Source organism: Strongylocentrotus purpuratus, unplaced genomic scaffold, assembly GCF_000002235.5.
Source record: "Strongylocentrotus purpuratus isolate Spur 01 unplaced genomic scaffold, Spur_5.0 spur5_scaffold_10, whole genome shotgun sequence".
NCBI lineage: Eukaryota > Metazoa > Echinodermata > Echinoidea > Camarodonta > Strongylocentrotidae > Strongylocentrotus > Strongylocentrotus purpuratus.
The window spans coordinates 17291803-17413508 of record NW_022145595.1 but is presented as its reverse complement, the minus strand read 5'-3'; the positions used below and the strand labels follow the sequence as shown (position 1 = coordinate 17413508).

Genomic DNA, 121706 nt, shown 5'->3' with positions numbered 1-121706 from the left:
GGGTATGTGTAGTTCCCTCTTTTATTGCGTTAAAACTTGTGTTTTAGATGAAGTTTTTTAGTTTAATTTTCCGTAAGCTAAGTCAGTGTGTTCACATCTTGAGTAGAAAACAGTATAACAATCATCGTTATCATCACGTTAATACTGTAACCTCCACCATCATCACCACCGTTATAATCTTGGTCATCATCGTCATCGTCACCATCACCACCACCATCATTAACATTATTATTATAATTGTCATCGTCATCATCAACATCATCATCACCACCACCACCACCATCATCAATATCATCATTCACCACCACCACCATCACAATCATCACTACCACAACCACCATCACTGATACTACTTATACTACTACTACTACTACTACTACTACTACTACTACTACTACTTCTACTACTACTACTACTACTTCTACTACTACTACTACTACTACTACTACTACTACTACAAACACAGAAAGTGTTGAATCCACCACCACCACCAGAACCACCGTCATCACCATCATTATCATCACTTTCTGTTCTTGAAATGTTTAACTATATCATTCCCTGTGTCCCGGCTGGCTCGCCCTGTCTCTCCTTTCGCTCGCCCTGTCTCTCCTGTCCCCTTCTCTCTCTCTCTCTCTCTCTCTCTCTCTCTCTCTCTCTCTCTCTCTCTCACTCACTCAATCCATGTATCTGTCTATCAATGATTTATTTCTTCTTTCACACACTCTCTCTGTCTCCAACTCTCTCCATTTGTGTTTCACACCGCCTCTGCTCTCGCTCGCTCGGCTATGTATTACCGACATCGATCCCATTTGTATCCCTTTTCCACCCGGGGCAATTTGCATACGTTGTCGATCTTTAATTACATTTAACACTTACTCGTTGATAAACAGGTCTTGCCGATGTTGCACGCACTGGGGACCTACTGGTTAACCAAGGTTGCCAACATATATTTCGTCCGAAATTCGCCATGAGATTTGCAATGCGTAGACAAATTCAGAAGCGATGTTGTGATGCTGTACTGCGATGTCTGCATTATATTCTAGACATAATGAACCAAGTTAAATTGAGAACATAGAAATGTATTGCTGTAGCCCCAGATGTATTTCTTTCGTACATAGTGCAGTATATCTGATATACAGTAAGTTGTACACAGCCCCGTTCCTCGCGATTCAAACTCCAAGCTGTTGTTATATTTTTTTTCCCCGAGAGAAACGAACATAGCATGAACGGGTTAAAATCACATTATCATTTGTTTGTGAATGCAGCCACTTTGTGTGTAGTTCATAGAAGTTGCTCAATCTTATTAAAACAATACAAATAAAAGATATTCTGCAATAAATTCAAATTTGGTTCGTGATCAATCTTATACAAAGGGATATCAAAAAACATTTTCAACAGAAGGTTACCGAAATATTCATACATTACAAAATACATCAAGTGTTGAACATTCATTTATTTTGGTGCAAATCAATTGAGATGTATGTGCATGTGAACTACCAGGATACAGATCTAACAAAAGCAAGCTATTAACTCTTTGACTCCTGGAACCTAGTGGCTCCTGTATTCAACATATGCGAATTAAACAATTCAGGAATCAACGGGTTAACCATGCTCACTACCGATGAGCCAATTTGACAGAAACAGAAATTTGATTTTCTCCACATGCAGGCAACCTTTCGACCACACTAGCATTCGTGTTCTACCAGACAGCAGGAAGAAGCTCTCCCCGCAAAAAGGGCGCCAATTGTGCGTTTATCAAACTGGGTGCATGTTCTTTTCGTAGAGGAAACAAAAATGTGGAGCGAAGTTCTCCTCTTTCTGGCCTTTTTGTCTGCCGCGATTCATCAATCTTTAGGATTTGGTAAGTGCTTTAATAATTTTTTTCCTACCGGGGATCTCGGTTTTCGGCTTTGTCATGATTTTATGCAGCTTCTTTCACCTGTTTTAGGCCTACTATTATAGTACGGGACTCCAAATTCATGCGTCTTTTTTCAGGCTAAATTGATAAATTTAAGTTGTATCTATGTTATAATCCTTTCAAATTCATTACCCAAACAGACGAAATCTTTTCTTAAGGTCATTTGAATTCTTCTTGTGGTGGAAAATAATCACCGAATCATACAAAACTCGAAATCAGGGATGAAAGAGATACTGCCTAAGAATATTTGTAGAGAATTCTGCAGTAATGAGTAACGAAAGATAAGAAAAACTGAAAAATTGAAAATAGTAAGAAAGAATCATAACTTTTTGCTGTCTATTTTATTTTTTGAATATTAATCAAAGCTCTGTAATTTGTTCCCCCTCCCCTCCTGTCTATTAACAGCGGTGGCATTACGAAAGCTGCAATGCGATTCGGGATTCTACAAGTACCCCTCGTGTGCGGACACACCAGCCGGGTACTGGTGCGAGTGTGGAACTGGCTTCGAATGGAACAGCAACATTTGCATGAGTAAGATTGGTCAAGTTTAATTTATTTATTTTATTTCGTTTTATTCAACAGGGTAGCCCCATCAGTAGTTAAAAAAACTGTTATACTTGGGGGCCCTGCCTAGCATAAAAATACATTTGAAGACATACATAAATATACATTCTCCTTTTTCCAGTGGAATACATGTAAATAAATGCAGTGAGTTGTGGTATCACGACAAAATATCAGCGATATACACATGTATGTCATTCGAGAAATATTCATTCTCATGAAAAATTACACAAATCTCAGATTTCCATTATTAAAGTCGAGGTACATGTGATATCATAATTATTGTGTTTGACCGTATTGGAACAATAGAGGGAAACCTGTGTATAAAGACCACCCAAAGGAGCCAACACAAGTGGTCTTATGAGGAGGTGGTCTTGACGTACAGGTCTCTGTAATACATGATTCAATGAAAAACAGTTCAAGGGAAACACAAATGTGGTCTGTATAGACAGTTGGTCGTTCTATACAGGTGGTCACTCAGGCAGGTTTGACTGTATTATACTGCTGCAACTCTATTGTTCCTGCGATATGATCAAATAATTATGAATAGATCATGACGATAGAGACGTCCCCACATCCTAACAAATCACCGTATATTCTTGCCTTATCGCCTTCCTGTAGCTGAATCAGTAGACTCCCGCCTGGACTTCAAGCAAGATTTATCAAGCTACGCCATCATCCTGGGCAAGAATATGCCTCTCTTTGAAGCATTCACAGTCGCTGCCTGGGTTAAGGTCGAACAAAATGTAAGTACTTCTTCAATCAGAGGGACGGTTTATAACCGCTTTACTGTAATAGTATAGACGATATTGTCTTGGCGTCCAAGAGCATTTTCTTACTAATTTCTTAAGTACCCCACAAAAGATGCCGGCGACGCCTCTGTTCAACCCAGCATGTTAAGAACATGCTACAGGGGTAATTACGTCATAAATAACGTTTACTTGTCATTAATTCAATTTCAAGCAGATTCTGTTTCAAGCCCATTCGTCACAAGCAATGTTAACATTTCAAAAGCTTCTAGGCAAAGTTCCATAACATAACTTGGGAGCGATCAGGATTGTATGTGCTGTCATTTCCTGTGACTTTATAATAAAAATGCATCAATTTAAAATGTGTTTTTATTTCTTGCTCATAATTCTCGACGACAACTAGGTGACCAAGAACGAGCCTACTCTGATCGCCTACTCTGTCGGGATGGAGAACCAGTTTCACATCAACATCGGCAACGAGTTCATCATCGGCATTGGGAAGAACAATCCTCAGAAGACAAGGAACTGGGGTCTCGAGGTCGGCAAGTGGATTCACGTGGCAGTTACATGGGATAGAGGTAAAAGAAATGCGAGCGTCTTTAGTCAAACAGGGGCGTCTGTAAAGGGGTGTTGGGGTGCGATACCCTTCCTATTGAGAAACTGTTTTAGCCAAACATTTATATTTAGTATGTTTTAAAAAAAAATCGAAAGAGTTCTTTGGTCAAAATAATGAAAACAGCCCTTGAAAAGTTTTGCCCTAAATTTGGTGCAACACCTCAAATTCAAAATTGTCGAGCGATTATCGATATGTGTATCGACTTCGTTTTGTTGCTGTTGAAAAAGAGGGACATTGATATGTAGTAAGAAGAGCTTATTATGAATAAAAAGATGTTTACCTGAAAGAGAGATATGTGTACAAAGGCTATCATTACTACTATGATGGTGTCGACATGTCCTTGTTGAAATTATCCGAGCAGTTTCCATCATGTTAATGATCAGTGTAATGTAGGTATATTTTTAAGGGATAACGAGTCCATATCTCCAAAACCTAATCTCTTCCACTTTAAACCCTCCTCTCCCCCCCCCCCCCCCCCCCCCCCCCCCCCCGCCTCCCATCCAGATGGATCGTGGAACCTCTACAAAAACGGCGTCCACAAGGCAGGCAACAACAAACTCCCGATCGCCGATCACCTCAAAGCCGGAGGGGAGCTCACAATAGGTCACATGATCCATCGCCTGACCAATCATAGCATCGGGTTCCGGGGCCAGCTGAGTCACGTGCACTTGTGGGATCAGATCTTGAACGTGACATACCTACAGAATATAGCCAGCGACTGCACCTTTACGTACTGCGGGAGCGTGGCCGAATGGGTGGACTTTAGGAGTGGCACGAGGGGTACGTCCAAACTGCGCTGGCCCTCGGGAGTCTTTGGTAGGTAAAAACTTGAGTTGAAGGGATTGGAATCTTTGTCTCAGATTCTAAACGAAATCCTTAATTGAGCTCATGCTGCAATCATAATTATAAACCTTTCGGTTAGTCATGATGTTTATAAGCCGATCGCCCGTTTGATTGTCAAGATAGTTATGATTAGAATTCGAAATTTCAAAAACCGTTTTCCCAACGATTTTTAAAACACAGTCTATTGGGGAAATGAGTATGGTAAAACCGGTCACTCAAAGATGTTTATTTGTTCGAGGCACTTCATGATCATTTTGAAGCGCAATTTTGTATGGGCTTGAATATTACACCATATCACAGACGCTGATAACACGTAGGGCCATGCACCTTAGATTTGGCACCTGCAGTCACAATGCTAAACCAATTCCAAACATATTTTAAACCGACCGATTACGGCCATTCGGTGTATTGCATTTCGTTGTTCGGTCTTTTATTGGTCTCGTCAGTGTGGTTGAGGTGGTACGGTGGACATCAAACCTTAATTACCACTTGCTCTGAAGGAATACAGAACAACAGAACAAAACAAAAACAGTTTGGACGAAATAGGATCAGTAATATAACATAAAAGGTAGGGGCCTATTCGAAAATTGGAGATCACAACAGTTATCCCTGTTTGTGACGATTTCGAATAGGCGATTTAGTAATATCATTATGATTTAAGCTCGAACAACTCTCATATTTTCTCGAAGACAAAAAAAGGACTTAAATATATCCTGCCTAAAATCTTTTGTTGTACAGGATATTTTCCCTTAAATAACATATAACGATATATAAATGATGATTTATATATTAAGTACAGTCCTGAGAGAAAATTTGATCAAGAAAAAAAATGAAAATGAAGTTTGTCTACGAAGAACATACGTCACAATCAAATTGCCAATCCACCAATTTTAACCAATGATGTTCGCATCATTACGGTGATATAATAATTAAATAAAGAAAAGAAATGGAATTTCTACTTTTGTCTTCTTCAGACGAGTGCGTTGTCAACAAGGCAGAGACATGTGATAGTCATTGCAGTCAAACAAATGGTATGTATGACAATTGCAAATGCTGCAATATTTATTTCCTGGTCTAATATGCATGTATTTGGAAAACATTAACAGGGATACGATTATGAGAAAAAAATTACCTTTATATAAAAATGCATTTGGAATATTTCTACTAGGAATCTTATTTGTCTAATAGAGTTTTTAAGGTCACGGAACTTGTAGAAACATATTATCTACGCAGTAAGTATACTACTACCACTACTTCTACTACTACTACTGCTACTACTGCTACTGCTGCGGCTGCTACTACAGTGTACTACTTCTAATGAGAATAATATTACTAAATTTCCTACTTCTACAATTACTACAACAAAAACTACTACAACGATATCAACAAAAAATACAACAACAACAAAATTACTACTAATACTACTACTCATACTACTACTACTACTACAACAACTACTTCTACTTATAATAATGATGATAATAATGATAATGATATTATTAATAATAGTAACACATGTATTATGCTAATGGTAACAATAATAATAATCAACGTTTTTCCATTCTGTCCACAGGTCCACAATGCAATCAAGAGTATGCCAGGAACATACTTTGGCCTCGTACCCCTACTGGACACAACTCAACTAGACCCTGTCCAGGTATATCATCAGGTAAGCTTAGAAATATATTATCACGCAGTCCATCATAAATAGTGTGACGTATAAACCCCCCCCCCCCCCCCCACCCCCGGCTCCGTAAATTCATAACTTCCTTATTGGTTATCCGATTTTAATCATTATTTTTGTTGTTGCTCTTTTTTTCTTTTTTTCTGCATCTAATAAAACAAATTATTTTTGGAGTGGAATTAACCTTTTAGGGATCCATCTAAAAGTCGTATAGAATGATCAATATAAAAGTAATGAGAGTATATAAATCGTATATATCTTATCATAATCATTTAATGAAAAAGGTAAGAAAAAAAATCCGACTTTATGGGCGACAGTGTATGATTAAGCCTACGCCTAGTAGCCTACCGCCTGATCATAACTGGGTCCGAACGAACGAACAAATTATTCCACATGTCTTCTTTTTTTCCCTTCTGTTTGTATTTTGCTCTACATTCCTGACCTCTGACTATTTTGTTTACAAGGTTTTGCAATGCGGATGTGCATGGAAGAGGAGGGTCTGGGAGTGTGGAAGGAGGCCAACTTCTCGACCTGTGTTTCGTCTGACCTACGGGAACTTAAACGCGAGGTTCGTACTATATTCGAACTATATTCGTACTATATTCGGACTATATTCGTACTACAATTGTACTATATTAGTACTATATTCTGCTGAGGGCCAATAGGAACTCGTTTAAAGAGGCTATGAATTCACATCTTTCTGACTCTAGCCAGACAATAATCATCTGTTTAATGATGATGTTGATGATGATGATGATGATCTCGATTAGCAGTATTTAATGCATAGTTGATGGTATATACTTTTTTATATTGACCCCAATGATTAAATTCATATTCAAACAATGTGTGCACTTTCTCCTTTTCTTTGGGAATGTCACTATAACCTTATCATTATGTTCATCGAAATGAAACAAAATATGCTTAACTTGTTACGACAAAATAATATGTTAATTTGATTTTATCATTATCAAAAGGTCACTGGCATGTTTCATGATATCTATAAAATACTTAATTTAGTTGAACATGTATTAAATGAATAGACCAGTTTAACGGTTAGCACCTGTCCCAAATGACCCCCACAGATCTTTAAAACATGAAGAGGTCACACTTTGTAAATTTTGAAACGATCACACCTATATCACTGGAGGTACTACATAGAAAAGCCTTTGTTTCCCCTTTTCAAAGTATACTTCCACCTGTGTATCATGGAGTGCATAGCTTGTGCATTAAAGATAAACTCCAGTACTGGTAAAAAAAATATAAAAAAATTCTTACAGAATCAAACGAAACTTACACTGAATGTTCAAGATTACAAATAAATGACATGTGCCAAACAATTTTGGAAGAAAATGTATACTGGCTGAGTAATGAGCATAGAAAGACAAGGAAATCAAGGTAGTACTAGCCCCGACACCATGTGTGTTGTCCCATATATAGCTTTCTATGTGAGTGCTTGTTACTTTACCAAGACTCGGTCAAATTTATTATGATTTTGATGACTCCAGAACCTTGCAGTGCACACCAATACTTACATGCTACATGATCAACTGTTTCTGATCCTTTCCACACCTTTTCTTTCACAATGCAATCGCATTACCAGTACTAAAGTTTATCTTTAACTAATAATGATTAAATAACTTTTATGATCAGGTATCCAGTATTTTGTCTCCGTTATTTTCACAATTTGGTCTGCAATGACCTTTATCTGCTCATGCTCAGACTGCAACCATGAACTGGCTTAAATAGAAGAGGTTGTTAACAAATCTTCATCTGTCACAACCTTCATTTATTTTTATTTATGAGCCAAAATCCTCATTTATTAACTACCATAGATTGAGGGCAACATATCCGACCTCAACATCCTGATGTACCTGGAGCGGCTTTACAACTCGACGTCGTCGAAGAAGACGAACCCGTCCGACCTATCCACCGGCATCACATGTATCCGACTGATCGTCGACGCCCAAGCGAGGGCGCTGTCTGATTACCAATGGACGGATACCATGTTAAAGTTCAACAAGAACCGACGGATACCTGCTTATCCGCGGATTGAGGAGACCAACAAATTCGTCAGGGTGAGTGTGTGCCTTTCTCCTGATTTTGCGTCCACTCATTGTTTTAAGAACATTTAGTTCCATATGTATTTATTTATTTAGTTAATCTACCACTTGTGTATTTCATGCCCTTTTTCAAGCACTAATCCTCTTTCATTTTTTTTTACTACTGCACTTCCATCTTGTATCCATGCACTTTTACCATGTTCTCCTGCTCGGTATAACGCTTTTGTTAAATATCTGAACTGTCATATCCTTCTTATTCTTTGATGTATTTATCTCTTATTTTTTCCTCACTTGTTCATTCTTCCATTTTTCCTCAGTGAAGATATATTATCTTGTTTAATATCAATCACTGAATGTAAATTCAAAGGGATGAGTTACATATACCATCACTGAAATTGAATTGAATGTTTGATTACCACGCATGACATTTTCCATATATATTCTTTCCTTCAATCATTTGGTCCAGTGGGTAACGGACACTGTCGACAATATTATTGACCAGCGAAACGAGGTCGCATGGAATGCTACACGTCCCCGGGGCGCTCAGGCCGTTGAACTCCTCGACGTCATGGAGAATTTCGTCAACCTGTTCGCGCGCAGTTTGCTACGTCACACCAAACGAGGAGATATCAACGAGTTAGAAGGACAGAAGGCGTTCGACCGGCAAAATATCGGTGAGCAGAAAATGGGTATATTATTATTATTTGTCCAGCTAAAATTATTGTGCCTTTGTTTCCAAATGGCCTCTTCCACGTTTCAATTGACTGATTAGAGTGCCTTATATGGTTGAACCCTGGAGCTCGTGTCACTTTTTCTCCCTATCTTATTTATTTCTATTTCAAAATTATCGGTCATCCCCACCGTCTCTCTCTCTCTCTCTCTCTCTCTCTCTCTCTCTCTCTATCTGTCTGTATATCCCTCAAGAATAGGAATTTTTCTGATGTTTCACACTCAGGACGTGTACAATATTTTTCATGCACAGGAACATTTTTCATATTTATTAATTTGCCTGCCATCAACGATTGATACAATTTAAAGAAAGTTGTCACTTTTTTTTACTCCAACATTAGATCTATTTACCTCATTTTAAAAAAAATTGTAAAGTCCGTTTCTATTAATGGAAATAGTTTGTATTATTGTTACTCTCATTTTTTTTCATTATTCCAATTGTTATTACAGCTAAGCCATTTACGTGGAAACAAACCGTCGCAGTTTGCTAGATCTTATCGTCTATGAATACTCCTACACAACAATGCTACTGACCCGTATCCAAACAAACTATGGATTCTGTTTGCATTCTTGGACAAAGTTTCTTATGTTTTTCATTTTCCATAATTATGTTTCCGTTATATTGTCATTATATCGCAGCCATTTACGTGGAAACCGTCCGTCCGATAGACTTTACCGGATCTTTCTTCCCCGACGTCGCCAAACTTAGTATGTCATCGATGAACTCAGATGAGGGAAGGGGTGTAATACCCGACACACTCTTCGATGACTTGGATAGTGACCTGCAAGGTATTTGTTATGCTTTTTCCTTAAAGGGATTGGGTAACTATGTCTCAAATTCTGAAACAAAATCCTGGATTTAGCTCAAGCTACATTGATAATTATAAACCTTTAGGTCAGTCAGGAACCTAATGACTTTTACAAGCGGAACGCCTGTCTGATTATCAAGATTTTTATGATTGGAAATCGAAATCATATTGTGCGTTTTCCTAATGGTTTTCATAAAACTACAGTCTATTGGGGAAAACGAGTATGGTAAAGATTTTTACTTTTTTGAGGCACTTCATGATCATATTACACCTTATCACAGACACTGATAATACGTAGGGCCATGCATCTCAGATTTAACATTGTTACACGATGCCTTTAAAACTGAATTTTATCAATTCAAAATATCTTTACATACTGTAGGTGGTTTACCCATTTAACAGGCACAGATATAAATAACGATGGTATCTATTTAAACAAGTAAATAAGGTTAAAAACGCCCTTCCATAAACATACACTAAAAACTGACTTTTCAGATTGTCAGATGAATTCCAAATAGATTTGACACACATCCAGTATTCAAAACAAAAGTGTCATACATTCATGTAGAAGAGCGCTGTTAGATATTCATTCTGTTTTTCTTAAAGAGATTTTAACAGAACCTATTATTTAGCTCCATCTTACCGCCGAAGTGTTTCGTGACATTTTGCCAAAGGATATGCCATTATGAACCAGCTTGAATTTGTATCGAAATCATGTAACTTTTAGTTTCATTGAGAGTTCTCAACTTGCGTAGATAATTGTAGTTGTTTATGTATAGATACGATTTGTCAACATAGGGTGGTGAATATTGATATCTCCGCGTAAAATGATAACTGACAATAATGAATTGTATTTATTTCTTTTATTCAATCAACAGAAACCAGAATGGCTGTGTTCTACGTTCGCTATGAGAAAATTGCGAGATATTTACCAAATCACCCTGAGTAAGTATCATACTTTCTGATCACGTGTCATTGAATTTCAAAATCGTCATAATCAGTTGTTCACTTATTTGAATGGAAGGACGAGTTAATACTTTGCCACACACAAAACAGCTTTCTTTCGTTTTCTATTCTTTTGAGACGAACTTCAGCTCACTTAAATAATTGTATCATGATATGAAAGAGGATGTCAATTAAAACACACTTCTGCAACAAATTATTTTATTTTATTGATAAATAAAAGAAAGAATAATTTTTTTATTTTTTTTGGTATACGCAGAAGACCTAATTTTTGTATTCTTCCATTACTGATCGAATTCAAACGCAGTTGTTTTAAAAATCGTTGCAGAAATGTGTTTAATGACATCCTCTTTCACTTTATGATACAATGTACTATAAGTGAAATTATGCCATCAAGTTTGTTGGGCTCCCAACTTTTTAAAGGGGCTTTAACATAAGTATGCATAATTTCAGTTAAAAAAAGAATCCACGTTTCTCTGGAATGTGGTTTTGATACCTATAAAATCAAATTTAAAGGTATCACAAAATGTTGATGCTACAAAACTTGAAAAAATACAATTATTGCCTACCACACTATTTTTCTTTTTCCGCCAAAGGTTGATTAAACACTTGATCAGCCATCTTACTTTGTCTCAACGAATCCAATTATTCCAATTTATTTCATTTTTATCTGATGCAGACAAGTAATCGTAAAATATTACCGAGATAAGGAGAAAGAACATAAACATAAAGAGGACAACGTGAATTCGGTTGTCATAACAACGGGCGTCTTTGCGGAGACAGACGTCCACGACGCGTTCGCCAATATTTCCGACCCTGTCGAAGTTAATTTCAAATTTTCAGATGTAAGTTTGATTTTATTTATTCATTTTAGTGTCCATTTAATATTTTAAAGCCCCTCTGCACTAGTTTGGCCGGGAGGGATTAGACCTCCATGCAAGGTCACTGACAGGTGGTTATCTCATCAAATCAGCTCTCAATTAACATAAGACAAAGGGGACCATGGGGGACCAATGGTCACCGATTAGGCATTGTTTGCTATATAAAGGGCGCAAGTAGCCATACGTAGTGCAGTGGGGCTTTAAAAAATAATCCATGTACAGACGTTCAATCCGATTGCTTTTAGTTGAATGATAGAGCATAACATTTTGGTTAATATTTACGTCATATTTGCTAAGCGAGATTAAAAGATACTTAACATATTAAACTCTTTAATTTCGTTACTTAAAATTTACGCAAAACTACTTGTGACTCGTAAAATTAAACATTTGTTTTAAATTCACGCAAGAGTATATCGTTTTACATTTTTATATCAGTCTGTCTTTGTGTATAATAATCATTCATATAGTTTGCATTTTTTCACTAATCAACAAGAAACGTTAGTCTGAATTAATTTACTATTGTTTTCCCTTAAACTTTTCAGACATTCAACATTTCAAATCCAGAATGTGTTGCTATCGACATACAAGGCGGGTAAGTTAATATTGAAATATTCCTATATTATTCAACTCATCTACTAACCATTGCTAAAAAAAATGACGAAAAAAATAATATTTTCATACGTGAACTTATCATGTATACTTTGTAAAATTTTATAGCAGTGTGACAATGATAACAAGAACTTATGATTATTTTTTATTATTATTATTTTTTTATTTTTTTTAGAGAGGTGGTTATAAAGCGCTGTGCTGAAAGGTTCAACACAACAGCAAACCAGCCCTCCCCTTTTCTTTCACTCATGTATTCAGATTAATGTTGTCTATCTCACCCTCTTTTTTCTACTATTACGTAATAATAATAGGAATGTCCAAATGAAATTAATTGTGTTTTTTGGTGTAAAAATGTTGTCTATTTAATTGATACTTTTTTTTGTTTTGTTGTTAGACCCAATGATTGGCATTGGCGTACCTCTGAATCCACTAACATGTCGTCCGAAGGCGAATTCGCCTCCTGTTTTTATTACCAGCTCGGTACGTTCGCTGTCACCACAGACATGTATAACATCAACGTAAGTCATGATCATGTCGTCCTTTTTGGCATTAAACCTCTTGAAAATAATAGTAATATTTTAGGTGTGTACAAGAGTAGCATTCAAAGTTTAACTCGATAGTAAAATTAAAAACATAAAACGCCTATTCTCAATTACCAATGTGTCTTCTCTACAAAATTTGATAGTTTTTTGTTTAAATCACTTTGAACACAGTTCTGTACATGTGAAATTTAATCAACTAACTCCTCCCTTTCTCTTTCTCTGTTTGTAATCTATGCGTAATACAAGTCGACTATATATGTCAGGCGCGGATCCAGGATTTCTTAGGGAGGGGGCCCAACTTTTTTTTTTTTGCTCCCGAAAATTCGCTCAGTGGGGGGGGGGGGGGTGGGGGGGTGGGGGGGGGGGGGGGGGGGGGGGTACAGAGCACATTTTTTTTTTTGGATCCGCCACTGATATATGTATATTGAGTTTCAAGCTATTGAAATGGTACTACAGTCATTTGCCATTACTTTTAATCCGTAAATAAATGTATATATATATGTTTATTTTTTTTCTTTTATGTATTTCTCTTGAAGTGTGGTTAAATATGGGATTAGACTTGACAGGCTAATGGCTGGCCTTTGTTGATCCTTTGCGTCCACCTCCCTTCATCCTTCTTTCATAGTGCCATGTAGGCCTACATAAATGTTGTTATATTTATATTGTTTAGTTTATACTGATTTGTTTTAATATCTTCTGACGTGTTTTTAAAGATGTGTGAAATAAGATTGAATTGAATTGAAGTGAATTGAATATATTTTACTTATATTTTGTTTGGTGATGATGTAGTGGGATCCCGGAGAACCTCCCCGTTTCGTGATGACTGCAGCTGGTTACATTGGAATCCTCGTTCTCATCACAATGCTCATTATCTCTCTATCAGTCTTCTTCTATCTCAGGTCAGTAATAGTCTGCCACAGGCGTGTGGGCGCAATCCTACATAAAAGGGGGGTGATGGGGTGGTGCGGGTGATGGGGGTGGTGCCTCTACCCGGATAATATTCTTCAAGTGTCTATACAATATTTTCAAAGTGTTAATTCGTCATCAAATATACTAGGTATTTGATGTATTAAAATGTATTATTAGACCACTTTGTTTTATGAATATGACGTAGTGGTTGCATGAATACAGTTCATTTCAAAATGTCTTGGTGTGCTGTAGCTCATCAGCCCCCCCCCCCCCCCCCCCCCCCCCCCCCCACAAGGTTTCAATTTCCTTTGCACTCAAATAATCATCCTAGATTTTAAAAAATAACCAAAGGCTTTGGTGATAAGACTACTATTATGTATTGTTGATCGTATGGTTAACAATGATTAATGGTGGGCTTTTTTAAAAACCAAATTGAAATGTATTGAAAATAATTATAGCTTGACGCGTGGAGCAGTCTTCTTTGGACCGATTAATTTAAATTTTCCCATTGATGGATTTGCCGAGAGACCCTTTTTTTTTAATTTCTTAGCAAAGTGAAATCTAATGAAATGTCACGACATAGTATCTTGACATTGGTAGATATGAATTGTGGTGAAGTTTGTTTATTTCGCGTTCCGTGAGGCGCGATGGCTCAGTGTCAGAGCATTGGTCTCTTAACCGGGAGGTCCCGGGTTCGTAGCCTTATCGATGCGCTAGTGCCCTTTGGTAAGGCATTAATCCTCGCTACCAAGTCTCCAGGAGACGATTTAAAGCCGTCGGTCCCCTAGTAGCATGCACAGGCCATCTTAGCAGTCAGATGAAATAAACCAACCAACCTCTTTCTCCACAGGTGTACGACTGATACAGTAGCGGTACATCGTAACCTGGCTGTATCGTTGATTGTCCTCCATCTTCTTTTCATGATTGGTATCACAAGACAGGAGAATGCTGTAAGTTTAACGATTTAAAAAAAATCAATTTCCCAAGGCAGGGATAATGCTATAAAAGGGGAAAGGGTTTGTCATCCACCTGTTGTTTCACTAATTGTGTTTTTAATTGTGTTCTTTTAAATTTCAAAATCTGCAGTGAGTGCAGTCATGCGCGTACGCATGAAGGTTAGTTTGTGCACTGTACCTTTTCTTGAATCGAGGCCTAATGATAAGGTCAAAGTTCTTATTTATCATTAACGAAAGAAGCCTATAAAGCAAACAAATGTTCGTTCTCTTCTAGCATACGTATATTAATGAAAACCTAAGGTTTTTAATCATTTTAACATAAAGCTTTACAGCATTAACTTGTTACACTTCCATGTTCATCATTCTGCTTTAATAGTGTTTGACTCAAATTCCCTTTTCCCCCACCTACGTTATTTGCAGACTGTTTGCAAGATATTTGCCATCTCGATCCACTTCTTCTTCACGACGTCCTTCTGTTGGATATGCAACGAGGCGTTCAATCTCTACATCGAAGTAGCAAATTCCATACACTCCGACCAACAGCAGCAAAGACCTATGCTGCGCTATTACGTCATCGGTTGGTGTAAGTATTATGTGTTATAAAATGGGTCTAGTAGTTTAAGCATCGTGATTGGTAATTACGCGTCACATGACATGCACCTATTTTTTATTCATGCGTTATCTCTCACTCCCTATAATCAAGGCTTAGTGCATCCATTAGTATTTCATCACAACGTTTTAATCGCTCATTTTCGAGCACTTTTTGGCGCGAAAAAGATCGCGTCACTTGCCTACGCAGTACTGCGTCGGAAAATGACAGAAATCAGGCAAAATAATGATGTTTGCATTATGTCTTTTCATAGATTTACTAGCGTGATAATAACGAAATAAAAATGACGCTTCGTGTGCAAGACCTTTAATAATACATGGTAGAACTTCGCATTGCCACAGTATTATAACTAATTACTGTCTATGCTATAATGTTACATTAAAATATTATAATTATGCAACAACGCTTTCTTGAACGAAAAGCAAAGCAAAACAAAACAAAACAAACCATCGCGGATACTAAATACTTTGTATATATATGTTAATACATTTTCTTACTTATTGTTTATTTCTGTTATGAATTTATGTTCAAGATTTTGTAATTAATATTATTATCATATATATATATATATATATTTGTTAAACTATAATGTACCTCATTATGTTTAACAGGGCCTCATGGAAACCACCATTATTGGTGATAATGAGTCACCCTGTCTAAATATCAGAAATAAATAAATAAATAAATTGTATTGACTTCAATATGACGTAGAAATCACATGAAAAATCATTGAACAAATTATTGCTCTAAAAGCATTTTCTTCTTGTGTTCTTGTTACAGTCGTTCCAGCTGTCCTTGTCTTTGCGCTGGTACAAAGCAAGTGGGAAACCTACTTCTCCCCGGATGTGTAAGTTTGGAAATCGATCTCTCCATAAATATGTAGTTTGTATTTTCTTATAACTGCCCCATCGTAACAATTGTATTTTATCTGTTATGTCGCTTATACTTTGATTTTGATTTGATTTGATTTGATTTATTTATTTCTGTTTGATTTTCTTTTTCTTTTGTGTTTTTAAAAAATGTTTACAAAATTGTATAAGGCCCATCAGCCTAAATTCTTTGTTCCCATATTACGATCATTCTAGGTGTGACAAAACAAGCAGGACAAAAAAAGTTACTTACATTCTTGGTTGGTTGGATTTTGAAAGTGTGATAATTCAGCTCTAAATTATGTGATTTCCTAGGTGCATAGCTAAAACAAGCATACCTGACTTAAACAGTTAATTTTATATTCTTTCTACTCTCTATCTCTCTCTTTATTTGCCTGACTTTCTAGATGTTTCATCAATTTTGATCACATATGGCTTTTCGCTGGACCTGCAGGAGGCTTCTGGGCCGTAAGTCACTTTAAAAGATTTATTTTTATTATTAATAATACAAAGTCCCGTAGGCTTATTATAAAACGTCATCCTTTTTTTTCTCATAACCAAGAGCGTAATAGCTGCATTGACACTGCAACCAGAATTCGTCGTTTTTCTCTCATTCCAGTGTGGAAAATCGAAATCGAAAAATTTACCTCTGGAGTGTGGTTTTTTCCACCGATTTTTCCACCGATTTTTGCAGTGTGAATGCAATCTTCGGTTAGACTCCAGTTTTGTTAACCTCTGGAGTGTGGTTTTTCCACCGATTTTTCCACCGATTTTTGCTGGCGTGACTCTCTTCGCTTTCGTGCTGACTCATGCAGGGCACCGACGAGTGGTGGTATGAGTAAACCTCGACGGTTTTTTTGTTTAATGGTTTTTCCAATAGTGTTAATGGTAGTCCCCCCCAATCGACGATATTTCAAAATGGTGCTCGGGACGTGTAAACGGGCCTCCTTTATTGTATAAATATTATACCGTTATGTTTCATTTGTACCAAATAAATAGCAAATTCTCAGTTATTAGGATATGTTTCTCACATTTACCTTATACTTAGGCATTTCGGGATGACTGATGATATTAGAGTTTTTTAAAGAAAATGACCGAAACAGTTCTGTTTTGTTCACAGATCACGGTATTTGTATTGGTGTACACTGGCAAGGACATCATGGAAAGCTCGTATTCTAAAGATAAAGAGGCTAATAAAGTCATCAGGTAAGCAGTCATGCTTAGGAAGAATTGTTTGAAGAAGAAAGGAGATAGAGAAAGTGAGGAGAAAGGTGGAAAGAGACAGAGAGAGAGAGAAAGAGAGGCGGAAGTAAAGATAGAGATAAATTATTTCGAAGAGAAAGGAAGGTGGGTAGAATTTGGAAAAAGGAGGGAAAAGAGAAACAGCAAGAGAGAGGGGGAAGAGGGAGAAGGAATTTCGACCTTGTGCTTTTAGTTTCATTGCTTTCTTAGTACTTAGTTTTTTGTGTCTTACTTATAAACATTTATATATCTTATTTTATTCACAGTAACCACTGCAAAGGCTGTTGGATTCAGGTCGTTCTGATGGCCATAGCATGGGCCTTTGTAATTATCTCGGTTGATTTGTACAGTCTTGTACCGCAGATCCTTTTTGCCATGTTTTCTATACTGCAGGTAAGATTTTAACCGTTTCATAAAACTTAAATAACAAATGCTAAATGTCGATGACAAATATGCTCCAAGCCATTCAAATGCCACAATTTCAGTAGCTAATAACATTTTCTTAAACTTGTTATTGAAAACAAGTTTTATGAAACAAGGCCCCAAATTTATCAGTCAAAGGATTCCCTCTGTTGGGTTCATCAGACAACGTTTATAACCGGTTGTTCATGCCCTTGTCACACCCATAAGACCGATTCGAAACCGATAACAAACCGAACCCAAAGAATACACTATCGCTGTCGGTTAGGAGGCGGTTTGTAGTTTGTTAAGAGCACTGACTGACAGTAGGCATTGATTTTTGATTTTTTTTTTTTTTTTGGGGGGGGGGGGGGCCATGATGACGTACATGTATGATTCTTAGTATTCTATAAATACTCTAGTTCGATGATTATGATGAAATGAAAGTATATATATAAAACAGTTGCAGAGATCAATTTTGACGATTGACATCTCATTTTTAATTGTCTCTGCATAATAATGTCACTTTCATATTGTGGTGGTTATTTTACCTGACTGCTAAGAAAGCATAAATGCTTGTAAGTAAGCAACCAAACGGCCGACGACTTTAGGTCCTCTCCGAGGAACCTGGTAATGAGGATTAATGCCTTACCAAAGGGCACTAGCGCATCGACTTGGCTTCGAACCCGGGTCACCGAATTACGAGACCACTGCTCTATCGACTGAGCTATCGCGCCTCCTTAATGGCGAACTTTTTTTTTTCTGCACCAATACATGAGTACCTAAAGGATCAAGTAAATCAATTTGTGATAAGAATCACAATTCTCAATCGATTCGTGTTTTATCTCTTCAGGGGGCTTTCTTCTTTGTCTTCTTCTGTGGGCTTGACGGTGAGATCACAGAAATATTATCGGAGAGGCGCTCATCCATGGGGTTCAATGTGTCCCCGCATGGACTCCAACGGTCCACCAAGTACAGCGTGTATAGGAGATACCTTCCGCCCAGGACTAGCTCTAGAAGGTCACAGGCGCCCTCTCACATCCATAGTCCTTCGTCACATGGCAGGTAAATCAGAGGAGGATCAAGGATTCCTTTTTAGGATGTGAGGAGGGGGTGGGTGACTGACGTCCTCTTCCCCTCTTAGAGGTGCTGTGGTTTTATAATGGATACGTCACTGGTCTGTGCATCACATGCTTCACTGTTTATAGAGTCCCGCCGCTGCCTTAAAGGGTGCCTGGTCATGCTGGTATAGGAACTTATTCCTTGAATGCTCTCAGCGTATTTAGCTTCCCCTGCGATTTTGATCACAACGTGAACGTAGCATGATCAAAATCTCATTAAATTCAGAGACATTTGCTAGTATTTAAAGTCTATCTGCACTAGTTTAGCCAGGAGGGATTAGACCTCCCTGCACGGCCACTTACAGGTGGTTAAAAGGAACCATGGGGGACTAATGGTCACCGATTATGCAGTGTTTGCCATATAGAGGGCGCATTAAGTAGCTTTAATTAGTGCAGTGGGGCTTTAACTGTGTGCTTTGTGTAAACAGTCTTTATCGTAGAATTAGTTTTCCTAATTAAAGGCCAATTTTTCATTGTTACCTACTCCTTTTTCAAACAGTAATCCATACCTGACTTCGGACCTACCCCGTGAAATGCTAGAGCTTCAATCACACACGAGGGAACGAGGCGGCAGCTGGCAAGGCGGTAGCAGTGACACTAACGTCGGCGGTGCCGGTGGTGACCGCAGTCCTTCACTAGCCCGATGGGGTTCTACCGCGGTGCAGGCGCTTCGGAGGCAGCAGCATTTAGCGAGGAAGGACAGTGATGCTAAGCGGGAGGTACTGTCACGCTTCTTCCGAGTAAGTTGACCCGGAAGTTGATCCGGAATCATTACATTTGCGATTCCAGTTTGATTAATATCATTTTCTGTGAAAATAATCATATTTTGTTTCCTCAATACAATCGAGCGACATATTATGTTTATTTGCGAACATTTGAAGTGTTCTTCACAGTTTCTGGTAAGTTTGTATTTTTGGTCTATACTGACTTGGTCACTGTTATCAGTAGACCATTTAAGTAGTAAGTATAAATCATTGATAAATCCAGAAAAAAAATAGGGGCGGACTCCTCACCTTACCTGAAGGGCTACTACTTAGCGGCAGTATCATGGGCTGTAGACCCAGTGCGAGTTTGTTTCATTTTGACCATCGGGAAATGGTGAGGACGGGGAAGGGGCACGCAGGTATATCCTGAACAATAATTAACTTTATACAAGAAAGTTCTTACTATTCAAGTTCTGAGACATAACCGGCCACAATGAAAAGAAACATGTATAAAATGTAGATGTAAATGTTAGCCCCAAATGTACACAAACAAGAATGGTTGCCTTATTTATTACCTAGGCCAAAACATGCTAGATTGATTCATCCATAATTGAACCAGAACATTTAGATAGTCTTATAGCCATGCGTTGCCTTTTGTTTTGTTCTCAGGATGATGAGGTGAGAGGGGCTTTAGACCCGCCTTCGCCGATCCCCGAGGCAGAACATGCGAATGCAGATGAAGAAGATCGTCTAGTCACTTCGGTGTAGAACAACATCCACGGGAGTCAGCGAAAATGATGTGTACCCTTCGGAAGACAAGCACGCAAACCAACATGCGAGCAAATATTAACGAATGATTATACTTAGATGGAGACGACGAACATTGACAACCATGATGTAGAATTTTTATATGCGTATTTATACATTGTTTGGTGTAAAATATCTTGATGAATGCAACAGCTGCAAATTGCCAAATGAGTGAATTGTTATAATGATTTGTATCGATAAATGCGACACATGATGTTATTAATTAGAAATTAATGGCTGTAGAATGAAGAGATAAATATAACTCGGATATTAATCATGATATGTACCGAGCCTATGTGTACAGAACGAACAAGGATCAATGGCGTAATAACTGATTTTGCATAATGAGTAGAGACGTGTTAGAACAAAACCTTCATCGCCTTGGCGATAGCGGTCTGCTGCACACGCTGCGTCATTTTTTAACATAAGACTGCGTCAGCGACTAGCGCAGAGCTACGTCAGCGAATAGTGCAGACTTAAACGTTACCTTGTAAGAGTAATATATAACAAAGGGCGAATACAAACTCAACAGCGCAACCATTGCGTTGATTTACTGGCGCATACAGTATATTATTCTCCTTTGGGTTTATTAGCGCAGGTCGCAGCGCAATTAAAATATTGTGTGGTGCGTAACAGGCTCTAAAGTTGTTTTATGTTAGTTAGTGAATGTTTGATTCAAATTTGCTTAATTACTTCATAATACTGAAAAGAGAATGTTCAAATTAATTTCTGTTTCTTGTGATTTTTTCGGTTTTGTATGAACTAGATATTTTTTTTCCCGCAGAGAGTTTGTGCGATCGTCAAAAAGTGACTACTGACTAGTATTTATGTATTGAGTTATGATGTGGTGAAAGGGGTGGTTGAGAAAGTGAACTGTCGAACGAAATAACCTGTGACTGAAAACACATTGCAATAACCTGAAATTCCCTGCGATTAGAAGCACTTTATACGTGAAATTCATTTAATGTCCTTGGAAGAAATTATTGTACTTATACAAATAATGATATTGATGTTAGCTCAATTTAGTATCTCTTCCTATGCAGTAGGGGGGATTTTAGAGATTAATCTTGTTTGAGGGAAAAATACATGACGTATAAAGATTGTTTTGTATCGGAGCATAGGTTTGAATAGAGTATACGTTGAAAACTGGTACTCTCTATATACATATAATGCCTGCTTTTGCCAAACATAAACATTCAAAGCTATAACGATATTTACATATGCTACTTCAGTATTTATGCAATACAATGTTTAAAATAGATTTCATACAGGTATTAACAATTAAATGGATTTAACAAATGACTAAAACCGTATTTGAACCTATGAATTAAATATGTGCTTCCCTTATTAACTGATAATAACGTATTTCTATTGGTGACAACACGCTTCTTTTGGTCTATACTTGATATCAAAAATTAAATATCACATTTTTTTATTTTGAAACACAACTGTGATGTGTGTTGCATATCGTAAGAGTTGGTTTCGAAACATATAATCAGAGTAACACGGAATTAAATGTATCTTTGTTTTCCTTTCAATTTTGTCTACACCGCGTTTTGTAGTCAGTAAAGTTATCTTCAGTCTGTTTAATCTCCAATATAATATGATTTTACCTATAAATGTTAAATCGGGTTAAAAATCAGAGAGAAGAAATAATAAGGCCGACATGTGAGGTCTGTCTATAAAATAAGAATACAGAAATGAATGATTATGTGCAATCTTTGAAATATATTACTGTGAAAATGGTATATCATTTTTGTTTATCTTGTGGATACAGGATTTAAATATTGATAAATATTTATACACTACTATGCCATATACACGACAGGGTAATAATCTTAAACACAGATCATGAAATTAGATGAAACTAAATTAAATAATTCGTTCCAAAAACGTTTCGAAACAGAACTCATTTTAAAAGATAAGTATTGAGACTTCCATTCTCTATCTGACGCAAAATTTTTGAATACTGTATACCAGGTGGAAAATAATTATCTATTCAAAGCCCTTGTCAATATATTTCATGAACCACGCTGGAAATTCACTTAAAAGGTTACTAAAATGCTTGATGATATTATGGAAAGATTTCGAGAAAGACTTTCGATGGACATTAATAATGTTGAACAGTAATAGAAAAGAAAACGTGTGATGCAGTGGGCTAGGTGTTACAAGATTTTACATTTCCTTTATAAAAAAAAGTTTAGGACATGTGTCTTTTTTGTTTTCTATACATTTAGGCATTTTTATTTCTTGTATGCATTTGAAGAATAGAATTGGATATTTGCATTAATAAAATCTTGACAGAAAACAGAATTGACCAAAACAATTCACTGATTGTCTCATACTTATTGACTCGAGAAACCAATCAATGTATGTTAATAAAATAAGAAATGCAAATATTCGAATGGGCGTCGCCCACTCGAACGACGAATCAGTGAAACAAATAGAAGAAGAAGGCGACGAAATAGAAGAAGACTAAGAAGAACAAGGAGAAGAAGAAGACAAAAAAACAGAAGAAGATGAAGAAGAACAAGGAGAAGAAGTAAAAGAACAAGAAAAAAAGAAAAGTATTAAGATGAAGGAGTAGTAGCTGTAGAAGAGAGAGAGGGTGAGAGAGAGAGGGGAAAAGAGCATAGAAGGGGTTAAATAAATGTGAAAGGAGTGTTAGGTTCTTGCCCCATCCTTTCCCCAATCGATGACCTTGTTTATAAGTAGGTTCCTCCTCTCCATGATGCCTGTGTTCCTCACTGGCTGGAACACCTCTGTTTTCAAAGTTAACGGTAAGGGTCAGTGGCGTGCCCCCGCCCCTCCAATCGAACGAAGAAGGAAACAAATGGAAAGAAAAGGGAGCACGAGAAGGGGAGACGTTAAAAACATCTGCCACACCTTCTAATCAGATTCCTTGTAAGTTTGCATTTTATTGTCCGATTAAAACCACCTCTATCGTTCTAAACACCACAACCCCCTCAATGGGTCGACTAACGCTACGCCAGCAGTATACGGCATATATACGGCATGGGGACTCCATGTAAATCATCCTGTATCGAATCACTCGTTAATCCGACCGCCATCTAACCCGCCTTGTATCAATAGATCAAGAATCCTGATGCTAATTCCTGCACGTCGGATGGGAATTTCGAATTTATCATCTGACATTTGTGGTTCGTGATTTCCTCAACTGAGAGAGATGGAGGGAAAGTGAGAGAAAGGGGAAGAGGGTGAAACATAACTCTGAGTTGTGCATTTAAAATCAATGGAAAATATATACTTAAAAAGAAAGTAGGGCCCATAATGAACTGTTCATCTTGTATTTATAGCTCATGATTTCGTCAACTGAAGAGAGAGGGAGAGAGAGCGCGAGAGGAAAAGAGAGAGAGAGGAGAGATAGATAGAGGGAGGGAGGGAGTTAGAACACAACTGTGCATTACGCCTTACAAATTATGGACATTATTTACTTTAAAAGAAAGTAGGACCCTTAATAATTTAAAAAAATGCACAACCTTAATCGAAATTATCACGCTCGTGGGATGGTTCATATTATGTAGTTGCGACGATAGAATTTGTAATTATCATGCACATCATTCATGGAAGACGCGCTCCTTTTAAACAATCCCCTCCTTTTTGCTTATGCATGAGCAAATCAACGCCGCTACCACACCTTAAAAAACACAAGATGCAATATTCCTCTCACAATCTGACCTCATCCCATTTCTTACAATCTCACCTTCCTGAATATCAGAATCAGAAGATGACCCCCCCCCCCCCCCCCCCCCCTTCTCCCTCAAGCCTCATCAGAAGAGACGGAGCAGACAGTTTAATTTTCGGTGCTAATCCTTCACAGCGTCCCGCTCAAATCCCGCCAAGAAGCGCAGTGCGTGATAGATTTGGCGGCCTGCGTGCCGCCAAACGTTTCGTGTTGATCCCCTTGCCCTAGTTTACAATATTTTTTCGACTGAAGAAATGTAGAAATGGAATCGCGATGAAATCATAGGTCTATGATTCATACCCGCCTAGCTACAAACTGACTGTTGCGCTTTTGCATGTTTTTGCGCAGGTTTATTGGAACACCACCGATATTCTCTTTCTATAATGCCTACTCCCTATCTTGAGATTTTATTACTTTTTGTTTTTTTATATATTATACGGTGGATATAAGATTTACACGATAATCACTGGCATTTCGACGAAATACTCCAAACATATTTTAGCAAAATGCTCGTGTAAAATTTGAGACCACAATTCGTTTATGTATTCAAACAGGTAATAAAGGCGATATATGGGGTGTGGATGCTGTTTGATTATTTTATATATGATGGGAATCTTTAAACAAAAATACCCTTTTCCCTTTAAACGATTGCCGACACAAAATGTTGCACCACCACTCACCACTATGCTGGCGACATCATACAAGTATCTGTATAATATAACAATTATTAGCATTTACCTTACGACATGCAGAATTGTAACTCCCACCTTGAATCATTTATAGATAAAACTCAGTTATTGCTTTGTAATTTTGATTTACTATATTAAAATGCCGTATGTATCTACTTGTCCATTTTTCCAATTGATATTGATATATGTATGACATCTACTTTTTTTTTACTTAGTTTCTGTCTTCAACATGATGTAAGAGTTAAATGATACGTTAAAACGTACAATAGTCCTATTTTGCATGTATTTTCACGCTCTTGGTTTCTTAACAGTTTGTACCAGACGACGTTATTTTTTGTAATTTATGACACGGACTTAGTGGCAGATAGGCCTTGTGCTATATAAACAAGTTATCCAATAAAGTCTGCAACTACTACTACTGCTACTATATATTACAAAAGAAATATGCTAACAATTTGCCACCGTGTGCATTGGCGCATGGCGCCGCCGAATAATGATCGTAAACCTATCCTCCTGACCCGATTCGGGGGTATTTCATCATTTCAACAAAGCATACACAATGTAGTATTATATGAAGCAAAATTAGATATAAGCTGTCGAAATGACTAAAGGTATATTATGAAGTACGTTTCTGATCTTCATGCAACCCCGGATGCTATTGGCGATCTAGAGTGAGCCGCAAGTCCGGGAATGCCGCTGGACAAGCCACTGGACTAGTTCCCGTTTATTTCCAAATTTGTAACATTCGTGTATTCGTGTATTCCCCTAATGACGTGAACCTATTCCTTATGTTATTTATATAATAACAGCAATTCTTGCAATTCTGATATCGGATTCGTCATGTTTATTAGTAAAGATTCGTGGTTCATCTATCGTTGGCAATGCATTTCTTTACATTATCATGTCCTGAAACCATCTCTAATATTTCTTTTCAAATGAACAAAGATAGAAAATCACCGAGCTGTCTGCACGCGAGATTCTGATTGATCACGAAAGCGCGCCAAAAGACTCCAGCAAATTTTCTTAATTGGTCGTCTGATTTTGCAAATCAAACAGGTCCCCGACTCGTGTGCGCCTTGCACAATGGAGCGAGGCGACGCATTGAGCAAAGCACATACCAGGCATGCAAAAGGCTCTTAAAATCGGAACTCCTCAGAGAATCTTGGCATGTTGGGTGTAAAGCAGAAATCGTACGGTTTATTTGATGTTTTATAGGAGAGAAAATATGCTGAAGAAGCGATCATCCCAGACGTCTATCTCCCCCGGGAGTCAGAGGGACGGAAAGACAACATCCCTGATGGGCTGTTTGCAGAGTAAGGGGAAATTAAGAAGAGAGGAAAAAGAGGTAATCATTGGATAGACAAATATAATGCACCTGTTAATTGGATTAGTTTTTTTTTAACGGCAAAAAGCTAACGTACAAGAGGGGTAATTTTCATTGAAGGGACAAAGTTTGAGAAATGTCCACATTCGTGCCGCCTTTCTTTATAGACTTTGTCGGTAAACGCATTAGCGTCATTACTGGGGCAGCATACATTGTCATTTGACCTGCCCTGCTGATAAATGATAGAAACAACTTCAGTCATGTTCATAATGTAGCCCCACCTACATTTCTCAACAATTTAAATTGAGAAATTATAAAAACGAAAACTGAAAATGAAAACAAATCAATTAAAAGGACAAAGAAATGACCATAAATTTTGGACGGAACTTGTAGATTTTTGTGTGGAATCCTTTTCTGAATTGAAAGTAAAGATGTTGGTTTGCTTTTTGCCTATCTGATTCTATTAATAGTAGGTCTACAATTTTGAGTGTTGGGATGTTTGATGTTGATAGTAATCTAGATTCTAGATACATTATAGTAATCAATTCATGCATTCTGTATCTAGGCACTGTACAGATTACAAAAGTCATCGGATTTAGACCTTCCAGCACGCAATGTATGCACATTCTCCGCTCCCTGGGAAGGGGGATTCCCGCAAGGCAGCATTTTACAGAGGTGCAAAATTGTTGAATTCACCACAATAACTTTGGTTTCCTACCGTGTAACCATTTAAAACCTGGGTGGAGAGAAGCTTGGCAAATAAAATCCTTGTTTGAGGTGATAAGCCATGTTTTTTGGACCTCTAGTCACATATTTATTCCATCCAAACAGTGACATATCCAGACATAGGCCTCAGAAGGGGCAGAACATTACTGTAATCCTTATAAGTAGGGCACTAGTTTTCAATACTGAGGGGGCTGGGCGGGACGGAGCGTCGCCTATATTGATTTATTTGAGAAAGAAACAATAAGTTTCATGACAATGTCTACACTACATGCGTCTCTTGACTTTAATAAAGTTATTCCTGACCTAATTTCTAAAATGGACATAGATAATTCATCGAACAATGCCTGGTTAAATGTAAATATTTATTTAAAGAAAATTCTTTTTTTGGAAGAAAGTAATTATTTGGAGATTCATCCTCAATCATGTGATCTAGTTTCTGATTTGTTACCATCAAATCTTCTGATACATTAATAGTTTTAAGAGTATAGAGTCAACGACTCGCACCCGAAATTACTTCTTTTTTTAAGCTGTTGAACGGGAAACTTAATCCCTGATTCGATGTCCTACTCCTAATATTATGGGTTTATATAGCGATTAATACATCAACGGTATCTCTAACTACTTTACCTATCTCATTTTACCCCAGTCATCGGTTTGCATACACTCATTTTATGTATATTATAACGCCAAAAAAGGTGCACCCCTATGGATAATAAAGAATTGGAGATATTTTTCATCAAAATTGTATTAACTGTCCGGTCAACCAGTCAAGAGAGTCAATTTTAAAATAATACGGGGGATGGGAGGCTGGGCTTTGTAAAACAGTTACCCGATGGACTCCCCCATGAAAAAAAAATTAATTCTGCCCCTCCTTTTACTTTATAAACGCATTACGTTATCCAATCAGGGGTATATTAGATCGGGCTTCAAGATACACATGTCCTGATTAGAGTTTTCTCGGCCATCAAAACAGATTGAAAAGAAAATCCTTGATCGGATGAGGAGAAAACCAGTCAAGTGAAATATCATTTTCGGGATTAAGAATTCTTCAGTTGAGTTGAAATGTAAGCGATCTGGACAGAGCGTTGCAAGCGTTGCCGTCTTGATTAAAAGAGGTTCTCTGAAGGGGGTGTATACTAAAGAGAAGATGGGATGACAGGCGGATGCTACAAAATGCCTGGACAATTTCCACATTTCCCCTAAACCTTGTGCCTACTCCGGTGTCAACTCTTTCTTATGGTCATCGCTCTTTTTGCAAAGCTTCTGCTGAACTTAGAACAAACTACCTTTACATGTCAAAAACTGTCAGACTGTCAACTAATTCAAAAGTTGTCTTAAGACACATTTATTCAAAATTGCATTTGATGATTATTTTACTATGTTCACATTGATGTATATTCATATGTATTGTATTTTTTTGGTTAACTTATAATTGTTTGTTTTGTTTAATATGTAATTGTTTATCATTGTATTTTGTTTGTTAAAGCGCTTAGAGACTTTGGTGGTAAGCTCTTTATATGCACCGTTTTTCATTATTATTTTTATTAAAAAACTAAGAAATAAAAAGACGCTTCAACTTAGGAGGTTTAATTTATCTTTATCAAACAAAGTGTATAAAGGGGAAGGATTGGAAGAAACAGGAAAAGATGGAGAGAGAGAGAGAGAGAGAGAGAGAGAGAGAGAGCGAGAGAGAGAGAGAGAGAGAGACAGGGGGAGACTGACCTACGGAAAGGTTAGAGAACCTGGAGAAATGGGTTGAAGAAATGAATATTTTTATCTTATGTCAAAGTAATGAAAAAATAGCTTTATCCATACGGGAGAATATATCATGAGAGGAGTGTATGCCAGTGATTATCTAATGTAGTAAGGTGTAAAGTGACACTCAAAAAGGTTATAATATTCTGGATTTTAGCATGGATGCATTAGTAATTGCCAATTTTAAATTACACTGTGTCTAAATTAAAAATAAAGTATACTTCGGATGAATAGACTGTTCATTACTCGACAAAATGTTGATATTCAATTTAACACATTCGAATGTTATTTTAAAAGTCTGAACAAAATCAAATAGCCTACGGATATGCTCTTTATATCCACACACACCCTGTCGTTCCATCTGATATTTCTAGAACATAAACGGAAATACAATGTAACCCGAATCTCATTACAGAAGGCGCAAAACGCATATTTGAAGAGAGTCCAGGCGCAGTATAATACTACTCATGAAATACTTGCTGCTTGTTGACTCCGCTTAATAAATGTGGACAAAGTTGAAAGATGGATGAGTTAATGGTTGAGCTTAATCTAATATTTTCATCTCTCACCCGATCGGGATTGGCTAGCCATCGCCGTGCGTTTGTCCAAGTTAATTGTCTCGGGAAATATGGCAGAGCAAACAGAACAGCTTTTAGAGTTTACCTGGAGCGGAAGAAAGTGGACTGATTTGGATAAGCGGCCGCTCCACTGCCAACAGTTGAGCGAAGGCTTGGCAATTTTGTATATCCAAATTTCGAACGAATATCAATATAGTGCATATCAATATAATATGTATAATGTTAAAGATATCCTTAATTTGGGGCTGAATTAGCCTAGGGGGAAAAAATCCGGAGAAGATAAAGAAGGGAAAGGGGGAAAACGAAAAAAAAAAAAAAAAAAAAAAAAAGCAGAAAAGAATGAAAAAGATTAAAGCACAGCAAAAACAAGCAACAAACAAGTAACATAATTGTAAGTGTATCTCCATCTAAAGTCATTGATAACATGAATACCTGTGGTTTTATTTCTTCACAATATAATTTGAAGATATTGTAATCCCATGATCCTATGACCTAGATTAAATGAAAATTGTTGATCTCGTCAATAAATTCAAAAAGCTACCGATAAACCAAAGAAAGAAAAATGAATCATATTTTGAACGCCATGTAACGGTAGAACGTTTCTTTCGTCGTGGACAAGTACTAGTAAGAAGAGCTGTTATGACAAAACAATGGGGCATATCATATTTACTTAGCGTTTTCTATTAGGTATTGTTGGAGAGTCGGACTATAATAATCTCGGCGGTTTAACGGCTCATTGGACAAATCGAATGAGTGGTATTGCAAATTGAAACCCGATTCGCAAACTTTCCTCGGAGCGAATGGCGCACTTATGTCATGCCCACTTAAAACATTACTTTCGCTCCGTCTCACCTCCCGAATCAGAACCCTTTATTCTATTACAAATAATTAGTCCATTGCTGAAGTGATAATGGCAAGCAATATGCTTAATTTCTCTCTGTTCTAGCCATCAAGGATATTGGAAAGATAAAGGAGATATGATGGTTGCTTTGAATTTGGGTCAATGGTCTTAATTAAGCGACATGATGGGGAAAATGGAACGCAATAAAATTCATAAGGGTAGAGTGTAAACAAAGTTGATGACTTGACGAGATGACAAAAGCTTTGCGCCCAGAGTCTTCATTTTCCAAACTGTTTACTGTAATTTTTGTTAGCCATGGTTAATCGACAACTTTCTAACTATCGGATTAAGATGGTTTCTCTTTTTAAAAGGAAGATTTATACAATAAATAAAAAAAATAAATACAACAAAATTTAAAAAATCCATTTAAATAATAATACAATACAATAAATTTGTAATTACCAGGAATCCACTACCTTATGAAAGAAAGCAAGACCTAACAGGTTAAAGCCAACAATTTCCAACATCTTGAAAAGAATATAGTCAAATGAAATCATAGACGTCGCTAGAATGTCTATCAAAGACTAACAAACATTTTTTTTTTTGTTAACCGTTAAAAGGTTTTGGTGTTAATATTGGTAAATTTTGCTGTGCAATTCCTTGATTTGATTTTAGATGTTGCAGCGTGTATTGCGCAAAGATAAACAAAAAGTATCACAATCACCCCGCTGAGAGTTAAACTTTTACCAAAAAGAAATGTATAAGAATTATAAAAATAGATAAAGAGGCTAGATGAAGAGAGTGTATAAAAATACGTCTCCTGCATTCAGGTATAAGTGAACTCGTCTCGTTTGAAGGATTAGTTGATATTAAAAGTTGGTAGCCCGTAAATAAATATGGCGGCAGCAACAGCTTACTTGTTGCCTGGATGTCCAGAATCAAAGCGCCTTCTATGAACAGCCGACCTTTGATTAATTGAACAATCTTTGAGAAGAGGATTTAAAAATAAAATGACATCTGAGGAGATTAATGCATCATTCCAAATGCAAGATCAAAAGCAATTTAATGCAATGTACCGGATCCATATAAAAAGCTGTGATTGCTTATGGTATTGAAAAAAGAGAAATGCCCTTGATTGGTTTTAAACGAGTCTTAAAACTAAGAACATGAACAGAACTGTGATCAGTAACGAGAGCACCTGAATTTTCGACAAAGTGTCTTCTTTTTAACATGATGATTATTACTTGAAAATTGTTTAAATTTTGGTTATGATTCTATTATTTCCTTGTTTGCTTTACTTTATTGGAACTTTCTTACTTATAGTTTATTTGTACTGATACATTCATCAATGTATGTAAAATAATACCCTTGGCCCCCATTAGAAGACACACACAAACTGTGTATCTGGACAAAATATTTGTTTTCTAATATCATTCAAAATTCTTTTTCTGAATTGTGCTAAAATCAAAGCCGATCTTTGTATGTGTTATAATTGATGTATAATGGTATATGAAAATGTTCTATGTAATATTGACCTTTTCCGTAAGCCAGAAAGAAGAGTCATAATTGAAATTTACTAAATGTATGATTCAGGAAGTATGATCCGTGGAAATACTCATTACATTTAACTGAATAATTTCTTTCCAAAATCTATACCAAATCTTAATACGAAATATCATTTATAAACGCACTCACTTTCACACACGCACACATCCTGACACCAGATGGTTAGTCGAGCCCATCGATTCCCCGCCACTTAAGGGCACCCGAAGAAACGAAAACGCCCAGAAGATTAGATCAATTAGCTGAACAAAGGACTAGAGAGGCGTAAAGACTCATTCGTCGTTTGATGGTGATGTACGGTAAGATTCCCCGGTTGAATCAACCAACAAACCGAGCGGCAGTAATGAAAATGGGCATATGCTTTCAGCACGCGCGCAAGCGGGATGGTCCGTGGCGCCGCGTGGTAACATGGTGGCAACGGCGCTGTTTCCATTGTCGAGTCCCCCGTGCAGCTTGCCAGTCTCGTCATATATGGGTCTAAATTCTTGTAGTGCGCGATTGTGCATAACCTATACACATTGTACTGTGCAAGTGTTGCTCTTATTTAACATTTGAAGATATACCAGCAACCATCAATGGAAACGTAATCGTGTGGTGCGCGCACGTGCATCTTTTGTGTTAACCTGTATGTCTATGTGACATGAGAGAATGAGAAGACAGAGCCCCAAAAACCGAAATTATATTGGCATACGGCGTGATTTTCAATCTTTGGAATCACTTGTCAAACATCCCGCGGCAACCCGTCTGATTTGTTTTTCTTTTCACCCAAAATGGGTGTGCATAATTTGATGCTCATCACAATCTTGCCATACACGGACAGGTCTGGCGGATCGAACCGCGCTCATTTCCAATCTTCTCCCTGCCCCGCGCATCCACCGAAACCTCATGCCATAATGAATTACCTGTTAGGCGCGGGGGATAAAGTTACATCGCCTAACGGACAGACAGCTTTGCTCGATGCTCGTTTTTCTCTGCCATAATGTCGTCCCAAGAATTCCTACTGTGAATGTAATGAATAATTTCGATCCTCTCCTTCTGCGCATCATCGCCATGCCGTCGTGTTCTCCGCCGCGTATTTTTCTTTGACATCTGTTCAGGTGTTCTCTGCGTACGTTTCAATTATCGTCTGCGTGTTTCGAGATGCACGGTTCCCGCCGCGCGTGACGTCATCACGTGGGTGCGCACTGCTCGGGTCCAATGAGAGTGACGTGTTGAGGGTATGGCAGTCTGCGTCACGTACGCGTCTGAAACGAGCGGTCATGCGCAATTAGGCGGGAATGAAAAATATCAATATCACCTGCCTCCACTTCTGGCCAGTGTATGTTTTGCCGACATAGCGGGAATCTGGCGTTTGTTTTCCAAGCACAACTGTGATTTTCGGTGGTGTTGAACTCTGCAGCTTAACTTCTGGATTTCACTGTCAAGTGGATTTGTGGTTTATCCTGAAATTCTGCTTTAATTGGTGAGTGTTTAACTTCGTTTCTTTATTTAAACAAATGTTTCCTACTTTCCCTCCTTTTTATTTTCAAACAAGCTCAAACAGATCACCAAGAATATTACGTCGTTATTTTTTCTGTCCTATATGTCTATATGGAACTTTACATGAAGTAATTTGTAGTATTGCTACCGTTAATCTTTTCACTGCTTTTTTAGAACCGAAAAATCCGTGAATAAACTCAATTTGAATGAAATATTAAAAAATGAATGACATTGAGAAAATGCCTAGTTTGAGATCAAATTTATCGATTTCAAATCTTAAGATTACGTCTTTGTTTTAAATTCTGCTTTTCAATGTATTTTTTTTAAATACATGTATAAATAAAGGTCGTCGGTGAATTTCAGATTAAACATGGAATGCATAAACTGTTGTTGAGGGAGTCGTGAACATAGAAATTATTATTTTAGTTTTTCGATATTTTTGATATTTCTTATAAATGAAATGACAACCTTGAGTGAAAAAACTATGATTTCTAAAATTATACACACTGCTGCAAGCAACTGTAAAATGGGTAAAAATATTTATGAACATATAATAAGAAGAAACTACTTTTTGCATAAGGACATTTTTAAACATATCAAATAAACTAATTAATATCAGTTACATGAGGTAAGTGGAAAAAGAAGAAAAGTATTAAGTTATAGGAAAAACAGGTGGGCTTACCCTTGTTTACGTTTCCATTTTTTGCCACAAATGGATTTCAAAATGAAGAGATTTGAAGGCAACTCGAAATCTAATGCTTCATCTAAATTTAACCTGATTTGCAAGCGACTTTAAGGATTTTTGCAAACGAGAGTTTCAAAGATATATTTTTATAAAAAAATTGATAAAATAGGAATATCTATCTATACTCATGTGGTAATTTTGAAAGCAATATGACTCTACTGATTCAAAATCAAATCGATTCTTGAAAATTGTACTCCTCTTTGATTAAAGTATTTTTTAAACTCAGTTTTAGAAGAAAAAAACATTATAAACAAATCATATAACTAATGATAATGTAGAATATATTTCCTCTGAGATCTGTAAGTTTATTCGGGATGAATGAATCTATTTTGATTTTGTAACGTATAATCTGTCAAATAAGTCAATAGATTAAATGTATTCGTTCGTTGCTTCTCTGCTTTAATCCCGTTGCTATATCATTGTAATTCCCTGTACAAAATTTCAGTACAAAGTCGAATGTATATGAAATTTAAGTTAAAATTTCGAATTGACGAGTGAAATATTACAGAAATATGACGCATGTTAAGTTTGTTCGATTTTATTTCTACATTTTTTGCAACATGATAACAAGTAATATACCAACTAAGTACAAATATTTTATTAACAAAGTTCAAATTACACATATAATCATAGCATACTATAAATCAATTGAAAAATTATACATTGAAAAAAACCACATAGTGTTGACGAATTCATTCAAAATTGAAAAATGGAGGAGACCGCCATCCCTTAAATTAGGGTTTGAACATGATGGCAGGCTCAGGAATAAAATCCAACAGTAATTGCGGCCTATAAAGCAAAGACAAGAATATAAACCCGGGCATACAATTGCTTTTAGATGGCCCTACATTAGATTTTGTTTTATTTGTTGAAAAATGAGACAGGTATTATGATTTTATTTCTGAAATATTTATTTCAACAACAGTTTGAATCCAGGGATAGCTTTGAAATAAAGTATACAATAATCTCAACCTTGGACTAAACACTAAACGTAACCCTCTACTTACCTTAAAGCCCATTTTAAAATCAAAACATAACATTTCATATTTGATGAAATAAAGCTCCAGAAAATATCCCCGGTTAAAATGTCCGATCATCGTTCTTTCTGTTGTTTGGTGGCTGCACAGAGCCTGACAGACAGACAGAAAACTGCATTTAAATCGATGTGTACGGTTCCGATAAAACAGCACCAAATACCATTTCAATTAAAATAAATCTGAATACCAGATTTGACTGAGTTGTCAGATTGTGATCGAAAAAGACTACTATCTAAAAATACATTTACATATTGCACAATAGTAGGCACAACACAACAATGACATGTATATACAATGTATTTTGTTATAGATACATTTTCAGTTCTACTGAATTTATAGCCCATTAGGAGTTGTAACATTTACACTTATTAGATTTTTTTTGTTCTATGATATATGATGTGAGTATATCTTTGTTATATTCAAAGAGTCTACTAGCTATTTTTTTTTTCTTTTCCCGGCATCAATGTGGCTCTTTTCCAGTGCACTCTTGTTTTGTCTTCAATGACTTTCTTTCTTTTTGCCGAATAAATATTTATAATAGTAGTATACCCAAAGACATTAAACTACATAGAAGGAATTTTTACAGAAAATATCACCATGTAGACAACATCACTTTAAGCTTAGCATCATATTATTTTGTATACCTACCATGTTATGGACATAGTTAGTAGTTACATGTAAAGTGTGGATCTAACATTTGGCGGCACCATCCGCGTAATCCTGCTTGTGATTGACGGGTATAAATCTAAAGACATTCAGTTATTATACGATACTCGTATTAACGCTCAGTAATCAGTATACGCTCAGTAATCACCAGTTAACCTTAGATTTTGTAAAAAATTAAAAAAATGTATTTTTAAGTTGTCAACAGTATCACAATTTTTGAGTATTTTCTGGTAATTTAGTCCAGAATTCTGCGGATGCCAACATGAAAAGAGTGTGACCTTGGTAACGCTCAACGGATCGGCAATGAATAATTCTTCTCTTTTTGATAATAGCATGCGGGCCAGAACTAAGCGTCATTTTCTTTTTCAAAAGAAATTTGCATCAATGACATTTACAATCCGTTGCTTTCTTAGTATTTTTTTACGAAAGGATTTAAAAAAACACAATTATGTGTTATACATTATATATTACCATGGACACATACAGTTGTCGTTTATTTCAGAAAATGGCGCCGAAGCTGGTTGCCATACCTTTACATTATAACACGTACATTTTAGGTTTGTATGTATCATAAAAGGAAGGTGGTAACCGCAATTGCCCTCTCCCGAAGATGAATTTATTTCCTTGTCAAGACATCACAATAAGTGCCATTAAATCTCATTGTCTTTGTTTAAAAATGATATAATGAAATATATGATGGCGATTTGGAATGTGGCGCCATGGCCCTTGAAGTAATAGACAAATAATTAGGATACCAGGTATTAATAATATACTTATAATGATAGTCGTTCAGTGTGTATGCATCATGATGTATAATGATGAATATATCTTAACCAAGTCATTGCCAGGGGTAGATGTACATCATAAAGTAAATCATGCTAATGGCATCAGGGGTGATGCCAGGATTCTATCAAGGTGTTGGCATATTTTTGTAGAATATCTGAAAAGCTATAAATGGGTTATAGCATTTTTGGCGTCCGACATGTTGAAATGTTGGTTTTGCCCTCAGTTCAAGGCATATTAGTGTCGTGGTAACAAGACAGTTAGTTTGAAATGATCATGGCGGAATTCTATTCATGAATTGTATTGTTAGTCTTTCATTCCATTTTTTTATACTGCTTAAATGTACCTTACCACGCGATAACGTTACCACTGCCGGCCCCTGTGATCAACACCCACGATAGATCAAGTCAAGCTGTCGGCTGAGGGCGCACTGGAGGGGCTGCGCATCGCGTCTGCTGAAAGTACCTCCTTGTCATAATGACGGGACAGTCCAAACATCGCCCACTCGCTCCCTACAGACGTGATTGAACTTCTGGTGCCATAATCTTGTCAAAACAGAAGGGAATATGTCCTACTAAAACGAAACCGTTTTGCTTTGTTTTCTTATGCCACTGGTGGCTTGTGTTATTAGCGATTTCTTCAATTCAGACGTTATGTTTCTCCCTGATGATTGGTTTGTGTTTCTGTCAAATATGCATAGATTTCTGACCCTTTCTACTGATTGCTCCATTTCCTTTTCATAGATGGTGATAGACAGGTTTTTCAATTCATATATCCTACTGATATTTCTACTTGTCTGCTTGTCCCAAACTGTAGCTATATACGTGAAGTTCAAACTAACGAGATTTCCCCGATTTCTTTTTCCCAGTTTTATTTACAAATAGATGGAATCTACATATCGGGGGGAAATTCACGTTTAAGATGGAAACTTAAGTTATTACGATTTTCAATAAAAACTGTAGAATCAACTTGCATATTTCCGTCGTTATTATCTTTATATTTCCTTTGTTTCCTATACATTCCTTTTAAGACATAATTCAGTTCGATTGGGAGATTTGATTTCATACATAAAGCCTATGAATCATACCATCCACCCTATAAACATTGACCTCATGAGCGTTTATCATGTTTCCGATCTTTTAAACTTTAGTCACTAAGTTTGTTGCTTGAATTTTGTCGACTCTCCTAGCCAAAGTGGATGTTGTGATTCCAAACAGAAAAGTGACAGGAATACCTTGTCACACACGCCTTAAGAGATCAAGGAGAGTCTTCCACTTCGTAAATAACCTATGTCAAGTTGTGTCCCTTGACTTTGACCCTGAAATATGGGAACCTTGACACAAAACTATAATAAGTGAAGGGGACACAGACAAAAAAGGAAAGATACAGGGAGAGAGATGCGGAGAGGGAAAGGGGTGAGTTGGCTTTGTGGATAGAAGTTGTTTGATCCTGAAGAAAAGCATTTTCGTTGATTGTCTTCACTTGGTTAGCTTCAGGGGATGCGGGAAGGTGGCGCCGCCGTCACCCCTAACACACACATCAAGCTGCCAGAAACGGACGGGATGACATAGGGGAAAAGGGAGACCAAGAAAAAGAAACAGGAACATCATCTCCGTGAAGAATGAAAAGCAATTTGTAAAGATGCGTGTCCGATCAAGTTGGATAAACAAGGCATGGTTTTCTTAAAACGCCGTTCTCATTGTTTAGGTTTCGCATTCGTCTCATCGCGGACAGCCTTAAGCTGCGTGCGCCGCCCCGCACGCGCCCGCACAGCGCATGAAAAGCACGCAGCTCCTTGGCCGTAACAGCCATGCGCACCACATTGTGACGATTAATCTTTCTTGGATTAAATAGCGGCAGGAGTGGGATATGTCGCCTTACACGTCGTGGCGAGGTGAAATTGTATCATCGCAGACAGATCGCTTGATTCCTGGGGTTGTTTGCCTATTATTTCCTTTCCTATCTGAGTTGAATAAAAAGTCAAAACGCCCTTGCTTTGGCACAGGGGCAAAGTCAGAAGCATCCGACTCAAGGTCCGCGAAGTCCTGACAGCAAAAATAATTGATACGACTCTGAGGAGGAAGGATCCGGTAGGTGAACTATTCTCGGCCTCAAGCTACCTGCGAAGTATTGAAAGATAACATGGCGATTAGCATGTTTAGTGTGGCACGAGGCACTTGGTGTGAATGATTATACATTTTCTATAGTTTAATGTTGCCTGTTTTCGTAGAAATTGAATGTGTATGCGTCGGTATGTTCCCTTTATTCATAACTTTAGTACATGACTGAAATCATGCCTCGAAATTGTATTGCTCGCTCTATCGACTTTTCTTTATATCTGCCCCCCCCCCCCGCAACGGAGGAAAATTAAATGGAAATTTGCCTTTAAAAACTTAAGATCTAATCCTTTCCTTATAAACATACCTCATGGACATAGATTATGGTGTATTTGATGTGTTTGTTGATTAATATGAACTTTTCTTCTTCTTAACATTATTGTCATTTAGCGGGAGAAAATAATCGCAATTTTGTTAGTGAACGGATTTGTCTACATTTAATTTCTCCCTATATGAGCTTTTCCATTTACAAAAGACCTAGGTTGAAACAAAATTACTTGATTATTTGTAATCATGGGTATCCCGTTACTTTAAAAAAACATTTACAAAACATTTTAATAATGCATTTAATTGCTGAGACATACAATTGATGTATTTGAAATCGCTTCCTAGCTGAACTATTCGAACTTTGCACTATAGCTTAGCACAGACGGAAAGCAATAAGTTAATATCCTTGCTCGGTTCAACCTAAGTGTTGGTCTAAATTTGCTACTAACTTGACGTCTTCAGCAGTGTTCCCATAGCCGAAGGGCATTGCACCAAATAGAGGTGTCGTGGTCTAGTGGATAAGTCTCCGGACTATGAAACACAAGGTATGGGGTTCGAATCCCTGCCGCAGCACTCCTGACGAGACATTAATCAATATTAATCACAATCTACCCAGGTGAAGTAAGCGAGATACCTCGTAGGAATTAGTCCTTGATTGTACTGAGCGGAACAGGTTCGTGAGCTAAAGACGGGGTAATAATTTTCAATTATTTTAATACAATGTGTTTATATGATGTTATACTTGTTGTTTTTTTAAATGGAAAAATAAATTGAATTTAATTGAAAGTCCTTTGGGGACACACTGAGACGTTAATTTATAATGTGATAAATCATGCGGTATACAAGAATTGCATGTCATTGTTACTATATATCTAGAACAGATTGCAGTATAAGAGTCACATTAACTCCTTAATAGACATCAATCATAGTTTGAAAATCGCAAATGCTGTCAAAATCAACATGCTTTTGGGCGAGTGGGGACGCGGTTCGCACTATGCAGAGCAAAAGAGATTTAGAGATTGGGAGGCGGGTTTACGCAGTGACACGCGCCAGGATCGTCGGCGTCGTAACTGTCAGCACTTCGAAGACAGCAAGATGGAGCCCAATCGAAAGATAGGATGCTCTGTCCACAGAACAACAGCTGCCATGGACCATTCATTTTGAATAGGAGCGACCCATCGCCGCTTGGATGCCGCAAAACTTCGGAGAGAGAAATCATTTCAAGAGTGAAGCACTTTATGAAATCACGAAACAGAGGGGCTTCAGGTTGCATTCCTTTACATTCAAATAGCTCTAGAGACGAATACCAAAACGCTTTAGGAGAGGCAATTTACATGACACTCAAGGTCAAATAGAACATCTTGTTATATCCTTGTAAACGAGCACAAATAGCCCCTTGCCTTTATCTTTTATACCTCTGCCAAGAGCAATGTTTGTTAAAAATCTGTCAAATAGTGAGGGTTAGACATTTTTCAGTTTTCATTCAATATTCCACGAGTATCAAGTTCTCAAACTTGAAAAATTCGTGTACATGAGGGAAAACCCCTGCTGGGTGTATGAGAAATTGAGGCATTTTAGAGAGTGGAATAGTGAGAGAGAGAGAGAGAGAGAGAGACATATAAAACTATAACATAGTAAGGTTGGGTGAAAAGGAGCTTTAAAAAAGCTCTATATGGACTTTGTAACAAATATGCTACGCTGTGATCTCCCCAGCGTAGCAGAGCGCCAAAAGACTGTTTGCATATGAAAACATTGGAAACAGGATTCTGTCATTACGTTAATAATGCCCCCGATATATTATCACAAACATTGTAATATTCATCTCCCAATTTACACCTTGCCAATTTTCAGTGACACCCTTTGTAGTTTATTTCTTGGGTTTGAGAAAATGTTTCTCCTAAGGCTGTTGGTAAACCGTCTCCTATTTGTCAAAATTGCATCATGTCTTGTGTGGTTTTTGATGATTTTATCAAAGAGTCAATGTCAAGAGGCAGTAAAAACCCATCAAGATGTGTTTTCATGAGTCATGTTTCAACACATGAAGGACTAGGATAGAAAGAGGACGCTGGATGATTGGATAGAGGGATACAGGAATCACAAGAAAGAGGTATAAAATGACAGACAAGAAATAGAAGAAATGATAGAGCAATAAGAGAGACAACATTCAGTCAGTAGATAGAGAGAAGAAATGGAGAAGGGAAGAATTAATGGCGATAGACAGATATCAATATTAAAGAGTTATCAGATTGGATGGAAATACATGTTCGTTATACTCATTAAGCTTAGAAGTGTCTAGTAATTTTTTTTTCAAAACCCTTGAGAGAGCTAAACAATTTCTGAAATGACAACTTAAGAGTTTCAACGGCAATCTAAAGTGCCAAAAAGGACAAAGCCAACATACTATATCCGTAACTCGGTGAAACAATGGCGTAATTATTTTATGTCTTTGTATAGCCTTATCTGCATACAAAACACGAACTGATATTGGGGCCTTCACCGATTTACAGGGACGAAATGGATATTATCACAAGAACCTTTCCAGATAACAGAAAAGCCACCAAAACGACAGTCTGCTAGACTGACAATGTCGGTTTCGTAAGCAAAAAAATATTTGTTGAACGTTTCGCAAGACCAACATGTCGGCTTCAAGAGCTATCGGTTTCGTGAACAGTCGGATAAGTCCTCAGGAGATAAATGACGTCGATGAGCGACCTCTTGGATACTTGGTTTGTCGGTCTCGCATGCCGTCGGTCAATTTAGCAGTTTCCAACCATCTTAAAGAATATCCTGTAAACTATTCAGCGCATCTTCACCAAAGCAACACTTCAGGTTGAGATTTGATCAAGCGGTACGGGGCGTCCAAAGGAGACTTCTGAAGACCTCTTTGAAGATGGGGTGCTTGAATCCATAGATGATTGGATTGACAACGCTATTTGACAGTATGATCATGGAGCCATATATCGTCAATGCATTGTCACCGGGTATCATAAGATTTATGATCTGTGGTAGAGTACAGATCACGAGCACACCAACAACCACAAAGAGATTCTTAGTGATTTCGACCTCCATTTTGTTGATGGCATTGATCTTGAGTGGACAGGACCCTCGAGACGTGGACAAAGCCTGGCTCTGGTTGTTCAATGTGGCGCCAGATCTGATGTCTGCGGATCTGCTTGCGGTGCCGTAAGACATGACGCAACACCAGGATATAAAGTATCAGGGTGAGCGTCAGGGCAATGGCTATATAAATTCCCATGAATACGATGTAATAAATTCCAAAAAAATGTGTGATTCTTAGGCCACATATTTGAAGGTATTTGGAATACTCCAATGTCCCAATATGTAGAACAAGTGGTAGGACTATCAATGCGACCGATTCTGTCCAGATGAGCACTACCAGAGCAACGACTTTCTTTGGAGCATGGATACCTTGGTGGCCGCGGACGGATCTCGTTATGACGTACCAACGCATGAATGCGATGGCGAGCAGGTTTGTGCTGCTACAGAACACACAGGTAATTACGACTCCTGCGATAGTTGGGCAAATCATATCATGGAAATGATAACTTCCTATATGACTTAAAAGGCCCGCGCTCAGGAACGGGAAGCAGAGACACGTTATAAGATCGGTGACAGCAAGGCTGATAACCAAAATGTTGGTGATTGTTCGAAGCTTCTTCGCGACAATGACGGTGGTGATGACGAGGGCATTACCAAAGAGACCGATCGGTGTCAATGCGATCAGGATTGATGCGACAATAGCTCGATGGTGGAACGGTATCACCGAAAACTCTGTAAGATTTCCCAGACTTTGTTCTGAATCCATCCAATCTATCGTTGTTACTGCCATCGCGGAGAAATCAAAATATGCTGTAAAGGCTGTCTATAATCAACACCATTCCTTCTCTCATACCATTCACCACGGCCTTATAACCAATCACGAAAAATAGTAGGTGATATCCACCTAGTCTACCGTAGTAAATGCCATCGTGTTAATCGACATCACCTTGTGACTATATTCCTTAAAAGCAGCCTCAATTTCGTGTTCAGTGTTCAGAGTTCGGTGAGAAACGACTTTGCTGCAGTGCTGCTGCCCCAAGTGTCACCGTTTCTCACCTTCTAAAACAAACCAGAACCTCATATTCTATCATGTCTTATTCGATGCTTTTTTTTTTAGCACGACTAGGATATTTATAAGTCATCTCGCCACTTTATGTTTAATTGCCCCAAAAGCTAGGCATTATATGAACATGTCAATAGCATGACGTCTAGAGATTAATAAAAGTGACGTCCCTATTCAATAAACCGCCTCCCTCATAACATGACTGACAATCAATCTCCGGGTAATAAGATACACCGCGACCAACAATAACCGTACCCGTATTGCTCGGTGATTTGACATGACAACCTGAATGAAAAAAAAGTACATCATGTTCTTAATGCAACATATCGTCGATGTCGTCTTAATCAAAGGTAAGTGACAAATATTTGCAATCACGACCAAACCTTCAACAGGCCTAAATCGAACACGAAGGCACAGACTTTATTAGGTACATTATTCAATAGCCTTGCGTGCCAACTATTAAAATGTGCAAATATGACAATGACATATTACCTGTTTGGATATTAAAATTGCCTTAATTTTGTGGAAGTCTTGGCAATCGTGGCATCAGTAGCCAGTAGATCAAACTAATAGCTAATCCTCCAGATGATCTGCCATCTCCCGCCCTCGCCCCCACACCCATCCCCGCCCCCATCACCTGAAGAAGAAAAAGACAAACAGAAAGAACACAGAAGAAAGAAGAACAGACGCATGGGAAAATCAACGTTACAATTTTTGTCAGCTATTAAAATGTATTTTAGTTCATCCAAGGTTCTTGATGGACTTTCTTCTTTTTTTGTTCAATAATTCCACATATCAAGTATTATTTTTTATGTTACTCCTGTTATCAATATACTTATTACGATTATTATTATCAATATCTTCATTATTGTCATTATAAATTTATCGTAATCAGTATTTTTTTTTATTTTTTTTTTTTGTGTAGTTTTATTTGTTTGCAGGGTAGCGTTGTCAGTTACAAAAATGCTTTCTACATTGGCTCTGTTGTCCCAGACAAGGGTATGATTAAAGATCAATATTATGTGCGAATTAATTGTTAAGTTTGTACTAAATAATGATTTTAAAGCCCGTATGCACTAGTTTAGCCGGGGGATTAGACCTCCCTGCCACGGCACTGACAGTTGATCTTCTCATCAAATCAGCTCTCCCTTTAAAGGGGGATCATGAGGAGCAACAGGCACCGATTAGGCATTGTTTGCTATACAGAGGGCGCGATTAGCTATAAGTTGTGCTGCGGGGCTTTAAGGCTAACCAAGAAAAGTGTATCAATAATGAGATCGAATTCAAAGACTTTCCTTGAAAATTACAACAACAACAAAATAATAATGTGAGTACGCGGGTGTACGTCAACTATCATCCTCACCATTCTATTTTGTCATTTTGATTGTCTATCAAGTAAGCTTGTTTTGGTATTCAAACATGCATCATCGCAATAGTCTAAGAGTGGATTAATAAGGCAACAACAAAACATTTTCACAAACTCGTTTGGTAGTACAGGTTTTGCAGATCGTCTCAAGAACCCGATTCGTTGTGAGACCTTTCGGGCTGTATAGTGTTCTTTCCACAACAATTGTTCATCAAGCATTACGTCAAGATATTCGAATATCTTAAATCTTTCAACGAGGGAACGGCTGTGAGTCTTTGACGATTACCTAACAACATAAACAATTGTCTTCTACACATGTATTGTCAGGTTTTTATGAAGACTTATTATGTAGTCTGTGTTGCATATATATTTTGTAATTCATGTGCATTTGTTGCACACCAGCATTGTCACCAGCACACATATTTACCTTACATTGTAAATCAGTAAAAGCAGAGGTTAAACTACTTATTTATGTAAACGACATCAGTGGTCCTAATACTAATCCCTGTGGTACCCCCATTTGTTATTTTGGCAAGCGATGACATGTACTAATCTACTGAATTTGCTTGGAGTCTGCTACCAATATATGACTTAAACCACTGCAACTCATGACCCCTGACTCCGGCATCGTATATTTTTTCTATCAATATATCATTATCATCATTGTTATCATCGTTATCATTATTTTGTTAAGTTTTGTTTGTATAATTAAAACCAATATAGCCAGAACGACAACCTGAGAGACTGACATTGTCGGTCTCGTGAACGCACGGATTAGTCTTGTAAAGTTCCTCAAGACCGTCATGTCGGTTCCATGAGCCGTCAATTTTATGAACAGTCGGTTGAGTCTTTAGGTGATACATGAGACTGATCGCCGGTCTCGTGAATACAGTCAGGTGTGTCGGTCTGGCATGCTGTCGATCAAATGGGCTGTAACCAAATGTTCTAAAGGATATCCTGTAAATGATTTAGCACATCTTCACCGAGGGAGCACTATAGGTTGTTTTGTATTCATGCGGTACGGGACGGCAAAAGAAGGGTCTTGAAAACCTCTTTGAAGATGTAAAGCTGGAATCAAAAGAAGGTTAAGTTGGCAACGCGATACGCAAGAAAGATCCATCAATGAATCTGTATTTCACAATCCCAGAGGACATCTCAAAATAACCTTCGCAACTAGAGTCGTATATGAGGTTATGCCGAGCTCAAGCGATACGGGACGGCCAAAGTAGACTCTTGAAGACCTCTTTGAAGATGGGATGCTTGAATCCATAAATGATTGGATTGACGACGCTATTTGCCAGGATGATCATGGAGCTATAGATCATTGTTGCATCGACGCCGGGTATCATAATATTTATGCTTTGTGGTAGGGTACAAATCACGAGCACACCGACAACTACGAAGAGATTCTTAGTGATTTCGACCTCCATTTTGTTGATGGCATTGATCTTGGGTGGACGGGACTCTCGAGACGTGGACGAAGCCTGGCTCTGGTTGTTCAATGTGGCACCAGTTCTGATGTCTTCAGCAGTTGTAAACTTGTTGCGGATCTGCTTGCGGTGCCGTAAAACATGACGCAACACCAGGAGATAAAATACCAGGGTAAGCAACATGGCAATGGCTATATGAATTCCCATAAATAAGAGGTAATACATTCCAAACAAGTTTGTGACTATAATTCCACACGTTTGAAGGTATTTGAAATACCCGATTGTCCCATGGCCTAGGACAATTGGTAGGACTACCAATGAGACCGATTCTGTCCAGATGATTACAACTATAGCAACGACTTTCTTTGGAGTATGGATACCTTGATGGCCGCGGACGGATCTCGTAATGACGTACCAACGGACGAATGCGATGGCGAGTAGGGTCAAGCTGCTACACCCCACACATGCAAAGAAGACTCCTCCTGTAGTTGCACAAACAATGTCATGCATGGGATAGCTTCCTCTTTGACTTAAGAGGCCCGCGCTCAGGAACGGAAAGCAGAGACACGTTACAAGATCGGTGACAGCAAGGTTGATGACCAAAATATTGGTGATTGTACGAAGTTTCTTCGCGACGATGACGGCGACGATGACGAGGGCATTACCAAACAGACCAATCGGTGTCAATGCGATCAGGATTGATGCAACAATAGCTCGATGATGAAACGCTATCACCGATAATTCTGTAAGATTTCCAAGACTTTGTTCTGAATTCATCCAGTCTATCGTTGTTACTGCCATCATGAAAAAGTCAAATCCCCCTGTGATTATATTCGTAGAAGCACTCTTGTTCTGGCAACCACTGTCTCATCCAGAATCGATTTTGATCAAGTGCTTTCTCTAATCAACAGCATTTAACGTCTCATACCATTCACCATAGCCGAATAACAAATCGCAAAGAATAGGTGATTCATCCACCTTTACTAACTTTGTAAATGCAATTGTGAAATAATCGACATCACTCTGTGATTTTATTCTTTAAAACCAGCCTCAATCTCGTGTTCAGTTTTCAGAGTTCAGTGAGAAACGACTTTGCTGCAGTGCTGCTGCTCTCAGTATCACCGTTTCTCGCCTTCGAATGCAAACTAGAACATAATATCCTATCGTGTCTTATGGGATGCTTTTATAAAACGACGCAGAGATTTGCAAGTCATCTCGCCACTTCACGTTTAACAGTATAATTGCTCCAAAGGATGGGCGTAATAATATGAAAGTGTCATTATTGACGTCTTAAGATTTTGACAAGCCTAATAAAAGTGACGTCCCTGTTCAATAAACCGCCTCCCCCATAACATGACTGACAATCAATCTCCGGGTAATAAGATACACCGCAACCAACAATAACCGTACCCGTATTGTTAGGTGATTTGGCATAAAAACATTAATGAAGCAAATCCATCATGTTCATAATGCAACATATCGTCGATGTCGTCTTAATCAAAAGGAAGTGACAAATATTTGCAATCACGGCCAAACCTTCAACAGGCCTTAATCGAACAAGAAGGCACATACTTTATTAGGTACATTATTCAATAGCCTTGCGTATCACCTATTAAAATGTGCTAATATGACAATGACAATTACCTATTGGGATATTAAAATTGCCTTAATTTTTTAGAAGTTTTGGCAATCGTGTCATCAGTAGCCAGTAGATCAAACTAAAAGAAATCCTTCAAGTTATCTGACTAAATATTTACCAAATGGTCGCTGCCATCTCCCGCCCTCGCCCCAACACCCATCCCCGCCCCCATCACCTAAAGAAGAAAAAGACGGACAGAAAGAACACAGGAGAAGGAAGAAAAGACGCATGGGAAAAGTCAACGTTACAATTTTTGTCAGCTATTAAAATATATTTTAGTTCATCCAAGGTTCTTGATGTACTTTCTTTTCTTTTGTTCAATATTTCCGCATATCAAGTATTATTTTTGATGTTACTGCTGTTAACAATATATATATTACGATTATTATTAACAATAGCTTCATTATTATCATTATAATTTTCATCGTTATCAGTATTTTTTTTTTCTTTTTAGTTTTATTTGTTTGCAGGGTAGCGTTGTCAGATACAAAAATGCTTTCTATATTGGCTCTGTTGGCCCAGACAAGAATATGATAAAAGACAAATATTATTAGGTATAGCACACCAAAAATAAGTACAACAAACACATGTTATTTGATGATTGCAAATGATCAAGCTTCATGAAAACTTCAAAAAACAAAAATAATAGAATTGAAATCGGTCAATGCGTTGTGATTTTATACCATTATTTGGATATAGCAAAATTACCGAAAAACCTGCCAGAAATGGTCAAATTGGCAAAAATGGCAAAATTCGACAAAGTTGACAACTTAATTCTTCAGTTTCTTGGACTCAAATGATAAATTAAATTATCAGACACTAAAGTATCATCTTTGTGGTAAAAAATACAAAAAAGAAAATTCATATATCTATTACCGTTTGAAAACAGTAGCAAACAAAATAAGTCATTTTTGCCATTTTTGCGAATCTGCAGATATGAAAAAGTTGTGAAAATAACTGAGTCCACCTAATTAATATGCGCATATGAAATCAAATCAAAACCGAACATGATACATTAGTGAAACTTATGTAAATCAGACAGGTATGAAAATTTATATTTTTGTTGAGGAAAAACAAAATGATGAATATTCATCAAATATGCAAATTAGGTCATTTCAGCTAATTAAATATTTTTTATATATATAGGAAAGTAAAACTGTTTATTTTGTTAGCATTTTTTAAATTATGTATTTATAGATCAGATTTACACCAAATATTAACATTAAATTCCAATTTGTTTTGCAATGCCAATAAAATATGGCGATGGAAATTACTTGGATCACCATTACAGCAATTTTCTCATATGTTTCACAAATTATTCAGAAAAACCGATCAAATGATAAGAATTTGCAGACTCTCAACTACATCACAGTATATGTTTCTTTTTGAAAAAATGTCAGATTTGAGAATTTATGACGATTTTCCGAGAAACCATTCAACAGGCCTTAACATTCTACAAGGACTGAATTTCAGAAAAAACAAAATTTGGTGACCCCAGTACAATCGTGGCTACCTTGAATGTAAACAACAAATTGATTTAATGAGTGGAACATATGAGGATATTGCATTTTTGTAGGGGAGTTTTATACATTGAAGTGAATTTTCACCACGCAGAATAACAGTCAACGGGCGATCAGCCGGCCATGTCACACATGGCTGAAAAGACAATATTCTAATTAATAATTTAACATATTTCCCACATGCCTATAACAATGAAACTACACAGAATTGTAGTCAAAGGTATGCTTGAAAGATATGTGAAATAAAAATTTAAAAATATTGTTCAGTTTTGTTTAAAATAAATTTACGTAAATTGCTATTTCTACCAACTGACAACTTGTGTGTGTGTGTGTGTGTGTGTGTGTGTGTGTGTGTGCATGGGGCAGACTGTGTGCATGGGTAGTGTGATCACCCTAATATTATGTGCGAGTTAATTGCAAAGTTTGTACTAAATAATGATTTTAAAGCCCGTATGCACCAGTTTGGCCAGGGGGTTAGACCTCCCTGCAACGTCACTGGCTCTCACTTAAGAAAAGAGGAATCATGGGGATCAACAGGCACCGATTAGGCATTGTTTGCTACATAGAGGGCGCAATCAGCTATAACTAGTGCAGTGTGGCGTTAAGGCAAACCAAGAAAAGCATATCAATAATGAGGTCGAATTCAAAGACTTTCCTTGAAAATTACAACAACAACAAAAAATAATGTGATTTCGCTTGTGTACGTCAACTATCATCCTCACCATTCTATTTTGTCATTTTGATAGTCTATCAAATATGCTAGTAGTGCTATTTGAACATGAATCGTCGCAATAGTCTAAGAGTGGATTAATAAGGCAACAACATAAAATTTTCACAAACTCGTTTGGTAGTACATGTTTTGCAGATCGTCTCAAGAACCCGATTCGTTGTGAGACCTTTCGGGCTGTATAGTCAATGTGTTCTTTCCACAACAATTGTTCATCAAGCATTACGTCAAGATATTCGAATATCTTAAATCTTTCAACGAGGGAACTGCTGTGAGTCTTTGACGATTACCTAACAACATAAAGAATTTTCTTCTACACATGTATTGTCAGCTTATTATGAAGACAATTGTAGTCCGTGTTGCATATTTTGTGTAATTCATGTGCATTTGTTGCACACCACCATTCTCATCAGCATACATATTTGCCTTACATTGTAAAACAGTGAAAGCAGAGGTTAAACAACTTGTTTATGTAAACGACATCAGTGGTCCTAATACTGAGCCCTGTGGTACCCCCATTTGTTATTTTGGCAAGCGATGACATGTACTAATCTACTGAATTTGCTTAGAGTCTGCCACCAATATATGACTTAAACCACTGCAACTCATGACCCCTGACTCCGACATCATATATTTTTTCTATCAATATATCAGCAGTATATCATTATCATTATTGTTATTATCGTTATCATTATTTTTTAAAGTTTTGTTTGTATAATTAAAACCAATATAGTCAGAACGACAACCTGAGAGACTGACATTGTCGGTCTCGTGAACGCACGAATTAGTCTTGTAAAGTTCCTCAAAACCGTCATGTCGGTTCCATAAGCCGTCGATTTTATGAACAGTCGGTTGAGTCTTTAGGTGATACATGAGACTGATCGCCGGTCTCGTGAATACAGACAGGTCTGTCGGTCTAGGCATGCCGTCGATCAATTGGGCTGTAACCAAATGTTTTAAAGGATATCATGTAAGTGATTCAGCACATCTTCACCGAAGCAGCACTATAGGTTGAGTAGTAATCATGCGGTACGGGACGGCAAAAGAAGGGTCTTGAAAACATTTTTGAAGATGTGAAGCGGGAATCAATAATTGGTTGAGTTGGCAACGCAATACACAAGAAAGATCCATCAATCAAACTGTATCTCACAATACCAGAGGACAATAATCTTCGCAACTAAAGTCTTACATAAGGTAATGCCGAGGTCAGGCGATACGGGACGGCCATAGTAGACTCTTAAAGACCTCTTTGAAGATGGGATGCTTGAATCCATAGATGATTGGATTGACAACGCTATTTGTTAGCATGATCATAGGGGCATAGAGCGTAAATACATTGTCACTAGGTATCATAAAATCTATGCTTAGTGGTAGGATACAGAGCACTAGCACACCAACAACCATGGAGAGATTCTTGGTGATTTCGACCTCCATTTTGCTGATGGCATTGATTTTGAGTAGACGGGACTCTCGAGACGTGGACGAGGCCTGGCTCTCGTGGTTCAATGTTGCGCCAGATCTGATGTCTTCAGCAGTTGTGAACTTGTCGCGGATCTGCTTGCGGTGCCGTAAAACATGACGCAACACCAGAAGATATAACATCAGCATTAGCATCAAGACAATGGCCATTTGAATTCCTGTGAGTAAGATGTAACAAAATCCAAAAAAGTTTGTGACTGTAAGGCCACACAATTGATGGTATTTGGAATACCCAAATGTCCCCTTGCCTAGAACAAGTGGTAGGATCACCAACTCAATGGATTCTATCCAGATAAGCACCACTAAAGCAACGACTTTTTTTGGAGTATGGATACCCTGATGGCCGCGGACAGATCTAGTAATGACGTACCAACGGACGAATGCGATGGCGAGCAGGGTCAAACTGCTACACGACACACAGGTTAAGACGACTCCTGCGATGGTTGTGCAAATCATATCATGCATGGGATAGCTTCCTGTTTGACTTAAGAGGCCCGCGCTCATGAACGGGAAGCAGAGACACGTTATAAAATCGGTGACAGCAAGGTTGATGACCAAAATGTTGGTGATTGTACGAAGTTTCTTCGCGACAACAACGGCGATAATGACGAGGGCATTACCAAACAGACCAATCGGTGTCAATGCGATCAGGATTGATGCGACAATAGCTCGATGGTGGAACGCTATCACCGATGAATCTGTAAGATTCCCCAAACTTTGTTCTAAACCCATCCAACCTATCGTTGTTGCTGCCATCGTGAAGAAATCAAATTTACCCTGTGACTAAATTCGTAAGAGCACTTTCGTTCTGGTGGTCGATGTCTTATCCGGATTCGATTTTGATAAATTGTTGTCACTAATCAGCAACATTAATTGTCTCATACCATTCACCAAGGCCTATTGAAAATTACAAATAGTAGGTGATATCCACCTAAACTTACTTTGTAAATGAAATCGTGAAGTATTCGACATCAGTCTGAGATCTGTATTATTTACAAGCAGAGTCGACCTTGTGTTCTGTGTTTAAGAAATTGATCGACTTTGCTATAGTGTTGCTGGTCCCGGTATCAGTGTCTCTTGCCTTCTACTACAAACCAGAACCTAATATCCAACGATGTCTTATTCGATGCTTTTATAGCCCGACACGGAGATTTAAAAGTCAACTCGCCACTTTACGTTTAACGGTGTAATTGTCACCAAAGTCTGGGCGTCATATTTTTGTAATATGGACATGTAAATAACGAAACGTCATTTGATTTGATGATGTCTAACAATTGTGAAGTCCCATAGAAATATATCCGCCTCTACAAGAACATGACTGACAATAAATCTCCGAGTAATAAGATACACCGCAACTTCCAATAACTGTAACCGTATTGTCAGGTAATTTGACATGACAACATGAATGAAAGAAGACCGTCATGTTCACAAAGCAACATTTTGTCATTGTCGTCTCGATCAAAGGGGAATGATAAGTTTTTGCAATCACGGCCCAAACTTCGACAGGCCTACATCGAACACAAAGGCACAAACGTTATTAGGTACATAATTCATTGGACTTGCGTGTCATCTATTGAAATGTGCAAATATGACAATGGCATATCACTCATTGGGATATTAAATTGCGTTAATTTTTGGAAAATATTTGCAAAAGTGTCATCAGTAGCGAGTAACTCGAACTAATGACAAATCCTTCAGGTAATCTGACTGAAGATTTTTACCAAATTATCTTTTCCATCTCCCTCCCCCGCCCCCTTAAAGCCCGTCAATACTAGTGAACAGGAGGCATTATAATACACTGCAAGGTCACTGGACAGGTTAGTTATCTCATCAAATCAGCTCTCAATTACCATGGATCATGGGGGACCAATGGTCACCGATTATGCATTATTAGTTATATAGAGGGAGCAAGTAGCTATAAGTAGTGCAGTGTGGCTTGAAAAAGGCCAGGGAGAAAGAAATCAGGGAAGGAAGAACAGACTCATGGGGAAAGTCAACGCTAATAGAGTTGGTAGCTATTAAAGTATATTTTAATTTCTCTGACAAATTTCCATGATTGTCTGTTTTACGGTTGTTTTCATAATTCCGCATATTAAATATTGTTATCATTTTTTGTTCTTGTGTAGTTGTTGTTTTATTTTTAATATTTTGTTCAGAATCATTACTATCATCGTCATCATTATTCTGCTTGTTACTGTTATAATTGTCGAATTTGAATCACGTCAAAACACATACAAGCACACAAAAACAGAAAAGTAATGGCAACAAAGAATGCTTTAAACTGATGATTGCAAAACACCTGTAGTGGGTCAAATGACGGGGGAGGGTATTACTACTGGGGCGTGTGTCTTTCAGTTGATTAGTAGATGCACACAATTATCTGTCGTGCCAGAAAGCGAAAGTTTTCAGGTGATACATGAGACCTATAACTGGTCTCGTGGATAATTGGTCTGTTGGTCTCGCATGCCGTCGTTCAATTGAGGTGTTTCCAATCATCGTAAAGGATATCCTGTAAACGATTCAGCACACCTTCATCGAAGCAACACTTCAGGTTTATAGGTAATCAAGCGGTACGGGAAGGTCATACGAGGCTCTTGAAGACCTCTTTAAAGATAGGATGCTTGAATCCATAGACGATTGGATTGACAACGCTATTTGCCAGCATGATCATGGAGCTATAGATCCTGAATGTATCGTCACAGGGTATAGGTATTACTACTGTTATCATCATCATTCTAGTGGTTGATGTTTTTATCATTATAAACAAATATTACCAGGACGACTGCTGTTGTTAGTCTCGTAAACGCACGAATAATCATTGAAAGTTTCGCGAGACCGTCATATCGGTCGCGCATTTCGCTGGTCAATTGGGCTGTATCGAAAAATCGTAAAGGATATCTGGTAAACGATTTAGCACACCTTAACCGGAACAACACTGGTTGATAAGTGATCAAGCGGCACGGGAAGGCAATAGGAGGCTCTTGAAGACCTCTTTGAAGATGGGATGTTTGAATCCATAAATGATTGGATTGACAACGCTATTTGCCAAGATAGTCATGGAGCTATAGATCAGCAATGCATTGTCACCGGGTATCATAAGATGTATGCTTTGTGGTAGGGAACAGATCAAGAGCACACCAACAACCACGAAGAGATTCTTGGTGATTTCGACCTCCATTTTGTTGATGGCATTGATCTTGCGTGGATGGGACCCTCGAGGCGTGGACGAAACCTGGCTCTGGTTGTTCAATGTTACGCCAGATCTGATGTCTTTAGCAGTTGTAAACATGTTGCGGATCTGCTTGCGGTGCCGTAAGACATGACGCAACACCAGGAGATAAAATATCAGAGTAAGCACCAGGGCAACGGCTATATGAATTCCCATGAATACGATATAATAAATTCCAAAAAGGTTTGTGACTGTTAGGCCACAAACTTGATGGTATTTGTCAAACTCTAATGTCCCAATGCCTAAAATATGTGGTAGGATTATCAATATGACCGATTCTGTCCAGATGATCACAACTAAAGTAATGACTTTCTTTGGAGCATGGATACCTTGGTGGCCGCGGACGGATCTCGTTATGACGTACCAACGGACGAATGCGATGGCGAGCAGGGTCGTGGTGCTACACCCAACACAAGCAATAACGACTCCTCCGATAGTTGCGCAAATAATTTCATGCATGGGATAGCTTCCCGTTTGACTTAAGAAGCCCGCGCTCAGGAACGGAAAGCACAGACACGTTATAAGATCGGTGACAGCAAGATTGACGACCAAAATGTTGGTGATTGTACGAAGTTTCTTCGCGACGACGACGGCAACGATCACAAGGGCATTACCAAACAGACCAATCGGTGTCAATGCGATCAGGATTGATGCAACAATAGCTCGATGATGAAACGCTACCACCGGAACCTCAGTAAGATTTCCCAGACTTTGTTCTGAATCCGTCCAATCTATCGTTGTTACTGCCATCGCGAAGAAATCAAAACCGCCCTGTGACTATATTCGTGAAGTACTCTTGTTCTGGTAGTTACTGTTTCATCCAGAAGCGATTTTGATAAAGTGCTGTCTCTATTAAAATTAGCAGCATTCCTCGGGTCATACCATTCACCACGGCCTTATAACCAATCACGAATGATAATAGGTAATATTCACCTAATCTACCGTATAAAATTCCATCGTGAAGTAATCTGTGATTATATTCTTTAAAAGCAGCCTCTATCTGCCGTTCAGTGTTTAAGAAATTGAAAACGACTTTGCTCTCGTGCTGCCGTTCCCAGTATAAGTGTCTCTCGCCTCCTAATAAAAACCAGAACCTCATATTTAACCGTGCCTCATTTAATATCTATATAACATACGCAGATATTTACAAGTCATCTCGCCACTGAGCGTAATTAGAACATGTCAATAACATAACGTCATTTCATTTGAACATGCCAAATAAAAGTGAAGTCCCTAATCAAAGAACCGCTTCTCCCATAACATGACGGACAATCATTTTCCGGTTAATTATGTACGCCGCTGCCCCCAATAACCGATACCGTATTTTTAGGTGATTTTACATGACAACATGAATGAAGAAAAGCCATCACGTTCACAATGCAACGAATTGTCCAGGTCGTTGCGATCAAAGGGGAGTGATAAGTTTTTTTGCAATAACGACCCTCACTTTGACAGGCCTAGATCGAACACGAAGGCACAGACTTCAATAGGTACATTATTCAATAGTCTTGTGCGTCACCTATTGAAATGTGTGTATATGACAATGGCATATTACCTATTGGGATACTGAAATTGTGTCCAATTTATTGGAAATCTTGGCGATCGTGTCATCGGTAGCCAGTAAGTCGAACTAATTGCAAATCCTTCATTCAACCTAACTAAAGATTTACCAATAGGTCTTTGCCATCTCCCGCCCCCGCCACCGCCCTGACCCTCAGTACTTAAAAAAAGGGGGAAAAGAAAACAGGATAAGGAAGGGCAGACACATGGGGAAAGTCAACGCTAATAGAGTTTTCAGCTATCAAAGTATATTTAATTTATCCAATAAGGCTACTTGATTGACTTTCTTGGATTGTTTTTAAATACTTTCGCATATTAGCTGTTATCATGATTATTTTTCTTGCTGTTAGGATTATTATTATCTTTGCTACTATTAACAATATCTACATTTCTATCATCGTTATTATTTTCACCATCAGTAGTTTTTCTTCATGTTATATTCAGTTCGATTTGTATAGGGTAGCGTTGTCAATTACAAAACTTCTTTCCACATTAGCCATGTTGGTCTAGACAATAAGATAATTAAAGATTGAAAGTATATACATATTAATTGCTAAGTTCTACTTCGTGTACCAGATTATGATTTAAGGCAAACTAAGAACAATTTATCAATAATGAAATCGAATTTAAAGACTTACGTTGAAAGGTATAACAACAAGGAGAAAAAAAACTATATGAGTTCATGGATGTGCATCCAGAATCATTCTATCCTTTGCATTATGTAATTTTGATAGCATGTCAAGTTTGCTTGTAGTCGTATTCGACCATGCAACATCGCAATAGTCTAAGATTGGATTAATGAGGCAAGAAAATAACATTTTCACATATTCGTTTAGTAGTACAGGTTTTGCAGATCGACTCAAGAGCCCGATCGTTGCGAGACCTTTCGGGGTATAGAGTCAATGTTTTTTTGTAGTGGTATTTGAACAATTGTTCATCAAGCATTACGCCAAGATATTTTAATATCTTAAATCTTTCAACGAGATGACTCAAGAGGATTCAATCTAAATCAGAAAATTATGTAAGTCTTTGACGAGTATCTAACAACACAAAAATTTGCTTCTTCAAATTGATTGCGAGCTTAATTTGAATAAAAACCTTTTTCTACCATTTGTAGTCCACGTTGCATATTATTTTATAATTCATGTGTATTTTTTGCTATTAACAGCAGAGAAATATTACCAGCATACGTATTTACTTTACATTGTAAGCCAGTGAAAGCAGAGTTTAAACTATTGATGTATATAATAAACATCAATGGTCCTGATACTGAGCCATGTGGTACCCCATTTGTTATTTTGGCAAGCGATGACATGTGCTAATCTATTTTATTTGCTTGGCGTCTGTCACCAATATATAACTGAAACCACTGCAATTCATAACTCCGGCTATATGTAACTTTTCTAACGATATATAAGCAGTATATAATTATAGTTAATAATGTAGATATTATTAATTTTGTCGTCATATTTCTTGTGGTTGCTGTTTTTTTTTAATTATAACTAAATATTACCAGGACGACCGCTCAGGTCACTCACGTAAACGCACGAATTCTCATTGAAAGTCTCGCATGCCGTTGGTCAATTGGCTGTATCCAACCATCGTAAAGGATATCTGGTAAACGATTTAGCACACCTTAACCGAAACAGCACTTCAGGTTGATATTTGATCAAGCGATACGAGAAGGCCATAGTAGGCTCTTGAAGATCTCTTTGAAGATGGGATGTTTAAATCCGTAAATGATTGGATTAACAGCGCTATTCGCGAGGATAATCATGGTGCTATAAATAATTAATGCATTGTCGCCGGGTATCATAAGATTTATGCTTTGTGGTAGGGAACAGATTAAAAGCACACCAACAACCACGAAGAGATTCTTGGTGATTTCGACCTCCATTTTGCTGATCGCATTGATCTTGGGTGGACGGGACTCTCGAGACGTGGACGAAGCCTGGCTCTGGTTGTTCAATGTTGCATCAGATCTGATGTCTCCAGCAGTTGTGAACATGTTGCGGATCTGCTTGCGGTGTCGCAAGACATGACGCAACACCAAGAGATAAAATATCAGGGTGAGCATCATGGCAATGGCTATGTGAATCCCCAAGAATACGAGGTAATACATTCCAAACAAGTTTCCGCCTAAAGCGCCACACGTTTGAAGGTATTTGAAATACCCGATTGTCCCAATGCCTAGAAGAATAGGTAGGACTACCAATGAGACCGATTCTGTCCAGATGATCACAACTAAAGCAACGACTTTCTTTGGAGTATGGATACCTTGGTGGCCGCGGACGGATCTCGTAATTACGTACCAACGGACAAATGCGATGGCGAGCAGGGTCAAGCTGCTACACCCCACACAGGCAACGAAGACTCCTCCTGTAGTTACGCAAATAATATCATGCATGTGATAGCTTCCTGTTCGACTTAAGAGGTCCACGCTCAGGAACGGAAAGCAGAGACACGTTATAAAATCGGTGACAGCAAGGTTGATGACCAAAATGTTGGTGACTGTACGAAGTTTCTTCGCCACGACGACGGCGATGATGACGAGGGCATTACCAAAGAGACCGATCGGTGTCAATGCGATCAGGATTGATGCGACAATAGCTCGATGGTGGAACGCTATCACCGAAAGCTCAGTAAGATTACCCAGACTTTGTTCTGAATCCGTCCAATCTATCGTTGTTACTGCCATCGCGAAGAAATCAAAATTCCCCTGTGACTATATTCGTAAAAGCGTTTATTTTTCTGGTGATCACTGTTTAATCCTGATGATCGATTTTGATAAAGTGCTGCCTCTAATCGGTTGCATTCCTTGTCTCATACCATTCACTACGGCCTAATAATAATTAATCCCGAATACTAGATGATATCCACCAAGTCTATCACATTAAATGCCATCGTGAAGTACTCGACATCGATCTGTGACTTTATTCTTTAGAAGCAGCCTCAATCTGGTGTTTAGTGTTCAAAACATTGAGAAACGAAGTTGCTGTAGTGCTGCTGTTCTCAGTTTCAGCGTTTCTCGCCTTCTAATACAAACCAGAACCTAATATCCAACGATGTCTCATGGGATTTTTTGTATAGCACGACACAGAGATTTAAAAATCATCTCGCCACTTCACGTTTTATAATTGCCCCCAAAGGCAGCGTGCAATTTGAACATGACTAATAAAAGTAACGTTCCTATTCAAAGATCCGCCTCTCCCATAACATGAGTGACAATCTCCGGGCAATTATACACACAGCAACTACCAATAACCGATACCGTATTTTTAGGTGATTTGAAATGACAACATGATGAAGCAAATCCATCACGTTCACAATGCAACGAATCGTCCATGTCGTCGCGATCAAAAGGGGAGCAATACATTTGTGTAATTACGACCCACACTTTGACAGGCCTAGATCGAACACGAAGGCACAGTCTTCATTACGTACATTATATATTAGCCTTGTGTGTCACCTATTGAAATGTGCGAATATGACAATGACATATTACCTATTGGGATATTGAAATTGCCTTATTTTTTGAAAGTCTTCGCAATCGAGTCATCAGTGGCCATTAAATCGAACTAATTCAAATCCTTCCTGTAATTTGACTGAAGATTTACCTAATGGTCTTTGCCGTCTCCCAACCCCACCTCCGCCCCGGCCCCATCACTTCAAAAGACCGAAAGAAAGTAAACACGATAAGGAAGAGCAGACGCATGTTGAAAGTCAACGCTAATAGTAAAGTTTTCAGCTATAAAAGTATATTTAATTTTTCCATCAAGGTTCATTGATAAATTGACTTACTCTGGTTCTTTTCATTACTTCCGCATATTACTTATTGTCATTATTATTAATATTATTATTATTTTTAGCATTATTATAATTTTAAATATTAACAATATCTACATCATTATCATTGTTATTTTTATTATCATCATCAGTATTTTGTATTTATTTTATATTCAGTTTTATTTTTACAGGGTAGCGTTGTCAGTTACAAAACTGCTTTCCACATTGGCCCTGTTGGCCTAGACAAAAAGATGATTAAAGATTGAAATTATATACAAATTAATTGCTAAGTTCTATTTCGTGTACCTGATTATAATATAAGGCAAACTAAGAACAATTTATGAATAATGAAGTCGAATTTAAAGACTTTCGTTGACAACTACAACAAAAACTACTTAAACTATGTGGGTTCGTGGATGTGCATTTAGAATCATTCTATCTAGGCCTATTCCATTAAGTAATTTTGATAGTATATCAAGTTTTCTTGTAATGGTATTTGACCACGCAACATCGCAAAAGTCTAATACAAGTGTTTATAATAGAACAACTTAACATTTTCGAAAACTCGTTTGGTAGTACAGGTTTTGCAGGTGTCTCAAGAACCCAATTCGTTGTGAGACCTTTCGAGATATAGAGTCAATGTATTCTTTCCACAACATTTGTTCATCAAGCATTACGCCAAGATATTTGAATATCTTAAATCGTTCAACGAGATGACTGAAGAGGATTCAATCTTAATCAGTTCCTTTGAAAACATGGTTTGAAGTGCAACCGGAGTAATTGAAATTAATCAAGTATGTCTTTGACGAGTTTCTAACAAAACAAAAATTGTCTTATTCAAATTGATTGTGAGCTTATCTTGAAGAAAACCCCATTTTCTGCCATTTGTAGCCCACGTTGCATAACATTTTGTCATTCATGTGCATTTTGTGCTCTTAACAGCAGTGCAGTACCACCAGCATACATATCTACTTTACATTGTAAACCAGTGAAAGCAAAGTTTAGACTATTGATGTAAATAATAGACATGTGCTAGTCTGATTGTATTTGCTTGGGGTCTGTCACCCAAATATGACTTAAACCACGGCAACTCATGACCCCTGACTCCGGCATCATGTAACTTTTCTAATAATATATCAGCAGTATATCATTATCATTAATAATGTAGGTATTATTATTATCCTCGTCATCGTTATTGTTGGTTGTTTTTATAATTAAACCTTAATATTACCAGGACGAGAGCTTGCGAGACTGAGATTGTCTGTCTCGTAAATGCACGAATAATCATTGAAAGTTTTGCGAGACCGTCATATCGGTCTCGCATGCCGTTGGTCAATCGGGCTGTATGTAACGAACGTAAAGGATATCTGGTACACGATTTAGCACACCGAAACAGCACTTCAGGTTATGTCGAGCTCAAGCGGTACGGGAAGGCCATAGGAGGCTCTTGAAGACCTCTTTGAAGATGGGATGTTTAAATCCATAGATGATTGGATTGACAACGCTATTTGCCAGGATGATCATGGAGCTATAGATCATTAATGCATCGACGCCGGGTATCATAAGATTTATGCTTTGTGGTAGGGTACAGATCATGAGCACACCAACAACCACAGAGAGATTCTTGGTGATTTCGACCTCCATTTTGTTGATGGCATTGATCTTGGGTGGACGGGACTCTCGAGATGTGGACGAAGCCTGGCTCTGGTTTTTCAATATTGTACCAGATCTGATATCTTCAGCAGTTGTGAACATGTTGCGGATCTGCTTGCGGTGTCGTAAAACATGACGCAACACCAGGAGATAGAATACCAGGGTAAGCATAAGGGCAATGGCTATGTAAATTCCCATAAATAAGAGGTAATAATTTCCAAACAAGTTTGTGCCTTTAAAGCCACATATTTGAAGGTATTTGAAATACCCGAATGTCCCAATGCCTAGAACAAGTGGTAGGGCTATCAATGCGAGCGATTGTGTCCAGATGATCACCACTAAAGCAACGACTTTCTTTGGAGTATGGATACCTTGGTGGCCGCGGACGGATTTCGTTATGACATACCAACGGACGAATGAGATGGCGAGCAGGGTCGAGCTGCTACAGTACGCACAGGCAATTATGATTCCCCCTGTAGTTGCGCAAATAATATCATGGATAGGATAGCTTCCTGTTTGACTTAAAAGGCCCGCACTCAGGAACGGGAAGCAGAGACACGATATAAAATCGGTAACAGCAAGGTTAGTGACCAAAATATTCGTGATTGTACGAAGTTTCTTCGCGACAACGACGGCGATGATGACGAGGGCATTACCAAAGAGACCGATCGGTGTCAATGCGATCAGGATTGATACGACAATAGCTCGATGGTGGAACGCTATCACCGAAAGCTCAGTAAGATTACCCAGACTTTGTTCTGAATCTGTCCAATCTATCGTTGTTAGTGCCATCGCGAAGAAACCATAATCTCACTTTGACTATATTCGTAAAAGCGCTCCTGTTCTGGTGATTATTGTTTCATCCTGAATCTATTTTGATAAAGTGCTTCCTCTAATCAGCAGCATTCTTTGTCTCATACTATTCACTGCGGATTATAACCAATCACGAATAATAATATGTGATATCCACCTAGTCTACCGCATTCAATACCATCGTAAAGTAATCGCATCGATCTGTGACTTTATTCTTTAGAAGCAGCCTCAATCTGGTGTTTAGTGTTCAAGAAATTAAGAAACGACTTTCCTATAGTACTGCTGTTCCCAGTATCAGCGTCTCTCGCCTTCTAATACAAACCAGAACCTAATATCCAACGATGTCTTATCCGATGCTTTTATAGCACGACACAGAGATTTACAAGTCATCTCACCACTTCAGGTTTAACAGTATAATTGCCCTAAAAGACGTGTGATAATTGAACATGTCTAATAAAAGTGACGTTCCTATTCAAAGATCCGCCTCTCCCATAACATGACTGACAATCCCCGGCCAATTATACACACCACAACCACCAATAACCGATACCATATTTTTAGGTGATTTGAAATGACAACATTATGAAGCAAATCCATCACGTTCACAATGCAACGTATCGTCGACGTGTCACTATCAAAAAGGGAGTGATAAGCTTTTGTGATCACGACGCATACTCCGACAGGCCTAGCTTGGCGATCGTGTCATCAGTACCCAGTTAATCGATTTACAATAGCAAATCTTTTGCCTGAATATTTACCGAATGGCCTCCGTCCACCAAACAAAAAGAAAGAAGGAAAGACAGAAAGGGAGAAAAAGGATATGCAAGAACAGACACGTTGAGGGAGTTAAAGGAATAGTTGAGTTCTGTTGCAGAGGGCGCTACACAAAATATTTTTTTGTGAGATAATGAAAGACTGAGTGTCAAATTTGAAAAAACATACAATATTTAAAAACAAATTTAAAAACAAAATCATCTTTTTTTATCATAATCGGTTCAGAGACGGCTGAAATATCCATAAATATAACCATTTCTAATATTTGTGTACCACCACAAATATTAGATAATTTGAACCAGCCGTTTAAAAATCAAAATAGAGCCTTATACGTTTTATTCCAGCCAATGCCGATGTTGGGTTTTTTTTTTTTTTTTTTTGGGGGGGGGGGGGGCTTTTTCGTGATGGTTATATTACGCACAACCAGCAGGCCAATGTATTGTTATTATTATTTATTAATTAATTCGTCGCTGTTTTCACGAAGTGACGGTAGTGAACAAAAATTGCATTCACTTTGCGTGACGATTTTCCTCACTACCGTCACTTCGTGAAAACAAGGACGAATTAACGGTCACCGTATTTTTTTTAAAGTAGAGCTGAATTGGTATGATCGTATTGGCTGAATTTCACTTATTTGGGGTTCTAAAATTACCTTCATAACAATTTTAGGTCCTATAAGGGCACTAGAAATGTCATAAATGAGAATGGTTTTTGACAAAATTCAAATCGGGGCAAGCGTTGACATGCTCTCATCTATTTCATTGCAGTCTGTCATTTAAATAATAAGTATTAGGCAACTGCCACTCATAACCCCTGACTCCGGCATCATGTAACATTTCTAATTATATATCAGCAGAATATTATTATTATCAATACAATTTGTAATATCGTCATTATTATTGTGGTCGCTGTTGTTGTTGTAATTTTTTTGTATTATCATTATTTTTATTATGAATATCGGATCACGTGATTGACGTAAAAGCACTCATGAGCACACGCAAGCAGAAAAGTAATGGAAACAAAGACAAATTTAAACTTCCAATGGCATAACACCTGAAGTGGGTAAAATGACGAGAGGGGTGGGGGCACGATAACCGGAGCATGTGTCTGTCAGCTGATTAGTAAATGCACACCATGATCTGTCGTGCCAGAAAGCAAAATAGCTCGGTCTGGTGAAGAAATGAGCAATATTAGGGGCAGTTACACTGTCATCCAAACACGCCAAAAAATGCCAAACCGGAGCCTGGCCGCGATGTTACCAAGGGCAACTACGCTTTACCGGCAGACATGCCAAGCCCCAAACATTCCAAAACGAAGTGTGATCTTTTGGCGTGTTTTGGCGTGTTTTGGCGTGTTTGGCAAGTATAACCGCTCGCAGTTGTAACATCGCGATGTTAGGCACGTGACTTCCGGCACTTCCGGATTGTTACCCGCGCTCTTTTAAACCACGTTCTTCCCGTGTGATATTTATAGCATTTCCATCGTCGCGCGTGTTATCCGTTCATTCAGCTCCGTTTGTTCCAATTCCGTTAACTCATCCTTTATTCAATCTTCGTTATTCCCGTCTGGCCATATCTGTCTAGTAGTAGTATTTGAGTGTTTTGTTAGATTAATTAATATGGAAGTGAACAATTCCCATTGGACTGATGATGAGATGAAGTTCTTGATTTCGATGTGGAGGCAGGGAGAGCTCCTCCACCAGACTTCCAAGCGTCCCTGCAAACGTGGGGAAAAGGGCTTCAGAGAAATGAGTGAAAGCATGAAATTAACAATTAACAACGATGATTTTCTTAACCTTCCCATATCGTTTTTACTACTAGATTTCGATTGAATTTGGGAAAACTGAATCAGCAGCCGTAGTCCGTACTTCGTAACTTATCCACTCTTGCCTCAAATACTACACGCGAGATAAACAAAACATATCGCATGCATGCGCATGGGATGTATCGCTATTTAGCTAGCTATAGCGCTAGCTGGAAATTGCGCGCGCTAAAAATCTTACAGCAGGCCGGGGTCAAAGGTCGGGAAGACTGCACATGCGCATTACCAACCGAAACACGCCAAAACATCGCTGAACAGCTCCGTCGGTGATGTTTCAGCACAAGTGTAACCGGGTGCACGAAACATCGCGACTTTTCAAAATGAGGTATTTGACAGTATAAATGCGCCTATTGATTAGATCTTGAGTCTGTAATCCACCTATCCCGACCGCACTGCTGACACCCCGACGTACCCCGCTGAGTACAGCGCGTTGGTGTTGGTGAAACAATCGAATGCGGCTCTCAGGCTGTGGCGCTGCTTTATCGGAATACTGAAGACGTGGAAGAAAAACTATGGTTATATGTTAATCTGCGATAAAATATGCATTTCTAGATGAACAGAATAAATCAGTCGGCTACCGTTAGACCGGGGCGTGTATTACTTCGTGAGACAGATCGATTATGGAGGTGGAGAAATGCATTTAAATTTTTCTGTTGAACTTCTTGTCTGTATTTACAGTATCTCTGATATCAAACAGGCACATACTGTTTTGAAATACACTTAACGCTAAAAGATATAAATGCAATTTGGATCGGAGCATAATGTTTATGCCTTTCTTTTTAAAATACTTTTTCAGACAATGATATTGCCATTATTTCTATGATATATCAAAACAGTACTCTGCGAAATCATTTGTAGAAATGAATGAACATTTACATTTTTTTTAGTAGAAAATTTTCCTCAACGAAACTACTTTAGACTGTTCCGAAAAAATAAGACACCTCGCTATAAACACGATCTGCCTCCTCTTCAAGAAGACAAAAATGTGATTAATCACTCACGCCCTCTACGGATTACCAGTTGTTATAAGACGTAATGCCGGATAAAATAAACATTGAACCTTATTTCAGGAGGATTCCAGCACCAATCAATCTTAACATAGCACTTTAGGGGATAGCTTGAAGAGTCAAACGGAGGCGACAATCGATGGTTAGTTTCGATCCACGTTGGTGGCGCCATTTCAGCTAAAAATCCATATCAGATTGAAATGCGATGTGAGTATGAGTGAAGTGAGTGGGCAGAAAACGGATATTACAAATGGGGAAATCGATATGTGCTGTTGATTTGTTTAGATGACTTCAAACATGTTTTAAATATGCGATTGGATTTTCTTTCTATATAAAGATAAATATTTGTAAAGGTTAGACTGTTTTAAAACTGATAAATTTGATAGACCCTGTTGATTAAGAATTTCATCAGGACCCTAATTGATGCAACATAATTGCGATCATCTGATAACAAATATATGAAGTAATTGCATAATACTGAATTAACCCCTTAAATTCACATCACAAATGGTCGAAATGCTATAATGGGCAACAGCAAGAAATGACGAAGAACCACAAAGGAATAAACAAATAAAAGGAGAGAGAGAGGGGGAGGGAGAGAGAGAGAGAGAGAGAGAGAGAGAGAAGAGAGAGAGATGAAATAGCAGGAATCATACAGAAAAGAGAAACGTGAAAGTACTTTTATATGTCTGGTAAGCCCTCAAAATTGTAAATTACAGTGAAATGGATCACAGCTACGACCGAGTGTGTTATAGCGCCCCCAATAGTTTGATATACTACCTGTAAAATTACACTTGTTACAACATATTTATTTTGCTGTTCAAATTTAATATTTATTTGACTGTTTATCGCTCCCTTTTGACTTTGGGCAGGTCATTTATACAATAACAGATGTTTAATAATAAAGTCGAATTAATTTATCTTAGTCTATTGGATTTGAATTCATATATCATAATTGGATTTTATTTTGTCTTATTTATTTATTTATTAACTTTTTCTTAAAAATTTTTTTGGGGGAGGTGTTTTTTGTTCTTTTGTTATTCGTTTTTGTGTTCGGGTAATTCCAAGAGTTACGGGTTGATAGCTCCAGATCATTTTTAATTTTGACAAGAAATATCATAGATACTTTTACTATTATACTTAAAAATTAAGCTTGGAATTACCCTAATTTCATTTAGTTGAGTTGGTACGTGCTCTGGACATACATGACATATGATTTTGCAAATGATTAATACTAGGTTTAACCATTCGTAGAAGGTCCATTGCTTAACCTTGTTATCATAACTCCAATTAATAGATTTTTAATTTGCAGTCTATTCAATTATATATATTTTTGTAATCCTTCATTAGCTTATTTGGATCCCGAAAATGATATCATTGACGATATAACTAATCAATATTGTTGAAAATAAACTGATTGAAACAAATACAGTGGATATCATTTCAAGGACATTTTCATGACAGGCGATGTCATCATAGGCTGTAACAGAATTTCCGCCCGTGCAAGCACATATAGATATATATATTTAAAAAAAAGTATATATAGTACCAAGCAACTCAGGACTCATCTTCGGGTCGTGACGAATAAAAAAAAACATATAGAAAGCGAGGGGGAGGAGGAGAATGGAGAGGGGATGTGAAGAGGGATGAAAGAGATAGATTGAGAACGCGGTGGCTATAGACAATAATAGAGAGGCAGATATTTCATCCAATTTGAGTGGTTTATTGACTGGTTTCAATACCCCCAGGTCAGCGAAGCAGGGTGTTGATTACCTCTGGCTCCAAGGCAAACTACTCTGTCTTTACCCCCCTAGTAATGGGATTGGGGTGTAAAGATGGAGAAAAGAGGGTACATAGGGGTGCAGATACCAAACATGCCCACCCCACAACGCATTGATACATGTATCCAGATTTGATGCACAGACAATAACGCAAACATAACGTAGACTGAGAAAAATTATGTGGATTTCATAATGATGTATTTTAATTTACCTTCATTCTACATTGTGATATTAATATTTCGTTCTTACAATCTGATTTTTGGTATCTGTGCACTAGGTGTCAACTATTTAAAACAAATTTAAAATAATGAATTCGACTGAGCGATCTTACAAATATAAATATTAAAGTAGATACATAATTTATGCTTGTGATTTTCTTTTAATTATGATCGATTTAGAACAAAATCTATGCATAAAATATGCAAATAATTAAGAGGAAAATAGTAAGAAGAGGAAAGAATGAATAATAAACAAAGTAGATCTACGATCTACGTAATTATGATAAATTGGTAAACAAATAAAGAGGAGAAAATCCATTAAGAGCGATAGGATAAGACAGAAAATGGGGAAAGAAAATAGTAAAGAACACTTGAAATACAAAATTAAATACAACAGAGAAATAAGAGAAGGAGAAGATGACAATATAATCCATTTACTGGCTTAGCAAAACTCATAGAGACACCAATTTATATGACACTATAGGGCGCCGGCGGCTATGCTTCCCTCAAATTTTAAAATCAATTTTCCAATTTCTTTGCGCCTCGTATCTTGCTTTAGGCAATTTCTGTCCTTCAAAAGTGCAAGGTTTGGATAAAATTCTTCTGGGATGAGTGTTTCTCTTGTCTAGTCTGGTTGGTAGATCCAATGTCAGCTTGCACTTTTAAAAACATATTCATGCGAAGCTACTTCCCTTTCTTCTCTCTATGTACGAAATATACCATTACCCCCCCCCCCCCCCTCCCATTTGAAACAAGGAAGAAGAAAAAACCTATACCCATTTCGCAACTTTTTTTTGATCATCGCGACCCGCGAAATCATATATCAACATTCTCTGTTTGGCGACGAACATTCGCAGCGAATTTATCTACAAATACTATTCCGATACTATTTGTTTTGTATCAGCCTAATGGCATGTCACTGCCAGAAAGACTAAATGTTCAGGCAGTCTAAGGCATGCAGGATAAAAATTTGAAACCTTTATTGGTATAGGGCCTAGATTCATCTAGTCTCCGTTTCCCAGCCGCAGGGCCATACCGTGTCCTTGAAAAGTGCAAAACTTTTAAGCCTGTCAGACTTGATAATGGTGGAACTACAACGAACGATGACACCTTGTTAAAAAAAATGGTGAGAAAATAAGCTGTCAAAAAGTCAGATTGTTTGGTATGAGAACATAAAAGAGGGGACATTTTATGAAGAAAAAGTATTAACCCCTCATTTTTGTTGCATATCGTATTGCAATATTTCATTTGCCATCGCCGTGAACCTGCCGCAGGCGATCGCGTTCCTCATCATTTTAATACGCTGACCAAGCGCAAATAGTACACCAATTATCCCTTTTCGCCTTCCAAATAAGAACAGAGAAATGCTCATAGAAGCTCCCATAGCAGTTTCCCTCGGTATTTATCTATTGTTTCTATTTTAAGCTACAACGGGACTCCACATTATATTAAAATGAATTATTTATGCAGCATTCAATTCTTTGAATTAGCGCCATCTTTTGGTCTTAAATAGGAAGACACATAACTAGGCGTTGTGGCGTGCGCCTGTGATCCAGCTAACAGTGGAAGTTACAAACTGATTCAGCCGAGGACGCAGGTTCGAAACTGAGTAACGTCTTTCGGATGGTGACGTTAAAGGTCGGTCCCCAGACGTAAATAATCATATCTGATTGATACACGTCTGTAAAAAACCAAATACACACACACACACACACACACATAAGTTGTCCAGAAATTCTGGAACACTAAGACGAGCGTTTTCAACATTTTAATTCTCATTTCAAAACTAAAATCCATACGGATGATTGCTATTAGTACATGGTGTTGTTTGCCCGCAACCAGATTTCATAAAATAATAGTTATTGCTAATCTTTATTACAGAAAATAGATACGAATAATAGATATGTTACTTTCAAAGATTGAAAATCAAAACTGTCACGTCGTAGGTCAGATTCTATCGAGGTTTTTCTTCAATAGTTCTCATGTCTTCCTCAACTTTGCAGCTGTTAAGCGTATTATGATATGATAGCTGTGAACAAAGATTATGTAGAAAGTTAAACATAATATTCGAAAGATAATCTTTGAATGACGCTGATGTGCACTATTTACGAAAAGCCCGAGGCGTGAATCCAACAGATGTACAATTCAATTTGACAAAGGAGAACGAAAAGTTGAAATGTTATCGAAAAGACATCATTATTTAGATTAAATGTTGAACAAGTGCTCTAATATTCGGTTCTAATGGACGAATAAAGTGAAGAACAGGTGCGATTACTTTCGTCATGAGATAAAGGTACCATCCCAATAGAGAAACATGAGGGAATGTTTCACAAACAGACAAATGTGTTATTATTATGACTCCAATCAAATACATGTATGTGATGGAATCACTCATGTGATGGCACATCTATATAGGTATAAAAAAAGAACTTGTAAGAGTATTTGTTTTAAAGGAGTTAACAAACTAATTTCATAAATGGACGTGTGAAGAAAAGAACCATGATAATAATGCCAATTCAGGCTTCAAAACTATGTTCTCCTTTTAAGAAGCTGAAGTGTTTGCGTATAGGGTTAAACAAACCTGTCTGAACAAATATATTATGTTGAAAAGAAAAGAAACGGAAGAATGGCTGAACTTGAGAGTGGTGTATTAGCTAATCCACGACCCATGGTGCGAAACGGACAGATGTGAAAATTAGACATAAATTCGGTCGTCTGCTTCATGACGCCAAGGTCGGGCCGTCGAATTTAGGCGCGAGCAACTGCGCTCCACACGATATCAGCCACCATCATCACCTCCACCACTATCATCATCTTCTCAGAACTCTTCTTTCATCTGGGGGTTTTGTTTGGCTTTGTTTGAAGTCTTGTTTTGGGAGGAATCTACTGTCTGAATTCGAAGAAGGGGTTGTTATGTATTCAATCCTTCGAATTAGTCCCTGGAATATAGTCTTTATTTACAGGGTAACCATATAGAGTCCGTACCGATACGCTTAAATAGGGGTGATTTATAGTAATCGATTTATATACATTGTTATTACTCAAACAAGGCGTTCCGCAAGGACATCACATTATATCCCATTTGTTTCTTGTTTTGTTTTTCTAACATTTTGCCTGCGATAATCATTATCTCCCTCTCAGAACTCTTCTTTCATCATGTTCATCTGAGGTTTATGTTTGGTTTGTCCCTCCAAATTGTGTTTTGAGAAATCCACTTTCTGAAATAGAAGAACATGAAGAAGGACAGATAATATATGAAATCCCTTGTAAATTGTCCCGTGTTCTTTCTTACAGGTTTTACACATCACATGTCGAGAGTCTGTATAGCGGTACACTTAATCTTAAAGGCTAATCTCGAGCTCTGGTATGGGAATCGTATTTTTGAGAAACAAAAATTGCTATTATTATTCTGCATTGTTTATCCTGCAAATTAGTCGTTTGAACCAGTAAAATAAAAGCAAAAGCACAAAAACTCTCTGGGCATCATCTTCGATAAAAACTACAACTCCCTTTTGCACATGGTGACCTTTAATAATGGTGTCGGGCCTACTTAATCGGATGTCCTTATTTTTCTTTGCTCATTACTCAGCCACTATACATTTTCTAACAAAATTGTTCAGCACTAATCATTTATTAAGTAGGTGATCCAGAAAGAGTTCAACAGTTATCATACGAACCCGATGCACATCTTACTCTTACTCGATTACTGACACGTTGGTCTATGATAGTAATTCAAACAAGGCGTTCTACAAGGATATATATTATCTCCCATTATTTAATTTTCATAAGGAAGCTTCATGGTAGAGGAGAATATTTGTAATGAGGATTTCAAGTATAATGATTATCACTTTGCACCGATGAAAGCACTTGATATTCTGTATTGCAGTCATACAATTTTGAATTCTTTTGAGTATTTTTTCTTCATAATTATGTTAATAAATGTGTGTAATTGCGAACCCAAGTAAGTTCAAAGAAAGTATGACGAGACATGACCCGTAAAATTACGGTTGAAAATCAACAGAGCGAATACAATCCGGTAGACGATTATATGGAGCTTACCCGCTCAAAACGGAGTAGTATTTCACTTTAATAGAGGCATGCCCAGGACTTTCTTCCAGTTTATCTTCAGGGCAATTCGATGAAACTTACTTACTGAGCTCTTCAAAATTTCAGAACGACAGTTTTTTTTACCCCTGCAAAAGAATATTTTGTTGAGTAATAAACTGGGACATTGTAAATGAAAAATAACCCCAAATATTATACATTCCATTGTGATGATATTTGGAGTATAGAATTGACAAAGGAGTAAATAAAAACTACTAACTGAATGCCAATGATAAATTCAAAAGCGGGGACAATCGAAATGGCGCGAATTTTTCCCTTTTTCAATTTTAATCAAACCATTTGCCACACGCGTGAATAGGAAGAAAGGGTGCTGGAATGTGCCCCCCCCCCCCCCCCACATCCCTTCCTTCTACCAGTTCCCCTAAAGAGAAGTTTGTTACAAGAAAGCAAAAAGACTGTCCCAAGAGAATGGGGGCGATTGTTTGAAGGTTGCGTCGAAATCAGATACACCATGAGTGACCTTCTGAACTTGGCCGAGCCAGGATAATGAAAACTTTGCCATGATTGAGCACGATTTTAGGAGGTAAAGATTGGGCAACCAATTCCAGTGAGGGTTCTTGGTAAATGAATGAATGAATGAATGAATGAACCGATTGATGAATTAATGGATGAATAAGTGAATGAATGAATTCATAATGGTGCCGCAACTGCTTTGCTACATTATGGTACACTGGAGGGAAGTGCGTGAGAACGGAAGGGCTATGAAAGGGAAAAATAACAAGAGATGAATACTTTCATTTCTAAATAAAAGAATTCCGGAATGAAAATGTATACGCGATTAAAAGATTTGTTGTGAATCATTTGGTTTGCCGCCACTAACTAATTCTTTAGGGTAATGTACGGTTCAGGAAGGGGTTATCATAATGATTTGAAAGCCTTACTGTCGGCATCATTCATAGAAGGAAACAAACGAACTATATTTTTAGGGGAAATGTTAAAGAACGTTTTAGGCCTTCAATATAATTCTGTGTTAAAGGCCTCTGACTTGGATTTCTACAAACTATTGGTCCGCGTTGTACTATTAGCAATTCATAACGAATTACAGTTGAATTTTACAAAGTACAAAGGGTTAGGGGTAAAACGTGGAAGAGAATTCCTTGGGGCATGTTTATGAATCGGATGCGAATTTTATCAGAACAAGGAGAGGCGCAATCATTTGTTTCATGTAGGATAGTCGATGACTAAACAAGATTTCAAGTTCTTGGCCAGACGACTGTGTGCATGCTTTGAGTTTGCGGAGGAACAGATGAAGGATTTCCAGCCAAAACACATTGATGGCAGCTTCTGATTATCAGTACTCAGTCTTAGTTGTTGGAGAGGAGAAACTCCCTCAAAGTCTTAAAAACCTAATTAAGTGCCCCTGTTTTAATGTAAAAACACTGCTTCAATGTCACCAGAGTTGATATATGTAAAGGAACGCCTTCCTACGAATGGCAAAAGAAGGCCAAGAGAAAGAGGAAAGATTGAGCCCACCCCCCCCCCCTCTCTCTCTCTCTCTCTCTCTCTCTCTCTCAATCACACACACACACACACATACACACTCTCTCTCTCTCTCTCTCTCTCTCGCTCTCTCTCTCCAATCGATACACTGCAGGCTATATGGTACCTCTACCTCTTAATGACTTGTCAGACCCCCCCCCCCCCCCCCTCAAGAATGGCTTAAACCTACAGAACGCATATAATAACTCTGACATCCTTTGCCATTTCGTTTCGTTGAAATAGTAAAGTTTTTCAAGCACTTCAAATAAAAAGCACTACAGACAGCACGAAACAGTTATTCTTCTTTTAAAAAGCAAATTAATCCCCTATTCCCATGTGTGAACGTGTAAATCTTCTCTAAACTACACCTGTTGTTGACATACTAAAACAGGAGTCGCATTATCATTTTTTTTCCTAAATATATTAAAAACCATTAGTAGTGACAGCTTAGCTTTCAGACTGGATAGATTATTCAACATATTCTGATTTATTCCTTCTACCAAAAAATAATCCCTTAGCGAGTTTGGGTAATTAATGATAACCCCTCTACCAAATAAGAGGGAGGTAAGACTCTATCATATCAGTCTTGTATGTATATGCAGCAACTCAACTAAGTCTGGTTATAAAATAAGAAGAAAAACGAATGAATCCTCTGGATGCCAGACTAAAAAGGGGAAATGGTATAAACCAAGAAGTAATCCGCGCCCCGGTTTGTAACAAGGCCACGATTGTCTCTCCATCGACCTCCAATCACTGAACTTTGTCGTCACCCTGACATGAAATTACTACAGACACAGTCATTATAAGATACTTCATTTGAGATCATACCAAAAAATTATACAGTTAAATCTGACTACAAAGCTACCCAAATGAAACAGAAAATTGGCATTAGTAGCAGGTTCTACAGAACGTAAATTTCTCTAAAGAGAGGCCATAGTGGACACTTTGCACAGATAACCATAGTCACAAGTTTGTACTTGGATTAAAACGAAGCATACACATCATATTTCCTTTCTTTTCTCGTGACATATAAAAATAAAACTATTTCCGGATTTTGTCGTCCAAATACTTTTTTGTCACACAATTACTATTTTGTCATCCGAATACTAGCTATTTGTCACTCAATTATTATCTCGACATCATACTATTTTGTTACACTAAACCTTTTTCGGCAATCAGGTACTATTTAATCTCTATTAAAATAGTATTTCGTCACCCGAATACTATTTCGTCACTCAAATACTGTTTCCTCACCTGAACGACATTTCGTCACCCTTATCATGGTAATACTATCACGTCTCCCCATAACTATTTCATCACTAACTACTATTCTGTTACCAAATACTATTTCGTCACCCATTATCAATGCGTCACTAAAATACAATTTTTGTCATCCAAAGATCATTTCTTCACCCAAATATTGAGTTGTCACCAAAATAATATTTCGTCACCCAAAGTAATTGTTAATATCTTGATTAGATGGTTGATTTTGATTTGTGGATCAGGTCTGTACTTGCATTTCTGGGTCCCGTCTTATAAAGAGTTGCAATTAATCACAACTTATTTGCGATTTATATCACTCGCAATTATGTACATAAAAGATAGGAAACTGTAAACTTGCCATTGATTAGAAGACTTGCGAATGATTCGGATCAATCGCTATTCCGAATAAGAAGGGCTCTGATCTGAGTATAAACCTGCTTACAATGAGCAATGGCACTTTTAATGATAAAACAATTTAGGTAATCACCTGCAGACAATTTTGTATTTTGTGATCCTAACAATTTTACATTTGAAATTCTTTAAGACTTTCGTCTTTCCCCGAATTCCATATCCTAAAGGTTATCAAAGATACATCATGCATTTAACAAAAAATCATTATGAATTTGTGTTTACATAGTTTCGATATAAATAATGTAAGCTATGATGTTATTCCACTTTTTCTCTCTCTATTAATTTTTTTACAGATTGTCTCTTGATACCATCTAGACCAACTGCCATTCAAGCCCGGGGACTGTCGACAAGATGAAATCATCAGACCTAGAAACGGACCCACGCACCATTAGCGCGGTGAAACGAAAAAGTGACAGTAGAGATAATGACGAGATTCTGAAGAAAAGTCGGCGTATCGAAAGCGCGAAGGAACCGGCATGTTCCCCAGATTCTACAGAACGCACCACCTTCCATGAAGACAGGCGGAGCAAACTGGACAAAGAACGTTCGCGTTCACATACGAAATCTCCACAAATAGCAGTCACTTCAACGCAGCATGGCTCAGACGGCTTGCCATCCCCGCTCCTTTCTCCGCGTTCGGTCGGCGATCGAGCAGACGCGGATTCAGCTACGCGCATGAACTTAGGTAGACTATCCACTCTCGGTGCACCAGGTCGGTTCGAGGGGATGATTCCGCAAGAGAGTTTTCTGCAGAGAGACAGAGAATCGGACGGCAGTCTTGTGCGATTGTTCAAGCAGCGATTTCCATGGGCTCATCGGGAGCTTCCCGTAAGAAGGAGCGCATTTCGTGAGGTGTGCAAGGATAAGGCATCGACCGCGTTCAGCCCGCAGCATCTACCGCTTCGGCCGCGGTTGCTGAACGACCAGCTTTACGGCCGCACTGGCTTCCGACCGAAGATTGGAAAGCCGTTCGCGGGACTTAGCGAGATCAACGTCAGCACCGATGGCGAAGGCAGAGCTGGGGTTAATGGATTAGATACTAGCAACAAAAGCAGCATTCTCAACCCGACGCAACCTATCATTCAGCCGCTACAAGAGTCTCGTACCCGGCATCTCACTCTAGCACAACTTGCTGCCAGCGGGACTAGTCAAACATCGCCAGAAGCCCTGCGCCTGGGACCGTATAGCTCGCTCCGGCAAAGCCTGATTGAAGGGAGGGTGGATAATAATTTGAACAGTATCAAACGTACGCAAGATCATGCTAGGTACGTCGAAAATGCGTTTTTGCCATTTGGGAGGTACCTCGGAAACGGCACCAACATTAACACCAACCAACAAATGAGCGCACCGAACAACATTCCACCTTACATGGCGCTGCCTGGCTTGATGCTCGCCGCGGCTGCTCCACCTATCTGGCAACCTCCCTCTCTTGGGATGCTCACCATGCCGTCTGAGAACTGGTGCGCACGCTGTAAGACGAGCTTCCGCATGACAAGTGATCTTGTGTACCACATGCGAACATACCACAGGAGGGACACTGCTACAACAAGTGGCAACAACGCTGTTGATGATGTTGCGGCCAGCAGCGGCGATGACGTCGCAAGAAATGGTGACGAGCACGGAGGGGAGAAGAGCGGTGATGGGAAGACTCTGCGGTGCAATGTGTGTCGGGAGACGTTCCGAGAGCGACATCATCTGACACGTCACATGACGTCACATGTTAGATGACGTCATTGAAATGACTTAATAAGATAACTTCGTAAAATGTTCTTATCGTCAGATGGTATAAATATAGAAATATAGAAATAAACAAAATATTCATTAATCCGCCCCCCCCCCTCAAAAAAATATATATATTATCGTAAATCATGCCTATTTCGTCATGAGGAATGAGTCTATAATTCAAATGGAGATATGTCGTTTTTAATTTTAGAATATGTTTCTTGTGTTAGTATTATTATAGTCTTTATGTTATGACAGTAACAGTTATTTTGAAATAATAAGGTCGGAAGGATGAAGAGGGAGAGATAGAAAGAGAGACTGGAAAAAAGGGAAATGGGAAACAGAATTAGTCAGATTATAATACATGTTTCAACCATCAAGATAAAGTCATTTTGTATTTGGCAGGAAGAAACTACTGGCAAAGGCTCTAACTTTGCTTTGTCTTCATTAAGGGGCGTAACTAGGATAATTTGGATGTATGGGTGCAAGGTTGCCAAACTTTCCCAAAGTAAAGAAAATATTTAAAATTTGACGACAATGGTAGGCAGGTAAAAAAAAATCCTACGATTAACGAATATGCTGACAATATAAAGCGCGGATTTATGAAGAGAAATTCGAAGTAGAAGAAGGGGAAGTATTGGCACATGCATCTCCACCATTTTGAGGCCTCTGCTTTGTGACTCAATTATGACGTATGACGAGGTTGGAATTCATGTATCATATTAACTTCAGATGAGTCACTGAAATAGTCATTATTGGGAATAAAAGCTTATACTTGTTGGCCTAAACTTTTTAGACAATCCGTCTGTGGATGTAGGCATATGAGTATGAATGAAAGCCAAACTTTTAAAAAAGGGGAGGAGACAATTAAGAAACAGTGAGTGTTGGAGAGAGGGGGTAGAGAGTGGAAAGAGAAGGGAGAGGAAGGTAGAGAGAGAGAGAGAGAGTTAGAGTGAGAGGGGGAGAGGGAGACAGGGAGCGAGAGAGAGGGGAGAGAGAGGGAGAGAGATGGGGAGTGAGTGAGGGAGAGAGAGAGGGAGAGGAGAGAGAGAGAGAGAGAGAGAGAGAGAGAGTAGGGAGAGTGAGATAGAGTAGGGAGAAAGCATGTGGGAGTGTGAAAGAGGAAATTGAAAAATAGGGGGAGAGGGAATAGAACATGCGAAAGGAGAAAGAGAGTGGAAGGGAAAGAGGGGAGTAAGAAATAGTGAAGGTATATAGCAAAGGAAAGAGAAAGAGATAGTAAGAGAGAGAAAGAGAGGAGAGAGAGAGAGAGAGAGAGAGAGAGAGAGAGAGAGAGAGCAGACAATGAGGTAGATTTATTTTGGACTTGCCCCCTCTCCTAAAGGGGAATAGAGAAACCGCCACTAGAGATGGTGAGATAGTGTCAGGTGCATGCAAATGTCGATTTACCAATTCCGTATCCTATCTTTGTTTTGCTTTATACCTCTTGATCATCTCTCCATAATATTAGTCATTCGTTTTCATATGTTTAAGATCATATGGTCGGCATCATGTGATGATAAAAATCAGGAGTTTTATTATTTCAATGTCATCATCAATGCCAAGAGTCAAGGCCAAATCTTGATCGACAGTGTGCCGCAGACAAAGGATAAAACAGAGTCTATCACAATCATTTTTAAGTGAAATGTTGAAGCGAAAATTTGAAAAATTCATGTACTTGTCGGAAATCAAATTAGAAAAGCACTTTGTCGACACGAAGGAACTGGAATACTGCGTTTGACAATTTTCTGATCGTTTCATTCAATCTACCAGATTATTCAATAGCTCCCAAATAACATTTGTCGAAATTCGGACGGCTTGTCAGTTTCAATTGGATGCAGACGATTCTGGTTGATATGGCAAGCAAAAAATACACAAAAAGGTAGGAAAAATAATACGATCACGAGCAGGCAAACTTCCAAAGCGGATTGAAGTTGTCAAGTTTAATTTACACTTTTCGAATTTCTTGCGGATCCAATTCCGGCCCCTCTCTCACTATAAAAAAAAAGTCTCCATTTGTTGGCGAGGTGTGAAATATTGCAAGTTTTATATGTCTGTTGCTTGCGAGGCGTCATTCTGCTGACGGAAGATTGCGTCAGCTACTGACGCAGTCTTTACCGTGTCTTGTGGGACTGACATCGTTTATTAAATGAGTGCAAACATTACAGTGGAAAAATTGCGTTAGGTAACTTTTTATTGTTTTTATGGGATAATTAGCGTAGGTAATTATGAAATCAAAATGGCTCCTCGTTGTTAATGATCATGCGACCTTCAAGGCGTCATTTAGATTGCGTTACTAGCTAAGTTAACCGAGCCTTTGAAGAAAATTCGGGTTATCGTGCCATCGTTTGCAATAAACATTCAGCCAACCTTTTTGTCCTATTTTATTTGCACTTGTTGACGTAGTCCTACGTCAGCCATTGAAGCCTCAAGTGCATTTTTTTTTCTTCGACTTCGTGAATTGGTATCGCCGCAAAAGCGCGCTGGGTATGTGTGAACGGGCGCGCTGATTTAATCTTACTTCTGAACACACCTGTGCAATCTAATCCTCCATGTTGATTTATTTTTCCATAATTTGCCGCGTTAACGGAACTTTGGGTGCTTTGATCGTGGTCAGATTGAGGTGAGAATATGATCTTGAACTTGGCCAGGCCGGAAAGCATGGCTTTTACAAAGTCTCGATCCGATTTCACACCCGGGCTGTATTTTTAGCTTTTGTTGAGCGAATAAACACTGAAGTCATAACTCTTTATTGCCCGAAAGTGGTTGAAATCGAGGATCACCTTTCATACAGGGGATAAGAGAAGAAATATCCAAATGAAATGTCCGAGAAAAAAAATAGCTCCATAAAAGGGGGCCTTTTACAGGGTCGTCACCTTTCTAGAGAGGCCAAGAGTTTTAAAAGAGAAAAAGAAAGAAGAAAGCAATTTTGACTCAAAGTAAAAGATGTGTCGATATTGAAAGTGCAGTTGTTTGAAGTCTCAACTCAACTAAAAGTAAAATGACCTGATAAACATCTTTAATGTGGAGCCTGTTGACTCTCATATGGAAGGTTCTTGATTCGATCCTTGTTTGGTACTTACATCCTTGGACAAGGTGTTTTGTCTACATTTTTCCCTCCCAATCCAGGTGTATCAAACGGGTATACCTAGTAATGCTTGGTTAGATCTAATTAGACAAGCAGTTATAAATCTTGATGCGGCTACCATGCGTAAGTAAGACAATGTTATTTTTATAATGATATTAATTCATAGGTTGATTATGATAATTATATATTGGTATGCGCTTGGATAATGCTTCATTGAACATTGTTCTCTCTTACAAATTCATTTAAAAATTAAGTAGCTTTCTAATTAAATTCATACTCACAGTCAAATCTGTCTATTAAGGCCACCCAAGGGAAACAAAGAAAGTGGCCATTTTAGACAGGTGGCCTTAACAGACGAATTCTACAACACACATTTCCCCATCGAAAGAGACAAAATGCAGACAAGAGGCCTTTATAGTGATGTGGCCACTAAGGCGGGATTGACTGTACTCGCTCTCTTTGTCTTTCTTTAAATGTTCTACTTTCTTTGTATTTTACTTATATATATTTTTTAAATCTCACTTTCACTCTCCCTTTCCAACAATCCCTCCCTTCCATTCCTCTTGACTCCCACTCTCGCTCTCCGCCATTCCTCTCCCGCCCCTTCCTCCCCCCCCCCCCCTCTCTCCCTCTCTCCCTCTCCCTCTCCATGCAGGCTCTCCTCCCACTCTTCCCCGTCCCCGTTCACTTTCTCCACTCTCCATCTCTCTTTCTCTTTGTACCACTCGTTAATTGCCCCTTCTCCCTGTCTTTCTCTTCTCTCCCCGTCCCTCTCTCCTTCTCCAAGCTTTCCTCCCACTCTTCCCCCTCCGTCGTCTCTATCTTCTTTTTCCATCCCTCTTTCTCTTTGAATCACTCTTGAATTGCCCCCACTCTCTCTCTCTCTCTCTCTCTCTCTCTCTCTCTACTTCACTATCATCTCTAACTCTCTTTATATATCCCTCGTTCTCTCATACTTCCTTCGAATATCCGACGAACAGAAACCACGAGTACAAACTGTATAAGTAGTATTTCCAATGTACAAATAATATTTTATTGAAAATTGTTCAAAATATTTCATAAATAGCACATTTCATTTAATGATAAAGTTGTTTCATATAAATAAATTTGAGCGAAAAATAGGTTTATGAAATAACTGCTTCTATAAGGCAATATCATGTGTTACGAATGCTGATAAATCACTTAGCAGATTATCAATCTGGAGAACTTTCCGAAGAAAGTCCACTTTGTGTTGGAAAACTTTGAAAAATTGGAAGACATTTTATTAAAATTGTGCAGTTCTGCTGAAAACATATAGGACGGAAGATGAGTTGTCTACTGAGAAATGGAAGATATATATTAAACGTTTGAATACATGTTTGTTAAATATTCGAGCTACTTTGTGTGAAGAAATTCCCTTAATCCTTTTTTAAGGAAGTCTCTTATCGCCATCAAACATATGATCTCCTCCAAATGTATTAAATCAAGTTCAAATGGAATCTCAGACATGGAAAACATATGATATATCCATCACTGTAAATTAAGTCATTAAACATGTCTAACAAAAGAAACAAAGGTCGGTAGTTATGTATTTGATTGAAGAAAAAAAGAAACTGGTGATTTTACAAGTGCTCACCACCTGCAACGACGCAATGCGTCATGATGTCGGTTGCGTCAGCGAATGGCATTGTTACTTAAGGCGCCTTATGAGAGTTACATTGTACAACATGTGAATATAAAAATGAACGTAGCAAATATGTCTTTGAATGTATAGCGCATGCACTAATTGCCTCCATAGGCTTGATTAGGGCATGTATTGACGCATTCAAAATGACGCATTGTGTGCAACGGGAATAAGAGATAACAAATAGGCATTGCTATAATTACATTTATCATTCGATATTAATGCCTGGTATTGGGCTTCTCGGGCCTCTTCTCTATATAAATAAATATTTTAAATAAGATTCAAGCAAGAATATATTTATACATATATACAATATCTATACAAAGTAATAATGATTTGATATAAATTAAACGGACAAATTTGGTCCTTGACTCACACGGATGCCCAACACATTTATGACAAATTAAACTTTACATAAATTATCTTAGCGAAACGAACTATGTGCAATAGTTAGTACAGACATTATAAACACATAGAAAAGTACAAATCAGTGAAGTCTTTACTTTCGTAAAAACATGTTGTATATTGTTGACATGAATACAGTGTTCCTCGATATACAATAAAAATATTAACACGCCTTTACAGGACATACCGACTTCATAAGTCTTGACTAATTTATAAACTTCAATACTTTCAAATGTATACACTTTTTTAAGACGAGTTCGTCTATTGTCTTACTGCTACGCATGTTTTTATTTAAGGATTCAAAGAATTCTGAATCCCTTCTCCTATAAGAGAAATAGTGAGTGATTTGCTCTTAAATTTTAAAACATAAGCATGACTGATTTTAGGGAAGACAGAGTAAGATGTTTAAAGGCACTAGATTCGCACCAAATAGCATATATCCACTTTGTACATGTTACATCAAACTTTTTTCGGCAAACGACCATCATTGTCTGGGATTATGCAGTTTTGCATATAAACAAGACCTCACACTAATAAACACATCAGTAGTAATTATAAAAGTATTACTTTTAAAAATAACAAATATAGTATGAAAATTAATCATTGGCTTGCCTATTGTTTCGAACAAGTCGTATGCTTAAAATCCAGATACCAAATGGCAACGCAGAGTTTTTGTAATGGCGTCGAAGCATGTTTCGACATTAATTCTATACACATTTATCTCGTAGTACTAAGATTCCAAATGAAATTTAAAACTTTCTCTCAATAAAAGCAGTACTCCTGGATCAACAACTAAAAGAAAATATTTCCCATTGCCAAATAGACTTCGAGGGATAAAGACGTGGTAATACAATCGAGACGGGACAAAAACATTCAAATCCTTCTAAAGTTGATACACAAGTTCGTGAGCGTATTGAGTCAAAATAAATAAATAGCGTATTATTGCCCATTTCTCCTTCACTTCCTTTATAACCCCAGGCACTCTGTCAAAGATAATAAATGCCTATTTTCATATTATCACCTCCAGTTCTCAGTTTTGTGCTATTTTCGGTATGACACACTAAACCAATACGTATTGGTCTCCTCCCCCCCCCCCCTCTTTCTTTATTTTTCTCTCAAACACACACACACCCCGCTTTTACCCTTTCCCTCCTCTCTTTCTCTTTCTCTCTCTTTCTCTCTATGTTTTCTTTCTTGCACCCTCTCTCAAACACCATGTACACGTACCCCTGCCTGGATTTTTTTTGTGTCGGTATGAAGGCTATGAAAGCACATTTTGATTCTTGTCTGCAGTGTAAATAACGATTGCATGATGGGCAAGATCTGTCCCCCTTTGCATGGAAATGTACAGAATTCTCTGAAATTTACTTGCATGACGACAAAGAAAACTATCATTAAATTTATGTCTAAGAAAGCAAAGGACCAGTGGTTTCAAATTGATACCTTTTTTATCGCAATTACACTGTCCTTTCTCCGAAAATGCTAAAATATGGAAAATTGCCAAAAGTCGTTTTCTATCCTCGATCTGTTGCATCGATGGAACAAAGAACTTTTTCGATTGCCATTAAATGAGAGTTATATACATTAATTTATATCTCCTTTAAAGAAAATATAACATATAAAATCGTAGTTACACGTCTGCTCCGTCGCCTCAATCGCCTCCATAATCAATATATTTTAACCAACTGCTTTCTCTCTCTCTCTCTCTCTCTCTCTCTTTCTCTTTTTGTTACTCTCTCTCTCTCTATGTGTCTATGTTTAAGAGATATCGTTAGAGGTGAGTTGAGAGTGTTAAACTATTTAATTTCAAAATTGTCAACATCGCTTGGATTATAATTATACTCATGAACCATTGGGAAAGAGGAACCCCTTTAATTGCCAAAATATTGGCATGCCATCTTTCCATTATCTGAAGAATCCCAAATAACTTTTCTCCTCAAATAATTAAGCTCTTTGAATTTGAGTGACAGTAAGATGACACAATCTATCTCATTTGTATGATTCATCGGATGTAACCCCTGGTAAGTGAGACTAACCGCATCTTGACCCGTTGTTCCTCTAGGGGTCAGGCCACAAGCAGCATGAACTCTTGGCAGACGATCCATGTTCATGTTGTCCCGTGTAAACATCTCTCGTCTTCCCGCGTTTTCTCAAGTGATGATCCTGTGTCAATTAACACATCAAGCTCTCCATTACGAAGGCGATCTGTGGTTTGCGAAGAAGACATATTGTGGTAACACCGAAATTTGAAGTTGACTCAGATCTCGACGACTCCTCGGCACCTTGGACTAATTATTTTCTCTCCCTGCAATGCCGAATTCTTGTTATGTCTATACTTGAACTGTTTTGGAATTCGCGTTCCAACCACAACTCTAAACAATAAACCGGGATAAACCGATCTGTGGTATTGCGTCCAAGAACAAACCATGAGGGAAATAAGTGTCCTTTCCCTTTTGGGTATTTACTTTCAAACCAGCGTGGATTTCACCGTAGGCAAGGGGTGGGGGTAAGTGTCACTTCCCTGCTGCGACTCGGCACCGCACCCGTGCCGCGCCGCGCTCTCGACGACCTCCCTCATGTCAGCTGCAAGCGGAGTTCTTTCGACGAACAAGGGTGGTAGCGACGATCTCGTGGGTTGCTGCACTATTGCACCCGACTTGCCCATGGGGATTCGCAGCGTGGAGTCGTCGCACGAACACGGACTTACATGTCTCCCCGAGTCTCTCTTCACCCATAATTCTGCCCTCACATCCTCGACCACAGCTTCCACTGTCCTACTTCCTCCATTTGAACTGAGATTCGAACCCGAGTCCCTATCGTCAATCCGCGATTGCGCGCCACATTCCACGTTCACGTCAGCACCTCCTGTGTTCGCTCCAGAGTCCAATCTCTCGCAGGAGCAACACTTCCCATGTTCCCCTCGCCATCTGTGGTCGTCCACCGTTTCATCGTCCGTTGGGTGGAAATCCTCAAAGCCACACTTCCGTGTGAACTCGTTGTCGAATGTCCCGTCCCGGTTGAAAAGCAGATAGATCTGTTTCCATTTCTCGAGCTCGGGGTAGAGCTGCTGTACGCGCTTATGGTTCAAGAAGTTGTTCTTACTCCAGTGTGGACGTGCCTTGTAGTTGGCATAGAGATGATCCTCTATCTTTTTGTGGAACTCGTCGATGCCGTATGCTCCAGGCAGGAAAGGAACCTGCAAAGTGGAAATAATGAAAGAGAAAAAGAAAATACTGAGTTATCCATCAGAATATAAAGTAAACAAGATTGTCATAATAATCTATTTATGTAATCTCCGACACTTATGGATTTATGTTCATCTGCAGAAATCATTTAACCTAAACTAAATCAGATCATGCAACGCATGAACACGAGTGAATTTTAGAACCGACTTGAAAACCTTGAATGTTATAAACTTCTGCACATAAATGTAATACATGAAATGCACCGTGAGGAGTAGTAATACCACAATCTTAGTTTGGGTCTAAGACTCATAATTTTTAAAGTGACAAAATGAATTTTGAGATTCAGATTTCATACCATCTATCCTGCAGTATTTATTAATGTATTGGGGAAAAACAAGAACAAATATTTCCTCACATTTTGGACGATATTTTTCATCGCATGATAAAAATCATTCATGTTCACTCTTCATAAAAATGTGATGCTCATGGCCTAAACCGTTGAGACAAAACCATGATGGCAGAGTTAGGACAACGGAAGCACTTGATGGCCCACTTTACCCTGGCCATTTTGACAGGACACCTCGAAAACTCAATTGACCGTATCATGACACAAAGGTCAGGCCGTGTCCATCGGGAGTGGACAACCCTTGTTATTGTTGCCGATGAGATGGGCATGATGAGTAGACGGAATTATTATTTTTCCCAAGTCGATTGGATTTTATTACCATCAAAAGTGATGAGGAGAGGAGATGCTAAGCATGATTGTAAGATGTGTCACGTCCTTAAAAGATCTAGGTTTTCAGGTTGGCGAGACCCTCAAGACATTGGTGTGACCATTCTTAGTAGGTCCATGGTGTGACCATGGTGTGACTAAGTTTTCTTTGGGGGGGGGGGGTAGGAGCAGGGGCATTCTTAATTTCTAACAGTTTCTTTTTTCAGAAGAATTCGTGAACTGTTCATATTTGAAATTTCAAACATTTCCCACCTGACACACTTGTTCAATTTACTCTAACATTTGTGTAGAAACTAGAAAGTAATTTCTCCTTTAATAAGAGTTATAGGGCTATCCATATTTAAAATACTAAATAACAAATAACAAATCATATGGTATGGGGGAGCTAGTAACATTTTCCTCTACAAACTCTCTCTTGCTATTGATGTGTTAATTAAAGATATGAGCATAATATTCTAAGAAGAATTTTTTCAAATATATATTTTTTGACATGAACAATTTCTACGAGCAAAAAAAATAAAAATGTTGCACTTAACAATTTAGGCATTTTGTGTTGGGGGAGGAGGGGGAGGTATGGAAGTGAAAATCACGTTTACTCCGTTTCAAATAATTATCTCCAGGCTACCTTAATATGGCAAATTCACAAGCAAATGTTCCGCAAGCTATTCTTGATATTATCGTACTTCCCAAGTAGGTCGCTTCGGTGAACTGGAATCGGTATGGGCTCATTCCAAATTACTCTTAATTTGTTTCATGTCGATATTTTCTATCCTCAACATTTTTGCGGTGTATTTTAGATGACCCGAACCCGTTTTTTCCCCGTTGGAGAACGGAAGCCAACCCAAGTCAATCAACATACAATGTTTAAGTTTCTTCCTGATAAGATTTGTGCTAATTTTAAATAACCGTAGCTTTCCAAGTGCGATTGAAAACATATTACACATAAGATAAGATCAAACATCAATATATATATATATATATATATATATACATATATATATATATATATATATATATATATCTTTTCAATCAGCATAAAACGTTTAGATTTATTTCCATGATTCCGATATAGGAAAATTACTTCTCGGCCTTTTAATGTGAACTTGAAGACGTATGGAAAATAAATAAATACTGGAGGTTTTGTTATTATTAAAATCACTCAACACTTTGCCAGTCGTTTTGTTTTCATCACAATATAAATATTTCCATCTGTTATCGCTGAATGAAACATTGGTTCATAAATGAATAATGATTTACAAAACTTTCACGTGCACTTGTTTTGTATTTTTTTCAGTAGATTCTTCAATTTGGTATTTAACAAAAATAATAACACGTGTGTTCTTGTGCGAAATGTATCTCAAACTAGCTAATTGAGCTGTGCATGGGAGGAAAATTCTAAAAAGGACGCGAGATGAGAAGGAGGAGAGAGAAGGTGGATAGATGTCCCACCGAGTTTATTGCTGAAGGCATGAACGCTGGAAGTGTTCCAGCAACCTGTTGTCGAGGTAGCAATCGGGCCACCTCATCGGAAACGATCGGGGTAAGCTTCGGGTTCCGTTCGAAAATAATTAGCTGTGATCCGACGCGGATCATTCTTGCATTGTTTCCTACCATTCAACCCATCAAGGGGGTAACATAGGGATATTGTTACCCCTTTCAAACACACTGAAGGGGTGACATTAAGGGCGTTGCTCCCCCCCCCCCCCCCATCTTCACCAAGTTCTAAGGCACATTACCTCATGGGATTACATACTTATTTAGAGACTGGAAGCAGTTGGTCTACCTCATCCCGATTAGTTTTCGCCGAGTCAATATTTCAGGAAGAGGTGAAACATAGTGTACCTTTCGTCAAATTATACGAGGGAAATCATAATTCTAGTTCTACTTTTTGAATGGATTTAAGGTTTATCGCCTCCGTAAGAACCGCAACGCTTCCACAAGCTGAATCGCTCTGACAACCGTTATGGTAACATGTTCAAATTGTGTTGGCAACCATCTCATGGATACAAAACCACTTCTCAAGACATCTCACAACACATGCCCCACCCCTCATCAATTTGTCACGCAATCTGATCATTTCCTCCCCCTGTAAGCGAGCTTGCACTCTCCAAATATCATTGCACTTTCTCTCAGCTCGGCAGCTCAAAGACTGTTCCTGCACTTCGTGGGTTCCTTGAAGTATTTCGGGGTGGCCTTGACCGTGACAGGTCCGGCACACACTTTCTTTCCATTTCCTCTTTTGGCTTCTCCTCTCTAGTGTTTCCATCTTTCTCTTGTGAGACGCCCTCTTCCTTTCTTTGTGGCGGCCAAGGTTTCCTCTGCGCCTCATTATTTCCCTCCTTGCTCCAAATGTCTTCTTATGGTGTGACTAATGTTAACGCTGACTTGCAATAATCGAGCTTTGTAATGCATTCATTCACGAAATGTCCTGATACAATACGAATCAACAGCGTGGGAAACTGAAATCCACTTGCGAACATCATCGTTGTCCAATGAATATGAGATCAAGCAATGTAGTACTAGGATTTTCATTTAAATTTTGTTGTTGCTTTTTTGTTTATCCCATTGAGAAGAGGGTTTACGTTGGACAAGAAAATATTGTCACCAAATAGTGGATTAAAGTTTGTAATCAAGTTATGTTTCATCTGAGACGGTGAAAAGGGAAATTTTGATTGCAATCAACAGGAAAATGTTTATGCTTCTACCAAGAATTTTGTATACTAGATTTACCTATGTAATATAGTCATCTGCCACGTAGACTAGAAACGATGTCTACAAACTTAAAACATCAGTTTCCATATAGCTAGGTAGATCATGGCAAGTTATATATTTAGGCTACGGACAACACAAGAGGTTCGCAACGCCTGATATTCCAGGTCAATTTAGAAAGTTAATTAATGTAGACAACCTTCTTTTAATCTGTATTACTTTCACAAAAGGGGTCAGTTATTTGATCAATTGGAAAGGATACTTCGCACAAGGGCACATCATAATTGGATTTATTAATAATAATATGCTACACTTCATACCAAATTCCCCAAATTCACCACAAACTGATTTTATTACGAAAAACAATAAGATAAGTAACCAAATATACTCTGGAATTCCAGACTATAGCCGCTTTTCAAAACTACTTCTCAGAGACCAAACCAACAATAGTTATGAGATTTATTGATAGTGAGGGGACTTGGGTTGAAAAGAAAATATGAAAACAAGGTTGGCTTTTAAAGAAGAAAAAAAATCCGCTTTATATTTCTTAACTATTTGGGGGAAGAGAGCAAAAGTATTTGGTGAAAAATCTGTTTCAAATGTTGGCGCAGGCGACTGTGCCCGAGGGCCCGCATAAGCTGTCAGGATCCTACGACGGCATTTCTCGAGAATCGTCACGGAAAGTTTTCGCCGTCGGCGCCTCATAATTGAGACGACTCTATTCGGTTTATTTTGCGGTAAATGTTTGTGATATTTTGTGATATTCTTCCTCGACACAGAACACATTTTTTCTTTCTGACTCGAAATTTCGACCCCCCCCCCCTTACACACACCCTGCCTTTCTAGACTCTCCTTTCCCTTTCCTTTCTCCTCTTTTCTGCTCTACCTTTATTGTGAGCCGTTGTTAAATGTTCCGCTGTTATGAGAGCAAAAAAAAAAGGTCGCGGTACTTTATTCTGTCGTGAACTATTGACATGCTCCTAAGTGTTCTCTGATTGCTGCTCAAGTTTACACTAATAACGTTTTCGTTGCTCCTCGTGATATTTTGCAATATCCACGGTGGTGGCCCGTTTCAGTTACATGACGCATAGGCACGTTCAAGTGCACCAGCGAAATTGCCCCAAAGCCCCTCCATGGAACTTTCTTGAATGATGGCAAAATCGACATCAAATAGGTCTCGTAAAAGCTTCCAATTTAAAGCTGTTTACAAGGATCGACTAAACTACATTTTTACAAAGGAACCTTTCCTTGGCTCTTTGAAACATCTGCAAAATTCTGCCCACACAAACGTCACGATATTCATATCATTTCACCTAAACTGAATGCCATGCTCAAGGATAAGGTTTGTCTGCAAAGTACTTTGATAATATTTTAGTCCTTACCTCAATGAAGCAGAATCGATCTGACGTTGAACCATCCATCCTATTCCTATTTGCGGGACTAAGGTAGAGATCGTCAGCCTTGACCATCCGGACATAGACGGGCAGCAGCGTGTAAGAACCGAACATCTCGCCATACTGCTGCATGATCTTGAGGATATCTCGTAGGGCGCCATCTAAGTTCGACAACGGGACACAGTACTCGGCTGTCTTAACGCTGTCGAGGAAAAACAGAAATATTATTAGCCTATGACTAAGGATATTCTGAAATAAATCTTGCTAATATGAAATTAACATAGTATATTATAAATATTTTATATGTCATAAATCAACGTATTTTGTTTTCTTCCAATTATGGCTTGGTTTGTTTAGTGTGACACCAACCCTCTTTTGTAAAATACTTCAGAAAAATGACTGCATGTAAACGCTTGGTGAGAACAAAATCATGATATTCCTGGAGGAGTGTTTTTGTTGAGATGAATATTTGGTGGGTGTGTTTGTTTATTCTGCAGGAAAACTTACTGGATATTGCCATTGGTGAATGTGAGCACGTTGTACCACCTCTGGATGTAGATCTTCCCCCTTGCAAACTGCTGCAGGCCGCAGTCGGCAAAATACGCCAAACTGCAGGGCATAAACCGCGTTATCATCTGAAAACAGCTCGCCGAACAATCCGTCTGCAATCAGAAGAAAAACATTCATGATTTCTGTTATTGGTTTTTATCAAACGATCATCGCATTTAGCTAAATATCAAAGACACATGCATGCCAAGTTTTGTTTTTGATATCCTGAAACCAATTGCTATGGGGGATTAACAGGTTTAATGTCGTGAGGGATGTATTTCACAATGTTTCATGAGCTATCGAGATATATTTCTTCCATTCCCCTAATGATCGCCAAAGGCACATTTCCATCGCTCTCGTTAATGACCTTTTGACCTTTCAAGATGGCGGCAAATCGGTCAGAAGATGGCGTATCGGCGGGGCCACTTTCGCTCGTTCTTTACGCCATGTCACGTTAAAGCAACAAGGTCCCCGCGATGACGGTCGGGCGGCAGAGCTCTTAGACCCAAACTTGCTCCTTGTACTTTTTCCCAATAAACCACGATAGCATAATACTACGCCACCAGAACAAACTGCCAGCGGCCATCTTGGAGTTTCACACCTACCCAGATGGTATTTACTCTCTGAATTTGAAAAAGAATAACTTGTAGTTTAGAAATGGTGGTCTTGTCAGGGTGCCTCCACACTCTTGACGAAGGCGTCTGTGTCCTAAGCCATGGTAGCGGCATTCCAAGGCTTTACTACAGTGATTATCAAACATTCTTTCCTTTATTAAAAAACACCTTTATTTTGAAGATATAAGTTAGTCATTGTCATCTCGAGCTGGAAGTTTATGAGTGCTTCTTACGGGTGTGAACGCGACCCTTGGAGAAAAAAAACGAAGTCTGAGACTGCCCCCACAAACTTGGACTGTCGAGTCACACTCCGCCCCGCAGGGTTAAAGCGAGTGTTCCTTTACGGAAGATTTTACACAAACACAGGCAGCCTTGTGTTTCAGACTGAAAGGTTTAGGCTTACATCGCCCAGCTTTGAAATTAACACCCCAAGAAAAACGGAAAATTTGGGTTTATGGTTACTGAAATGAGGCACGTGTGAAGCCCTTTTTTCTATCGGTCTCCTTTTCCCTCTCGTCTTTCCTTTCTTGTAAGACAGCGTTAAAACATGAGGCTGATCATTTGGGTAAACTAGTTTATTTGATAAGAGGTCAATTGTTCCATGTTCCTATCGACTTATCTTACTTATTACACATTACGACTCCTGTAACCCGTATCAATAACAGTTTGCTTTCGAACGAATCAGCTTATCGGCACTCAGGCAAACATGTCAGGCAAAACTCGGGTTATGCCACCCTTCTAATCGCCTGATACACAATAATCAGCAGTCTTCTGTTTCTCGTGTGAAATGCAAATCATGCGATATAATGAACAGCAAATGTGAAAGGCTAACTTACATCATTGACACAAAGGTATATGTATCAAAGGAATAAGAGGAAAATGGTATTATTACTGAGAGGCGTGACATGATTTTAAGCTGATTTTAAAGAAAGGTAATTTAAGCTGCCAAAATTGTGGAAGTAAAATGAAAATATTTGATTAGAAACACAGGAATGAAAGAAATCTAGCAATGAAGAAAGTGTAGTGGAACGTACCAGAATTAGGAGAAGAAATTAAAATATATGAAGGAAAAAGCAGTAGAAAGTAGCAGAAGAAGTAGCTGAAGAAGTAGAAATCGGATGTAGAAGTAGTGGTAGAAGAAGTAGTAGAAGAAGTAGTAGAAGTAGTAGAAGAAGTAGTAGAAGAAGTAGTAGAAGAAGTAGTAGAAGCAGTAGTAGAAGCAGCAGTAGAAGAAGTAGTAGAAGAAGTAGTAGAAGAAGTAGTAGAAGAAGTAGAATGAAACATTCACTAGGAATGTAGATGATACTAAAAGTAATATATATATGAAATCACACCATAACAGGGAATAAATATATTAATAAATGAATGAACGACAGTTTTATAGTAATATGATTAAAGATCCTTGGAGATTAATCGGAGACTTCGAGCATAGACTCACCTGAACAATCTGGCACGCACTTTGTCCTCTGCACCCTGTACATGTAAAGCACTGCATATCCATACACATATTACACTGGCATGTCCCCGTTTCGAGAGTCTTTTCTCCTGACAAATACACCGCTTTTAGCGTCCTGTTTCCGTTTTCATTCTTCTCATCACCTCCCCTTGGAAAAGGATTCACAAAAAACGAAAAGAACTTCCCGTGTCCCTTGGACAGCGCTCGGAGCTCTTCGGGAATTCGGAATTCCTCGGATTTCTCCGGCCATTCAATGTCAATGTACTGGCGCGTTTCGGCGATGTTGAAGACGGGAATGCACTCGAGGGTGACGGAATAGATGACGCCCAAGGAACCGAAGCCGACGGCGACCGCTCGGAACACCTCCGTGCTCTGGATCTCGAGAGGAGGATCGCCAAACTTTGCCGCTTCGACGCGCCGCGTCACCGATTCGAAGTCTTCTTCTGCTTCGCCATTTTTCGGTAACCTGACCTTGATCTGGATGCCCCTGGCGACAACCATATGGACCTCGATGACGAAATTCGACTGCGGATTATAAAGAATGAAAACGATGTCCAGGTCAAGAATGAAACGTAAGACACATAAGTAGGTCTAGATGAAAACAGCAAACAAGGCATAGATGACTTGTTCGATTGGTTGAATGTTTTCATACAAAAGGGATACATTTTTGTTCTTATGACAAAAGAGGATACCTAGAATTTGCTAAATTATCTTGTATAGACACTCATCTTGGTTTGAAGCAAGGTCGTTTCCTGTCAGCCCTGCGATTAGTACCATTATGCGACTTCCAATAAATTGCGTATGTCCTTATGGTATTGTATGGAAAGAGGCCCCATGATCAGATACCCTTAAGAATTATGAGGACATCTTACCATGGTTGGGTAGTCCTGGCCGGTGCCATGCGTTGAAGTACTGATGATTCCCGCAATCGTCTGGCCTGCATAGTTGCCCATACAAGGTAAGCTCATGCCGTACTTGGAGTCGATCTCCCGGACGAAGTCGTGTAAGATCTTGCCTCCTTGGACCTCGATGTGGTAGATTGAGCCGTCGGTGTTTTGAGGTGATGCTCGGACGATCCGTGTCAGATCCCGCATATCTTTTTGAAAAATCAACCCAAACAAAGAAAATTAATAAAGCCTCGTCTTGAATAATGTGACTACATGAACATGCACCGAAACATTTATACATTTTTGGGGTCTCGTTTTCCCAACACCTTCCTTTTTGAGCTATTGATACCTCTATACCAGACTAAGATGGAAAACGTTCTTAATTTTATCTAATCTTCAACAAGGAGATAAATATGAAAGCATATCTTCTCTTACCGATAAGGATGTCTCGAACGTTGGTGAGCTTCGACCACGATGCTCCTGACCCGACTGCCCGTAACCGCAGGTCGTTCTCATGTGCGTACCTCACGACCTCGGCGATCTGTTCAACTGCTGTTAAGCCTATTCTCAAACGCTCCTTCGGTAATGACATACCTAAAAAAAAAAAAAAAAGAGAAGATGGTAATAACATATATTGGTGTAAAATTAAGCACAAAACTGGATTTTATGGAAGAATGGAAATGCAGAAGCGACCTATATTTAAATTTGGAATGTAATGTCTCTATAACGGGGGAGTAGCAAATGGGGTCGGTCCGTTTATTGTGAACCATTAGTTTGGCGATCATATAACACCTCTTAAGAAATTAAACACAGTTACTTTCTATTTATCGAGCCACAGAAAGGATTACATTGATTATAATAGTTTGATCATAGGGATATCGTAACGAAAGCCTCAGTGCAGAAAACTTTCAGTCTCTAGTGCCGTCATCTGTATAAGGAAATTCGGTTTTTGCAAGAAGCGAATAACATGAACCCATATTGTTGCTCTGTATAAAACAGTAACATACCAAAATGATTTCGTATTAAAAGGTAACCTCACGATAAAACGTACATGAATATCTACTGAAGATAAATTATTACGATTATTTCAAAGTGTATCGCGGTGTTCTTTTTTTTTTGTTGGCCTAATTCGATTGTCTGGCATTCGACTTAATTCAAGGTGACACCCAGCCATATTAAGAGAGAACATTGGCTGAAATCCCAGCAATGATCCGCTTTAAATTCACATGTTGTTACCTCTTTGAAAGGGGTATGTTTGTCATGTTTATTGGTGTGTTCAGCGGGGTTCAATACAAAGAAATGGATTCGGGTTCTTAGGGCAATTAATCTCGAGGCTTTTCTTCGTGTGCCTGGTAATCATGCTGGTATTTATGTACTCGTGTTCAGTAAGAAGGGCCCCATGGTGTAATGGTGTTCAGCATGTCTGAGAAGTGTTTTGCGACATACCTCAAGGTATCACCACAATGTATATCTATACGGTGACATGATCTGCCAAAGACACATTGCTATGACCTTAGGACGTAGCGTGTGGCCAGGCATGGCGCTTCAAAGTATTGATCCCGTGTTTGCTAACAAGACCGCCTCATCGTTAGATGTTTGCGCCCCCATTAAGGCCTGACTGGACTCTCCATGGAGTCGTTAGTGTCCAGACAAAGCGTTAATAAGCAGCCAAGGTCCGAAGTGATATCCAATCACCCCTAATTAGCACGTTAACGCTGTGGCAATGAGCAGCTTTCTGGGGAGTCCTTAAACCGACCCGGAGACCCATGGCCAAGATGCAAGGTAGCAATGCTGATTAGTCCCACAGACTGGGTGAATTTCATGGTTTCCTTCTCTATAAAAAATTAAGGATTGGTAATGATTTAACCACTTGATTGATTTCATAAAGGATCAAAAAGAGTACTAGGCCAGAAATGTTTCCATAATTACAGCCGAATTCCTCTTGAGGGACAGAAAAAAAAATGAAAAGCTAAGGCGTACATCTACTGTATTTGTCTCTCACATTCAGAGACAGTATTCGAATGATTATGGCAAAATCAAACGAAACTTGATTTTTCTATTCCAGAATCGGTATGATTTTAAATCATAAACATTGATTATAACTTCCTTTATTAAATAAATCCTATATGGTTTATTTCCACAAAATGAATGGATTTCTCGGTCATATACTTTAATATCAGAAAGCATTTGAAACAAACCGACCCGTGCAGGGACTGGACTGTATCAATACACCCTGATATCTCATCATACCTATCTCATCGTACCTCTTGAAATGTTTAGTATTTGTATTATTCGTACAAATACACATCAGTCTCAATGGAATGTATCGATGATTTATCAAGTCCTCTGCCATTCCTACGCTTCGCGGCATCCAAGAATAAATGTGATCTTCAAAAGGCCGGAAGATTTGCGTTTTGTCAAAAGCTATCTACTAGAGGTTAAGCATCTCCTCTTAGAGGTCGGATTTAAGAGCTTCGGCAACCAAGCAACTATTGTAAACGGTGACGGTTATGATGATGATACAATAAAAAGGCGTGAAGATTTGTGATGTTGGATGTCAAGAGCCATATAGAGGTGAAGCATCTCCTCTTAGAGGTCGGATTCCTAAGCTTCGGCATCCAAGCAACTATTGTAAACGGTGCCGGTTATGCTGATGATACGATAGAAAGGCGTGAAGATTTGTGATGGTTGGTGTCAGGGGTTGAAGTAGGTCCTCTTTGGGTTTGGTTAAGACCACGATGGGTGCACGTCAATACCACGTGGGAGTCTTTTCACAAACCCTCACCTAGTCGACTTTCAAATCGAACCGTATGATTATGGGATCCCGTGATCAGGTGATCACCAATACCAATATTGCATCATGCAACTGCGGATTCAAACGGAAGGGTCGTACTGCCAGGGAAGGCACATGGAGAGTTTTAAAGAAAAAAGCGCATGATATTAAACTGTATTTCTCTTTCGTCACAGATTTTCTCGACTTGTGATATGCGAGAGATTCATGAATCCACCATAGGCATAGGCCTATAGCACCTTGGGAATAATCAGGTGATCGGAAGAGTATCGTCATTCGAAGGAATTACCACACGGGGATCCTTGGTCTTGGATAAGGGTTCCTCGAGTGAGGTAATTGAGATATATATATATATATATATACCCAAGATAAAAGCAACATAATAATGCTGATTTTGAAACCGTTCTTCAGCTAATCGATTGTTATTAATGTTGTATCACTTATACAAATGGCACTGGTGCCTACATCATTTTGTTATACATTGATATTAAGGGGTGGAGGTAATAAGGTGCAGGGGTATCATGGATTTCCCTGCCCTTTGATCAAATATGATAATTTTTATCAGGACCAGAGTCCAGATAAACAGGAACATGTAAAAAATTTCCCCTTTAAATTTGCTGACATTCGACTCGCATCGTAGGTCCATGCTCTCACCATGGACCTACTACGACTTTCATCACAGTTCCATGCTTTCACACAATGGCACCATATCCACGATATTACTTTATAAAGTATTACTTTAGACTTCATTGGGTTTTCATCTGTTTTCTCGTGTCGGCCATGTGACTATCAATCCGATGACACGCTTCCATCCTCTCCATCTATTTCAACAGAATATCACGTCTTCTGCAGATGATCACGACAATAAAACAAGACATAACATTCGCAATATCAACAGAAAGCACCCCAATGAATATTTATGACCAATGATGTCAAGGTGACATTTACACTCAAAAGTGGTCCTCTATTTTTCTGTATTTTATGCTCCTCTTATGACGACACCATTGTGAGAGTAAATCTCAGATCATCGCCTCCAATTTTATAAACATATCTGTAAGTGTTTGGGAAGAGCTATTTATCATAAGTGCGCTTTAACGACTGACGTCGTAAATTTTCTTTCATCCTCATCGAATCTGGCGGAAGGTGATTTTAGAAGTATGCCTTAAAGTGATCTAAAATTATTAAACTGACCTATTTTGGAGATAAATGTATTTGTTTTAGTCTGCCTAATTGGAAAACCTGAAGTCCTAATGTTCTAACGACGTTCAGAAACACTTTGACAACCATGATAACAGTTGTACATGGTAGCCACATTGAGACATGTTCCACAACTTTCTGAAGAATGTTCTGAAAGTATTTGGGTTGTTCTTTTCACGTCCAAACGCTTTTCATGGTAATTGCAATACCATTCTTTTAAATCATTGGTATCTTTTTGATACCGGGCCTTAAATGAATGTGTCGTAAATATGAAACCGATGGCTACTCACTACGTTTTAGATTTTTTATATGGAATAACGATATATTGTCGGTTATTTTTGGGGTAGATCTGCAGTAGGCTGGTATTGGATATTTTCATCCTTGTAAATCGACCTCACGGCGCGTTTGCATAGTCTATTCAAATAGTGGATGCGGGAGTACCTTCCGCTCAATTTCTCCAACGTCTTCAAGAGAAAGATCAAGAAAGATGTTATCATGGTCACGGGATGTTTTCCAGAAGTATCAAACAATGTTGGCGAACTGCCAAAAGTGCCTCTTTCCACGAATCCCAATGATTCCTCTCACAGCAGCTACCGAAAGCAACCATCGTCTCCAGGGTGTGTTGGTGTAAATCCCCGTGACTTCAAAACAAATCACCCCAATCAAAAATGATTTCCCATTCACAATAAAGTGACCATGTGTGTTGGCGTAGCATGACTATTTCATATAAAATTCGAGAGGGGCTTTAGCGTACCGTAGAGTAGGTCCGGCTTTAAGTGAGGGGGCACGAGTGTCATCAGGGGAAGGGGCCCCCGAAATATTTCAGAAAATAAAACGCGAGATAACAAGACCAAACATTGAAGGAGTCTATGGAAGGGGCCGTGTTATCATTATCTTATTTTCATATTTCATTCTGACTAATTGCCCTGTGCGCCCCTCCCCCATCCCCGTAGCTACGCCTAAGGGCGGGGTATAAACTAGCTTTACAATTATAGTCTATCACTATCTTCATAACGTTCACAAATTTAGTATGAAGTGTACGCGAGGTACTTATCGTCATGATCTACATAATTATTCGTTATGATATAAAAAGGGATTGTTGCCAACCCCTTATGACAGCATTGCCACACCAATAGGTTCCCCCAAATTGGTACTTTCCCCCTCTCTCCGTCCATAACGTTGGATCCTAGTTCAAAGTACTTTGGGGTGACTGGGGATTTTTCTCAGACTAAATAACGATTCCCGTCCCCTGGAAAAGCGCTCCTGTATCTGTAGTTAACGAGCAATTTACTCTGCCCTTGAGATTGTATGTTCGCGCCATGCAATGCATCGCAAAGATCGTGCGTGTTCAACATGCGTTAGCGCCATTTACAAACCCATTGCCAGCGCCTACTGCTACTTGAATTGGGAAAGATAAAGTTTTAGAAATGGTATGCAATGATGTACATTAAAGTTTTAAGAAAAAAGCTTTAGCTGATAGGTTGTGATGCGATTTAGTTCTATTTCTTACATGAGCAAGTATATATTTAATGTTACAGTAGCATCATGATAGATAATTGATACATATTATGGTCACCAGGCGCCACATATTACATCGGTAGGGGTAAGTCACTCTGTTTGTATGTGCATTTTACAGGTTTGTTTAAAAGGAGATTCATGTGCATGTTCCTTTCACATAAAACCCCTTTATTACCATTTTCAAAATAGAGCAAAATTTAAAGTAGTGTACTATTTATTGTACCATGTTTTCTCACACTAGAGATACCTAAAGAATTTGTAATATTTTGTTCATGAACCATACTTTTACAGACTTCTCACCTCGTAAAAATTAGGAAATTTTGTGTAAGCATACTTTCTTTTTTCTGTCTATAGGTGTGCGTGTGCGTATGTGTGTGAAGTGTGTATATATAGGCGTAAACCAATTAAAACATACAGTGCGCTTCCCATCTTATTTGATTGAGGCAAGTAATTATGCTTAATGTATGACTTATAAATTCGTTCACTGTAATAACTTAAGTGATGATATCCACAGTAAAAAAGTTACGGTTATTTATTTTCCATGAGAGGATCGACTAAGGGAGAAGAAGAAAAAAAACAAAAAAAGAGAAATAAACTTGGGAGGGCTACCGGGTGCCTTGTTTCAAATGAGGGGTAACCACGTGTGCAAGAAACAACTCACACGCACCATACCTTGAACTTGAGGGCAGGCGAAATATGTCGAAATGTCAACTGGCTGTCAGAGAGGAAGAATTAGCATGGAATTCCCATCAGCCCAACAGAGTGATGGAAAGAGGAGAGAAAGAGGGTGAGAGAATGGAATAATCTTCCAAACGTTTCCATAGAGTGTAGCGCTTGGGTGAAATTTACTGGAGTGAGAGCAAGAAGTAACTTCTTGGTGAGAGGTAAAACGCGCGCGAGAAGGGAAATATGGTATGATTTTTGCAACAGCTGTGCTACTGCTGCAGGCGAATTGCATTGCCCGTCATCGTGTGTTCGAAGTTAAGTCGCCGCTGAGGTATTATCTTGCCCTCTTCACTTTCAAAGACATTTCCAAATTTTCCGTCCCTTCCGTAACCTAAAAAGAGTCGTACGTGCCTGTTTGAGGAAGATAGCAAGCGAGCTCTCAGAACAGACTGAAATGGTTTGTCTGTAAAACGCAACACCCTCGATATCTGCTGTGGGGAGATAACTTGCGCCGACGACTCTACGCGCACGCAACGATGTACAACACGTCTTTATCTCCTGCAGATGTGTTCCGCTCTAGAAGCGTTTCCTTATGACCGACAATTGCTTATGACGAAAAAAGTTACAAACAGTTAACGAAATGCCAACGAGTCTCCTAATGCAGTCCTCTCATCGACTCTAAATAGATTTTTGAAATAAAAATTGACAAATTCAAAGAGTTGGAATATGACATTTACTAAAAAGCTACCTTGTCAACTGACACTTTACACGCCATTACATCAAGTAAATAACTACAAAAAGTGGACTAAAAGACCTTTAAAATGTCGTTTCATTTTGCTGTCTTTACCAATCCTTTTGCAAGTGGACGAAGTATAGGCTAAGACTGCCCTAGGATTGTCGAGCTAATGCTTCAAAAGATCAAAATGGCGTCCAAAGCAACAACCAAAACAATAGCCCGCCAGATATATTCTAAAAATAACTTCAAAGTGTCTACGCACAACCATTTACATGGTTTCCATTTGCTTCCAAAAACACCAATGCCAGCACAAACACGGATAAGTCTTGTAAATATTATTCTATTTTCATATTGAGGAATATTCCAAATGTAGACATGAGATTTATCCCTGGGAGTCCCTTTGATATCATTTTCACGTATCTGGGTTAAATTCCAGGTATGGAATTATTTGCTGGGTATGTTTTTCGACTGTTCTGTATCCTTTCAGTTTGAGTTTCCTTTCGTTGCTACTGCCATGAATTATCTATTATACAAGCAGATTTAACGTGTTGTTAAATTATTGTTGGAGATAGGAGGAAACAAAATAGCCCTGAAACAAATTAGAAGCCGGTTTCGGATTTCTTGGATGAAAATGCCGAAATACGACGAAAATCTGCCCCTGATCTTGATTTCCTGCCATCTCCTATATACTCAAGGGATGTGCAGCATCTCTGGTGTATCATCAAAATGATGTCAAGGTCATTATAAAACTAGGCTTTTGGATTCGCAAGGGATGAATAAGGAAGTTTGGGAGGGAGATGTGGGAGGGGTGGGGGCTGGGAAGGGAATTTGACAAAAAGAGAGATGGAGAGAGGGGAGAGGGAGGAAGAGGCGGGGAGGGGGTATGCCATATGGTGAGGTTAAATAAGGGTTATTAGCAAACGACTAGTATATAGAGTGATTTAGCTTAACAAAAAAGTGTGGAAAAGAAGGGAATATGATGAGAGAGATGATGGGCAAAGAGGAAAGCAAGTGTATGTGCGTTCAGAAAGTGTGTGTGTGTGGTTGTATGTGTGTGTGTGTGTGTGGGAGAGAGAGGGGGAGAGAATTTGGCTGTAAAACAGTAATATGTCAAAGGCAAATAACACATTGAACTCGGAGTATAGAAACAGGAAGAGCAAGAGAAAAGAGAGAGAGAGAGAGAGAGAGAGAAAAGTGAATTTTATCACAAAAGTAAAGTTTGAAATGCAAAGTGCATGGAAATGGAAGTGCAAATCTGTGCTGGAAATTAGATGTTGTCAGAATAATTTTAAATGTAACATCAATCAATCAAATCGAAATTGTACAAGATTATCATAAAGATGTGTTAATCTTATGAAACTAGTTCGATATGTCTGCCCTTTTAAAAGCCATTTGAAGTTGACGATGCTTATCATTTGGAAAATGGGAATCGCGTGTTTTCCTGCTTTTTCTAGTTTTACGCCTTCCATAAGATTGGCATTTATTGATGTCGATGATATCAGGTTTAATTGCACATTTGATATATATTTCCTTCATGTTCTTTTCTCCTTTCGTTCTCTACTGGCCAAAAAGATCTGTTTCATGTCTATTAACTTTCTCTCACTATTCAAGAATTGCGTTCGGGGCGTCAACAGAGGAAACGCAAAATCAATAGCGGCGGATTTGCGGCTTTCGGCAAAAGACCACTGTTGAATTAAGCACCTTCCAAAACTCACAACCCTCTTCTACTCTTTCCTCAAAATGGCAGAGAACAATTATTATGAGAGGTAAAAGCACTTGTGTATTATTGGCTACCACATTGACGTAATTCCATCGGCTTCCGCTTTTCATTTCATTCAAGTAGAAGTGTTTGACGTCCTTATTATGGTGTTATTTACAGTGGCCACCACAATGCAATCCCTCCCGTTTCCCCTACGTTTTATTCTCTCCCCATAAAGAAATTTTCCTTTCAGCCTTTACCCTCATTTATTGCAACTTCATTAGCCAATTACGTTTGGCTTATGCTGATTTGTTTACTCCTCATAAAACATAATTGAAGCATGGGCTCAGTAGTACCTTTTGCCGATGCTTGCATCTCAATAACTTCGCCTTCCTGTCCAATAAGTTGGGCAACTGATTGTTCGTTTCCTGTGCCTTCGACGAATCGCTACCGGTAATATTTTAATTATTTCTCCTTCTCACCAGATGGAATGACAATACTTGAAACCCGAGGCATGAGTACTTCTCCAATGCCAATTCGCTATTACAACTCTTGCCACTTGTTGAGCTTAATATGGAAAACTTGAGGGGGAAAGGCCAACAAAATGTCAGAAAGTTAACAAAGTTTTAACATTAAAGCCTCCGAGCATTCGTGGTTTCTCCTCTGCAGCTCTTTTTCTCCTGACGAACAAAAACAGGCCCGAAATGTTTCAATTCCCAAACCTATCGTTTTCCATTTCCGACACCCGTCTCCGGTGAGGGCGCGAAGATTCCTATCGATGTTCTTTCCTACAAGTGTCAACACCACTTTAGTGTTTGTCAATAACAGCCGTCAATGATGCGTCCGCTCGCCTTGAGTTCTCCTGCGTCGTGCTGTCCTACGCATCGAACAGTCTTCCAGGGGACTCACAGAACTCTGCTCCTGACGCGCCGTGACTGTTTCGTAAATTGGACCAACTCTTCCTATTGACGGTTTGGCACACAAACCCGCCTCTTCTCTGTGGTTAGGCATCAAACATCAAAAAGACGTCCAGATTTTCGCTCGAGATACTCTCGACTTGGATAATTCTGTGGTGAGGATCGGAGGATGCCGCAAGAGGTGTGAAGAGGGGGGATGCCTCGGAGGCCTATCCCCGACTTCCCCTTGAAGGGATTAAAAGTACGGGTGACTAGGAAACGGTAGGCAAGACATGGTGGGAAGAATTTTGGCGCGAAAGTTCCTGAGTCATGTTGTAGTAACGCGTTAATATGAAACATGGTGGTTGTTATTTTCTGCACTTTTGAACCCTGGGAATATCTGAAACGCATGCTGCCTGCATTAAGATGTGTATTTCTGATTGGAACAGCTAGAACCCTGGTTAAACCAACACGTTATACATACCGAGAACGTAGCGCAGTTAGCATGGTAAGCAACGAGAAGTGCATCAATGATTTGTCACCATGTCCATAACTCCATATTATTACTATATCAGTTCGTTCTGCTAATTACTCAGAAGGCTCAACGCTCTCATTGGGAAATAACGGTTAAAGTTCCCTTGTTTGATAAATCAAAGACACACAATAATCCGTGGTACACCACGAACACAGGTAGGGTACACAAGGACCCCAATATTAGCCAGACGTTCTTTTTTTTTTGCAGAATAGTAATTCTGGACCCCCAACAAACGGGTTAATGTGGAGCCCCGATTTATCTCATTTTCAAAGAAAGGAACACTTACCTTTTACGAGATTCATCTTGGCGACTTTGTTGGAAGGTTTGAAATAATCGACGAGAGGTTGGACGGTTTCCGTTCCGTCGTAGTTGTAGAAGACTCTTCTGTTGCCATAGGAGCAGCATCTGATGCAGGGAAAGACAAACTGGTTGCAGGAGCGGACACCGGAGCAGCAGTCAACTATGTTGCATGTCCTGCTTAGTGTGTGGTAGATGGACTTGAGCGCATTCCCTGAATAAAATAGAAATGTCGAAAATGAACAGTTTTGTTTGTTTCAAAATATGATATGAATTTCATATTTTGCGGATCTCTAATACTGGAGTTATGGCAAAAGTCGTTCTTACTCAGGTTGGTTGTATCCTTCTAGATAAATCATGCTGATTGGGTAAATGAAATGATTATCTCTTTAAAACTATGCAAAGTAAAACAAATTCATATATTAGGGGGAAAAATGCCTTCTAAAAATTACATTATTAAATCATGGAGTTACTAGCATGATTAAAGCTTCATCTGCCGAAGAGGAAACAGGGCATAGAGTGTCCCTTACCTTACGTCCTGTTGAATTCACTAAAGATTATCTTGCGTTCCCTTTTTTACAACGGTAAAATTGCAGCAATTTATGTCACGTGGTTGTTACAAACATATATTTAAACCAGACTTAAGTGTATCAAACGATATGTGTTAAGGTTGATTTAAAACATGTCAGCCAATGTGGACGCATTCAACGATGGCGTGACACGAAAAGTGAAGAAAAGTGGTATCATTCTGCAAAGTCACGGTGGGACAAGTGGAGATTGTGGACGGGGTGGGAAGACCTTTAGAGTTAGAATGAGTTGAGGGTCGGAAGATGAGCAGTCCGACATTTCCGCCACATGCTGGAGAGAAGTAGGAAACAGGGAGATGGGGGCACAGAGAAAGAGGGAGGGAGAGAGAGAGAGAGAGAGAGAGTGAGAGAGAGAGAGAGAGAGAGAGAGAAGGAAAGATGTAGAAAGTGGTAAACCAAGCCAACATGTGTCCGCAGATGTGTGTATGTTCGAGATATCTCGCGGTTCTCTCCCTGTCGATAATTATTAGTATCGGAAACCCTGCATGGCGTTCCATAGCTACATCAAGAACAGGTTTGTACCGTGATAGAAATATCAAAGCGTAACTGCATGCTCATTGCAGCAGATTTTGAAAGATACCCAATTTCGATGCTACATGTTATTCGCGTTATACACATATCTTAGATTATACGTTTCTGTTATAAATGGCAAATCTAAATAGGGAAAATCTTTGCTAAGGAAAAGGAACCTAGATAATTTTAGATAATTTATTGCAAAGTAAAATTGCACGATATCATGTATTTTCGTCTCCGTACCCCTTTCCAATTTGTTACTCGTTTTTATTTACTTTCTGTGCTACTATTCCGATGATTTTACCATTTTGCATCACTATACTTCGCCAACGTTTTATTTGATGCAAGCCATATACCTGATAAACTTTTAAAAGCGATTATTACTCTGATTTATTGTATATTTTTTCATATTTTCATCTCTCATTTTCGGGAGACTGCCTGGCTTGATTTGTGGTTGTTATTGTTGTTGTTGTTTTTCATTTTCAGCTGTCATATCACGTGTTTTTCTTAATATCCTGCTGGTTTGTATGATTGACCACAAACACGTTAAGAGACGTTAACCCGCTGCGTCTAAAGATATAACTCCTTGGTTAGACCCGTATATATATATACGTTGCACGACGGGTAAGCGGAGTAATTTGGGGCTCGATCAGCGAAGACCAGCGTGAACCCTCACCGAAAAAAAGGGGGCGAGTTCGCTGTCTGGTTCTCGCGGAATTCATGATGATTATGAATTTATGGGCAAGACAAGAGCCAAGAGAAGCGAGACATTCGTTGATAAATTGACTTGAAGATTACTCTGAGTGGTGAGGGGTGGGGGAAGTGCAAAGAATCTGAGATTGGTGTAATTCAGATCATTAGGAATAGGCCTATGAGGTAGAAAGTTTTGTTAGTCGAGCAAGTGTAGCCCTCGATTTAATACTAGTGATAGAGTTGTTCTGCAACGCCTGCTGTTATGGGTCTCTCTAATTTAGTCTAATTTAAATCAAATAAAATTCAACACTATTTGTAATCAATACACCAACAACGAGTACGAAACGATTAATAGAAGAAAACATGATCAAGCAAACTGCTTTAAAACCTACCACCGAAATTCAAATATCATCGTTTATTGCGACCTTTGTAAAGAAATTGAGGGATCTTCATATTAAAGTTGCAAATTCATAGTCAGAGTAGTTCATGCCGAGCACAAAGAGACAAAATAATATATAAATTCTGGTAACAGTGGGTACACTTCTGACTTTTCTGTCATCCTCTTCCCACGCCATAGACAGTTCTTCTTGAAAGACAGCCTTGGTCCATTTTGAAACTTTTCTGGACCTTAAGAATTCAGAAAAAAGAATATAAAGGGTGGGATCCCCCAGAAAAAACAATGCCCCAAGGGCGTCGCTAAAAGTCAAGGTCGAGGGATGGTATGGTGAGGAAAGGAAATCAACGGAGACAAGATATTTTGGTTTTGAAATGTATATCCATCACGCGATGTTTCATCAGACATTTAAGGGAAGGACGACGAGAAGAACGAGGGAAAAGAACAAGGCGCTGCAGAAAATATATGAATATTTTGTCCATTAAATTTATTTAAAAAAGTAATTAGTAACCGCAAGCACTAATGATACAAAATAATATAATTTTGAATACGGATTACTTATGAGACCTCCTCCCCTCTCCTTGACCCATCCCCATTTCATACTACTGTTGTGCAGGCAAGCGGATCCAGAATAACTGACAAATAAAGGGGGCACACTCTTGGTCTTGTGTATTTTAAGGTATGCCATTCGAGTTTTTAAAAGGGGGACATTGGTCGTATGTGACCCCCCCCCCTCCCCTCTTTAATCCATAATGAATAGTAGACAAGGAAATAGGGGACTTGCAGATATTCTAGCACTCAGAGTTACTCAGATTTGGCGTTCGTGCACCACGGAATAAATGTTGTCATCACTCTCGCTTTTAATGCATTTGTTTGCGTGCATCTCTTCCCTCGCTCCGCCGCACAACGCGCCAAAAAATGCAAACTTTTCCTTCTCTTCTCCTTCCATTATGTTTACGCATTGTGTCGTCTGCCGTCACACAACACCTACAATGCTGTCCAACTCCCTCGGGCGATTGATACATTTTCTTCGTCTCTTTTGGAGGTAGAGGGATTATCGGGTGATATAAGAACCCGATTTTCGTTTTCCTTTGCCAAGGCCAAGGCTGTCGATGCGTGCTTCAGAGACCAACAGGTGATGGAGCTAAAAATCTCAAGTTCAATAGACATATTTTGTTATGTTTTGGGGGGCTACGGGGATTTTAGCCCTGATCAAAGAAAAATAAATAGATTGTCAGAACGGGATGACGGATGGCGAGTAGCCCCCGCACCTACGCTGGCGAGAGACGAGTGAAAGAGAATACTTTCAGAACTAACATGAAATGATATGATCTGCCCTAGTTTTTATCTAGAATGAAAATTCTTTTAACTTCTGCCTTTAAAGAGAGTTAGAGAAGAAAAAAGGCATACTATCTAAAGAACTGAACATTAGTATACTGCTTGAACTGTCAGTTTTCACACACTGAATAAAGAGTAGTATAATCGCTAGTAAGAAGTTAGAGATACTTAAGCTATTTTCTATAACTTAAAAAACATAACCCCAGGTGAACTCTGGTGTCTTGCCATAACATCTAATAACAAATCATGACACTTTCGATATGTTTTTTTTTTGTAGAAATTAAGTATACCATGTGTTATTCTTTCTAGTGTGCTGATAATCGAATGGGTTTAAGCCTTGCTACCATTTCATAAATCACTCTACTTAGGATGCGCCCTCATTTGTGTAGATGATGGTGTTGCCATAGTAACCATGTCATCACGAATAACCGGAACAGCGGATCTGATTCTGAACATGTATCGAATCACTTTCACTGTATCCTCTTTTACCATGGCTACAACCGGCTATCAATTCCTGCTTTCCCCCTTTTCAACCTTATTGTTTCCTCTTCTGGAAACATGATAATGAACAGGTTGTGATCGTACAACTTGACAGGTAGCAACCAAACTTCTTTGAAAACGAAAAACGTTACACGTCGAAAGCTCAAGAGCTGGAGAGGAATGATAAAGTTCCGGAGTAAAAGTGGTTACATCCGCGATGTTATGTAACATGCACGGGTGACTTGGGTGTGTGCAGTATAATGACCATGATCAATTAAATGCGTCTCAATTGTCTGGATGATCCATTGGCAACATTTGGAATTGAGAATGACTCGTGACTTTGGTTGACAGATTTAATTTGATGCTTCTTTCTTGGACGTTAGTCAGAAAGAATCTGTCAGTACAACCGGCATTGATTCTAATTTTAGATGGACCTACAAGACAGTAAAGGTTCGAAATATCATCCATGGACAAAAGAAAGTTGTCGCTTATGAAACACATATGTAAGACATTTTCTAAATGTGTCATGAAATGATACCCCCCCCCCCTTCTCTATTTTCTCTCTTCCCCTCATCTTCTAATCATACTTGTTTTTCATCTTTATACATCTCTCATAATTATGTCAAAATGCTGCTTCTTATAGTTGGATCCACCAAGCCCCATCATTCACATATCGTCATCTCGTCATCCCATCTGCCGGCTCTTATGGTATTGCTTGCTTGCTTAATTTCTCTCTGTCATTTTCCCTATCCACTTTTTCTTTCTCCCTCTCTCTCTCTCTCTCTCTCTCTGTCTTCTCTTTTCTCTCTATCATTTTTATCTCGATTTCTTTCTCTCTCTCACTTTCGTTTTCTCAACTGGGTATGATGAATAGAGCCTGATAACTCGATATTGATCACCCGAGCATTTAACAAGTTTTACCCCCTCTTTCTTTTCACCTCATTCTGAAGACCTTGCAGACCAACATGAAGAAGTTAATCTAGCGGGACATGGGAGATTACCTACCTCGCAACAGTGGCAGAAACTCCGTAACGATTCACCAAAGTTAAAGCGAATGATCACAATCGCATTAGCCATTGACTAATCCGACTTCTTGACTGGGAAAAAGACATGAAAGGGAGGGGGGCTCCACGCATGCATGAAAGGCTATCGTTCCTCGCCGACTGGCAAAGCGAAAGAATAAGAGGAGAATTAAACCGTCTTGGATGACACCTCACGGTGATCAGAAGTTATCATCAGACCTATCAATATAAAGGCAAGGACACAGTTTACTCTAATCACGGATCAGCTTATGATACAACATAAATACTAGCCGTGAGAGCCCCCCATCTTACCCCCTTCTTTTCCCCTATTGGTTTCTTTGTGGAAAGCAGCAGGAGCAGTCCTTTACGCCATGGTCCGCCAAACTTGCGCTGTCGTGTCGGCTCTATTTCATCGTAGTGAGTTTAATCGGGATAACATTTGTCAAAGGCGTTGAAAGGGTTACAAATTTAATTATTCATGCAGCATAATTCTTCACCAATTTCAGAATCTCGACACCGCCCCCTCCCTTCTCACCCCCCCCCCCCCCCCCTCTATCTTTCTCTCTCTCTCTCTCTCTCTCTCTCTCTTTCTATCTATCTATCTTTCACTCTTTCTTTCTCTCGTGTCATCCTTTTCCCCCTCCTATAATACTGCATTATCTTTCTAAATTTCTATCAAGAAGGGCAGAATAGACAAAGAAGGTGAAAGACGGATGGCAAGAGAAATTCAGAAAGAAAGAAAGAGGGGAGAGATGATAATATATACATGAATTAGAAAGACATGTAACCTGCCATTCTCTTGAAAAACGTACATTAGTCTTTTCCCTTTATGTATGTGGTTAAATGAATTCACTTTCTATTTAACGGAGGTTACATTTCGAGATGTCTTCTTTCGTCTATGTTCTTTCTCTACATGTATATATTCTCTTTAATAGCTTGTTCGTTTTCATGATAAATCCCAGCTCCTTTCAGCTACTGTCATCGTCGCTCAAATGATGAATAAAATGTGTGATGTTTGATTGCTTAAAAGTGACATATCCAATAAGGCTGTCCTTTTCTTAAAATGATAAATTGGTTTGACAAATTCACGGGTTAGTTGTTCGACTGGCCTCGAAAACGCGCCTAATTTCGACAACCTCTTTTAAGAGGTATTCATGTTTTTATTATACACCACATTATCTCACCGCCTCTCACTCTCAATCTTACAACCATCTTTACAAATGTCCGAATTCGTCACATAAAGCCTGGACGGGGATTTGTGAAATTAGAATAAATAAACTTGCAAATGTGTAATAAATCGGGGAGGGTGTTTTCAAAAAAGTCATTAGGGCCTTTTGAATGATATTCTGTCCCATTTTGACACCGAGCCCAAACTGATAACAATAGTTTATGAGCATCATCAATCTACATTAATGTTGGAATAAAATAAATCGGGTCCAGAAAATGCACCGAAAAGGTGTAAAGTTTACCATAATGAGTAGCTTTATAAGCGATTACTTTTATACAACAAAATAACGACATCTGCAAAGGGACTACGGCTAGATGTGCCATTTCGAAAACCCTCGGAACCTAGCCGACTTGATATGGCTCGTGCACAAAGTGAAAGACGGAGGTCACAGGTCTTTCGACACATTTATAATGAAAAGAAAAAAATCGGCCCGAGAGTTTCGCCATCTAATCAAGGATGCCCCGAACAGACTGAATAACAGCGATCAGAAATTCAAGGGAAAGTTTTAGTTCAAGGGTGTCGGCATAACCAGATGTAGTACATGTATTTAGTTTCGACATCGCAGAAGGGGTTAGGGGCAAAGTAGACAAAATTCCCCGCACGCGCCCCTCTGGAAGCCCTACGACGGAATAAAACGCAATTTTTAAAAATAAAGTGTATTACATATTTGAATCACGATATTCAGAAGTGTATATATTTCATTTTAACACAAGATAAAGACAAAATGGCAGGTGAGATGACAATTCCGTGTGGTTACATGTATATTTCGCGTTATACCGCAATGGATACGTGTCTATAATTATGGAGTAGAGACAACCCATTAAGGACTTATAAATGATGATGTCCTAGAGATAAGGATATACGCCTCTTGAATCACATGAGATGATTATTCCCCGACCTCCTTTTAAAGAAGTATTCGTCATATTATTATTCTTTGTATCATCACCAACAAACCAAACATCGGCCTGCCTTCGCTCTTCGTGTTCTTAACACCTTTCTCCTTCTCACCAGAGTTAAATGTGTTAATGATTGTTGAAGCTTTATTAATGTATCATGATCGTTCTAATCACTGTCTATCATCTTTACCGCACCTTGAAAAAAGTGCTTCATCGGGGCGGTCTCGGCATGCTAATCTTCCTCTCCTTTGCCGAGCCTAAGCCTGTATAATCCAAACCGTCTCACCGGACACCGGATTAAATATGTGGGACCACCTATTAATTGTTGGGTAAGAACGTCTTGCTGGAAGACAATGGATGTCGGCAGTGTTCAGGACTGGCATTAGTCAGGATTTGAGGCTGAGATTTCATTTAAGATCACCATCATGACTCAGACGAGAAGACCCAGAAGTATGTTTCCACTGCCCCTACTTTCCTTCTCAAAACATTACAGACTCCCCAGCACAATATTCATATCATTTGCACATAAGTTGGGAAAGGATGTGCACAACACACTAACTACATAGTGTTTGATTGCAACGCCAGTAGAAAAGTTCTCGGATAGAAGCAGACACCTGACGAGGCGAAGAAAGGATAGAGAAGGGGATTTTTAAAAGACGACCCCCTCCCATCCGCCTCACAATCATACCTGACAAATCTCAATCGCTTGAATGCTTCATATTGTAACAACCTCGCTTATAACAATAATAATACTAATTCACGAGACGATCTTTAGATACATAACTAGTCGTAGACTAGACTTGGATTATTCGGGGTAGTTTAAGCTTAAAAGTTTGATATATATTGATATTAAGTTATTTGTTGTTATTTTGTTTAAGTTATTTGTTGCCATCTGATTGTCATACTCAATTGCTTAACCCGACGAAAAGAATTAGCAGTCCACCCATTTTGAAAGAGTACAGAGCACGTCTTCATAAACATTTTAACTAGCTGGTTAGTAAATTTAATCTAGACTTCTGAAGAAAAAAATATTCTACTTCCTATCGTGATTTCCAATTTCTGACTTCCAAGGGAAATGCAAAACTATCGCGATACCTCATGATACCCCCACAATACTATTGTTAAATTCAACAAATTGGATCTTTACAGAAAATTTCAAAATATATGTTGCATGCGCAGCGCTTGTTGCAAAGACCATGCTGCCTACAACATGCTGCAAGGTCTCCGATTGGTCTCCCAACCCGGTCACGTGAACAAGGAATCGGTGTACCGCACGACGCCACCAAACTTTGTGTGTAAACTTAAACTTTAAGGTTTACTATAATGTAAACATACACACTATTTACTATATGCAAACAGTTACGCACATGAGTTGTGATTGTGTGTGTCTATATATATATATATGTTTCTGAAACTTGGAGTATGTGCAATGTGAACCTTTTAGTACATGTCTATTTAGACTCTGCATGTAAATTTAATAACCAAAGTCTAACTTTTAAGATTCACAGACGAACCTAGGTGGGGGTACCAGCAACACTGGTAAAGCTATTGAAAACACAGAATCGTAACTGTCTCTGCAAACTTCCTCCAAATCGATCCCCGACTCTGCTTTTATTCAGCACAAATTGGTAGCTTTCATCCACTTGAGAACAAGGGAGGAGAGAATAGATGCATTCAACGCTTCGAGAGAAGAGCTAACAAAGCAACAATGAGATCATTTCGGTGTGAAGGAGTTGTCTTTCGCACCAAGGAAGGGGGTAAAGAAAGACTACCCAGTCTGTTCCTTCCAAAAGACACGAGAGTATCTCAATGGGCTCATAAGTCATCAATAAGAACAAAATCGTTAATCCTAAAGACTTCCGAAACAGAACAATGCAACGGTTTTGACTGGACTGAAAAAAAGCTGATTAACAATAGGGAGAAGAAAGAGAACAAGCGAACAAAACCGCGATTCATTGAGTTATTGGTATTCGTCTTTTGTTTGTGTGTAATCGTGGCGATATGCCCTCAAATACATTGATGTCCACATTCACTGGAAGTAATGTAGACTTACTGGTTGTGTGATTTTGAGGGTTGTTTTGGGGTGGCGGGAACAAATAGAGGAATATTAGCTTGTTGCATTTCGACAGGGGATACGGTTGTTAAGATGGATAAAGATTTGTGAGAAAAACAACGGCATCAAGGTCACAAAACAAGGGAAACATGCCACGAAATCTATGCATGAGGCAACTTGAAGATGAGTTTAAAAATTCCAGATTCGCTTGAAAATGTGAATAGTTTAAGAGATTTAAGAATTGTTTATGAAGGAATGTGATTCCGTAATGTTATAGGAACGACCTAGATCTTAAAGCTGAAAGATAAGTCGCAATACACTTGTAGGCAACTAAACATTATGTTCTAGATACCCCCATCTAGGTCAACTACTGTAGACGATCCCTGTAGGCCTATTCAATGTCTCTGCGATCGTTGTTTACCGTCGTCAATTTTGCGTTATTCAAAGTTTATAAAGACATATTTTTCTGGGCCAATAAAAAAATGATATTCTCGAGTTTCAGTAACCACAAATCTCGTTGTTTTCTTCTTACACCTATATTCTTTTGCTATCCCTCTTTCTCTCATCTAAGAACGAAGTAAGAGAGAAATCGAACTTCATACAACGCAGTTTAAGAAAGGTGCCACTTCCCTCGGCGGCAAAGCTGCTTTATGAGAAATAAAATGGAAAAGAAAGAGATTTTGTAAATCCGTGTTTACACCTTTCGGTAATGCGTTAAATCAGGAAGCGTTAGCCCGAGCTCATCTCGCCCAGAGCTCCGGGGGTTGCGATCCGAATGGGATTGGGGGTATTACGGCGGAAAGCTCATTCTAATTGGATTCTTCAGCAACGTATGTTTCGTTTTTTACCTACCGCTGCCAAAAGTCCAAATCCTTAACAAGAACCAACGCTATATAGGACTCCCAATTGATATGGTGGAACGACAACATAGAACAGTTGAAGAAAAACACGCTGCACATTGGCGCCTGAATTGTAAACAACTCTTTTCACTCATAATCTAAAATAGGTCATATGACCTTCCATTCTCATATCATAGTTAACCTCTAAACATGCACTAAACATGCTGTAAACCTGTTAAACAAGCAATCAAAATTGTCAATACCTTAAGTATATATATGTGTAATTCGTAGTTTTTCATTCATTTAATGTCGGCCTACAAAATGAACACCGGCTGACGACATTTTCAGAAGAACTAATTTGTTAGACACTTTCCCTTTAACTTGTAGTCATCGATATTTCCCATATTGTTCACATATCTCTTTTTTGTTATCGATCGCCTAATTTCGATCTACTAATCCGAGCTCTTTGTTCATGTCTGTCTATCTCTTTCTCACTTTTTGTTTCTGCATATTGCTGCCCCTCTTTCTTTCTTTCATTCTCTCTCTCTACCTCTCTCTATTAATTTCACGTTATCTTTTCTCCTTACTGATAGTATCAGTGATACTTCCGTTGTTTAAGGTAAAGCCGGAAAGATTTCGCCTAATCGTTGACATTAATGCATCGGCGCTCTTTGAAAAGAACAAACAAGATCAGAATAGATTACTGCTCTTCAATGTTTGGTTTTTTCCTTTTAGATACACAAATATATATACGATATACATATTTAACTATCTGACCGATCTGTGATTGGTCAGATCCTAAGACACAAACGCACAAGGGAGCGAGTCGAAAAGAAAATCCATGTGAATGTGTGACTAACATACAAAAAATGCATTTCATGACGACATTGTTCATCAGATATACGATGGTTAATAATAGCACAGTGGAATGGCGGATATCAAAGAACGCAAAAATATCAAGATGATAAAGTTTTTTTTTCCTGTTCTCTCCTGTTTGGGATGAAGGATGAAGGAATCCGGGTCTTTTAGTCTGTCATCAAGGAACAGCGCTTCTTCATGCAAGAAAAGTACGATGGTGTTATGGCGGAACTGCGCTGGATTTGGAGAGGAATAGGTGAAGACGTATTCCACCTTGCCCAGAGGCTTGGGGGACGAAAGGACTTCTATTGATATACAACACACGTGAAAGATCCCCCCCCCCCCCCCCCTCTGTCGAAACCAGGTCCACAAATCTGGATTTAGGATATTACATGTATATGCTTATGACTGCGCTCAATAAGCAGGGGTGACGAAGCGATTTGCAACGGCCATGTATTGCCTGATTGGTGCTGCATGGCGCGCTAAATCGCTGCAGGGAAAATTAATATTATTCCGGTGCGAAACCAGAATTTGGTCGCGCGGAGCAACTTTCATAATAATGAGATAATTCCTTTATAATGTTTCCTTTCCTTAATCATAATACTCATTACGCCTTGGGAATAGAATGCACTTTTTTCCCCCTCCGAGTTCCATTTTCCGTCTTGTCGCTGTACTTTTTATACACAATGTTGTTCTTTCTCTTTGTATGATGTAAACAAAAAAATAGTTAGCGGGTATTTCCAATTATTCTTGCACTTTGCGGCACAAGTCTTGCGCAAACCAAACTGCTTTTGCGGATATGAATCTATTTTTAGATCTGAACAAATCGATTCTAAAAAATAGGAAATGAAAAATGTATGTACATTGTACAACCCTAACGACCGAATTCTGATTTTGTGTTGACATTACATCGACGGAGCTTTCTTTAAATGCCGAATAAGGATAGCAATTTAACCAAAATGATTTTAATGTATGAATCTGCTATCAATCAAACAGTTATAACGGAAATAGCGTCAACGAAATGTACTATTATGTGATATCACGTGGGTGTTGGGTGTAGTTTTGGTTTGACAACAACTGTTTCTATTTGCTGATAATCATATTTTTATGATCATCCGTAATTATTAATATTATTACATGTATTATCATTATTAATTATGGTTACTTTCATTATTAATCACCGTCATTAGCATTAGTATTATTACTATAATTATATTATTATTGTTGTTATTTTTATCACTTATTAGTGATATTATCATTTTCATCATTATAATTATTATTTACATTTTCTGACAATCATTACAAAGGCATTGCCTACTTAAAACAACTTTGAAGGTATTTATAAAGGGAAGATTTGAACAAACAAATCTTGAATAGCTATAAAGTATAACTATAAGTTGATTTTTATGATAAAATCAGACGTGGACCTACATGTAATTGGGTCTACTCCTAATTGTCGAAATCATAACCCTAAATGGAACTCTTCAATACTTCTTGACTGAATGACACACATGAATGGGATCAAATCGAAACGTTTCACCTGCGAATCCCATTCCCTGGTATATAGAGTTCAGGGTGCATGCTGTATCAATGACGTGAGTCAGTCCGATTACACCAATGACCAAACCAGACGCCATGATACCAAACCTTTCTCGTAGCACCATCATGTTGCCCAATAAAGCGAGTCTACCAGAGAACCCAGACAACGTCCAAGCTAAAAACCAAACGGTCTCATTTCGCCCACTGGTATATCACCAATTTGTAAATGTATATAGCTGTGAAAAGTGCAGATAGGCCTAGACTGTATTCGTAGACGCTTCAATGAGTCACTATTTCTTTCTCATTATTGTTTTTGCAGTTAAAATACTTTATCAGGGGTTCCGAAGAATCTATTTCAGAGACACGGATGCATGGATATCAAAGCTACTTTGAACTTTGGTCCAATAAAAGACGGTATAATTAGCACTAGTCGTCAACTTATTCGTTTCTTATTCACCTTAAGTCGGAAAATTGGGAATTAAAGAACAAAAGTATATCCACGAGAAGAAGTAGGGTAAAAAAAATACATGCAAATTATGTTTAAAAGCTGCAACAATACATAATTGCAAACGGACCCGTTTCCACCCATTCGCCCTCCCTATAAATGCTTTTTTCCCGCTTCGTATGCGGGTTAAAAGAGGACCGTCATACAACAAGAGCGGGCACGGGTGACGGCCCACTGGCGTTGTTCGTGATGGTACGACTGCTCTTGCTCGTTTGTCGGAGAACATATGCTTTTGGCATATTCGTGACATGAAATTAGAAAATGACGAGTTTTGCAGTCATTCCCTTTGACCTTGAAACACATTTTGTTCTTCCATTGTCTGGGAAAAGTTTGAAATGTCACTTATTTCTGGGCCAGACTGGTCCCAATGCAAACCAGATGATTTCACGATGGCATCTGCCAATATCCATCCCGCTATTTTCGCAAGGGACTCGAGTCACTGCATGGATGTACAAAAAAGTGACTATAACATTTATTGACAGTACATTTGAAATGGGGAAGCTTGCGACAAATTCCCATCAAAAGAGACAGGCCTAACGTCTTTGCCAAATTCATGTTTCAACTCTTCATGATGGGGGAGGTATCATTAGTCATCGAGTGGATCGAACTTTTTCAATATTGTCATATCGAGCATAAGTGTTACATCAACGTTTTAGGCCTACAGGCTACACTGTGCAACAGCTCTCAATATTTTCCCCAATATTTTTCCCACAGTACTTGACGTCATTCTTGGATACGATCACATACGTGTAGCAACGAATGCTCACATTGATGTACGTTAAATAAGCACACAAGTGGGGAAAGAAAATAAACATCTCGCTGAACCTCTAATGGGCCATGAATCTTCTGGAGTTTCTGGAGCCCCGGCGAACACTTGATTGTTTTTTTTTTATTACAGTTAGTTTTTGTTTGACAGTCAGAAAACAGAGCGCGCACAGCCAGTCAGAAAAGACACAGAGCGAACTCCGTCGAAAATCATGTCAGGCACGTAATGAACCAAGTTTCAACCCTAGTTGTTCTTAGGGATGGAATGCCAGAATCTTGCGATACATTCTTTTTTTCCGATCGTTTTAGAACAATGGGGTGTCAGCGAAGAAAAAAGGAACAATGCCGACGTGATGATATGCCGATGTCAAGTTCGGGCCAGGAGAAGCGATATCACCTCGTGTATTAAAAGTAGGAGCGTATGTCGGGAGATCTTCCAGTTTCCAAGAGTCAATCGTTGACTGAAGGCGCGAGTCTGCTACTACAGTCCAATCCTTCTCTAAATCTAATGATTTGGGGTTATCGCGTATACCAAATTAAAAGGTATTACATAAGACACAAAGAGCAATCCCCTCAGAGTATTGGTGAAATAAAATCAATTCATTAATTGATTACAACTATTAAGAAAACTGCTAATTGAAAAGAAAATAAAATGGATTGATCATGTTTATAGTGACTATCGATCCATAGGAATAGACGGTGCAGAAGATCAATTCCCCCGTTACAAAGTAATTGAACTTCGTTATATACGGTCTCATTACTTGAATCGTAATTTTATTGGCATATAATTGTCAGGTTGTAATCATGGACCCCATTGTCTTCTAACATGGGAACAACAGTTCACCACATCCGTTGTTACAGGAAACATTTATCAATAATATCTTGCTTTTTTAAATGTTATGTTATATTGCTTATAGGACCGTTAAAATTTTGTTCTTGTCATACGGAAATTCGAAACGGAATGACTAAATAAACATTGCCGTTTCAGTGCTAAAATATCACGAGAAATAGAAGATATATTCTATGAACAAAAATAGAAGATGAAGGCAAAACGGAATAGATTTATATTGAAATCACTTTCTCTTTAGTTTTCCAAGAAGCGGTCTTCAGCCTTAGGTACTTTTTCCTATCGTCTGCAAGTAATGTTTGTAGTATTATGCCATATGAAAGACAACTCAAATAAACACAATGAAGACAATTCGGTAGCTCCTAAAAAGTTGGCAAGGAAGTGAAATAAAATTGTATGTAAACATGGATAGACAAGAGTAACAAAAGTATATTATGTGAAAGATTCACACACTCACTCGGTCGATATTTCAGCGAAAGTGAAAAATAAATGACTTGTCAAAAAGGGGAAGAAAGAAGAGGGAACTCAGTACAACGACAAGTCCTACAAACTAATCAAAACCCGCAATCGACAGATCTAATAAATGCCAGGTTAGACAAACGGTTTATGATTTCCGAGTTCCGCAGGAAAAAAAGAAAACTCATGTGTCAAAATGCCTCGGAGAATTATTGGAAAGGAGATGATGTAAACAATGCCGTTTGAGTCGGGGAGGGTTTCACACAGCCAATCGTGACGGTGACCGAATTATCACGGAACTCTGGCGGTATAAGGAAATATGTCACTCGTTGGATAAAATGAAGAAAATGGCTATGTGTACTTGTATAAGTCAACTTGCAAGATGCTTCGCGTCGAAGAGAAATTATCAAATTAAGGTCATTGAGGAGTCACAGAAAGATCTGGGAACTGCCCATAACGTGTGGACAAAATGCAAAAACAATTCACACGCCCATGAACCGACGTTGCACTCTGCATGATTCTCTATATAATCTATTTTAGGCAGAGGTATAAACATATTTTTATACAAATGAATTATGTCTGTGTGTTGGTAGACATGTTTACATTAAAAATTTCACTTCTTATGATTAATAGTTAGAATCTAGATAGTGTTAATAAAAAGTAAACTTAGACATACAAATATATATCAAAGAGTACATTAAAGTACTTTTTAAGGAGCATGCGACGAAAGATCTATTTATATATATATATTTTTTTATATAATATGTATATAAGAGAGATAGAGAGGGAGAGAGAGAGAGAGAGAGAAAGAAATAGGGAGAGAAAGAGAGAGGATATGTGAGAGCTAGAGAGAGTGAAGAGAACAGGCCTGAGCGAATTAGACAGGTATAACTCAATACAGCCGTGTCGAATAAGTCTTCAGGCTGGTCCAAAGTTGTCAATTCACGATCTGATGGTGCCGACCTTGGAAATTATTAATAACGTCGTTTTGAGCTGAACTCGTGCCAGGTCCCCCTCTCTTTTATAACACCTAAACATCCTATCGCGATCGAGACCCCGTTTGCGAGCGCACCTCGATATTTCTCATCAATTCTCGGCTGAATTGCGAGAGCTGAACTTTATAAAGTCTAAGAGTTGCCCATCGTGATCTTGACGATGGAAATGGGTGATGATGATAATAAATACGATACGACTGGTTTCATTGGAAAGTTGGAAAATCTTCAATAAGAGGCAAGAGCGGTTGATAGCTGTACATTTAGTATAGTATTACGATGGTGGTAACACAAAAGCGAGACTAATGATTATCTTGTCCACGAAAAAAAAACTCTGGTGATTGCCAATCGAAGTTTGAAACAAAGCGGAAATGTCCGCATCCACATGGACACGTGTAATAACATCACAAATGCAATGTCCTTTCTTGTTCTGCTATCTTTATCGATGGCATTACCATAGACTAGTTAGGGTTTTCTCTCCAAGAATGAAGGGTACTGTGACAGAATGAATATGTTCCATTTGAACAAGTCAGACATAACACAAGATGAAAAATTACTTCCCATACATTCATTTTGATTGTTATAATTGTCACCGTCGATCGCTTTACTCACGACATTTCGCCATTTCGACACTGGGAATAACAACAATAATAATTCATAAATTATTGACAAGTTATAATAAAACAAGACTAAAGTGGCTTAATATGGAATTGAGAGTTTAATTGCATGCTTTTACACACAACAATTAAATGTTTGTAGTTGTTCAAGTAATGTAAGATCAATCATTATGTGGTTTATCGTAAGGTACACATGGTATAGACATAATGACTTTGTATCGCACACGGGGTGTTATTCACAAACTTCTTTTTTTGCCATTTTTCTCTCTTTTCGAATTAAAAGGCATAATGTACGCTCAAAATGTTAGACCATGTGCTTGTAAAATCCATGGTTAGACTTTCACACATTAAACTCGTTAGTCTCTGAAAATCTGAAATACCAATAACTGATAACGAATATTACATGTGCAAGTGCTTTTCCAATGTACAATTTGTCAAAGAACTTCGCAATACAATTCGATTGATCATTGTTCAACTTCAAATCAGCATCTGACTGAAACAAGAGCCTAATTGTCAGAGAACAAAAAACTCGACCACAAACCCTCCCCAGTAACTCCCGTAAATCACCATCCATCCATCATCAATGCCTCTACGAAAGTCTGTAAAAGTCATTTTTACTTACCAAGTGACTCCATCCTCGATTAATATTCCAAACAGCGAACGAGAAGAAGAAAAAAGTCAGTAAGGTTCCACCATGTGAGCACGAATGAAGCTGCAAAATGTTCACCCAAAAAGACTTCCAGAAAGTAAGCAATACTCTTTGATTTGTTTGGTTGTTTCGTTTAATCACTTTGTTACGAAGTAAGGATGATGATTATAGTATGGTCCCATAAGAAATGACTGAGCGGCTTTCGTAGCATAGTGTACCGGTACTTTTTGATGAGTGTCAAAGTAGGGTTCTGCAAATCGCACTGAAAGTACCCACACTTTTATACGAATCGCACGACGGACTAATCTGGTGTGCGTACGCCGTGGTGAGCGTTCGGTTGTGGGGGAGATACGGAACGAGAGAAAAAACCTCTGACAGGATGACTGTATCGCTACTTCTACGCATGCGTCGTCTACCGTTATACTCATGACGTATGCTACAACAGTCTTTGTAACTCTTTGTGCGTACTGGCCAATAGGAAAGCTTAGTGAGAATTCCGTCGAAGCTACCGAGGGGAAAACTTCTTTCTAGGAGCCCACAGTCTCCGCTAGATCACTCAGGTGTGGAACGCTGAAGAGATAGGGCCAAAGCAAGGAGCTTACTCCTTGGTCAAATCAATTTGCAATTCGAGACA

General features: G+C 38.5%; 7 protein-coding genes across 7 annotated transcripts; 1 reads left to right on the top strand and 6 right to left on the bottom strand.

The window, feature by feature from the left end:
* Positions 1 to 2445: 2445 nt before the first annotated feature.
* On the top strand, positions 2446 to 22907 carry LOC100890274 (adhesion G protein-coupled receptor L1). The gene is made up of 24 exons (XM_030979118.1): positions 2446 to 2449; positions 3101 to 3225; positions 3632 to 3806; positions 4349 to 4660; positions 5662 to 5718; positions 6261 to 6356; positions 6836 to 6939; positions 8204 to 8446; positions 8898 to 9105; positions 9800 to 9949; positions 10848 to 10914; positions 11612 to 11777; positions 12356 to 12405; positions 12817 to 12940; positions 13754 to 13863; positions 14724 to 14823; positions 15250 to 15412; positions 16220 to 16286; positions 16716 to 16776; positions 17429 to 17514; positions 17817 to 17943; positions 18803 to 19014; positions 19570 to 19810; positions 20444 to 22907. Exons 1-24 carry the CDS (start codon positions 2446 to 2448, stop codon positions 20540 to 20542), a joined length of 3147 nt encoding a protein of 1048 aa, XP_030834978.1. The 3' UTR covers positions 20543 to 22907.
* Positions 22908 to 45548: 22641 nt separating this feature from the next.
* On the bottom strand, positions 45549 to 46577 carry LOC580008 (beta-3 adrenergic receptor-like). The gene has a single exon (XM_780089.2). It carries the CDS (start codon positions 46575 to 46577, stop codon positions 45549 to 45551), a length of 1029 nt encoding a protein of 342 aa, XP_785182.2.
* Positions 46578 to 50868: 4291 nt separating this feature from the next.
* LOC587916 (alpha-1B adrenergic receptor-like) lies at positions 50869 to 51897 on the bottom strand. The gene has a single exon (XM_787623.1). The coding sequence runs from the start codon at positions 51895 to 51897 to the stop codon at positions 50869 to 50871; it is 1029 nt and encodes a 342-aa protein (XP_792716.1).
* A 2194-nt stretch (positions 51898 to 54091) lies between these two features.
* On the bottom strand, positions 54092 to 55120 carry LOC587892 (rhodopsin, GQ-coupled-like). The gene has a single exon (XM_787601.1). The coding sequence runs from the start codon at positions 55118 to 55120 to the stop codon at positions 54092 to 54094; it is 1029 nt and encodes a 342-aa protein (XP_792694.1).
* A 2479-nt stretch (positions 55121 to 57599) lies between these two features.
* On the bottom strand, positions 57600 to 58628 carry LOC580190 (thyrotropin-releasing hormone receptor-like). Its single transcript, XM_780263.2, has one exon. The coding sequence runs from the start codon at positions 58626 to 58628 to the stop codon at positions 57600 to 57602; it is 1029 nt and encodes a 342-aa protein (XP_785356.2).
* Positions 58629 to 61132: 2504 nt separating this feature from the next.
* Positions 61133 to 62161, bottom strand: LOC587858 (dopamine D2-like receptor). The gene has a single exon (XM_787568.1). The coding sequence runs from the start codon at positions 62159 to 62161 to the stop codon at positions 61133 to 61135; it is 1029 nt and encodes a 342-aa protein (XP_792661.1).
* A 21582-nt stretch (positions 62162 to 83743) lies between these two features.
* On the bottom strand, positions 83744 to 121421 carry LOC580373 (L-gulono-1,4-lactone dehydrogenase). The gene is made up of 8 exons (XM_030979657.1): positions 121046 to 121421; positions 103791 to 104015; positions 93902 to 94060; positions 93452 to 93675; positions 92562 to 93104; positions 90468 to 90622; positions 89949 to 90162; positions 83744 to 85135 (listed from the first exon to the last, which is right to left on the bottom strand). The coding sequence occupies exons 1-8, from the start codon at positions 121056 to 121058 to the stop codon at positions 84407 to 84409; spliced, it is 2262 nt and encodes a 753-aa protein (XP_030835517.1). The 5' UTR covers positions 121059 to 121421; the 3' UTR covers positions 83744 to 84406.
* Between the last annotated feature and the right edge of the window lie 285 nt (positions 121422 to 121706).

Excerpts from the sequence above, each read along its gene's own strand:
- LOC587892 (XM_787601.1), bottom strand. The coding sequence starts at position 55,120 with ATGGCAGTAACAACGATAGATTGGACGGATTCAGAACAAAGTCTGGGA.
- LOC587858 (XM_787568.1), bottom strand. The coding sequence starts at position 62,161 with ATGGCACTAACAACGATAGATTGGACAGATTCAGAACAAAGTCTGGGT.
- LOC587916 (XM_787623.1), bottom strand. The coding sequence starts at position 51,897 with ATGGCAGCAACAACGATAGGTTGGATGGGTTTAGAACAAAGTTTGGGG.
- LOC580008 (XM_780089.2), bottom strand. The coding sequence starts at position 46,577 with ATGGCAGTAACAACGATAGACTGGATGAATTCAGAACAAAGTCTTGGA.
- LOC580373 (XM_030979657.1), bottom strand. Across the intron at positions 93,105-93,451 it reads GCCAGGACTACCCAACCATG|TCGAATTTCGTCATCGAGGT; the intron begins GTAAGATGTCCT and ends TATAATCCGCAG. Across the intron at positions 90,623-92,561 it reads GTGCGTGCCAGATTGTTCAG|ACGGATTGTTCGGCGAGCTG; the intron begins GTGAGTCTATGC and ends TTCTGATTGCAG.
- LOC100890274 (XM_030979118.1), top strand. Across the intron at positions 12,406-12,816 it reads GCTATCGACATACAAGGCGG|ACCCAATGATTGGCATTGGC; the intron begins GTAAGTTAATAT and ends TTTTGTTGTTAG. Across the intron at positions 16,777-17,428 it reads CTGCAGGAGGCTTCTGGGCC|ATCACGGTATTTGTATTGGT; the intron begins GTAAGTCACTTT and ends TTTTGTTCACAG.
- LOC580190 (XM_780263.2), bottom strand. The coding sequence starts at position 58,628 with ATGGCAGTAACAACGATAGATTGGACGGATTCAGAACAAAGTCTGGGT.